At 42.3% G+C, this 144,179-nt stretch overlaps 1 protein-coding gene across 1 annotated transcript; it reads left to right on the top strand.

Annotated features, from left to right (window-relative positions):
* Positions 1-447: 447 nt before the first annotated feature.
* On the top strand, positions 448-84,846 carry CYRIB (CYFIP related Rac1 interactor B; the record flags this gene model as incomplete). The annotated part of the gene is given in 15 exon segments (XM_082014814.1): positions 448-502; positions 505-713; positions 716-737; positions 39,624-39,659; positions 39,662-39,702; positions 52,871-52,907; positions 72,561-72,682; positions 74,647-74,752; positions 75,832-75,968; positions 76,581-76,658; positions 76,756-76,872; positions 77,987-78,066; positions 79,292-79,418; positions 81,158-81,228; positions 83,981-84,846. Coding segments are annotated over 15 exon segments (1,302 nt in total). The 3' UTR covers positions 84,045-84,846.
* Positions 84,847-144,179: the final 59,333 nt, after the last annotated feature.

The following is a 144,179-nucleotide window of genomic DNA, read 5'->3' on the forward strand; positions in this document are numbered from 1 at the left end:
TTTGCTTAGATCTTACAACATGATCCACCTAGGGAGAAGTTTATGGACGACTTTCGGCCAGCAACCCTGCTTTTTCGCAAAGAAGGAGACTTGTTTTCTTTCCCATGCCGGCTTTGCCAACAGCAAACATTTAAACCCCCCGACCCCTCAGGCCTTAAAAAACAAACCCATCAAAATGACACAACTGACTTAAGCAACGATCCATAACGTTAAGTTAGTGGCTTTAACGAGTTGTTAGTGGAGGCTGGGGAGGCGGCGGGGGGGGGGGTCCCAGGGCCGCACGCCGGGGGCCGCGGGAAGATGGCTTCCCCCTCCCAGGGCCGCCCCGGGCGCCGGGCTCCGCCGCGGCCCCTTTAAGGAGGTTGACCCACTCGCCGTCTCCCTGCCCGCCCGCCTCTCTTTCGCTCCCCCGCCCCTGCCCGAGACACTCGGAGTCGAAACAGGTGCATGCGCAGTGCGCTGGCAGCCTGGCGCGCTTGCGCAGTCGCCTGCTGGCCGCCCCCCCCCCGCCGCCGGTACATCCGGGTCACCGCACGCCCGCCCGCACGGCCGGTCCCCCGCGGTGCCGTGCAGCTCGCTCCCCCGCCCCCTCCTCCCCTCCCCCGGCGCGGGCGGCTCCCTCGCCCTCCGCGCCCTGCCCTGCGCGGGGCTCCGGCCGCGCCGCTGCTCTCGCTGCCTCCGGCCGAGCGGGGCGAGGCGGCGGCTCCGGCTCCCGCTCCCGTCCGCGGGGCGGCTCGGTGAGTGTCGGCGGCGTGCAGGGCGGGGGGCCGGGCGGGGCGCCGCGCTTCCCCTCCTCTCCCCGCGTTCCCCTCAGCCCCGGCGCCGCGACCCACGCCCGCCGCCCCGGTTCCGGTCTATTGCTCTCCCGGGGCCAAGCCCGCCTCCCCGCAGCCCTCCGCAACTTCTCCGCGTCTCTGCCATCCCCGTCCCACCGCAGCGCCGTCCCCGCTCTGCCCGGGGCGCCCGGCGGGGCGAAGCGGCGGCCGCCGCGTCTCTCGCCGGGGAAAACCGCGCTGATGGCCAGGGACCTGCCCGGAGCCAAACAACCCTCCTCCGGCTTCCCCCGGCTCCTCACGGCGGCGGGAGGCAGGCGGAGGGCCAGCCTTGCTCCTGGGGGCGAGGGCAGGCACCTCCCCTGGCCGCCGGCCGGGCTGCGAGGGGCGCGTCCCCGGCGGGAACGGGAAGCGGCGGCGTGCACGGCTTCACCGGGAGGAGGAACCCCCGGGGGGCGGCTGCCGCCCGTCGGGCTGCGGCGGGGCCAGCAGCCCCCGGTAGCCGCCGCAGATGCGCGGCCTTGGGGTGTGTCCGGCGGGCGGGGGCCGGGGCGCTGGGGCTGTAGCTCCAGGTGGGGCCAAGGTGAACTCGGGAGCTGTAGCAGGACGGTGCCGTTCCGGACCTATTCATTAACTGGCTGATAAAAATCAAGTTTTAATTGGGTTTTAATTCCCCGCTGTGTGGTTTGAGAGTAAGGACGTGTGCAATTCGGTTCTGTTTTGTTGCTTTCTACTCCGGCATCGTACTTTCGTGGCAATAAAATACAACAAGTTTCTTCACAGAAACGATTCACATACCAAAGAAATGAAGCGACTGTGTGTTCTGAAGGTTCCTGAAGGGTTTCTCTTTTTCTGTTCCATTGCATCAGCATCCTGGATCCAAATGTCAGTGATGGTACGACAGCTGTCTCTCTGCTGTGATAGTGGAGTCTTTCCAACGTTTAAAATATGTTATTCTGAATTTCTCATAATGTAGTATGGAAATACAAGTGTTCGTTAGCAGGTATGGTAATCCTCAAACCAGTAAAGCATTTTCTAGGTTGATCTAATAATCTGTGTTCTTCCTTATTACCATTTCTGTTAAAAACAGCAAAGTCTGTTTTGCTCAAACTTCCCACTGCCTTGACACAAAGTTTTCTTTCTTTGTGCTCTGACTGCTTGGACTTTAAATATACCTTTAAATTAATAAGCATTTTCTATGGTAGGTTGTGGCAGATAGGGCTGTTGGACAGGAGACATTTAGCGATTAGCCTGAGGTTACTATTGTCGAGGTTGGAATGTGAATTCAAGCTTAGAAGGTTCCACCTGACAGTTACCTTTGTTTAGCAAGGTGCGTGGTTTTGCAAAACATCTTCAGTTCTGTGTGGCAAGTTCAACAGTAAAATCCTAAACCCCGTGAATCAGACGCTGCTGTTCCATGAAGCAGTAATGTTTTTTGTCTGGCGTAACAGAGAGTATTCCGTTGCTGAAACAGAAGCTTTCAGTAGAAGAGTAGATAGCTTTCTATCCAAGTCAAACTGTCAGATTTCTTACTGCATATATTAACTGTCAGAGTAGTGGCTGTAGAAAGTAATCCCAGAATCTGTTTTAAACCATCCCTCTCAAGAAGTACCACGGTGGTGTGAAAGTAAGGAATGGATTTGATCCTGCCTGTTACACAATTTCCATTTGTTGTCAGGTGCTCTAGATTTTCTTCATTGTTTGTAGTTTAGCTGGGGCCACCCGAGGTGAAGGATTATTGAAGAGATTGTCTTCTGAAATTCTCTACCTACTCATATGAAACCTTTCCTGCGGAAACCTTGCTGGCTGTAGAAACGTGGTGTTAGCTGGTTCTGTTCTTGCGTGCGTAACTGTCCTGACCTCTTATCCGAGTTTTGCAGGAGTTTCAGTGTCTGTTTCTCTTTAGAGAAAAAGGAAACTATTAAATTATTTTTAATTGTGTCTTTCAGTAGTTACATATCTTAGCAGAAGAATTAATTTTGAAAGTAATTGAATGCAATAGCTAAAATAGTTTAGGGACAGTTATGTGGGGAACTTAATTCAAGGTGCCTGTCACCAGACTTCTAAAGTTGCTTACTAGACACCTGGAATTAATACTGTAAAGAGAGGGGAGGGGAATATTTGTATTGCTAACTGCTGAATTATTGAGTAATACAGTAACAGAAATCGGCTCTTGTAATTTGGAAAAGCATGTGTAGGGGCCACTTCAGATCTCTGTAGCTGCTTAGGCATGGTAAATGTCAATGCAGGTTTTTTCCCCTCGCTGCCTATCTAGGAGAATACGGATACACAAAGAGCCTGCCGTACTTTTTTTTTTTTGTTATTGCCTGCCAGCTGGAGGCATAGATGGAACTAATGCACACCCTGTAGTAGAGACAGGCAAAATTAAAGCTTATGTGCAGGAAGTCAGATTTGGTTTTTAAGCAGTCACATTTGTGTGTGTGTGTGTTGGTTTTTGTTTTGGGGTCGTGTTTTGAAGAAATAATGGTGCTAGTGTAAGTCAAGGTTATGACTCTTGCCTGTCCTTTCTAAAAGCGTGCTCTTTTATAATTACACCCTGAGTTTTAGGCATTGATGTAGATGGGCTTAAGTTGAGAAGAATGCCTCCTGTCTCTTAAGGTTATGTTAGCTACCCTTTTGCATATTATAAATCAATTTTATGAGTCTTACTCATTGTAGAAATGTCTGAAAATACATCTTCAAAGCTGAAATATTTTGAGTGTTGTCAAATTGCATCTCATGGACTATGCGTTGTCAAGCAAATGTGCTACAGGCGAGGTATGCAGCCCTAGCGAATATACGTGCTGAACTCACACAAGGCTTGATTGTTAGTGCCAGCTCCTGTGCTTAGTACCAGGATGCAGAGAGTCATCCTGGTTGTCACTTTGGTCCAGTTAAATCCCTCCAAGCTTCTCAGCACGGCATCTGAGGTGATGAGAGCAAGAGCATGGGGCATGTGAAGGAAGCTGTGCTTGGATTGGGAAGAGGTAGGTGCTGGGGAATGTGAAGCATTGACCCTCCTCACTAGCTGTGGCATCTGAAATACATGCATCAATAGGCAGAGTAAAATTTATTTCAGAGTGTTTTCCAGCTGTAAATAATGGCCAGTTGTATGCCCCTTTTGATATCTTTTCTACCCACGTTCATTTGCGTGTATCAAAAGCACTTACGAGGTATGTAAGAGGACCATCCATCCGTTTGTTTATGAGTCTTTGTGTACTATTAATCTGTGGATACATAACTGTTAATTAAGAATATTAAAATTTTCTTCCTTCTGATTGTGGAAAATTTAACATCTCTAACTGTCCTATGTGGAGAAGTCTGCTTTTCTCTTTGTGTGCATAAAGACAGGGACTTATTTGGTTGCCTTTAATTTCAGGATCTCTTATAAATTCATCTCAATTTCCCCCCCTTCTGTGATTCAGAAATGTTCTCTCAAGCGCCACAAGTTGGCTGCTGCAGCTAGCAGAATATTTCAAACTGTCTAAAATTTGCCGAGAGTAATAGGCTCTTTTACATTTGCAATTCCAGTGCTTGCTTACTGGAGGTGTATGTGTTGCAGTTACAGAAACAGCGGAGTTTAACAGAAACCAACAACAAACAATGAGCAGTTTTAGAACTGACTAGGTAAAGCTGAAATTATTTTTAGTTACAGCACTTTCTCTTGTGTTCTCCAACTCCTGTGGTTTTAATTGTGTTCTCCTTTTTAGAAATGGCATTTTGTCTTCTCTGGCATATGAAAGCCTGGTGCACAGAGAATACCTTCACTGTGGAAAGAGTGAAAGCAGTTATACGCAAAGCATATTGAAAGGTGCCAGTAAAATGGTGCATTCTTTTGCCTTTCACTCAGGATAATTTGAATTTCAAGGTAGTGCGAAGACAGTGATAGATGCAAGGCAAAGTCTGATAATGTCCTGCTCAGTGTGTGTGTGTAAGGGGCTTGTGAATTCACATCTGTTATTACAACCTTTGTCATAGAATCACAGAATCATGAAGGTTGGAAAAGACCTCTAAGATCAAGTCCAACCGTCAACCCAACACCACCATGCCCACTAAACCATGTCCTGAAGAGCCACATCTACATGTTTTTTTAACACCTCCGGTGACAGTGACTCCACCACTTCCCTGGGCAGCCTGTTCCAGTGCCTGACCACTCTTTCAGTAAAGAAATTTTTCCTAACATCCAATCTAAACCTCTCCTGGTGCAGCTTGAGGCCATTTCCTCTTGTCTCTCATGTGGTCATGCCACCCTCTTTACTTTTGCTGCTGAATCAGGTGGTCTTGATGTAATCTCTTTCTGTTTAACTCTGGAAATGCTAATACCTGCCATGGAATTGATTTGGAAAAGGTCTTTTGGTACCAGACTTACTATTTTTTAGTGTTCTTTAACACTGCTTTTTCAGCAGCTAGAAAAAGAATTTTTACGTTTCTTGTACCTAGACAGAGTCTTGGCTAATTTGTGTGTATTGGGAAAGATTGTTGTTTGCCTTATGTGCACTACCTTAAAGTTCTAGTATTGCATTTGGGGGTTGATGTGTGACTGGCCAACCCCAGCTCTTTTTCTAGTACACGGAGTCGTAATGGGCCTGTAAGGAGAAATTGGAGACCGAGTATCTCTGAAACAAAGAGATTGTACTTATGTACAATCTTCACGTGTATAAAACTGGTTTCTGCTAATAATGTTTGTATGGGAGGATTTATTTTTATTCTTTTACTCCTGTTCAGTGGAAATGCTCAGTGGTTTGTGGTCTTGTTTACTGAGTGTTTGGCTGATTCCCTGGCTTCTCTCTGCAGCACTTGGGATTCCCAGGTGGTCCCTGTGCAAATAGTGTCGTTGGGTCTGGGACAGCTTAGCTTGTGAGATGGAATGCATTCAGTTTGGCATGGCTATTCCAGACAGGAATAGCATGCCTTGCAAAACAGGCCTTCTGTCTGCCACCCACACCAAAACCTAAAGCTTGATCCTCTAGGCAAAGTTAATACATTTGCCTGTAAGGCTGACTCCCATCAGCAAATGCTTTACCTGAATCGGTGACCACCAGGCAAAAAAAAGAAGTTTTGTATTGGTAATCACTTTTATATATAAAGAAAGTACAGCAGAATGCTGTCCTAGATACATTTTTAAAAGCACTTTTTACTTCAGGCTGCGGGGCTTAACCGTTCGCTGGTAGCAGGAGGCTGTTCTGTGAGCGAGTTCTGTTTAGCTGGCGTAGTTCAAAGGACTCTGAAATTCAGCCATGAGGCAATTCTGGTTCTCCTTCAGTACTAGATGATTAAATTAAATGGAGTGTTAGCATGAGTAACTTTTTCTGGTGTGGTCTACAAGGTAATAGATGAGTTCCTAGGAGCCCTAGTTGTAAATTAGCTGACTGGAAAGCCCTGTTTCTGTGACTAGTGGCTCTGGCACTTGTAGAACTTCAAAAGTTAGATCTAATTTCGTATGCTTCCAGTCAGGTGTGGCAGTGGATGGTGGCTGTTCTCCTTCTTACTACAGCACTCTGGAGGGAATCCTCACAGGGAAGGGGAATTCTTGTCTTTCTGTGCTGGACAACAAAGGTGTTAGCTTTGGCTTCTGATGTGCAAATCGGTTTGACCTTTCCACTGAAAAAAAAAAAAAGTATTTTTCTGAATTCTAGCACTACCAGTCTAGAAGTAGAAGCTTTAAGAATTATATTCATAGCTCTTATTTCTTAAAAACAAAACCTTCCTGTTTAGTGTCCCTGAAAGTGAAATTTTGCAGGCAAAGTGCATTCTGGGCATGAAGAGCCAGTTCATTTCTTCCTGTTACATTTGCACCTTTCATGTGCTGAGATACACGGTTATTTGAAACTGTTCCTTCATAATGTGGAAGTGAAATATGTAACCTCTAGACTTCATGAGGCTTCAGCTCAAAGATTAAAATTGCTGACCTTTTGTATAAATGAAGATCGTACGGACAAGGCAAGGCGTTATGTAAGGGCTGCTTATGGAGAGCAGTTAATTGATTTAGAGTTTAGATTTCCTGCTTGTGTGTGGAAGTCTTATGTGGAGAGATGCAGATTTTTCAGCTGAACAGGCAATTTAACTGTAATCATAGTTCTGAATTTTTTTTTTGCGCAGAGTACTGCTTGTAGAAGATCACGTGCTGCTTGTTCCCATGTGCAAATGGCTAAAATCATATTTTCCCAAATGCTAAAATAGTACTTTAATTGCTTTAGCTGTTCTTAACTTTGCCTCTCAGAGTTCAGAGCTGAACTCATTTCTTAGCAGTAGTAACAGGACAACCAACATGACCTAGTTGGTATCTCCCACCTTGAAGTTTGGAGGATGATCTTACAAGAGCTTTCAACTAGCCTAACAAAAGCTAATAAACACAGGGCAGAATCATGTCCCAGTAGGGAACTTACTGTAGGTGGGACTGGCAGTAAAGTCTCGTAACTGGCAGTGTGGGAGACTATTGATTAAGACCTAATACTTTGAGGAAATAATGTTATATAATGTCAATGCTAATATTGTGTCAGGTTTTCAAAGGAATTTCAGTCAAACTACTTCAGTAGCTGCCAGAAGTGAGGCTTGGGAACAGATGTTGTAACTGTAGTCTTGAAATTTTTTGACAGCCCTTCAGATAGCTCTAGTGTGTCTCAGCTTTACAGCAGAGTCTTTTTGCAGGGCATATGCCTCTTGCTTTGCTTCTCTCCCTGTCTCTAGTCCAGAATGGGCCTCAGTTTGACCCCATTACAGTCCTGTGAAAACTCATGCTCTAATAAACAAGTATCCAGCCGGGCAGCATGGGAGGAGAAACGAGTTTGGATGGAGATGACAGTTGAGGTGAGGAGTGATGGCAATTAACTAGGAGGAGGAGCAGCTTACTTTGAGCTGAAAGCAGGGAAGAATCAATTGGAATCTGGGACTGAGTTGGGGACAAGTTGTTCAAAAACTAGCAGGGAGGTTGGGTTGGGAGCTTGTTGGCTGTGTGGAGGGTATTGGTCAGGTACCAAGGGAGCATGTGGGAATGATGCTGCCTCTCAGTATCTTGGGGACATCAAGGGAAATGGGGACTTGCTGGACGAAGGAAATACAGGCAAGAATACTGATGCAGAGAAGGCTGGACAGCAGAAGTATGAGTAGAAGCTAGGATTTTGTAAAGAAGGCAGATAGGTCTGTTGGACAAGGAACTTAGGATAGTAGAAGTAGGGTCAGCAAAACTATAAGGAATGGAGTACAGTGAAATAAAACAGACTGAGTTTTGTCCATTGCCATTAGTAGCCATCGTGTCTTCACCACTTGAGCTTAATATGTATCTCTAAGTGGTAGAAATTGATGTCATGAGCAAATGGTTCTGATTCTAGTGAGTGCCATGTAGCTACAAGGATGAATTGTCTGGGCTCATCCCCTAGCTAAGAGTTTATACTTGGTCTTTTCTGTTAGATTGCGAAGCAGTGCTCAAAAGTAAAGAAACTGCAGAAGGAAAGCATCCTTGAATACATAATTGGATGCCATTTCTTCCATTAGGACCCTTGCTTTTTCCCCAGGATGAAGTGGCTGATGCTAGGTTAGTGAACAAGTGCTCAATAGTTTGTCTGCATTGCTTAATACCATGCCGTGCTCTTGCTAGATTGCTCCAGAGGTGCAGTTAATTTCCTCCTGGGTAGTCTGGTACTGCTTTCTGTACAGTTATTTATTTTCAGAATGGTGTAGTGAGATGAGGAAGTGGTTTGCTTCCTATTTTACACATGAGGAGCAAAGGCATGAAGAGGAGAAGTTCAGCTTAGTTTTGCATGGTTAGAAATGACTGGAACCTGTGTCTTTTTAGACTAGTTTACATATCGCAGCCACATCCCCATCGAGCTTGCTGCTTATCTCTTGTTATGATTCCATTTTAATACTACATTCTAACTTCACAGTTCTTTCTTGTGTTCGTTTATAGTCTCTTTGGACATGTAGCTACCACAACGAAATTGGAGAACATGGCGGCGCTTGAGGTCAGTCTGTTTATCGCAGTAGCAGAACATGGACATTTCATTTTTTGTCAAAAAGGCAAAGTTATTTCTAGTTTCTTCTTGTATAAATATGTTGCTTGTTCAGAGAAATGAGGAAGGATTAATTCTGGCATTGTGTGACACTAAAGAACTCATGCTGTGGTATTAGTAACTCCCACAAACTTTTGGTATTGATGCAGATTGATGCGTTCCTTAGCTGTACTGCATTCGCACAGCTTCGAGGCCAAAGTTGAAAGGTGAAACTGCCACATGTGGTAAAAAGACACCTATTTTTAGAGTTTAAATGTTATAGAAAAGTCCAAGTGGTGGTGCAGCTTTATTAACAGAATTGTGGGCAATTATTTCCTTTCTCTCCTTTATGGTGAAGGAAGGAGGAATGAGCTGCTTTTTATCTTTCAGTTGGGGGACTCTTAATCGTCCCCATTGCTCCGCTTAGCTGTTTAATTTGACAGATAATTCTGTCCTATTCGGGCCACTGGAAGGAGGAACCGTAAGGTCTTTCTGTCTTGTAGAGCCTTGTGGCTTCTCAAGTTTCTCTTTAGAAGAGAAACCATATCACCAATGTAGGAAGTATAAAACTGCTGTTTTGTCTGTTGTTACAAGGAAGGGTAAAAAGCCTTTGCTACCCTGTTGGGTTTTTTGAGGGTTGTTTGGGTTTTTTTTTTTTAATCCTCTTACTAGCTCATCACTTCAAGTTTTTCTTGGGAGCTTTTTTTTTTTTTTAAGAGAAATGCTACAAATGAGGCTTATGCTGGTTAGGAAACTGTACAGTATTTAAAAAAAGAAGTGCTTACTCCTGGGTAAAGAAAAGAACAGCAGCCTCTGCTGATGGAGCTGTGGTTTTTTGCCTTTTCTTGCCAGGCCTACTGTGTTGGCTTATGTTCAGTTAATACTTGGCTGATCAGCTTTGCAGCTAGCAGGACTAGGAACGCTTTTGCCGTGGATTAAATTTGGTGGAAACTTGCTTTCTCTTGAAAGCTTTGTATTCATTGGTAGCAAACCTATTTTTGGGTCTTAAGGTAGAGATTTTTCTCTCTTTTAGGAAGAGAAGCGATGACATGAGTGCTTTTGATGTGAAAAGCTGATCTGTACTCTGGGTGTCTTAGAAGCACAGCTGGCTTTTGATGTGATACTGGGTATGTGACAAACATCAGCGTTCAAACTTGAGATACCTCCATGTGGAAAAGGACACACAAAGATTTTCAACGAGAGCCTCAGGTGCTGTTTTCTGACCTTATGTAGGCTTTTTGTGTGTTTAGTTATGTGATCTGTCAGCTCTGCCCACCTTTACCTCTGTGGGTGGTTTTATGAAATTTTAAGTCTCTTCAGTTCAAGTAAGAATTGTAGTGACACTGTATAAAAGAATATGAAGTGCAACATGCTGAAGCATAGCTACGTGTGGGTGAGTCAGGAGAGAGCTGGGAGTAGCAGCAGTAAAAAAGAAAAGGAAGTACAGTCACGATAAAAATTCCTTTAAAGGGGGTGGGGGGGAACAATAAAAACCCAACAGACTAGCAACCATCTGTCCCCAGAGGATGGGAGCACAATAAAGTGACATAGTTTGTATCTTATAGTCACTCTCTGTGTCTATGTATATTTTTATATATGTGTGTATATATATCTGTAAAAACACATGTGCACCCACGTACTTGCATGTGTGTCCACACACTGTTCTGTATAATTAGCTATATTGTATTTCAGTACGGTACTCGAGTAGGGCAGTTTGTATCCCAAGCAAATTTGAGCTGATGTAGAACCCACTTGTAGTTTTAGGAAACTAATATTTTAATTGCTGGCCAAAATACTTAAGTGATTTTCAAGCCTCTATTTCGGTATACTAGTGACACAGGCTTTGCTTGTGCTCTTGTTCCATCTCCCCTCTGGCAGGGGACAGGCGTGCATGCCCTCACTTATCAGAGCACACTATGTGCTGCTGACAGGTGTCAGGAAACAAAAAATACCGAGTGCAATATAGTTCAATTTTCACAATGTGTTGGCTTTACAGCACTGCCAGAATGATTCAATGCTACTTAATTTTGTGTTGTTGATGTATATGCAATAGCTTCAGAAAAACAACTTAAAATCACTTACTAACTTCAAGTAAGTTGTGTTTAGGTTCTACAATTATATAGCTTTAACTTCCTCAGAGAACATGTCATCTTCGGTCTTAGTATTTTTGCATGTTAAAAAAAAAAAAAAGGAAGCCAAATGCTTGCTTTAAAATGAAAAGGACAGTTGTGCTTAAAATTGGTCTGTTTCCTGGTTCTGAATCAGTGCTAGAAAAAAACAACTAAATGCATTTACCTTAGTCCTGGTAAAATGCTGTTCTTGGCAAAAGGATTGGGTGTTTCATTTTTATCATGTGTTGTAAATGATCCCAGATTTGATTTAACAGTTCAAGATGTTTCTTAATAAAATAATCATAAGGAAAGTAAGATAATTTACGTTGGTACTTAAGCATATCTTTTTCAAGGATAGTGTTCAATCTTAATTTGAGCTTGGTACAACTCATTTTTGGAAGTTCAGAGAGAAAAAAAAAAAGGAAAACAGTGAGTGAAAGCCTTGTAAGATATATCTGAAAAGCCATCTTAGTATTTTATAAGTACCCTAATTCTTTAAAGTACATTTTTATGCTCTTGTGTAGTTTTTTGTTTGATTTAAAGCTGGTTTATTTAAGGTATTCTTTTTTTCCCCCTGCCTTAGGAGGTCCCATGGTACAGTTTTCTACCATCTGCTGCCCTTCACTGAAGGAGGGCACCTGGTAGAAGTGTTTTTTCTTACCAACCAGTTTCTGTGTGTAACATCATCTCTTCCTTACTGCTGTCAGCTGTACTCTGCTTCCTAAATTGCTGAGACTGCTGTTACAGGATAGGCATGTAACGGAAATGCGAGGGCCGTGTCCTGCCTGTAAACACTGTCATAGAAGTAAGTAGGGTTCATGCTCTCATCTATCTCTGATCAGATAGTTTCACTCTTACGCTCTGTCTTTTCTAATCCTTTTTTATTTGGCATTTATGTAGAAAGCTCTTCTTGCTCGCATTTCAGGAAATACCTAACATAGGTAACATTCTTTGTGTTTTCTTTGTCTTTGACCAACCACACTTTCCTCTGCTTTGTTCATCCCCGAATACTCGTAAAAACAAAATATTTAGAGTAACTGCTACTGGTAGCATCTAATTCAGTAGTACAATGGCTCTGGTTGTTATCCTAGTGCTTCCTTCATTTAGCATCATTAATACTTATAATCATCTCTACGAAGTTGAGACTAGAACTGCCTGAAAAGGAAATGGTTTGAATTTTGTCTTTGAACTTTCATATCTCTTTTTTTTTTTTTTCTTTTCCCCTCCTCCTTGACTGAGCAGGTTCAGGGACCCTGGAAGCAGGCTCCTTAGGGTGTGTTTTTCAGCTCTTAATGCAGGGCCAATCGGGCCAGAAGTCCAGAAAGGTTTTGTTTGAGCTGTGCTGTGGAATCGGGGATGGCGTGTTGAACAGGACATGGCTTTTATTTTTTTCTTTTCCTTTATGCTGTGGTCCTTACGGTTTCTCAGTGCTTGTAGTTGGGGCAGACTGTGTGCCTGTAGTAGTCTGGTTTTCTGACAAATACTCCTTTTTGGGTCTGAGTGAAGTTTGCAGTGCGGAAGCAAACCTTTATTCTTTGTGAAGAGCCATGAATGCTATTCTTACCCTTTCCAAAACAGTACTTCCAGAAGAGAAAGGATAAAAGTCTCACTTCTGCAGTGAAACTGATCTTCAAGGTCAATACTTCAAATAATACTAGAAAAGCTTGAGCAGAAGTAGTAAATTCAGCATCTCCTAATTTTTTTTCCTAACTAGGATGAGTAGTGTTTATCATAGGCTGCAGATAATACCTGTTGGAAGATGCAACTCTCATTTTTCAGTGTCTTTTATTGCCTGAGACTTTATAATGCCATACATTGCTTAGTTATATGGGAGTAATTCTGAAAATCTGGCTGGGCTTCTGTAGCTTGTCTTGAACAAGGTGATCATCTTTTCTTAGACAGGTGCGTTCACCTCCTCCTCCCTCCCACCTCCAAATTTTATAGGTTAATTATGAAAAGAAAACCTGTTGAGGAAGTTTATCTGTGACGCAGCAGCCGTGTCCTCAGCACGGAAACTCAGCGATTAGTTCCTCCTTTGCTGTAGCACCTGAGCCAAATAGTTGACTCTATGTACCTTGCAAAATGTCACTGATACAATCTTTAAATAGAAATAGTATGGTCATGGTTTTTAAATATGCTGCATTGTTGTCTAAATGGCTAGCTAGACTTCAAAGAAATTATTTTGGAAAAATATTTCGGAAAACCACAGCCCCAGAACTGTCCTGGGCTTCATGAGACTTGCATCTTTTACAATTGACTTACAGGTTTAGATAAAACTAATACATGTGTTTACTGTTGAACAGTATATCAGGGCCTTTAGCCTATCCAGAGTAGAAAGGATGGAAATGTTTAGTCTGTTTGCCTGGTAACAGGGGATCAGTTCTGTCTGCTATCACATTTATAAGAAAATAATTACTGGAAGGCGTGATAGTAATGCATAATCTAGTATTTAATACACAAACATAAACACACAATATTAAATACTATGTGAGTAATTGTTTCAGAATCTGATAGGTGGAGTATGCAGTTGGAAGATGTACTGACAAGAGCAACTGTACCAGCAGATCTGGGATGTTACTTCATTGTCTCTGTTGACTGAGGTGCTCTAATCCCAATTGCTTAATTGTGCTGATCGTACAAGTGTGTAACATAGATGAAGAGGTCCATCCATTTCAGTATGAAGAAATGAACTGTGGAAATAGCTATCTAAAGCTTGAACTTACTTGTTGTAAGCTGACAGTTTTGCTTGTCTCTGCCTGTGTACTGGTTGGGCTGCACAAAACAGACTTGGGAAACTGGTCCAGATTTCAACCAGCTTGTGGGGTGACCATAGTTTTAACCAAGGAGATTACCCACCTAGACCCAGTGGTGTTCATGTTAGTGCAATAGAGGAAATAAGGCAAGAACTGTTTCTTCTACTGGCAGTCACAGCTTAAAGTATAGTAGGATAAAAGCTTTATTTCATTTGAAGTGCTAGAGAGACCAAAGGAAACAAATACAGATCTTAATTTTATACTGAACATGCTCTTTAGAAAGGCATTGTCGTTAAAGGTAGTCGAACTCTCTGCTTTCTCTCATATGTGAGGGTTGTTTGTTTTTTAATATGGTAATTTCAAGGAATTTTTTTTTACCCATTCCCTCCTAAATGTTAAAACTTTTCATTTATCTCTGAAGTCCCTTGTCAAAGTTGTCTGGCTGTGAAGAGCACCAGATTTTGCTCTAACAGTGGAAAAAAAAAAAGGTGTGCAGTTCTCTTGTCTGTGTCACTGCAGAAAATTATCCAAAGAATTGAACTGTGGCCTGTGTCAGTGCTGTATGTTCTCTTGAATGTGAGGCTTCTCCATTAAAGATTTTTTTTTCTTCTGTATGTTAGCTTTCTAAAAGGAGACCTAAGGATGTGACTCAACCTTGCAGAAGGAAGGAAATGTAGGCTGTTCTCCTGTTCTGAACTTACAGCAAAGCTTTGCAGAGGGCTCAGTATTGTTGCTCAATAAATGTAGAGCCGCTGTACTGTGCATGGAAAATGGGGAAAGCATAGCTATGTGTGAGTGTTCTTGGCTTTATGAAAAAGACATTGTGGTTAATGACATCTTGCATGTAAGTAAAATAAAAAAGCAACCTACCCTCTAATTTAAATAATTTCAATCCAAAGGACTGTGAAGTCCCATTCTTCCCTCACCCTCTTTCTTGGTATGTGGGAACAAAATGCTATGAATCCTTGCTGGTAAGAGACAGGAGTTTGAGATGGTGGATTCAGGTTTGCTGGCACTGGTGTGCAAATAAGTGAGTGAAGTGTGGACTGGAGGACGTTAATACTGCTAGTTCTCCATTTTCATAGATACATAAATCAGTCTGTCATTTATAGGTCTGAATATGATGATTCCTATCATCTGTTGATCCAGATGAATTTGTGCTCAGCACAAATTTAGAAGCCAAAGTGGTGAGCATCGATATTAAACTTCTTGTTTTATGGTAGACTTTTTTTGTCTAAAAATAGTGTGCTAGCTAAGAAAGAGAAGATGCAGCAGCCAAACATTTTTGTCTGTCATTCCATGTGTTAAACAGTTAGTGCTGAATGGGCTTTCCATAGTCATAGGAGTGGTTTCATCTTCATGGTAATACTTGTAAGGGTGTTTTTTAACCCAGACTGGGGTATGGACAGTGTACTGAAGCACAGTTTTATAATGATCTGTTCAGATGCCACTTTCAAAAAGTACAATCATCCAGGGCACTAAACTTCAGCAAGGGATTAAAGAAAAACCATGAAGCTTCTGAAGAACAGTCTTGCTCAAATAAAGGTTGAAGAGTTAAAACCAAACAGAACCCCACCATACCGTCATCGACTTTCTCTGCTTGTTTGCAATCCATGAATCTGCATGGATTTCAGAAAATGATTGACCTAGTTTCTTGGCTAGTAAATTAATATACATGCCTGCTCTCTGTAAAATCTGGTCATAGACCAAACTAATGTTTAAGGTGATTGAAAATCTTAAAATATAAAGATAGGATACTAACCTAAACATCTTAGGCCTTGATTTTAAGGAAGTCGAGAGGTATACAAAATAAATGGTAGAGCACAGGACTGGGGCACTTGCTGTCAGTATTGGTTGAAGAGGCTGAAGATGTGCATAGCTATCAAACATGTAGACATAACTTCTAGTTCAGGCAGTCTCTGCACTGCCTTTGAAGTGGTCCTGAGGAAATTTCCCTAAATAGCTGCTCTTGGACTAGGTGTGAATCACTTTGGCTCTTTGTTCCTTGCCACAAAACACCCATCCATGTTCAATAAATCTTAGTGTAATGGGTAATAGTCTATGTTCAGTGTCAAGATCCTTTAACTTTTATGGAGGAAATTCAGGGCTTTTGTTTGTCCTTGGATTTTAGCAAATTTTAAGGCAAAGAAAAGAGATTCCAGGAAGAAAAGAGGATATTCAGCTTTAATGCCTGAGTCTATAACTTCTGTAAAAATAGGAACATGTGTGTAATTATTCTTGTATCGGTGCTGAAAGTCAATGTATTTAAAGTTAATGGTAGTGCTGGTTGTGATATTGTGAGGTTTGGGGTTTTTTTTATACCAAAAAATAGAGGGTGAGGGAAGCTAGTCTATCTTGATAAAGACCACTGGATATGAAATCCTGTCCCTTAAGACCTGCTTTCTGAAATAGTCCTAAATCAGGATCTAATGTCCTTCCTGTGGTAGTCTTTGTTATTAAATGTGCTGAATGGTTATTCATTTGTCACTATTCTGTGTGGAAGGTGACTTTGTAAAACTGCTGATGTGGGCCTCTCAGTCACATACCCCCCATCACTTGCATACTTGCATCAATGTACTACTTAGCATCTCTTGCTCTGCAAATCCAAATTTTGGGACTGAGTTAGGCTTCGGTTAGTCTTTTTTGCTACTGTGTACAGCAGAAGAAACAGGTTAACCTGCTGAATGGAAAAGAAACAAGTTCTCCCTCCTTTTGTTTGTGTGAAGCTAACAGTGGCAAAAGTGAGGGAGGAAAGAGCAGGAAGAATATATTTGCTGATTAACAGCTACTGTAGTTTTCAAACAGAGCTGCACTTAACGCTATTCAGTGTTAGACAGTCTTGTTTAGTATGAACTTGTACAATTCTGCATAAAGATAATTCTGAACTTATTGTGTTGTTACTTTTCCCTGCCAGTATTGTTTTTCTTCCCTTTATGAGAATACTAAAAAAACCTGGATTGTTGATACTAGTCTGCATGAAACTGAACTTGATGGATTTTGCTGCTGGAAAGTGGGATTTTTCTGCTAGCAGCTGTAGTTCAGATTGGTTTTTAGATATAGCGATCCCTGTTTGTATTAAAGTATATTGTGTAAACTGACTTTTCGTAGCTATTTTGGTGGTTTCACTTCTTCCTCAAGTTAATAGCCTATGTGTAGTTTAGCATGCTACATGAAAAAACAAGAGCAGATGTGTAATGAAAGCTATTATAAGGCTACTATCCTGCCCACCCCCCCAACTACACCACTGCTTCCTACACCCCCCCCGCCCCAGCTCCAGCCCATCCCTGGTGCGGGTTTAATCTCGTATTCCCACCCCAGGGCCGACCGCGACAGCTCTGCGCTTGCTGGGTGGGTTTGCAAAGGCGCTCTTCCGCTTCCCCCCCAGCTTTTCGGGCCTGCCAGGCTGGGGCGGTGGCAGGTCTGTTGCCACATCCCACCACAGCTCCTGCGGCCCCGTCCCGATGGCGCGGAATTGCTGTAGGCTCAGGACTGCGTGGGAGGTCTCCGGGACGCTGTAGTTGGGACCGAGCAGCTCCGTGGGCAGTGAAAGCGAGCCGATGTCACAGTGGGAGATGTCTCTGCCAGTGCCACCAGCGTCCCCAGGCATGGTGGAATACTGGCAATCCAGTAGCATCTCCTTGGGCGGTGGAAGGTCTCCTGCTGGGTCCCCAACGGCTCGGATGTGCGGGGCGGCACAGTGGCAGAGAAGATGGCTACCCTGGGGGATGTTGCTGCCCAGGGGAAAGCAAGGTGGCAGCACTGGGGGGGCCGAGGCCACCGGATGACCTGAGGCCACCGCTGTCTCCTGAAGGTTGGAGGCTGTGAAGCGTTGCGGTTGGCCCTGGCGGGTCCCAGAGACTACCCAGGCTGAGGGGGTCCCACGTCCTTGTGGGCCCCACAGGGCAGCACCTGGCAGAGGTGCAGTGCCATGGCCAAACGTGGAGGTGGCTGGTGGAGGCAAGTTGGTAGTCGTCCACTGGATACAGAAGACCCGGGGGTCAAAGAAGCAGCCACATGGAGCCATCCTCAGACCTGTGTGGGTGAATGGGAGCTGTGCTGGGCCGAGCACCCTCCAGGGGCACCCACTGAGCCGACCCTGATCACCAGCATCCCCCGGCTCTGTGCCAGGCACGTGAGGAGCTTGTAGCCGTGGCACTCCCTGTGGGGTGAGCTGCTGTGCTGGTGGGACGGGGTTGCAGGTCAGTGAGGAGACTCACTTAGAGGAGGTGAAACCGGAGAGGTGGCCCCAAGTGTTTGGGAAATTCTCTGTAAATTGTGTTTGCTGGGCTCACATCACCCAGGCAAGGGCAGGGACACTTGCACAGGATTGCTGAAATTTGCCTTGTGCCAAAAATGCCGGGGGAGGAGGGTGCTAGAGGTGCTTAAGGTGCCGAAGTGCCAGAGCAGATGGGGATGCCATACCTGCTGGGGGGCCCTGGGGTGCCACTCCCGCTGAGGGTGCCCAGCCTTCAAGGAAGGGCTGCTCTTGCCTGGCCGGTCAGCATGGGTTCACTGCACCTGAGAGGGAGATGGGAGCGATCACCAGCAGTCACCTCTGCTCTTGCCCCCCAGAGCATCCCCAGGCTGCAGGGTTGGGGTTGGCCCTTACCTTGGGGGTAGAAGGTTTCAGGAGGGACAAAAGGCTGAAGCAGCCGGGGCACTGGGGGTGCCCAGGGGCTGCACACTGAGAGCCACAGGGCTGGCAGCGCCATGGTCCGTTACGTCTGTGGCTGCTAAGGACTCTGGGGGGTTGCTGGTTCTGGCCTTCTGTTTGGGGGTGTCCCAGGAGGGAATGCAGAGGCTCCCCTTTGTTCCACCCCATGCCCAATGGCCTCCCCAGCTCCTCATGGGGAGGGAAAGGGTTAAGGGGGACTGGGGTGCCTCTGCCTCTACAGGCAGCTATCTGGTGCCCTGGTTGCCTCTTCCCAGAGCTGTGATATCCCTGAGGTTAGCGAGACTTGGCCAAATGAGTCCCCTGGCTGAAGTGCTGGCATGGGGGGCCACAGGCTGTTCAGGAAAGATAGGCAGGGCAGGCGAGGTGAAGGTGTCACACTGTCTGTAAAGGAGAGGTTTGACTGTACAGCCCTTACAGTTAGCAAAAATGTGGTTGAGAGCCTCTAGGTGAGGATTAGGGGGATGGAAAGCAAAGGAGATGCTGTAGTGGGTGTCTACAACTGATCACCCAGACAGGCTGCCAGCACTGGTAGGCAGTTAGGGGAAGTTTCTGGATCAGTAGCCCTTGTCCTTATGGGAGATTTCAAATTCCCAGACATCAACTGGGAATACCACACTGCTTTGGCAAGCAGGTTGGGGAAATACTTGAAGTTTGTGGAAGATCACTTCTTGTCACAACTACTCAGTGAGCCAACAAGGAAAGATACCCTCTTAGACTTGTTATCTGGAGTGGAGCGGGACTCCATGATCCCCCACAACATCCTTATCACTAAATTGGACATGGATTTGACGGATGTGCTATTTGGTGGATAAGGAATTGGTTGAATGGTTACATCCAGAGAGGAGTAGTCAGCTGAACAATGTCCAGATGGAGAGTGGTGATGAGCGGTGTCCCTCAGGGGTCAATATTGGGACAAGTACTCTTTAATATCTTCATCAGTGGCATAGACAGTGGGATCGAGTGCCCCCTCAGCAAGTTTGCAGATGACACCAAGCTGAATGGTGCAATTGACACGCCTGAGGGACAGGATGCACTCCAGAGGGACCTGGACATGAGGCATGGGCCCGTGTGAACCTCCTGAAGTTCAACAAGGCCAAGCGCAGGGTCCTGCACCTGGGTCGGGGCAGCCCCTGGTATCAATACAGGCTGGGCGATGAAGAGATGAAGAGCAGCCCTGCTGAGAGGGACTTGGGGATACTGGTGGATGAAAAGCTGGACATGAGCTGGCAATGTGCACTCACAGCCGAGAAGGTCACCCGTCTCCTGGTCTGCATCCAAAGCAGCGTGGCCAGCAGGTCAAGGGAGGGGATTCTGCCCCTCTGCTCCGCGCTGGTGAGACCCCACCAGGAGTCCTGCGTCCAGCTCTGGAGCCCTCAGCACAGGAAAGACATGGACCTGTTGGAGCGGGTCCAGAGGAGGCCACAGAAAACATCAGAGAGGTGGAACACCTCTGCTGTGAAGAAAGACTGAGAGTTGGGGTTGTTCAGCCTGAAGAAGAGAAGGCTATGGAGAGACCTTGTGCACCCTTCCAGTACTTCAAGGGGGCTTCTAAGAAAGATGGGGACAGACTTTTTAGCAGGGCCTGTAGCGATAGGACAAGGGGTAATGGTTTTAAACTAAAAGAGGGCAGATTTAGACTAGATGTAAGGAAGAATTTTTTGATAATAAGGGCATTGAAACACTGGCACCGGTTTCCCAGAGAGGTGGTAGATGCCCCATCCCCGGCAACATTCGAGGTCAGGTTGGACAGGGCTCTGAGCAACCTGATCGAGTTGAAGATGTCCCTGCTAATTGCAGGGGTGTTGGACTAGATGACCTTCAAATGTCCCTTCCAACCAAACTATTTTGTAATTCTCAGCAGTAAATCATCACTTGGGAAAACCAGTTTTCAGATGTTTCTCTGATCTCGTGATTTGTGTTGACTTTGCGTTATGCGTTCATGGTTTGAATTCCATGTTTCCATTTTGCTCTGTTAAGGTTGAGCAGTTAATGAGAATCAGAAGAAAAACTTAAAACAGCGTGGTATGGGTTAAATTTTGGACTTGAGTGTTTTAATCTCTTATGCAGCATTTAGCCTCCTTTAGCATCAGTGAAGAAGAAGCGGTTTCATGAACACACAGTTGAACCTGCTCAAACAGCAAAATGGAAATGAACTTAACTTTTTTTTCTAAGAAAAAACTATGAACAGTTTATCTTTATTCTGATGAAGGTCATCAAAAGGCACTCAATAACATGCTGTTCGAGGAACACTAGAATTTAACTTGCCCTCAGATATCAATTATGCTTGTTGTTTTCTTGTGACACTGTGCTGCTGGTGAAGGTATCCTGGGAAACTGTAGGTATATGTAGTGCTGGCAGTTAGTGGAATATCCTAAAGATCCAAGATTTTGCTGATTTACATTTCATGTTAAACATAAGCCCTACCAACAAGTTAAACAGCACATTCTTACAAGTTGAGTTTTGTTTCAAACTGTTTCACTTCTGATCCTTTCAGAAGTCTGTTCCAAATGTGACTTGTCTCTGCACTGTGGTCGTTATTTAAGACCTTGTTTTACTAACCTGTTGTCTCAAAGCAAACAAGATAAGTATTAGCCTCCCCAGATAGTTCTGACACACTGTTTTGTTTGAAGATAATTGGGAGGGTTATCTTTGTAGTGGCTTCATATTCATAAAGAAACCCAAACCAAAACTCTAAACTGTATCTTGGTATAAAACTGATATAAATTGTGTATGCAACTGAAACGGTAATTTGGTAAAAGACATACTTGTTAATGATTTTTTTTTTACAACTTAAAAGAATTTTGGTTGCTGAGCAGAAGCTTTTTGTGCATGTGTATACAGATGAGCAGGAAATGATTGCTCTTCTAACTGTACGGCCAATTATTGTGCTAGCTACTGTTAAAATAACTGGTCCATGCTATAAATGGTGTCTGGGTGTTGTGGTTTAACCCCAGCTGGCAACTTAGCACCACACAGCCGGTTGCTCGCTCACTCCTGTCCCCCTGTGGGATGGGGAGGAGAATTGGGAAAAAAAGTTAGAACTCATGGGTTGAGACAAACACAGTTCAATAGGACAGCAAAGGAAGAGAAAATAATAATTATAAAAATATACAAAATAAGTGATGCAAAATAGAATTGCTCACCACTCACTGACCGATGCCCAGCCAGTTCCCGAGCCGTGGCGCCCCGGCCATCTCCCCCAGTTTATACATTGAGCATGACGTCATATGGTATGGAATATCCCTTTGGCCTGTTTGGGTCGGCTGTCCTGGCTGTGCCCCCTCCCAGCTTCTTGCTGGCACGGCATGAGAAGCTGGTAAGTCCTTGGCTAGTGTAAGCACTGCTTAGTAATGACTAAAACATCAGTGTGTTACTGACATTGTTCTCATCCTAAATCCAAACCACAGCACTGTACCAGCTACTAAGAAGAAAATTAATTCTGTCCCAGCTGAAACCAGGACACTGGGGAAATGAAAAAAGTTTTACATATTCTAGCAAATTCTTTTTGCTGTTACCTCTGTTGTACATGGACAAAGTCTTTTTCTTTTCTTTCATATCTCAGTATTCATTAAGCACCATTTGATTAGATCTGACTTTAGACAGCTACATTTAAAACTATCTTATGAGAGTGGACAGTATTTTTCTTCTCATGATATAGCTGAAAGCTATGTTAAAGTGGAAGCACTAGGCTCACCTGTATGAAAGATGGGTGGGAGGTTTAAAAAAAAAAAACAACAACAAAACAAAAACAACAAAAAAAAAGGAGGAGAAGGAAAAAAAAAAAGAAAAAAACAAAACCAAAAAACAGCACCAGAACTCACTGATAATAAATCTCTGGTCTGTAAACTTGGAAGATAATACAGTCTCACTGCATAAGCGTAGCGTTCCTGGTGGCAGAACTGAGTTTTCTGGGGAACTTCTGAGTACTTAATCTCGGTGCTGTTGCAGTTGTTAGAGAGTAAGGCAAATGGGAGAGAAATTTTTGTTTATTCTTAGGAGTTGGGAGGAATTGTGTTGAATAAGCATGCAAAGTAAAACTGAAACCTGTTTGAGTACGTAACAGCAATGTGTTGACTGACTGTCATACATTTTGAGTTGAGGGCTGTGTGTTCTTGGGACTGGAGTTACTCTGAAGCATAGCTATTTCTAAGAACAGTCAAGTCTTTCGAATAACTGAAGGTTGATGGAAAGTTGCAGTTTTGACTAAAGTGCCAACAAGAAAGTTGAAATGATTTTTAGATGGAGGAAAGCTGTAAGTGTATACAGATACTAAGTCCTGGAGGTGCTTGACAGAACTCCTGTCGTAACATAGAAGTTGATGAAAGTTTAGCTGCGGTAAAAAGACAGGCTGCTACCTAACCCATAACTACAGCTGCTTTATTGGAATCAGTTACAATTTTCTACTCATGGCTCTAACTGTGTTCCTAGCATGACAGCCTTCCCTCCACCCCTCCAATTTTTATAATGTTGTTTGTTTTAATTTCCTGCTCTTTCTCGCAGCTAACCTTTTTGTGTTCTGCAGCAATCCCCTGGGAGATAATGGGGACAGGTGATAAAGTGGTTAATATTACTTCCTACCGCTATCTCTGTCTAATAGCTCCTTCTAAGCGTAAATAAATTTGTAGCAGTCCTTGCCAATGTTCATAGTTCATTATGTTCATTTTCAGTTCTGGGCTTTTAAGTCTGTATCTTCTGACAGTATCAGGCTTGTAAAGAAGTGGCAATAATTCTTACTAATCCAAGTTCAGTGAACTGTTGTCACCAACAAGTTACTCATGAGGGACCTGAAAGGGTCATGACTGTAATTCTTATGAAATTCCAGCATCTTTCCTGCTTTTAGGTGGTTTCTAAGGGGAAAAAAAGCTGGTAGTTCAGGCCAACTGATCTTTCTTTTGTGGGGAGGTGAAATGGGCATTTTCAGATCTGGTAACAACAGAACTTTGAACTAGGAACCACTTCCTGTCTTGCAAATACCTTTTAAAGGATGTCCTTCAGTCAAAGTTGTGAAGGCAAATGCTTTAAACAAAAGCTTGGAGATAAATATAATCCTGTGATCTTTGTCACAAGCGATCTCCACTATCAGTGTGGATTCAGAACATGGGATTGCCTTGATGTCTGCCTTTGAATTCTGTGCATTTGTGCCAATCTGTTTAATATTAGTTTTGTATGTAACTTAAGATTTAATGGGAAACTCTCCTCACCTACAAAGAGGTATTTTTGTTCACCCTTTTTCGTTGCAGATGCTTGTTTATATATGTACAGCAAAATGGCTTTTACAGTTTGTATGCTATCTCAACACTGAAAGCATTCAGGAATGGGATTCCTTGATTTTTATCTCCTTTCTGCCACGGAAAGGAACAAACTGCCAAAACTTCTCTGCCAATAAAGATTACTTCTCTGCATTTCTTTGTGAGCATAGCTATATAGAGACAGTATAAATTAAAGAATGCTTTAAAACCAGAAGTACATTATTCCAGACTGATGGAGCAGATATTAGGTCTTGCTTAACTTCCCTTTTTAGTCAAGTAACAGTGTTAGGCTGAAGGCCTGCCTGTACTTAACCTTAATACAATGCAGCTGTGTAAATTAATGTTTTGAATAGCTCCGAGTTAAGAGATTTGTAAGAACAAGGCTGGTAGCTGCAGATACTTCTTCATTCTCCCTAGCACCTCAGGTGAGTTCAAAGTTGACCTCGTATTTGACTAATTTGCCCATGAAACTTTGGGCAAGGACTTGCCTCCATATGCAGAGATTTTTTGCAGAATTGTGTTATTTTGGCCTGGTCTCTCTTCCTCAAATAACTGTAGGACAGTTTTTTATGTCTTTCCTAACTAAACCAAGCACCTGTAACTGCTTGCTCTCTGTCTCCAGAAATGGGGGATGAGGAGGAATGCATGTGGGCAGGTTTTGGCTTCTCTAACTTACAATAGTGTGTATTTTAGTTTCTGAGTATCTATTTTGTAAATAGGGAAAACTAGACTTGGTTAGAATTTTTGAAAGTGGAAAAGAAGTCTTAAAGGTCTGAAACTTCAGAAATGATCATTTTTCCTTAACATATCCAGATAAGCGTTTTTAAAGAGTAAACAGGCCAGAATTAAGTTGGTTTTTTTCTTCAACAGAGGGCTGCAGGTGAAGGAAAAGGCTGAAAGCTATGAATTTGCATGCTGGGATTGATGGTTGTAGTACTGACTTTGAACTGTGTTGCAAGACTTGCTGAGTGCTTTACTAATTTGAATATTTTTTATAACAATGCTTGCACATCAGAGAAGCCTCTTGAAGGTGAGTAAGTGTGCAGGTTGATGGTAGATGGGATTTGCTGTTGACAGAATCAAAATCATGAACAGTGATGCAAATAATATAATTTATTAAAAATGTTGTTAATTCTTGCTTTCAAAACATTTTATTGTCAAAAAGGTTTTTGGGGAGCTCTGATGAAATGCAGTGGTAAGTTCTGATTAAAACACTAAGCTATTATGTTGTTCTCTTGTAGAACACATTTCTGACTGCCAGCTTGTGAAAGTTACTGATGTGGCTGAGTGACATTTAGAGTAATTTCTGCGTAAAGGGAGAGTTGTTTAAGGTTCTTTGCTTCACTCTTTTTCAGGTTTTTCCGATGGAAAAAAAAGTTTTAAGATGTGAAATGTATGTCCTATATTTAAGCATTTTATTTACTTACCAGGACACAAATCTGAACTTTGATACACATAAAATTTACAGCATGAGATATTAATTCAATTTAAACCAGGAATTTTAGAGCTCTTCTTTTGTGTGTTTGAGACAGCAGCTTTGTGGGAGCCCAGAGTACTTGAGGTTGAAAACCTTTTCAACAACAGAAGCATTCAGAAGGGTAGAATAGATCAGGTATATCCCTCAGTGGGCTGGTCTCTCTCTCTTTTTTTGTCCCTCTCTGGACATAAGTACACTTCTGCTTTTCACCTTGGTGTTTTTTGAACTTCTGTGTAGTTCTGTATAAGCATGACTTAATTCTACTTGAGTTTGGGTGCTAGGGAATGATCCCTTTTGCCATTTGTCTGCTCTTATGAGTGACATGGATGTGTCGAAGTAAAGTAAGTATTCTGCCGTTGGCCTTATGGAGTATGAGCTTATGACAAAAAGTAGAAAGAGCTGCAGTTGGAAGGAGGTTGAGAGTCACTGCCTTTAGGTAGTAGCTTTTATTGGCTAGTAGAAATGTTATAACTTGTGTTTTCTGAAATAAATCTGTTTCAGTGGCTTGGCAGTACCCCAATGTACCTTTTTGGAACAGTGATCCTTGACATAAGTGAGTGCTGAAGCAGCTCTTTCCTATTATGGGCAGAGTGCTCAATGGCAGAAACTAAATGTCTGAAATACTGTTTGATAATTCCTTAATAATACTCAAAACTTTGATTGTGTACAGGGGTTTATGGTAATGAAGAAGTTGATTCCTCATAGTTTAATTTCCTGCTCTGCTTGGCTTTTGTAGTCCTGTGTATGTGTGCAACGGCAGTAAATGAGGCTCAAGAAACTGCCTTACAGATGTGAGTTTTCTCACAACTGCCGTGAGTTTTCTCACAACTGCCGTGAGTTTTCTCACAACTGCCGTGAGTTTTCTCACAACTGCCGTGAGTTTTCTCACAACTGCCGTGAGTTTTCTCACAACTGCCGTGAGTTTTCTCACAACTGCCGTGAGTTTTCTCACAACTGCCGTGAGTTTTCTCACAACTGCCGTGAGTTTTCTCACAACTGCCGTGAGTTTTCTCACAACTGCCGTGAGTTTTCTCACAACTGCCGTGAGTTTTCTCACAACTGCCGTGAGTTTTCTCACAACTGCCGTGAGTTTTCTCACAACTGCCGTGAGTTTTCTCACAACTGCCGTGAGTTTTCTCACAACTGCCGTGAGTTTTCTCACAACTGCCGTGAGTTTTCTCACAACTGCCGTGAGTTTTCTCACAACTGCCGTGAGTTTTCTCACAACTGCCGTGAGTTTTCTCACAACTGCCGTGAGTTTTCTCACAACTGCCGTGAGTTTTCTCACAACTGCCGTGAGTTTTCTCACAACTGCCGTGAGTTTTCTCACAACTGCCGTGAGTTTTCTCACAACTGCCGTGAGTTTTCTCACAACTGCCGTGAGTTTTCTCACAACTGCCGTGAGTTTTCTCACAACTGCCGTGAGTTTTCTCACAACTGCCGTGAGTTTTCTCACAACTGCCGTGAGTTTTCATGTCCTTAGTGTTTGGTGCTGGTTTTCAGTATCAGTGGGATGTGATACCATCTATGGGAAGTTCTGTATGCCTAAATTTACTGCTTTTGAAGCCACTTCATGTGGGAGTAGTAAATCTCATTTTCAGGTTTCATAGTTGGCAAAGAAAGTGCAGCTGCTAACGGTCTCTGCTCTCTATTAGGAATGTGACATGGAACCCAGAGTTGGAGAGATACCACCTTTCTGAACTAGCCTTGTTTCTCTGCCTAGTTTCTTGAGAGAAGTATTTTCCTATGTTTTCATGAATTGCTCAATAACTTTGCTGTTACTGCATGTGTCCTCTGTTGTGTCATAAGTGTAGTGGTTCTGATCTTGGAGAATACTCTCTGATCAACATCAAGAAGCTGGTACTTTTACAGCGGTGGTTTATTCCTGAGACTCTTGGTATATGAGATAGGATAAAATTTGTGGATCCTGTTAGTGGTTTGAGTCTAGCTCTGCATCATCATCAAGACCACGAATTTATCTTTGTATCTAAGGCTTCACCACGGGAACAGTTTTTTCTATAAATTTTATTTAAGTACACCTAGTAGAATGAAAATTGTACTCTTACACTCATTTTTCGTTGTCCCAACATAAGTTCTTGTTTTTTAACAAGTACATTTTAACTACATTATGCCTTATGACATTCCTCTAATAATCTGACAATAACCAGTGTTGCAATTGGTTGACTTGGATGAAACTTGTTTGGTTTGTGTTTTTTTTTTTTTCTGAAGCATGTCGTGTTTAACATATACATCTTTTCTTTTACTTTTTTATTAAGTTTATTTGTAATCTCTGTGAAAGGATGACTTGATCAGCAATTTGGGACACCTGCATGATTTTTTTTTATTCAAAATAGTCTTAATAAAAGATTTTTTGGGTAGAATTATAATACACGTATTGAAGTTACTGTTTGTTATGTCCAGGATTATACTGGACTGTCTGAAATGGTTAGTTAACTTCTTACTATCTGTAAGGCCTAAGAAGTTTAAATTTTTTGCAGTACAACAATAACATCTATTTTTCAGATTGACGCATGAGAGTTTAACATGAATATATTTGCCAGATAGGAATGCCATATCTGATTTTTGGAGTCTGTGCTGTTTCAGCAAGTTCTGTTCGTAATGTGAAGTAGCACAGAGATTTCAGAGGTATTCTGCGTGTGTGCTTTGCCCAGTCTATCCTCACTAACTGCCTTGAGGGTCCTATGTTTAGACCTCTTTTATGCTTATCCCCTTCAAGTTTCAACCAACTCTTGCCGTAGCAGGATTTAAAGACTACATACCTGACTAAAGTCCTGCTGTGCTTAGTGTTGTATGTTTTGCTTCATTACAGATAAGAAACTGAGGTAAAGCAATGTTAATTACCTGAAAGCAAATAGGAAGTCTGTAGTTAAAAACTGGGGTCAAATGCATGTTTCTGTAGTTACTGCAACATTAGTCTGAGTTTCTGTAGCTGAGTAACTCCTAATAAAACATGTTTATAAGACAGGAGCAAGGTTAGTAATTCCCTGTGAAACTCTTTCAGTTTCTCTGCAATGATGCATTGACTGGAAGTATATGTGTGAAAATCTTTCATTCCTTCAGATCTGGTAGATCTCAGTCATTTTGGGTTTTTTATACTATTTTTACTGATACTTGCATTTTTAAGCAAATAACTGAATTTACACAAAGATGTAGGAGATGAAGTCCCAGAAAGCCAACATCCCATTTCTAGATTTGGGTAATAAGACATTGAATAAGTTAATACTTGTCATCTTACCAAATCTTTGAAAGCCAGACTAATTTTTATTGAAAGACAAAAAAGCTACTGAAAGTGACTTGATCAGCCAGAGGGGTTTTGCATTACTTTTTATGAAGCTGCCTTGCCTGTTTTAGTATGCTTTCTGTGTTGCTTATGACAGTACCATAAGGCAATTTTCTAGTTTACCCACAGTGACAAGTGTATTTTTATTAATGAGATTTATAGTTATGTAAGTCTTCTCACTTCTGTCTTGTTTTTGTCATAGAATCATAGAATTATTAAGATTGGAAAAGACCTTTAAGATCATCAAGTACAACTGTCAACCCAACACTACCATGTCCACTAAACCATGTCCCGAAGTGCCATGTCTACATGTTTCTTGAACACCTTCCAGTGATGGTGACTCCACCACCTCCCTGAGGAGCCTGTCCCAATGCTTGACCACCCTCTCAGCAAAGAAATTCTTCCTAATATCTAGCCTAAATCTCCCCTGGCACAACTTGAGGCCGTTTCCTCTCGTCCTATGGCTAGTTGTTTGGGAGAAGAGACCAACACCCACCTCAACACAACCTCCCTTCAGGTAGCTGTAGAGTGTGATAAGGTCTCCCCTCAGCCTCCTCTTCTCCAGACTGAACAACCCCAGTTCCCTCAGCTGATCCTCATAAGACTTGTTCTCCTGTATTCAGAGATTGCTGGCAAATGTCTGCTGTAGTGGAAAGTTCCTGCTATAGGAAGTGCTGCTATAAGAACACCCATAAATCATCCAGTTCTTTGGCAGTGTCTTTGCCACATAAGGTGGCCCTGATAAATTGCGTAAGTTCATGAATGGCAGTGCACATAATTCCATAGTAGGTGATGTTTGTTCTAGCCCATGCTAGGCATGATGAGCCTCGAACGAAACCTTGTCTGTCATGAAAGTTAACTGTCTTCACTTACTCTGAGACTTCTTACAACAGAGATGATACAGAAGATGTCTGTAGTTGCACTGAGTGAATCTGAGGCCAAGGCAGCTTTAATCAGTCCTGTCTTAGCATATGATTTGACTTCTCTGGGTGCTTTTAATTGTGTATGTGTGTAGCATTTTCCTGTCAGCAGCCAGACACGTATGTGGTGTACAATTAATCTGTGCATCTGTACTAAATCCAACACGCCCTGTAGGCACTGAATCATAGTCCTTGTACAGCTCTGTAGGCACTGAATCATAGTCCTTGAACAGTTGAGTACTACAGCACCACGTGATAGATCCAGTTTCTTCCTAGAAGGCATGCGTCTATGGTGCATGTGCACGCACTTTTCGTTTATACCTCTTGCCAAGCTGGAGCTTGCTTCTGGGCTTCTGTTCCACAATTCGTGTAACTTTTGCGGATACCATGTTTCTGAAGAGCTGAGAAGTTTGTCTTTCATTTTGTTGAGCATAAACCTCCTATGTGGCACGGCCTGTGCTCTGGTTCCACAATGTGGTAAGGGCCCTGTGGGTTTCTCATGAAGGAACAGCCTAAAGCATGCTCCACCTGTAGAGCAACTCTCTCATCACATGGTTTGAAAGTACTGTGCAGATGGAGTCCCTGATCTAAATTTGGAGATTGCAGAAGCCAGGCACCTTAATTTCAAGTCTAGTTACACCTATTAATACCACTTATACCTGTTGTTCTATTACGCTTGAAGTTCATGATCCTAGGACTGTATCTCAGTGCTGGCAGGTATGTGCAGTGCTTGTCATGATACTCTTGTTGCATGTGCTTGCATCCACATGCAGACTTAATGGTAAGTGGATGAAGGGAAGCTGCTATGTATGCATGTCTCTTGTCGGAGTTTTACCTATGTACAGCAACTTTGTGTCTACCGGAATTATGCTGGGCATGACTTGCATTGTGAATTCTATGTTACCGTGTGAATTTTATTTAATGCAGTGCCTTTTATTTTGTATGTTTTGCTTAATCTCTTCATGAAAAACTGTACTTGGGAATCTGTTAGTCTTCAAAGGAGTAGACTTTGAAGCCTTACAGTAGTAAAAAAGCTTTCTGGCCTTACAGTAGTAAAAAAGGCTTTGCAGTGTGACCCATCTCTAAATAAAAGTAGGTTTCTCTTCTACTTGACTGCTGTTCTGGGGTAAAGCTTCATTTGAACAGGATGAACTGACTCCCTTGTTGCAGTCTCTAGAATGTATATGTGACTGTTTGAATGTTGGTGTTCGTTACTTCACTTCAGCAGAAAAATGTAAGACTTGTTCTTCCTTTGTTAGTCCAAATGCAAGGAAATATAGAAAAATTGTTGCACTCCTGTTTTGACTGAGGTTGTAACATGCACGTTAAATGTAGGAAAAATGCTGTCTGGAGATAGTGGCATCTGCAAGTACACTTTGAACAAAGATATTGTGCTTTCTTAATACAGACATAAATAGGAGGATGTGGGAGTGTAAGAACGGCTTAAAGTTCATCAGGTTTCCTGCGCAGAAATAAGAGTCCGGTTGCCTTTAATGTCTCTCTAGTGAGAAGCGGATGTAAAAGCTGAGATAGTCTGTAGACAACCTTCTGAGAGTGAGACTTCTTACTCAAGGTCTCAAACGTAAGCTCTGCAGTAACTTCTTTGCTAAAGTAAATACGGGATCCAAAAAGGATTATTCAGACTGTTTAAGCTAAGAGCTTAAACTATTTACACATCAGATAGAGAAAGTTAGGTACTGTAAACATGGCTAAGAGCTGGAAGTAATACCTGCCTCTCTGTGGGCTAGATAGCAAGCTTGTCTCAATCCAGCTGATTAGGACACAGAAAGAAAAGGATATCAGAGAATAATAGGCTAGTTTGGGTTGGAAGGGACCTTTAAAGGTCATCTGGTCCAATCCTCCTGCAGTGAGCAGGGACATATTCAACTAAATCAGACTGCTTAGAGCCCTGTGCAACCTAACCTTGAGTGTTTCCAGGGATGGGGCATCTACCATATCTCTGGGCAACCTGTTCCAGTGTTGGCCTTGTTGAACCTCATGAGGTTCACATGGGCCCACTCCTCAAGCTTGTCCAGGTCCCTCTGGATGGCATCCCATCCCTCAGACATATCAACTGCACCACTCAGCTCGGTGTCATCTGCAAACTTGCTGAGGGTGCACTCAATCCCACTATGTCACTGATGAAGATATTAAAGAGTACCGCTCCCATTACAGACCCCTGAGGGACACCACTTGTCACCAGTCTCCATCTGGACATTGAGCCATTGACCCCTACCCTCTGGATGTGACCATCCAACCAATTGCTCATCCACCCAACAGACCACCCATCAAATCCATCTCTCTCCAATATAGAGGGAAGGATGTTGTGGGGGACTGTGCCAAAGGCCATACAGAACTCCACATAGATGACATTGGTAGCTCTTCCCTTGTCCACTGATGTGGTCACTCCATCACAGAAGGCCACTGTCAGGCAGGACTTGCCCTTAGTGAAGCCATGCTGACGCTCTTGAATCACCGCCCTGTCCTCCATGTCCCTTAGCAAGGCTTCTAAGAGGATCTGTTCCATGATCTTCCCAAGCACAGAGGTGAGGCTGACGGTTTGGTAGTTCCCAGGGTCCTCCTTGCTACCCTTTTTTAAAAATGGGTGCAATGTTTCCCTTTTCCCAGTCTCCAGGGACTTCACCTGACTGCCAGGGCTTTTCAGATAAGATGGAGAGTGTCTTGGTGACTATATCAGCCAGTTCCCTCAGGACTCTGGGATGCATCTTGTTAGGTCCCTTAAACTTGTGCATGATCACTGCAGCCCAGGCTGCCTTCAATCTTGACATCACCAGTTAGCTCACTTGCGTTGGTGAACAGCAGGTCCAGTATGGCAGGTCCAGTATGGCATCCCCTCTGGTAGGGCTGTCTATTACCTGGCTTAAGAAGTTATCCTCAGTGCATTCCAGGAGTGTCCTGCATTGCCTACAGCTCACCGTGCTCCTTTTCCAGCAGATGTTGGAGTGGTTGAAGTCCCCCAGCAGGACAAGAGCCTGCAAGTGTAATGCCTCCTGTAGCCGGAGTAAGAAGGCTTTGTCAATAGACTTCCCTTGATCAGGCAACCTGTAGTAGACACCAACCACAAAGTTGCCTTTGTTGTCTTGGTCTCTGATTCTTACCCATAAGCTTTCAACCTGCTCATGGCTATTTTTCAGAGACAGCTCTTCTCACTCTATCCATTTCTTGACATAGTGCCTCCACCCTTCCTTCCTCGCCTGTCCTTTCTGAACCACCTGTAGCCATCGATAGCCACACTCCAGTCATGGAATTCATCCCATAAGGTTTCAGTAATGGCAACCAGGTTGTAGCTTTCTCACAGCACAGTGGCTTCCATCTCCACCTGTTTCTTGACCATGCTGTGTGCATTGGTGTAGAGGCACTTCAGCTGGGCTGTCGGTTGTGTTACGCTTTTAGAAGAATTCCCCTTAGTTCCTTTGAGGTCTTTCACTGGTGTTTCCCTGTTGGCTTCTATTACCTCAGGGGCACCTGGCTTATCTCTTTAAGACTTTGTGTGCTGCAGTGTAGCCAGCATGCCTCAGAGCAACAGGCTGAGGGCCCTTGCTAACACCCCGTCCCTCTAACCTTGGCATGTAATCCCACAGTTTGTCTTGGGCAAGCCTGATATTATCCCTCTCCGCCTTCAAGTCTAGTTTAAAGCCCTGTCAGTAAGCCCCACTAGCTTGACCAACTAGCCAGATCCAGGGCTTCATAGCATCTCTTCTTCCTCCACCCCCCTTCAGAGTTTTTCAAGGGAAGACTCTTTTGCATAATAACCTACTGATGGTAGCATAAAGGGAACTTAACTCTAATCTCTATTTGAGGAGTCTTGAATTCAGCATCTTCTTGTGATCCAGACTGAAGGTGGGACACTTTGTGAACAAGAGCTTAAGGGGTGGAGCCAAGAAGGACTAAGAATGGCAGAACCTGGTGAGGAGGAATTTTTATGGGATGGGAAGGTCCTTGGGTTTAGTCTTTGACGGTAGATCTTTGTTCAGTGAAAACTTTAAACTCTTCTTGGCGTTGGCAGATATGCAACTTCTATCCTCTCGTTGCGAGCCTTAACGTATTGAGGAGTTCATATAGATTGCTCATACCTTTAACTGTTAAAGTAGGCTCTTTGATAGCAGTCCTACTGGTCTGCTGGTTCTCGTCACACACAGACCTTCTTCTATTGTGCCTCTGTAGAGCAGAAAAACTAGGACTGGCCCAATGTTCATTCCATGCATTAATTCCTGGTTTCTGCAATGTAATTCAGTCCCTTGGTCAGGTGTTATGTATCCAAGGATCAGACATATATTAACTGAGATCTAGTGTCAAAAGATATGTGGCATCTGGACTTCAGAATAAAGAAATTTTCCAAATTGTGTCTGTTTTTCTATATGGCTAAAAGTTTGTAAGTCGACGTATACACTTCAGTAACTTGCACCTGACATCTGATTGCCAGAATTATATCAGAGCTTTTGCAAGGATTGTGCATTTCGGATCAACTTTTTATAAGTTAAGTGATCTAAACTTAATTGTCATCTGCCTTTGTACTATATCAAGAGCATCATTGCACCAGTAGTAGGAAAAGATTATTCCTACTTCAGCGTGCATGTAACTGTGCGTACCTGCCCTTTTCACCCTGTTGTGGAAACCTGTTCCATAACTAATCTGGAGACGATGTCATCTTTGTCCCGCCTCTTCATCTCAGAGTTGAGTCACTGAGGACTTGAGTTGCTCTCTAAAAAGTAGCTGTATTTTAAAGGGGAATTGAAGAAAATATTGGTTATGTGGTTTTTTTTTCCAAGTCCTGCCTCAAATATATTCTGACTGACCATAGTTAAACAGTCCATCTTACATTAGAGTACTCAGATGATTGCTATCATTACAGTTATGCTTCCACATTTGTCTTGGATATGCTAGTTGTATGGCTAAATGGAGTAGGTATTTAGCAGTTCCATTTTTTTGTGAGACAAGAGCTACGTTCTTCTTACAGCTGCATTTATGGTAGATACAAGCATAGGTTCCAGAGCTCTGAGAAGTTGGGTGAATGAGGGTTTGAAGGTAAGAAATGGTCTGCTAGTAATCAGAACTTCTGAAATGTGAGCAAACTCTCCTGGATCTGGAGCACACACTATTTTTCATTGTAACTAATTAATAATTTTTAAAAAGCTGATAAGGCTAATCTTCTAAGATTCAGACCCTCTGTAATACTGTTTTGAAAACCTGTGTTTTTAAGGAGAGTTGTTAAACCACACAGCCCTACTGAGCTTGTAATATTAAAGTCCAGTGTTTGAAAGCTGAGACATGACACTGATAGGAGAAGTAGTGTTCACAGTTGGAAATCCTTTCTATGACTTTAGAGTCACTAATGGAGGAAGAGCTGGTCAGTGTTCTGTTTGGTAAATTACACTTCAGTTAATTCCTTGTGTTGGACTGGTAATACTTCAAACCTGTGCCAAATGTTTGCTGTGGGGACAAGGGAAGGTTATGTGTGAGTCTTTTCCACCTCTGTCTTTGCAAATCCGAATTAACTGGACAATCTTCACTTTACGCACAAAATTATCTTGTAGTACATGAGTATGTTTTGATGCTTTCAGGCTCAAACCTGTAAGGAAGGTCGTATTGAAGTCCAGTAACTCATGTTGTTCCAGTTAATGAAGAAAAGTAGTCATTTGATGTTGAACGGGGTCAGGATATCTCTTGAGTGTTACATGGAAGCAGAGCTGCGCAACCTTCTGGAAGCAAATAGCTTTAACTTTGTGATGTGTTGCAGCATTGTCGTTATTAACTGTATGATGTACAGTTGAAGCTCAAACTATTGAGTTTTAGTATCATTAGTTTGATCATAAATGCTCAGTTTCATTGCTGTCCTGAAAATGAAGGAATGAGAGCTTAGTTTTTCAGCTGTGTAGAAGTAAAATACTGGGGATATTGTATTAGTTCTCTGACCACCAATTCCTCAAATCACAGGAGAATTTCCATTCTCAATCGAAAATTAAAGTTTTGGCAATATATGTTGGTGAGGGAAAGAAAGTAGTCCATATCATTCTAGTGAGGGATAAAATTCTCAAACAAGGTTTGTTTGCCATGGAGCTATCTTTCTGAATTCTAGTATTTATAGGTTTTCCTATTTTTGTAGGACACTGGATGTGTTCTCTGCCTCCCTTTTCGTAGCTGCCTAACTATGAAGAGTAGTCTGTCAGAAGCTCTGCAGGGATTATTTTGACTGCTCAATTTGTGTGCTGGCTTATGTCTGGCAACAGAGTTCTTCATAAACTACCGTAAGCCTTCTGACACTTGGTTATCTTTATGGATCTTTATGATGATTTTTTTTACTTCTTTTGTATACTCTACTTTTCAGATATATCTTAACCTGTTGATGGACTGTTGTCACTAGCAGTCTGTTGCGATCTGTTTTGGGGAGGATACATCACCTTAAATCCCCATTGCTCTTCTGTGCTTCCTATGTTTTGGGCCAAGCAAAGTCAAGCACAGGCAAAGGTGATGTGTGTAACATGATTTTAAATGGGGTTCATATCTATACAACAGTGTTGGGTATACAGGCTACGTGGGATTGTTCCTAAAAGTACTTTAGGTGAAGCTTTTGAGTTGAAATAACCTGCATGTTAAGTTGTGAAGTTTACATTTCTCTGGGCTTTTGAAGATGCTGTGTAAGTTACCAGTCACAGAGGAAATAAAATGGCATCTTGGGCCACCCCAGATGGTCACCTTGGGAGGCAAGTGTCTGACTGGAGCACAGCAGAAGACAGAGTGCGGAATATTGGGTCAGCAGTCGAGGGTTTGTGTGGAATTTCAGCAAATGCTTTGGCCTCCATTTCCCTCTGCATCTCAGCCCTGAGACATCTCTGTTACCTGCCTGTGAAGACTCACCGCCAGCTCTGACGCAGGGCTTACCTGGGCTGCGCCTGCCGGTCTTGCTTTAGCAATGGCAAAGGCTGAAAAATTATCTGAGGTAACTTTAAGCCCCTACCTAGAAACTGCTATATCTGGCAGTAACTGCCTGTTTTGCCACAGTGTTTCAGCAAACTGTCTTGCATGGGCTGTGCTGAATCTCTCGGTAAAACCTATTAATCTCCGTGTTACTGGCTTTACCACTCTCTCCTGAGAACGTAGCCATTAATAAATCTCAGAAGTGTTCTTCCTTGTAGCTCAAATGAGTGCAAAACTTGGAGGCTTGGGAAGCAGTGGCTGAGGTTCTGCCTGTTGAAACATGTATGCCAGAGGAAAATGAACACTGTGCGATTCACAGAAGACTCTTTGCTTCTTTATGGTAATAGCTTTGTTGAGCATGAATTTTGTATGGAGAACAAGATTTAATCAGGTGCTGTACTTCAGAGTTTAATTCCACCTTCCCCTTAAGTGAGAAAACTAATGAAGTAAGGGATGGTTGCTTAAATGAATAGGTGAAGTCTCCCTAATTTACCAGCAACAAGTAGGTTTATTGTCTGCTTCCTTCTTTTGAACTCATCATCCGTACAAAGCTATGCCAACATGGTGTGTGGAGGGCAAGCAAAGATATCTTCTGAGAATGAGCCTACTCTGTTGTTGTTTACCTGCTATTCTCATTAGCCTGTCAAAGAAACAGTGTTAATTTACTCCACAAAGGTCTATTGAAGTAAAGAAAATTAATTTTTGAACAAATATTGACTGAAAACTAAGGTGGCAGCTTAGTTTCTCAGCTGTGTTATTTATACAGTAGGTTATGTTTTGGGGATCTGTTACTTAAAAAGAAAGCTCTCTTGACAGGTTTTATCAGCTGAACCCGATTATACATTGTGTATAAGGAATTGTTTTCCTTGAAAGCTGGGGAGATCTTCCAAAGGGCCTGTGTGCCTGCAGGTTTCGGTGCGTGCTCTCGCTTCAGCACCCCTGTCCTTTCCACGTACGGTGCTGCCAGTCGCTCCTGGCCAGCGCAGCCTCTTGCCTCTCCAGTTCCTTCCTTTGCCCAGCACTGACAGATTCCATAGTTCCTCTATGTGTGGATGTTTCCCTGATCCCTCCAGTCCACTATTGCTGTTCTGCCAGATTGACTTTTCCCATCCAGGATTGCTGCGCAGCTGTCGCTGCCAGCGCTTGCTTCCCGTTCTGGCTTGAAGGCCAGTCCGTGGGAGCGGGTTGTCAGGGCGGAACTACAGCGCGGGAGGTGCTGAGCAGCCAGGAGAAGGGGCGATGCAGAGCAGCGAGGGACTGGAGGGGCAGAAGAGTCTCCATGCAGACTTAGGTACTGTTTTCACTAAAACAAAATCCTGCATGCTGCTTCAGTTATGAGGAAGTTTAAACATTTGAATTTGGCAACACGATGATACGTGCGTTGGTTCAGTGGAGGGGTAACACAAGTTTTCTGTTTAATGAAATGATCAGTTATGCTTGGGGAAAGAAAAAAAAAAATCCATTCTCTGATACTGAATAGGAAGCTTTTCATCCTGTAGTGTGGCAGGGTAGAAGGAAGTATTTTTGTTGAGCGTGTTGAAGGAAATGGCACATGTTGCAATTGCATAAATGGTCACTCAGCCAGCAGAACTTTCAAATCCAGTTACCAGGCTGTAGACAGTGACAGTGCCGCTCTGCTCAGCGACTTAGCAAGCAGCATGTGAGTACAAGACCTCTTGGCTTCCATTCAGAAGGCTTTAACTGAATTGTCAACTTTATACAGTTGCTTGGCAAGAGGAATGAAAGGGACTGAAATGGGGTAGTGGAGCAATTGTTAAAACAAAGCCTGTGCTTTAACAAAGTGAATAAGGTGTCTTCAATGTTTTTTAGATTTACCTTTCTGCAAGAGAGAGGTATAGTGCTTCATACAACATTTGCAGGAAAAAAACCCACATTAATCTGCCAGGCATCTGCTTATCTTAGCCTTGACACAAATTGGCAAAAGTTATCATTGACTGTCATTACTCTCTTTTTGTTTTTACTTTTGAACTCTCTGTTGCAACTCTTTGCTTCTATGTAGCTGTGAGTAGGCTCCCTTGATTCTATTTGTCAATTAAATTTCATGTAGTAACTCTGATTCCTTGCTTTCTCCTCTTCTCCTAGCTGTGCTGTTGACTTTGCAAGTTTTTCTTTTGTGGGGAGGAGGGAATGAGTAGTATTTTTCAATGATGGTTTTCACTGTGACTAAAATAATTCCCCACTCTCTATACTGCATAGTTCTTCCCCTTCTCTCCACCCTTCTCAATCTGGGACAACTCAGTAACACTGTGGCCTTTGTGATTAGAAATTTCACTGCAAAGCAGCATATTTTTTCATTAAATGCTTGTTAATCAGAATTGTCTGATGTAAGAGGAGCGGCTGATAGCTGATTAAATAAAACTAATTCTGAGTATTTCATGCCTCTTCAGCTGGATCTGTAATGCCATGACAGGGAGTTTATATTTCTAAAAAAAAATTATGCCAAAAACAGATGCATAGCAGAATGTGTTTGGCTTTGCTGCAGAAGCAGGAAGAGAATTGTAGTACAAAATGGGAAGATCACTCTTTAAAAGAAACCTTGGGATGTGACATATTGACAGGGCAGATTCTGGTACCAGGAACAATACCTGAAGTAGGAGCAACAGTGGTTTTACTGGAGACAGATTAAGTGATGACACACAAGGATTTAAATTAGCTGAAATCCCTGAAACAGAAGCAGCCTACAAAACCCCAAATGGAAAAGGCTTATGAACCTTTCACCACAACAGAAAGATGCCAGTTAAGCATCAGTTACTCTACTACAAAAGGTGGACTCCAAATGAAGTTAAAGACCCTTGGAATGCTTGTAGTAGGTCTCAGTGCCCCATTTCCATAGGAAATGCTGTTCTGTCTGACCATACAAATACTAATCTTCTAAACTAGAAACTTAGTTTTGAAGCAGGAAATCTAAGTAATCCTCGAGTAAGTTCATAAAGGTGAAAACTGCCATTGGCTGAATTTGTGTTTAACTGATGAAAACTGTAGCAATGAAGCATTTTTCCCTGTACGCAATATATATAATACTGCAAAAAAACCCAGAACTACTTTTTTCTGCTGCAACTCTGTGTAACTTGGCTCAGTAATGCAGAGATGTAACACTCTTGTGTGTGTGCTGTAACTATGTGTAACTTCAGTCAGTAATGCGGAGATGCAGTGCGCTATTTCTGATGCTTGTGATCATGGATGCCTGATTGCTTTACTGACTCACAGAAGAGTTTGTAAGGATGCCTCTCTGTTTGCTTGTAATGTCACTTCCGTACAATCACAAGTTTTTGAAATCGGCGTGTTTTATTTGTATTCCTAAAGAATTATGTAGGTTGCTTGGCACTGCAGGTTTAACTTTGATTTACCCCTGGCACTGGCTTATGTAACTGAAGTACCATGTATTCTTTATGTTTAATGGGATTCTTCTATTTATGCAGATTCTGAAGACGAGCCGCTGCATCGATACTTTGAGGAAGGGAATTCTCTGTTAAGACTGCAAGAAGATACCACCAACTGGTAAACACTTCCTTAGGTGTTTTTGCTTGTAGAATGTTTCTTTGTTTTCCATTATCTTTTAGACCAAGGAGCATAAAATATTTTGATTTATTGAAAGCAAGAAGTAGTTAATGTGATTTGTTTGTTTGTTATTAACTGCAGCTTACCAGAGAAAAGGTTCAGTAGCAGTGGATGACATGGGTATTTAAATCAGAATACAACGTGATTAAATTCCTGCTCTTGCAGTAGGGGAAAAAAAAGACTAACCTTTTTTCTGTAGTGGGATGTTAAGCATTGTCTGTTTGCCTTTTCCACTGAGACTAATACGATGTATCTGTACCTCATACTATATAAAGACTATTTGAAGTGTGGTAGTCAAACATTGAACCTTCAAATCTGATGCTTCAGAGCCTGGGGGGAGGGGGGCGGGGGAACAAAGTCTAGTTTAGAAGTTGAACATGGCTAGGCATGCTAATTTGAGTGTCCAGGTATTTTGGAAGATGCTGTTAATGTGCATCTATGGGTGTTTGTCAAGGCATAATTTTCAGTGAAAATAATAGTTGATAAAACTAAGGACATACCGTAATTCGCTGTCATTTAAAATCATCTGTAGGTTCAGAATGGTAAAAGGATCAGTGAAGAGCTGTGACCACTTAGTAGCAGTATCCCATAAGTGAAGATATTACAAGGCAATCACAAGGAAACATGAGAATTTACGACATCCAAATATGTCTTGGTATAGCTAAACCATAGGCACATTGATAGTAGGTGCCAGATTTGCAGCTTGCTTCTCAAATACTTAATGTTGTAAATGAAGTAGCAGTCTTCAGTATGGGGGAAGACATCCACAGAATTGTAAACTAAATATGCATTCAGTTTTCCTCTCTGATTATACCTTACCATATACCTTCTATAAAACTTGAATACTACCCTTCTGTTTACTACTACCATTTGAGCTACAGGGCTAAGTAAATTTGTGTCAGGAGGGAGTCCTTAGCCTGGAATGGGGTCATGCAGCTGAGTCCAAGGATGAACGTGGAAAGCAGCAGCATCCTAGCCAGTAAAGAAACATTAAGCTTTTAGGAGCCAAATATTTACAGGTGCTTTTTTAATCTTCACATGCCAGATAATTTGCCTAAATTTTGTAAGAAATAGAGGATAACTTTATGAAGTTGTGTTTTGTAGCTGTTGCTAATAACCAGGGCTTACAGAGAATATTAAAATACTTTGTTCTGTTACTCTGCCACTCTGCCAAACCTAGATTAATGATAGGAAAGTTTTGAAGGCTTAATGGTGGTCAATAATATGTATCTGTCAGAAATGACATAGTGAAAACAGTTTGAATTTATGTAGTCTTTTATTTTTATATAAAGATGACTTGAATAGTACCCGGCTATTTGTGAGTGAGAAGTTCAAGAGCTTTGTTGCCTGTCTCTGTAAAATAGTAGCTCCTGACACTAAAATGCATGAGACTCCTTCCCAAATGCCCAATTTGAAAATGCACGTCCTTCAGTTTATAGGAGAAAGAACCACGGTGTGTAGTCTGTCACAATTCGAGGTACCAAAGCACTGTATTACTGACACAAGGTTTGAACCACATTGTAATTATCTGATAGTAATTTTTAGGGTAATACTTTGGATCATTCTGGTCATATATGATGTGAATAAATAATGTAAGTCTGTCACTAAATTGGAGTACATAGCTTGCCCCATACAGAAAATGGAAAAGTGCTTATGCATATCAGTGAGGGGTCTTCTGACCGTTTCCCTACTTGTGTTTTCCTTCCCACCCCATCATCCCCCCATCTCTGAGAATGAAGTTTAATGGGATGGCCATGCTGAGTGAAACTGGGTAATTCTAGAAGGTAGCTCTTTGTCTGCAACTGAGGTAGAGTATTTGTCTTAATTTCCTTTGGGACCAAGAAGAGCTTTTTAGCTCAGGGGTAGTGCTGCGCAAACTTGATGTCACCGTTTCCAGCATTAACTTCGGTCTGGGAAGCCGAGAGCCTACTGAGCTCTACCACATTTTAGACCTGAACCAGGTCTCAGCTCAGGCCCCCTACTCTGGGCATGTGCTGAAAAGAGAATGTGACACGTGAAGACCGCATCCCTTGGGGCAGAGTATGTCTGGGTCTTGCATGACCGGTGCTGAGACAGAAATACTAAGCCAGCTGGACCTTGGCGTGGTGCAGACCAGCCCAAATGGTTGTATAAGACATGTGTGCCTATTTTATCCAGGTGGTGTTTATTTTGGTTATGATGTTTCAGCTGTCCATTATCACAGGCATTGAAGGACTTACAGTATTTTAGTGTTTGCCCTATTTTTCTTGTGTTAGCTTTTCTTTTTCATTATGTTAACTTTTCTTTTTCATTACATTAACTTGTATGGGATTATTTTTTCCAGAGTATCAGTCATTCAGAAAAGATCTTGATAATTATCTCCTGCTTTTGCATATAATCTCTGATAATTATTCATTCTTATTTTATAGCTTTATCTCTCATATGCAGCTTGAACATGTCTGCATGCTTGAAGATTTAAATATCTTTCCATGCAGCTTAGAATTGTTCCCCTGTAACGATGATGGGGAGGTGTTTCGAGCAAACTGATGTTTTGTGGAGTCCCTGTTTCAGCACTGATACTGCAGTGTTTGTGGATTAACAGGTTTTGCATTTTGTGCTAATTTTAATAAATATGAAAACATCTTCAGTATTATGTTTGCAAAGTGGAACCAAATGCATACCTGTCATTTTCTTATTAATTTTGAGAGCTCTTTGTTGTGGCTTGTATAGATCTTAAAAGAGCAGCATGTGTCTGGCTGACACATCTCTAAATGTTCTGCTTCCTTGTGGGGAGAATCTTTAAAATCTCTTCGGTAATGATTTCAGTCTTTTAGTGCAAATCCCTTAATATGTGTTAAACTTCAAAAGAGCAGGAGGGTTTGGTTCTAGTTGTCCCCATCCCTGTGTGCCTACAGAAGGTTAGAAGTGAAGGACCTCATTCAGAAGAGATACTGTATTGAGTAGGGCCATATTGCATGTATTATTTAATGGTTGGACTTGATGATCTTAAAGGTCCTTTCCAACCTAGTGATTCTGTGATTCTGTATTATGGAATTCTGTATGGCTTTGCCTGGAGAAGTTTATAAATTCAAATGTGCTGCAAGAAATATACAGCAAGGTTCTGTTTAGTTTTGTTCAGTGCTGAATGTTTCCTTCATTAAACAAGGAAACGGATATTAAAAATGTGCAGCTTTTAAAGTGTGCTTTTAGAAGGATTTTTTTTGTTGGGGGCAACCTATGTAACCATCGTAGAAAGTGATGAAGTTACAAATGCTTCTGAGCAACTTGAAAAGCTTTCACTGCAGGGCCTACCAGATACCCGCACTAGGGTAATGTGGGAACCATTGGGGGTGAAAGAAGAATCACAGAATCACTAGGTTGGAAAGGACCTTTAAGATCATCAAGTCCAACCATTAATCCAGAACCACCATGTCCCCTAAACCATGTCCTGAAGTGCCACATCCACACGTTTTTTGAACACTTCCAGGGATGGCGACTCCACCACCTCCCTGGGCAGCCTGTTCCAATGCCTGACCACCCTCTCAGTGAAGAAATTTTTCCTAATATCCAATCTAAACCTCCCCTGGCGCAACTTGAGGCCATTTCCTCTTGTCCTATCACTAGTTACTTGGGAGAAGAGACCAACACCCTCATCGCCACAACACCCTTTCAGGTAGTTGTAGAGAGCGATAAGGTCTCCCCTCAGCCTCCTCTTCTCCAGACTAAACAACCCCAGTTCCCTCAGCCGCTCCTCATAAGACATGTGCTCCAGACCCCTCACCAGCTTCGTTGCCCTTCTCTGGACACGCTCCAGCACCTCAGCATCCTTCTTGTAGTGAGGGGCCCAAAACTGAACACAGTATTCAAGGTGCGGCCTCACCAGTGCCGAGTACAGGGGCACAATCACTTCCCTACTCCTGCTGGCCACACTATTCCTGATACAGGCCAGGACGCTGTTGGCCTTCTTGGCCACCTGGGCACACTGCCGGCTCATATTCAGCCGGCTGTCAACCAGCACCCCCAGGTCCCTTTCCGCCGGGCTGCTCTCCAGCCGCTCCTCCCCAAGCCTGTAGCATTGCATGGGGTTGTTGTGGCCAAAGTGCAGGACCCTGCACTTGGCCTTATTAAACCTCATACAGTTGGCCTCTGCCCATCGATCCAGCCTGTCCAGATCCCTCTGCAGAGCCCTCCTACCCTCCAGCAGATCAACACTCCCACTCAGCTTGGTGTCATCTGCAAACTTACTGAGGGAGCACTCAATTCCCTCATCCAGATCATCTATAAAGATATTGAACAAGACTGGTCCCAGAACCGAGCCCTGGGGAACACCACTCGTGACCGGCCGCCAGCCTCACAATGAGGCTATATACCATAAATACATGAAGAAAAATGGATGTCTTTGTGACAGCTGAAACCACTTTTACTTCCCATTTGTGCCACAAGTTAAAAACAATCTCCTTTGGTAGTGTTGCTCTAAATATATTGCTGTAGGTTTGCCTATAAATTCTATTTCTGATTCAGCAGAGCTTCTTGAATTGATTTGTCACCCATGTGAAAGCAGGTTTGTTGAAATGATTCTTAGTATATGGAAGTTAAGTACTTTTTGTGGTTTTGACACTCGCTATGAAATATTTTGGTAGAAATATTTTGGTAGAAATTCTGATCATTTTACTGGTGTTCTACCAGCATGCATTGATTTTGTATTAATGCTGGTATCTAAGGCAAGAAAGAGGAATAGCTGACAGGTTTTTTAGGCCAATCTGAGCAGTCTCCTATTTCCTTGCTGTATTTTCATTTTCGGGCTTGTTTAATGTGGTTGGCTATGATAGCATAGGAATAGATTGAGGGGCTAAAAGCTTTTGTGCAATCCTGTGTTTTTAAAGTCTAATGGTACATATTAGCAATTAATGTAAATACTCTGCCTGTGCTGATCAATGTAATGTATCTTTTCTCTCATAGTGGACCTAAGATGACTTAAAACCTTAAATGAAGGTGGTAGTAATCTGCAAATTATCAGTGACAGGGTTTTGTTTGTGTTTTACTGTAATCAAGCAGCGTTTAGTCTAGAGCTCTTTCAGAATATGCTTCCGTTCCATGCAGTAGTCCTACTGCAACAGTTAGTGGAGTTAAGTTGAAAAAGAAATGAGTTTTGAATCTGGCTGAATGGTTCATTTAGTAAACTGTGTTCTGCTTCAGATTTCACCAGTGCCGATTTGTTTATGAAGGTAAGACTGCTACTTTTCTCTACTCATTAATAATTGCTCAGGACATCATGAACTGTTTCATTCTGTTTGTCCAATGAGCCTTCAAATTGAAGACATTAGTTTAATGTTGTTTTGACTTTTTGAAAAGTCACTTTTAAACAGACCAGCAAAATATGTAAACTTTTCTCATAAGAAAGACATTTGACCTGAAAAGCTGTGCTTGTTGATTCAGGTGACTGGGTGTTAGTATTATGTTTGGGTTTTTTTTTTTCTATTGGGTTAATGTCAGATGTTGCTTATTTCACTTCCTGACTTACAGAAGGACTCTTAAATGCATGTTAAAGGAAATTTGGGGGGGGAGGGAGGGCGGTTTAACTCTAGGGATTTGGACTATATCAAATCTGGTTAATATTCAGCTTACTGCTTGGCTGCATAACTGCAATTTTATTATTTAGAGTCATAGACTATCTCAGGTTGGAAGGGGCCCATCAGGATCATGGAGTCCAACTCGCTGCTCCTTGCAGAACTACCTAAAACTAAACCATATGACTAAGAGTATCATCCAGATGCTCCTTGAACTCTGACAGGCTTGGTGCCATGACCACTTCCCTGGGGAGCCTGTTCAGTGACCGACCACGCTCGCAGTGAAGAACCTCTTCCTAATGTCCAACCTGAACTTTGAACTTCCCTGATGCAGTTTGCCTCCTTTTAGCTCATCGTGATATTAATTTTGGAAATAACTGAGCAGAAATACTGGGTAGCTGTTAAGACTCAGTATCATTAAATTACAATGCAGGAATTAAGACCTTGTTGTATGGCCACTGTTTTTTGGAGTTTTTCTCCTGACTGTTGGACAAAGCTGTTGAATACACACAATGGTCCCTAGGAGCTGGGCCCGGACATTCCCATGTTGTGTCTCTTAATGTTTGTTACTCTGTATTCTCTAGCTTTTGTGCATACTTCCATATTAAATGCTACCCAATAAACATTTGAGGTCACAGGTTAAAATAACATGGTTAGATTCTTCCTTTCTGGACAGCTAGTGATTGATACGATTGGTTTAAGCATTCTTGTTTATCATTTTTATTGGCATCTAATCACCCATGGGTTTCTTTGTATTAGAATGTTTGAAACTTCCGTTACTGGAACATTACTGTTTAGCTGATCTGAAATATTATCTTTTTTTTTTTTTTTTTTAATTTTAGCTGAAACAGTTACCACAAACCTTTCTGTGTAGGTGGAGCTCTGGGTAATCTGGGGCAGGCTGGAGGTGCTTTCAAGAGTCTCAGCACTATGTGACAGTTACTCTGGCCAGAAATTACTGCTTGTCAGAAGGATCTATCATGGAGTCACTCTTGCACAGTGTTGCATCCTGGCTTGTGCATGAGTTACTGCTCCAAAGGAGCTGCCTCTACTGAGGCTTGTGTAGTCAGGCAGTACTAGGGACCTTTGGGAGAAGGAGCTCTAAAAAAACCTTCTCAGCTCTTGAGTCAGCGAGTCATGTGGCAAAACTTACTGCTGTTGGTTTCCATAGGAAGACCTTTTCAGGCTTTTTAAAACCTAGTCTCCATTCTTTGAAATCTGGAATAAACAAATCCATTGCCTCTGAGTGGCAGAGGTGTTGCCTCTGAAGCTTCTGTAGCTCAAGCCTAATGGGTTTAGGTCTAGATTCATTTTACGGTTTTACCCATCAGACTATTAGCTATGGCTTCAGCTCTCAGTTTCTGGTACTGCTGAGGAACCAGTTTATGTTAGAACTCACTAAAACGAGTAAAAAGATGTTTTAGGTGTTAAGTTACTCTCTTCTCTGGTTGGTTTCCTTTCATGATAGAAGTTCTTTTCTGCTCAGATGACTTAGTGTAGTCCCAAGGAAAGTGATTTACCCTGAGCATATAAATCCAGATTATAAGAAATAAGGACTCCTCTGTTTAAGTGTTACTGAACAGGGCTATGGGTCTGGGGGTTGCTCAGAGCTGATAATATGCTACTAATAATGTTGAATGGAAAAGCCCTTTTGACCTTTTGTTGTCTTACTGTTTTTATTACACAAGTGGATGAGTATTGCTGCAAATTTCCTGGGGCAGGGTATGGTTTTGTTTCTGTTATGCTGATATTGAGTCAGAACTCTCAGTCTTAAACTTTGCCATATTCCTAAGAAATTATATCATTTGTATAGCTGAGAAAAAAGTTTTTGAATCACTTGGTTGGTATATAGGAATACTTTTACAACTGGATACAACAGCGCAACATCAAAGGAAGCATCAACTGCAAAAAAATACTAGTGCAAAGTAGTCATAGGGAAGTTAAATGTGCAATAGACAGCAAATGGCAATATCATTTAATGCAGAGGTATCCAATATCTCTTCCTAGCTTAGGAATACTTAGGGGTTTTTTTAGGAGTGAAACCCTGAATGCTATATAGTTCTTAAAAATTCTGCTTGTGTAATATACCTGGTACTAAATCGCTTCAGGATTTAGATTTATGGAAGTTCAAAAGAAATGTAGGAGATAATACCTACCAGAAATAGCAGGTTCAGTTGTTTGAATAATTGACTATTAGACACAGGACTTGCTTCAATAATTCTTGCAGGCTTTTGCTTTTTTTTCTGCAGTAAAACAGAAAGTTGTATAGCCTGGACTAAAATATCACAGTTCTACACACACACACACACCCCCCCTGCCAAAAACCAACCACCATGAACAAAAAAACCCACCCCAAGTTAAATAACCTAAAGAAGTCCCGTCTCTTTTCCTAATGGTCCTTATTTGTCTTCTGGTTACCCAGCATTTAATATTCTCACTTGCTTTGAGAAGTGAAAAAGTTTATTTGGAAGTTCTTAAATTAACTTTCTGATTTCTGGGACAAAATTCCTCATACTTTGTCTTCAACTTGCAGCTTTTTTGTTCTAGGTAAAGCTTTGACAAGATGCAAAACTGAGGATTATGGTAGCTCATTTTACTGTTCCCACTAAGCCAAAGTAATGGTTTGTTGTGGAAAACATACCTGTAAGTGGATGAAATATAAATTTTCATGCTGATTATTGGTCTTAAATATATGTGAATAACCTCTTATGCCATATGAGCTTTGCAACTATCTGTGGTTTTCCCTCGTTTTGTTTTGTTTTGATACAAAGGGCTAGATGTAGATTACCTTGTTTTGTTAATCTATAGTGCAGCATCTAAACTTCTTTGAAATATTTTCTTCAAAGCAAACCTGATGGCTCTTTGCTACATTCCTTTTGAAGCGAAATCTCCAGGCTAAGCTTTAGAGAAATGCAAACAGTACCTTTTGGACCTCACTTGAAGTGAGTATGCTGAGTAATTAATTGCACACCTAACTTAGCACATGGAACTGAGAGTGCCACTAGATGTTTGGATGCACACCATGAAGAGCTATATGCCAGTACTGCTATGTAGAATAGGAGTTACATTGGCATAAATGCATTTTAGTCTGTGAATAAAGGACAGAAAGCATAACGTATGCTTTTGGCAGGTATCTATCACAGGCTGAGAACTGCCAAGAAAGCTTGCATGTCAGATCACCCTTTCTGTCATTAAATTACAAACCTAAAACACAGGCTTGAGTGTAGCAAGTAATAGGAGTTACTGTAAGACATCATTGAGAAATTATATAGGATATGGAATGCCTTAATATAAAACATAAACTTTTAAGTTACAATTTAGCTTTGGAAGGATCAATAAAAATTAATAGAGAAAAAAGGTTTGAACTGAAGCTTTCTGCAGCCAGAAGTCAAAAAGGTGGTTTTTATACCAGGCAGCCGGTGTATTTGCTTTCTTAGAAAGAACTAAGGTCACTTTGCAGTAGCGATAGACTGCCTTTGCATAGTCTTAATCTAATGTTTGATTGCCATACAGGTATAGCAGAATCTTCTGTCAGAATCACTGATGTTAACATTGGAGTCTGCATCCATTTAGCATTGAACCATGGGTTCGTCTGCAGATGCCCTGAAACTTCCTTTGAAACATGATCTTAGCTATGATTTATTTTTTTTATAGCTTAGCCGTCTGTTATTGTTACTAAAGTAAAAATCAAGTTTTATTCCTAAACATTTCTTAGTGTTCTTTTTTTATTACCCACAAGACGTGGGATGTATTTGACTTGCGGTTCTGTTCTGGACTGGGCTTTTTTTTTATGTTTTAATGTGTGCTTCTAAGACAATATTTGGAGTGGTTTCCTCAAACTAATTTCAAGTCTGTAACTGAAGCAAGAAAGCAGAACTGTCTAAAAATTGCCAGCGCAGTGCAGTCTTTGAGCCAGGGCCTGTTCTGTTCAGCAGTATGCAAAGGGCAGCTAAGATTCCTGGGCTGAGAACATCTGTGCTGTAGGCCACCTCTGGCTTGCCCAGAGTTCAAGTTGTTGATGCTTACCAAGGGAAGTCCTAGTGCAAGCTTGAACTTCAAACAAACAGGTTAAACATTTGCTGTGGAAGGAGCAGAGTGGATTGTGTTTTGAAGACTACTAAAGCCTGGGTGCCTCATACCTCACATGGAGTACATGAATCCTGTGCAAGCTTTCTTTAGTAAGTGTTGTAAGCTTCATGAAGTAACTCTTTCTGAAGTTCCCTGACGAGCTGAGGTACAACTCGAGTACACAGAAAGTAATTTAGATTCTTATTGCAAAATTGTTGTCAATTCTTTCTTACTACTCAATGTTTTCAGTTCTTAACAGGCAGAAAAACCCCAGTGTTGGAAAGCCTGCAAAATCACCGTTCTTGTCAGCAACTGTCAGTCAAGATTTGCTACAAGTCTATGCTTGTGTGCAGAGGCTTCGTAATTAGTTCAGTCAAGGTTGGGCAGAAGACATTGGTTTCCTACTGGAAGTTAATGGTTAGCTTGTCTCCTTTGAAATCTGTTTTCAGTATTGCCAAGTTAAGCAGCATCAGTTTCGAGGTGGATACCCAAAACACAGGGCTTATTCAATGGTTGGTTAGTTACTACTTTTTTTCCAAGTTTCGTTATTCACAATGATTCCAGGTTTACTTAGTGCATCTTTTATATTTGGGTACCATTTGACTCGTGTCAACTACAGGCTTTTCCTCTGACAAACTGAACGATGCTTGGTTTCGTTTTCTTCTGAAAACGAATAGCTGCAGTTTAGATGATTCACTGTCCCTCTCTAATGGCTGTAGACGTTTTTCTGCATTTGCTCGCCAACTATTGTGACAATTCTTTAAATTTCTGTTGTAGTTGGCCTGAGGTGTTAGCATATGCTTTGACCTTTTTCTGCTGTGGTGAAGTTAGGCTTCAAGTCAAGGGAGGGGGGGAGTTGAAACAGAGATTCTGAGGATGGGATGCGTTAATCTTTCTGCTGTTTGACTCCATAAAATGGTATATATAAAAAAAAAACCTAAACAAAATCTGTGAGCTGTTAACCCATTGAGTAAAAGATGAATTTCCCATCCAGAGCTGCTTCTGTCTGTAATACAATGCTAAATACTTTGCTGCCTCAGAATCACAAGCAATGGAAAAAATTCTTGGTTCTGTATTATTCAATTTTCACTACCTATTAAATTATATAGTGTACATGTCTCATCTTGTGCCTGTTGGTATCCTTTCTATATTAACCTGCAGATGCAAACCTTAAGAATCAGTCAGAAAGACGCTCAGATGTTTTGCAGATCTTCTGTACTAACTGGGAGAACCCATATAATGTGCTCTGAACCTGACAACAGGCGATCTTTCATTTAGATACTCCTGTGTCTGAATTAAGGTGCATTCGGAAGTGCCAAAATTAATTGTGTAAAGAATCCATCACACCATTAGTTTCACATCTGGCTTTTTTTAATGGATGTTCACCGATTATTCTCCACTGACTGTCAGAGATCTGCAAGTCAATTCCTTATTCATTTAGACAGTGCTTTATTATATTGCGTAGTGCTAACCTCTAAATTTAAAATACTGTGTGATGTGAAGTCACACTGTGCAAAAATCAAATATCTATCAGCTTGCCAGTATAAACCAAGTTGATAGCACCAAATGTGCTCAGTCCATTGATCTGTTTTGCATGAGGGCGTGCTGATCGGTACTAAAAGACAGGAATCCAGTTAATGGATTCCTGTGCTAACATCTCCTTGCCTGTTGTTGATGATAGTCCAACTGACCTATAAACCTCAGCTTTCCTGGTGGCTTCCCTTTTGCCTAATGGCTCTACGAGGTCATTCATTCATTCAGGATACAGCACACTTGTCTTGCAGGTGGCAAGTACCTGTGATTATAAGTGCAGTATTCTGTCCAGAAAGATGTAAGAGCTAAGCAATTGTCGGGTTTTTTCTAATAATTTTATCAGTTGCAAATTTAGACATTTCTGTAGTAACAAATTAATGCTGTTGGGAAAATGTGTTTTTTTGTTTTTGTTTTTTTTTTGAAAGTCCCTAGCCTTGCTACTATAGTGGGTTGTTTGTGTATTTGTTTGGGTTTTTTCCCCTCTGTTACTTTCATATTTATTTCTATATTCTGGTCATTCTAATGAATTTGGACTGCTTTTTGTTTACAGCTCAGTGAATTAAGTTGGACTCTTGCTCAAAATCATCTTAACCAGAGCTCAGACTACCTTCCTCCCCCAAAATATCTGGTTTTAGGTACAACTTTTTTGTGTTCTTAAATATTTTGTTCTATTTGGTTTTTCTTTCACTTTTTTCAGGAAATTAGCTTTTTGAAGTAATGTTGGGTCTGCCTTTGGTTTCAGTTTCTCTATTTGCAGTATCAGTTATGTTCATCTCTGACCTGCACAGGACCACTGTTTTCCATTCAGTGTTTGATTTCTGTTGCTTTGTCTCAAAGCACGAATGGAGCAGTCTACAGCCATGAGGAGGGAGAAAAACCCACCATATTTAAAATAAGCCTAGTGAGAGTGGGTGAGTTTTAAGGAAGTTGCAACAGCTTTTACAAAGATAGTGCTGTTAACAATCTTTTTGTCCTGTGAAGTAGTTGTCCTGAAGTACTGGCTGCTGCGTACTACTGAGGGAGCAAAGGGAATCTGAAGCCAACTGGCAAAGGAGAAGGCAGATGCTACTCAAAGGAATCCTAGTCAAGGCGGAAACCTATTAGAGAAAGAGGCATACACTGGAAGGAATGGAGAAATAAATTTCTACAGTTGTAACAGTGTCTGACAGGCATCTTCTAGCTTATGTTCAGGTCTGTGGGCTGTGAAGAGTAGTTCTCACTAGGGTCTCCACTCTGCTTCTTGCCTGTAGATCTTCAGAGCCTTCCCTAGCTAATGTTACACTATTATTTCCTATGAAGCTTTATGAGATGCTGTAGTACTCCATATCTTCTCCTTTTAAATTGTACTGTTAACATAATTATTTCACCAGCCTTAAGATTCTGATTAATAGTCTGTACAGCAAACTGAAGCTGTCAAAGAACACTAGTTTCCTTTAAGTAAATGGTGTTCAGCAGTGACTTGAAAGTGCCTTCTCTGGAGATCAGCATGCAAGCCATGACTTTTTTTTCAAGAGCCAGTTTTGATTGAATTAAGAATCTTATTTTATTCTCTTTAAAAAGAAAGTTTGTGTCTGCAAAGTGAAATGCAAGTGGAAAAATTTGCCACTGTTACTTTATTGCCGCTTCAGTAATTAAATTTATTATGGGATACATGTTCTAATAGATTATCTAACACCAGCAGCCTTTTTCCCTAGAAACATGTTTGTTGCCAAATAATTATGTTCCCTATTTACTTATACGCCTGGAGATAAAACACAGTTCTGCATTCTATTTTTTTAACGCATTTTTCAAAAGTCATAGTGCCATATAGATCCAGAACCATGATTATGAAGTAAATGCAGAAAAATAGTACAATGTCTGGAACAGATGTGTGTTTGCTTTTACAAGGTCACACAGCATTACATTTAAGAATTCAGTTGCAAAAGAACGAATTTTCATAATCTCTTTTTCTTTTAAAACAGACTGGAGGCCAAGAACAGAGTGCAGCGCTGGCTGTAGGTAAGAAATGGAACTTAACCTGCTTAAATTCTTCTGACATACAAGATGCAAAAATTATAATATGTTAAAGGACAGGAAATGGGGCTGTGATGAATATTAGCAATTTTCTCTTCAAGTACTCTTTTTTTCCCTCCATTTGCTTCTAGTGTTCACTAGGAAGTCCTGATCTAAAACCTATTCTATGCCTCTCTGATTAAAGATGCTAAAAAATGATGCAAGTGTTTGTTTTTTTGCTTGCATGGTACCTCATCACACAGCTTGGTAATGATTTGGAAAACTCCTCACCGTAGTGTTGTGAAGAAGTCCCATTGTTTCAATGCAGTCATTTTTAGTGTGCGCAGAGTATAGTAGTTTGGCCGCATTTAAGAACTTATTCTGGAAGATTGTGCTTAAACTTCTTGGAAGATGTGGATGAAGAGATAATGTTTTGGTGGTTTTTCTTTCTCAGTCTCTTTAGTAAAGTTACTGTGTAACTTAAAATAATTTCTGAACCAGATGACTTGTACCAGAAAACGATATTCTGAACCGGCTTGTAAGACTGAAGAGGTGGCATATGCTCATTTGGAGGCTTTAGCTTTTAGCTTTATAACCTGCTACTTGTCATCTAAGCTACTGCATAGAGTTGTGTGTTATACTTCATGTGTTTATTGTGCTGTGTCAGCATAGCCAACTATCTTCTGTCAGACTGGGAAGATAATGCTCCCAAACATGAGGTAGGATTTATTTTTCTTCCATTTCTGATTAGTCATCAAAAAGCCCTTTGAATTCTGGGGAGCTGATTAAATTGATTTGTCATCAGTTTTGTTGACAACAGCAGAAAACATTATCAAGTGCTATGTCCAAAACTATTTGAATACTCCAATCAGGAATTAAGAATATATGGCATTATAAATGTGTCACTAAAATGATTGCCCCTTGTTTTAATGCATGATTGATGTATTAAAATACTTGTTTTGCAGAATCACTGGTTTTGATGAGATTTATATCACATTTCTGTAATTCTTAGGAGTGCTTATGGCAATGCTGGGTCAGACCAACAGTCCCTGTAGTCTACTGACTTGCCTCTCCAGGGTTATGGAATGAGTCTAGGAACTGGGCAAGCATACAGCAGTATTCTCCAAATCTACAATAAAATAATGGAAAAACACCCAGTGTCAGCAGCAGTAGTACCTTTTTCATTTGTTGGCCTTTGCTTCCAAAGTCATGGATAAGTGTGTATTAGCAAATTTGCAATTCAAACTAGTGCAAATATTTATTTACAGCATAGTGTGCATTTGCAAAGGACACATTGTAAGAGTCACTAAACTGAGTCAGACCATGGGTCTGTCTAGCCAGGTACAGTCCCCAGGAATCACCATCTTACCTCTGCCTGTGTGCACTTGGTTTTGCTCATATTTTCACAACCACCACTTACTCCTCTGCTAGAATAGTGCTGCTTCTGCTCAGGAAGGTGAGAGTCATCCAGGAAAGCTAGCAAAATTCAAGGGGCATTGCTGGGAATCGTACTGCCTGCAGAAGGAGGAAGGCTGCCCAGCAAACAGCTACAGCATGTGGCAGGAAACCTCTGTTTTCTTTGAAGAAACTGTGCATCAACACTTTCAGATACTGAGGGGAAAATGTTTATGAACCAAGGTGGTGGTGTCCACTTCATCTGTAAAGTTCAGGTGTCTGCTGATGCTTTCACCTTCTCAGCTGTGCTGAGACAAAGTAGCTGCCAAATGCTTAACAGCATCTTAAACCAGCTGGGAGTCATGGGTGTGAGGGGTTTGAAGGGACTGGCAGAAGCCCTACCCAAGGAATACCAGAAAGCACCAGTAAGATAAGTGATAAAGAACTAGAGACTACTGAAAACTTTGGTTAAGCTCCAAAGAATGGGGCAAACTTAGCTAGATGTTGCTTTTTGAATAAGGTTAAAACTTGAAAAAAAGCTTAAAATCCAATAGAACATGAACCTTCAAACATGAGCAGATGCCTAGGGAAGAGCAGGAACAGGAAGAGCATATATTGGTGGTTCTTCTAGTATGTAAATATTTCCAGGTCAAGTATTTTTCTGAGCCAGATGTGATTATTAAATGTATTCAGTATTCTTCAATGGCTCTCTGTTCCACATATGTACCTGGTTTTCCCCAAGAACTGCTGCAGATTCCTTGTGAGACAAGATGAGACAAACTTGTAGAGTTCATAGATGGACTGGTGCAGGAAGTCATAACTCTGCATGTTCTGCATACTTGCTACTGATCTTAAGGAATTGTAGGTTGTGTAGTATCACTGGAAAATAGCAAATGTGCCTTGGTATTTCCAATAGGTGGATGAAAATAAGCTGTCGCATGATATCTTACACTTACGGGACACCTTTAGTTTGATTTTAAGATAGAAAATTTGAGGTATGTTGGGGGGCGTGGAAAATGAGATAAAAGATAATAGATTTAGCAAACCTAAAGGAGCCTAGACCGATGTGGTCTGGGGTTTTTTGTTTGGTTTACACTTATTTTCTAACATGGAAAACTATCTGAACTCAAAGTAGTTGATACTATGCCTCATGAGGCTATCTGAAGAAGTAGTAACTGGAAATAACAGAGACAGCTGTAGAACCTTGGACTTGCAAGAAATCTCTTGTGTAATTTCAAAGAAGCAAACAACCTTGCAGAGACCAATTCTATTGCCCCACCCTGCCTAATACCTGTCTGTTACTGTTTCTGGAAACAGATGGGATGGGAAGGAGTATCATTCTGCTGGTAGTCTTCTGTAACTCATCAGTAACTTCATGTGTTTTGTTAGCCTACTATGTTCTGCAAACATACTTTGTCTGACTGGTGTCCCAGAAAAAGGAAATTGCACAGGATAGTTAGAAAGTTAACCTGAAATGTGGAAATCTGCCCTTCCAGCTACGTGATCTGCAAGGCCATAGGACTTCCCTTCCTTCTTGGGAGCTCAGAGCTGGTGTGTCATTGAACTGAATTTGCAGATTGTCAGTCAGTGCCAGGTTCATACACACGGGGTTTGCGGTTTAGTACTGTGACATTCTGAAAAAATCCCTTGAGATAGAACATGTCAATGACTATTTATACCCATCAACCTCATCACTAGGTAATTTTTCATAATATTGTTAGTGTAGGATTTGAAAGCCAAGGCACTTAAAGGGGTGCAACAGTTTGGAGCCAAACTAAAAGAAAACATTTCATTTGAGTACTAAAGAGCGATGCAGATAACTGTACTCCTTGTCCTACTACATTAGATGGCAGTGTTACCAAGGCTGTTTGTCAGAGCCTCAGTGCAACTTCATCCAGCTCTGGTGCTGACACGTACGGGAGCCTGATTCTTACAGGTGGGAATTCAGCTATTTCGAAAGAAAACACATTTCTAAATAAAACTAGGCTTGAAGAGGAGTGCTTTTTCACAACTGAAAGGTGGCAGATCAATTGGACTAGACACTATAGTGAAGTTAGGTATTGAAAAGATTATTTTTTTTCTAGCAGTTAAGTAAAAATTGCAGGTTTTGGGGTTCTTGTGATTGTTTTTTTTTTTTCCTCTTTATACTGAGATGAAAAGCTGGCAGGAGGAGGACTTACACAAATTATTGTTAGGTTTTTGGCTTTTATTTTTGCTGGAGATGGGAGCTTGACAGCTGTTAAATTATAGACTGACATCCTTGAAATACGAAACTTTCTTGGTAAGTGGTAGTACAGCAAAGTTTTAATAGGCATGCTGTTGTTTGTAGAGTAAGAAGCTTTTCTGCAAAATAATAAAAAAACAATCTGTAAATCTACAGCATCTCTTGTTAAATGCTTTTTTGCATCTTTATATACCTGATAGAAATAGGATATTCTTAGCCTATTTTGAAAAAAGACAGACTTAAAGATCAGCCACTGTTTCCATGATAATGTCACAGTATCATGGACTAAAGCAGTATTTGGGCTGGAGGGAAATTGCTGGCTCTCGGAGCTCTGAGGCTCTACCATAGCATGAACACATTTGTTGGAAACTTCCCTTTCTCTGGAAGATCGAACTGTAAGGTTCCTCTCTTGGAGGAGTTACAGCACTGCAAAAGTAACTTTTAAAATTTCAGACTTTGAAGGAATGAGTAAAAGTGTAAATTGCATTTGAATGTAAATGTCCTTGAACTAAAAAAAGTTTAGTTTTTTTCCCCCTGATGATTGCAATGTAATCGAATTAAGAACATTATACAGAATTAAGTTTTGAAAGAGGAAAGCATATCTAGTTATTTTTTTTTTTTAGCCCCAGATTCACTCTTAGAAGAATTGTGCAGTTAGTTGTTGAAGGGTAAATCAGAGCAGATTTTTGGAACATAGTCTCTCCCCTTTTCAATACAAGTTCTGTTTTAAAAATAAGAGTAATCCGTCCAGACAAATTGGGGTTTTATTCCAGACTTCTGTGGGCATGCTTAGTTATTTTATTGTAGCTCCTGTCAAATAAGTCATTCAGTGTCAGCTGTGCCACTAAAATATTCCCAAATTAACAAGACTTTAAGACTGCCTCTTCTAAAGGAACTGTGGATTCTTCAGTGCCTTTCTCTTTATTTCCTCTAAGTGGAAAAATGGACTGTATAAACACTGATCTGACCGTACTTTACAATTCTGGTTTTGTGGAATATGAGCCTTTTTTCACTAGACTATTTTCCCTGGCAGGCCTCCATTTTCCTGATATGACAAGTTTTGAATTCAGTTTTGTTCAGAAAGGAGACTTTATTGATGATGTGTGATCTCAAAAAAAGTAGCTTCAGTTTCAACTAAAACAGTTTATTGTATCAAAGTCAGTTTAGCCAAAAGGACTGACATCAGAGGCAGCTTTAAACAGCTTTTAAGTACCTTGAACACTAACTTTCCTATACAAAAACATTTTCAATCTGGCAGCATAAATTGTTTTTCCACTGTTTCGATAAGATATTGGTGATTGAAACCCCAGGAATTTAGTGGTATATTTTTTTTTCTGGGCGGGGGTGGGTAGGCTTGCATAGCTTTTATTCTTAATATGGTTCATTTGCAATTAAGGTTCGTGGAGGAATAACCACTAGGTGTCAGGAGTGGAAAGCAGTGCACAGACCTTTGCAGAGGTTTAGGCTGTGAAGTGTGTCGTAAAAGTGTATATAAAACCGGATGAAATCTTACGTTTGCTAGAACAAACTGTCCAGCAATGAATGAAATTGTGTGTTTCATGCAGGAGCGGTTACTGCTGTGGCACATTGTAGCTGCATTTGATTCAGCAGTTGGGTGTCCTGAACTGATACCTTTAATATTAATAATGTTACTATAGCTTTGGGTCCTGAAAATGATACCAGCTTAGCCAAAATCTAACTTGCCTTAAGCTAATAGCACCAAGCTTCTCCTTCCTAAATCTAAAGCTGGTAATTTCCATGTATTGCTCTCTTTTACAAATTGTGAGTGATAACTACTATTTTTTTACTGTTACCTCAATAATTATTTCTTGTCTGGACAATGTAATTTATTACTTCAAGGTTTTGCTTAATAACAGATCTTTATTACTTTAAACACCACTAATACCAGTAGTAGGAATTCGAATGTGTTAGAGGGCATCTACGCTTCCCCAGCAGTACTCAAAAGAGAAATAAATGGGCATCAGTCTAGGAAAAACATGTTTGGATCCAAGGAAAATAGTGATGCCCTCAATGTCATTTACAAGCCTGTTTCCATCTCTGCAGCACACTCTAGCTTTTAAGGTTGAGGGCCAATATATTCTCACTTAACTGCTTCATCGGGAGAGAGGACACCACTGGCCCCTATAGGCTGTCTGCCCTGGGGTACCGTTGCGACGGGCTGCCTTGGATTCAGCTGATGTGAGCAGCCACATATTCACTGTCTGTTGTTTCCGCCCCCCCCCCCCCTCTGTTCATGGCTAGATACTATTGGCAGAAAATGTTCAGTAAGCCTTGAAACAATTGCCAGGCTGATAGGATTATTATTCTAGGAAAACAGTATAGGGAGACATTTGGCTAGGTTTTTATTTATGTAGTAACAGTAAGTGTTATAACATTGTAGTGTTACACCATAATGTTAGACTTTTTAAGGCTATAAGTGTTTTTCACTTACTATTTTACAAAAGTATCTTTGAATCAGAGGTTTATGCCACACTTATGTGACCAACTGAAAAATTAAACCTCTGGGTTTCATACTCTGAGTGTTCCTGTTCAGTCTTAAGCTGCATTAAAAACAGTCTTCAGAATAGTGTATGCTTTTCCAAAAGGTGAGCTGATGTTTTCTTGAAGCAGGCATTCTTAATGGTCACAAACACTTTTTTTAACTGGTTTGAAAGCATGCTATTCTTCGAATAGAACAAAGCAAAATTAAAAATGCTACTTAGGAACATCTTTGTAGTATTTTACCTTTAACAAGAGTACGTTTTCTAGCTGCTTGCCAGTTGCAAGCAAAATCCTTGTTAATATACAGTTTTTCTTTCAGGTGCAAGAGGGGAAAATTTCTTCAGTGCTCGGCTGAATTTAGTTGCATCATGTATTTCTATTAAATACCCCCTGGGCTTAGCTTAGGAAGAAGAAAACATTTAAATATGTCAGGGATATTTTCAGCATGAAGGGCATGCGTGCAAGGCTTGTTTTGAAAATATGCCTTTGCTTTCCGCTTGTCTGATCATGGCACTACACACAACATCATACAACCCCATAAGGCTGTAATGGGCCAAATCAGTGTAATCAAATGTGGCATTCCGTATGTCTTCCTCTGCAAGTAGGTCAAGTTTAAACCATGTTCTTGGCTCGTGCTCTGATTTCCTATAACCTGCTCCACGTGGCTCAAGTATTGTGCTGGAGTACAGAGCATGCCAGGAGGGATTCTGGGCAGTTTCACAGGGACAGTCAATTTTTGGACAGAGACTAGAGTTGTTTTTTTCTGCGCTGATTTTATGATGTTGGATTCATGGCAAGAGAAAACTTCAGTGGTAGAAAGTCTACTTTTATTGAATCTTACACTGTCAGTTTACCTAATGAGTTACCTTTGGACACTGCACTGTAAAATCTTAAAATCAGTAAGACCCCTGGCAGAAAAAACAGTTTGCAAGTTCTGAAGTGTACCATATTCTGAATGAGAAGACCAAATAAAATTGGACAGAGGTTGACTATCTGAAGCTGTGTAAGAACAAATAGGTAGTCACCTGAACTGTCCTTAAGTCATTTTGATGTTGGTGATAGCAATATGCAGAATTCTTCTCGATCATAGAATCTTTGGGTTGGAAGGGGCCTTTAAAGACCATCTAGTCCAAACCCCCTGCAATGAGCGGGGCCATCTTCAACTCAATCAGGTTGCTCAGAGCCCCATCCAACCTGACCTGGAATGTTTCCAGGGATGGGGCATCTACCACCTCTCTGGGCAACCTGTGACACTGTTTCACCATCCTTATTGTGAAAAATGTCTTCCTTATCTCTAGTCTAAATCTACCTTCTTATAGTTTAAAACCATGATCCCTTGTCCTGTTGCAACAGGCCCTGGTAAAAGTCTGTCCCCATCTTTCTTAGAACCCCCCTTGAAGTGCTGCAAGGCTGCAGTAAGGTCCCCCTGGAGCCTTCTTTTCTCCAGGCTGAACAGCCCCAACTCTCTCAGCCTGTCCTCGTAGGAGACGTGTTCCATCCCTCTGATCATTTTCGTGGCCTCCTCTGGACCTGATCCAACGGGTCCATGTCTTTCCTGTGCTGAGGGTTCCAGAGCTGGATGCAGGACTGCAGGTGGGGTCTCAGCAGAGCAGAGGGGCAGATAAGGATTACAACTTCAGTGTGGATTTTGTCCCAGTTGCACTGGAATGGTTGTGGGTCAAAAGGTGTTACCACCCACAAAAGTCAATCTCCAGTCAATGTTTCGAGTCAGCTATTTGGCTCTGGGACAAAGCCCAACTGTAGGTTATAAAACTCAGTCAGTAGTAGTACTTGGTTTTGGCTTTGGTCTTTATGCAGGTTCAAATCTTTCTTGGATTGAGGCCAACTGATGTGGCAATGTGCTCAAGAAGGATGCAGTTAGTGCTGGAAAATTTACTTGACTGAATAAGGATAGCTCAGTGTCAGGGCTAGTTAACTGGAACCATATATGGCATTCTAAAAGAGCAATTCTGGACACCACAATTTAAGAAGGGTGTGAAGGTCCTCAAATGTGTCCAGAGGAGAGCAACAAAACTGATGAAAGAGCTGGCAGGAATGTCATATAAGGAGTGGCTAAAGACTTTTTGATTTTGTCTAGTGTGGAGAACAGGAGCCTGAGGGGTGACCTCATTGCTCTCTACAGCTTCCTGACAAGGGGAAGTGGAGAGGGAGGTGCTGATCTATTCTCCCTGGGATCGGGGGATAGGACATGTGTGAACGGTTCCAAGCTTCGCCAGGGGAGGTTTAGACTGGACATTAGTAAACATTTCTTTACCGAGAGGGTGGTCAGACACTGGGACAGGCGTCCTAGAGGTGGTCAATGCCCCAAGCCTGTCAGTGTTTAAGAGGCATTTGGACAATGCCCGTAACAACACGCTTTAACTTTTGGTGAGCCCTGAATTGGTCAGGCAGCTGGACTAGATGAGCATTGTAGGTCCCTTCCAACGGAGCTAATTCTATTCTACTTACTTCAGCTGAAGTTGTGAACTTCCAAGGAAACTGAAAGAGTGCTTCGTAAATCAGTACTGACTGGGTATGGCACGATGGTGGTTAACTACCAAGAGAAGTCTTTATAGAACTACCAAAATCTTCCATGCTGGTGATGCTTTTAAAGGCTATCAAATACCAAAAGAGGTCCCTAAAGATAACTGTAATGTCTAGTTTTGCAGACTGTCCATTTACGACATGCAGATTGTCATCATCCTTAGTATTAGAGCCAATAGTGGACCTTCTTTCATGTGGTTTAGGCCCAGCAGAAACGTAGGTGATAAGCCATCTTGGACAAAAGAGAACATTTAGTAAATCTGCATCTGTCAGGAGCCTGAGGCATCTCTGAGCTAGGTTGCTTTACTCTAGATTGATGCAAGTATTCCTCTGGCATAGCAGCGTCTTGGAAAAGTCAGTTTTCATCTTCCCCATCTATAGGGTTCCACCTGAGGGCAACAGGTCAGCTCCTCTTTCAGCTTAGCTATATCTTTTGAAGCAAAATAATTTACAGAAGTGTAGAGCCATTGCATGTTCACCTGCAGCTGCTTCCATGCATCTGGGAAGTTCCACAGTGTAACACTGGGGTCTCCTTTCTAGAAGACCATTTCAGAGCTCCAGAAACTAGTGCTTAGCCTTGCCAGACAAGTAAATTCCTATCTGTTGGACCTTGCATTCGTTACTCTGAATGCTAAGAGAGAGAAAGTGTCCTGTTAAGAAGTGCTAGATCATCTCAACTTTTGTCTAAACGGAGTTTTCAGGCTCTTTTTTTTAGCTTCTTAAAATCTAACTTTTTGGATTACCACTTGGAGGAATAGCCATTTTGACAGTTCTTAAAACACAGCAAATCTTCCAGTATTAAGGAATACTTGAGATTCTTGAGGGACTGTTAGAATTCGTCTTAATACAAGTTTCAAAAATACTGTATTTGTCCAGTTTCTGCTTGATTTCCATTCAGTCCATAAAAACGGGCTATACGATGAATGTTTGGCTGCTAAGGAGGCAAATGTGATCACGTATCTCGTATGCTCAACCGTGGTGCGACTAAAATTCATCAAGATTTTTTTCACTATGCTGAACACACGAGGGAAGAAGTCTGTTAACGAACTTTACTATGAACAAGTGTTCACGCAGCTTTTGTGTTGCTGTAAATTGAAATGTATTCCTGTATCACATGTTGTCATCTTGTAGCCGTCAAAGTTGAATTAATCATTCTCATCATCTGCAATTTCTCTCCTTTTCTGAGAGAGGCTGTTCAGTGAACTGTTACCATTAGGTCAGTCACATCTTCTGCTTGAATTTGTTTCATATTTACTGTTTCACTGCAGTGCCAAACCTTTTATTGTGCTTCTCTATTTGTTAAACTTGCTCCCAGAAAAGGAACCATATATTCTTATTGGCAAACTTTTCTAGGGGTGAAGGTCTGTATTGTAAAAACTGAGTCCTCGACCCCTTGCTCATTTTAGGAAGTGGTAGGGATTCAGTTATACAATTTGTTCTGCAGTGGCTGTATGCTCTTCTGTAAACTGATTTTCAAAATATTTCAACCCTATAAGCACATCCCTACTCTGACCTTCAGAAGTAATGTTATCCAGTATTTAAACCATACGAGTGACCCTGTGAACTCTTAGGAGACTGGTTAATACCAAAACAAAGGCAAAACCTACATAGAGGCATTTACTTCAGGTATTGAAAATATTTTGATGGAAGAGGGGATGGTGCAGCTGAAGAGTTGAAGCATGGCAATAATTGTAGGTACAGTTAGGAGTTCTTCTTAGGCAGTTAATGCCATTCACTGCGATGTGTTTGCTACTTGCTTGTTAATGTTGGAATTGAAATATGCAATATACCATTCTGAGATTGAGGTTTGTTTTTTTAAGAATCTACAGATTCAATCACTATTAGGCAGCTTGTACTCTTGACTTTTTATTGCCCTTGTTGAACATACTTGTTTAAGAATGCCTCTGTATTTCAGCTTTTTCCAGATTATGAATGTCCTCGTTGTGGGGGAGTGAGCGAAGTGGCTTTTTCAGTCCTGCATTACAGAACATGCTTGTGAGATACGGAAGAGTAGTTTCTCTGCTTTCTGATGTTGCTTGTTTACACGCCATTGGTGCCTGTGTAGCATTTGAAGAGTCCACTAAGCTGTGGAATGGAAAGCTCTGGAAAAGCTGACTCATAGAAGAAACACGTTTTGATGGATTAATTTTTAAGATTAAGTGTCTAAACTGGACACCCTAATTTAAAACTTAATGGGTGTTTCTTATAGGCTCAGAAATCTGATCTGACTTTCCAGAGAACTGAGTTCAAATGCTTGGGAAGCAGGACTTGCTTTTTCTTGAGTTTCAAGGAGAAAGTTGAATGTGCAAAAAAACCAAGGGTACACCTAGTGATGAGGTTCTACGTGCAGAATCCGCTGTCATCAGTTGGATTACACTCAAAGTTGCTTTTCTAAAAACCCAGATTTTTAACTGTTTGGTCATTCTGTAGAAGTTGTTGGAGCAAAGATGTAATTTTCAATAATTTTCAATGAATTCCCCCTTCCTTCTCTAGCTTTTGTTGATTGTGTGAGTTACTGCTGAATCTTGTGGATCCTGAAAACTAAATTGCATGCTTAGTTTGCTTTTCCTTCACACACCAGTTGCATTTTTCTTACGGAACTCAAGAAATCTCTCAGCAGAGGTTCTGAGAATTTGTTTTGCCAGGCAATTTGTTTTGACTTCACATTGCTTCAGTTTTCTTGATTCCTAATAAATTAATGATTCTTATTGTCATGCTGCCTCCTTCCAGGTAAACATCAGTCTTCAGTAAAAGTAAAAATCAGGAAAAAAAAAAAAGGAGCATACACTGGTAGGTTTGTATAGTTACACTAATTTGAAACTTGATTTATTAGATCTTATGCTTGAATCCAAATGTCACACTGTTAATGGCTTATTCTTAATTTGAAATCAGTTTTTTGGGTAGTGTCTTGTGTTTGTCTTGCAGCAGCACTCCAGTGAACTCCTGGTATTTCAGGGAAATGGTTTTTAAGTATGTTTGCAGCCTCTGTAAAACATGGGAGTGTCCTTGAAAAGGCTGCCTTGTTATGAAATGCAGTTTTCATAGTCCTGCTGACGGTATTCAATCTCTGAAACCATAGAATCTTAGAATCGTTTAGGTTGGAAAAGACCTTTACAATCATCAAGTCCAACCGTTAACCTAGCACTGCCAAGGCCACCACTAAACCATGTCTCCCCATCTACACATCTTACATACCTCCAGGGATGGTGACTCAACCACTTATGCTAACTTTTGAAACTGTTTGGTTAGTTTGTCTGACTTCCAGTAATGTAATGACCATTTAATTTTATTTCCACTTCTCATTTCTTTTAGCTGGGATGTGACAGCAAACGTAAGAACAACTGTTGAAACTTGATTATCTCCTGTTTTTGGAAAACTTTAACTCATCACTTTACATGATTTGACAGGAAAAACAATTCATTGGCCACAGATGACTACTACTAAGAGGCTTTCCGAAATTTGTTTTGGGTTATGGAGAGATAGTAAAAATCAGGCTTATGATGACACCAGTTCCATTTGAGGTTGCTTTTGTCCTAAGCAATAATTGCTTTGTTGGCTGTGGGTTGCTGCACTTAATGCAAAACTATTGCTCAGTCATCATAGGTAACATAATTCTTTAAATGTATTAAACAAAGATGAAAAAGAGTCAGTAGTTCACATCTTTATTTTTGTCAAAGCTATAACTCTTTATTTTTTTCAATAATCACGCCTCCATGAGAAGAAGGGGAGCAAAAATATGCTGTACACTGCACGTTTTCTACTTCCCACGAGAAGGTGATGAATCCAGTGTGCAAAACCCGATGGGAGCCCTGCTCTGGTGAGCCCCAGGCGTGTACTTAAAAGAGGAAATGGTTATTGGAACTAAATTATTTTGCCATTTTTATTTTTAGGTTTGCTGGCATGGGTAATCTCATTAAGGTGCTAACCAGGGACATAGACCACAATGCAGCACATTTTTTCTTGGATTTTGAAAGTAAGTCTCTCGGCCCTTCACAGCTGGTGCATTTAAAATGGTAACAGTAGGGTTGCTTATACCTGCTGCAGTGAAGGCTAGGGGACTCAGTTGCAAATCTGCAATTTGAAAGAGTTGCATGTGTTTTTTCCATTCCCTTTTTTATTTTTCTTTTTTTTCCCCCCTCCAGTAGTAGCCAAGCCACCATCATGCTACTGTGTAAATTTTCTTTCCATGGGCTTAGTCATTTTGGGTCTCTGTGGTCAGTGATGTCCATCCATCTGCCTGCAAATCAAGTAATCATACAATGAAAAATTCAGTCAGTATGCCGTAGTAATCTGTGCTGAGCAGTCGTTTACTGTATTCCTACCTTACAGTACTAAGAGTGAGTACTAAATCATTCCTGATCCTGGTTTGGTCATTCATGGTGCAGCTAATATGCGTTTTTTACATCCAGAAGTCCAAAGTGGAATTGGCTGAGCTTCACAGATGTTTTAGACACCTTGCATAAAAGGTCTGTGCCATACCTGTGTTGGCATTTTCTGCACGTTGAAATGATGTATCTTGATGCAGTTTTCAGTAATGGCTTTCTGACAAAATTGTAAGGGCTGACAAAATTAAAGCTCTTTCCTTCTCTTGTCCTATCAGGTAGAAATCTGTAGCATGGCTACCATGTCAATGCTTGCAAATATGGTACTTAGCCCTCAATGTAGTACTGCTGCTCAGGACACTGGTGCTACGGTGTACCGGGACAGAATTAGTCACTGGTGAGGCCTTCGGTTGGAGTCCTGCCCCTTTCTCAAAGGGGCAGCTGTGAAGATGATGGTGACGTAGTCACTTCTTACAGGAAAGCTGCATTGCATCTCTGGGATCGCCAGCTGTACGTCTTCGAGGTGGGGGTCTCCCTCCACCCATCAAGGCGGCAGCCTGAAGGACGGGTTCGTGCCTGATGGAGCTCTCTGGTCTTCTTTCCCCCACCGCTTCAATCAGCTGTTTTTGGGCTGTTCCTTCTTATAAAAAGAAAATTTTCTTTTCTCTCATTCTTGTCTTGGCAGGTACCTTAACATGGGGAACCTTCTAAAAGTTTTGACATGCACAGACCTTGAGCAGGGGCCAAATTTTTTCCTTGATTTTGAAAGTGAGAAGATGATTTTATATATCTATTACTCTTTGCCTGCAGTAGACTGCATTTGTCATGTACTAAATGTATGTTTTCACTTTCCGTCCTTCTAACACCTTTGCATGCCGGAGCTATGGATAATTGTTCATTGAACTTTTGTAGAAAGCAATAATCTGTTTTAAAATGACCATAGTTTCTAAAATATAAGATCTTTATTTTGGGAAGAGCTTTCAAATTATATTTTACTATTGGAATCTGATATGGTTCTTGTTTTAAAGCAAGATTCTGTTTGCTTTTAATCAAAACTTCAAAAATAATTTTAATTATTTGAAAACTTACTGGAATTGCAAGGAGATATATGCACTTTAAAGAAAGGGCTGAATAGAAAAACCTGGTTCACTTTTCTTCCAGTGTGCCACTGCATACTGGATAATGCTGCATATACAGATCGGCTCACAACAGCTATTCATAGCTCTCCAACATCATTCCATTGAAGGTGTATATGTGAACCTTCTTTGATTTGGCATTGAAATTTGACAGTTAACCTCACCCCTCCGTAAAAGGGGGGCTCAGAGAGTATAGAGATGAAATTGTTTTTGAAAGGGAGAGACTTACAGCTTGTCAGATCAATGCCAAGCATTCTGAAAGGTTCACATACTGAAAGTATTTCCTGCTTTTAGTTTTTGTTGCATGATATAATATAGCCTAAGAATGGCAGGTAAGTGTTGTTGGCTGCTCCTATGCATGTTATTTACTTTCTTTTGGGATATGCTATTGCTTTACTTAGCTGCACATCAGCAAGCATAAAATAAGAAAACTAATGTTCAAGTGTATTTTGATCATGTAATAAAATACAATGGAATAGCATAACAAAAAAATTTATGAAGTATTGTGATATGGATAATTTGAGATTCATTATATCTTCTTTTCTTCCCCCAAAATATTTTTCTGTTGTGTTTAATGAAACAGTAGCAATTGGTTATGTTAGTTCTAATGTGACAGCGAATGCTTGGAGAAATATTTTTGCTTCAGTGACGTTTACAGTTGTAACTTCTCTTAGGCTGTACTGTGGATTTTGTCAATGGTCTCTTCTGAATGTATTGTTATTGGAAGATGATAGCCTTACAAATTAGTCATAAGGGGAAGATAATCAAGGGTTGTGTTAAACAACAGTTGTGCTTTCTGAATTTTTAAAACCACTTCAAATCTCACATCAGAACAGGTACGACTTAGTGAAGTAGGGAGAACGAATATGGGAGAATATTGGAGTTGTAAAGCTCCAGCTTAATCTGCAAATACTAACCATTTAATTGTGCTAAATTAAATTCAGGTTATCTGGATAGAAAAAACATGATTCTGAGATCAGTTGCAATAAAATTTGCTGCTATTCTTAAAATACTGATTCCTTAGCTATCAATTTTGTTTTGAAGTGCATGTTTTGAGCATGAACAAGATTTGGCATGAGACTAAGCAGGTTGCTGACATGAAATGTTTACATATGCAGTCAAATTAAGTGACTTATATTATGGCTGAATTGTTAGACTGTTCTTTATTCATTTTGGACCCTGTCCTGCCTTTGTTTCTGCTGCTATGCTCTGTATCCATGCTTCTTTCTACTCTGTTTCAGATAGCTTGCCTTGACAGGATCTTGGCTTTGACACAGTCAAGATCTTTCTTCAAGACTTGGCACTTAATCTTGTGATACTTAATGTTGTGTTTTCATGTGGAAGAGCAAGTAAGCTCTGCATTAAAAACAAATTTGCCAATTCTATGTTACCCTGGCCCAATAATACACAGTTTGAAGTCTTTTGTTCTTAAAACCATGTATATCTTTGGAGTGGGCAGGCTAGTTAAATGTTTTTTGCACAGTACCATAAAAAGCTAAAAATCTAATGTCCATAAATATAAATAAATAAATAATAAATAAATAATATATAATAACAAATAAAAATAAATAATAAATAAATTTATAGGGATACAAACTCCAAATTTAGAAAGGTTTTAGACTGATTTCTCACATTTTTTCACAGATATTTATCTTGGTGCTAGATTCCAGTGATTTGTGTGACTGACTATCAAAATGCATGCAAAAAGTGTTCCAATAAATTATATAATGGTCTTTTGGCTTTTCCTTGCCTTAATACAAGTTAAGCTTTATGTTTTCTTTGGTCGTTCACTTTTACCTATTGGAAACATACAGTTGTCTTAAGTATTCTACTAAAGTCTCTGCAGTGCCACTTTAACATGAGTGGAGGAAAATGCACAGCTTTGTAAGGACAATATTGTTAACATAAACCAGCCACCTACAACGTGGGAAACTTCCAGCTCAACTTTTACATTGGTGTCATTACTGTCACAATGCAAATCCTTTCCAAATTCGCTGATTTGAATAGTAGCTAAAATATAGAGTATTTGTGGTTGCAGATGGTGATCTCAAGCTAGCGCTGAAAGTACTCTGCATTACCTCCAAAGAACTTGGCTAGATTTCAGAGGAGCCACAAAGATAGCATTCTCCATAGTAATGATGATAGAGATGAATAAATTATTTCATCTCCAGCAGTCTGGGATTTTTCTCTCCCTTGCTTGTGAGTTTTGTCCCAGCCAGTTTCAGATGACTTGATGTGTTCTTCCCTGGGAAAAAAATCTCAGCTTAAATAGTGTATGCTGTGCAGTATAAACTTTTAACCCCAAATTTCTCTCCCTACTTGTTTTGTAGGCCAGCCAAATACTTTCTAAATAGTCACTAAATGTGTGTGTTCTCCACATGCAATATGTTGTCATACTTCCATAGCATTTAGTTCACATAACAGCGTATGTATATTGTTTCAAGTCTACTCTTTTGTCTTTAATACGTTATCGTGTGAGCTTTCTGAACTCTAAATGCATATTGCATCTAGTGCAGTAACATCCTGATTAAATTTAAAATTAATTTAAAGATGAACTCCCCACTTACTTGAGGGACCTCAGTCTTTGCTTTTCTTACTATTGGATTAAAAATGAGAAAGTTGCCCTGAATAAGCAGGGGTCGGCTCTACCGGCAGCAATATCAAACCTTGGAACACTTCAGTGAGCTGTGCTGTGCTTACTGTATTTGTTCTTTCTATGGAAAATGTTGCCGGGTAAAGGCAAAGCCTTGTCGTAAAGTTGTAGCAGGAACTTGCATCCATGGAAGGGGAAAGGGAAAATCCCTGATATTGTATGCCCCCTTCATCCTGGTGTTTGGATGCCTGGCATTGCTGGTTGCTTTTTCTTAATTGTCAAGACTAACGCCAGAAGTACAACTCCCTTTCCTGCTGTGTGCACTCCACATTCAGGGAAACAAGTTCCACAATTAGTGATTCTCAAGTGAAAGTCCCGTAGCTTGACTCCTCAGGCACATACTGGTATGTGGGAATGCCACCTCCATCTATTCAAGTTTACAGGAGTGTTTGGGAAGAGAAACCTTTCCCTCTTCCTCCATCTCTGATGGGCTTTCAGAATACAGTGCCCTAACCAGCACTGAGAAGCAAGTAAACCAATTGCTCTGAGCCAGCTGGCACTACGGCTTGAGGATTTTCTATATTGTGCCTTTTAAATGTGTCCTAATACATCCTAAATGTATTGTGATGTGATGTGAATCTAAATCAATTTAGATTTATTTTTCAAATGGGAGCTCTTTTCTAGATGCAGAAAAACTACAGATGGGAGAGGAACTTAGCTTGGACAAATGAGGTTTACAGCTTTCTTCTGTTGGAGATGTCTAGGTGCACCAAAATGCAATACACACCGAAAGAAATAATCTAGTGCCTAGTGGATTTCAAAACATGTGAATTTATAAGTTTGTTATAATCAAAACAAACAAAGCTCACCATCCCAAATTAAGAGTATAAACCTTTGTGTTGGGTTTCCTGGAACATTTTGGGGAAATGAAACACAGTAGTTGGCTGATTTCCGAGAGGCGTAGAAGGTGTTGACTTGCATAACCAGCTGTTTGGTGAAGACCACTGAATTTGTATCTGGAAAGTTGGAAGGTCATAGTCTACGTCTGTTCTGCATGTTGGTGGGTTTTGAAATGAGGAGGAGTTCTCGTGGGCCCTTCTGCTGTGGCCTCCCCAGCCCCTGTGTTAAAAAGTCAACTCTCCTTACTAGAGAAGGTGAAGGAAAAATGGCATGAAAAATTAAACAGGCAAGACATGCTCTCATTGTGAGACAATCCAAGTGGCAAGTCTTGATTGCATTATTTAACACCACAATCTGGAATGCTACAGAGCTTCACGTTTTAATCTGTATTTCACTACAGCATTTCATGTTTGTGCATGAACTGCTGCCAGTCAACTGGTGCTTACCTGTCTGCTCTTTTCCCTCTTTTTTTTTGCCTTCATTTCTTATAGCAGTCTTCAGCAGCTTTCAAAATTATAAATGTGACCTTTGTGATGATCTGAAAAGCACTGGCCACTTTTACTCAATGACTAGCCAATGTGGTGCTCTTACACTTTTTCTTTTTTTAAAAGGAGTGATCAGCTGCTTTTTCACACATGCTAACTCTTTTTTATTTCTCAAAATATCACAGTTAAACTGTTGCAAGGTCTATATATAGGCATATTTGCTAATAATGCCCACTCTCTATGCATTAAACCATATAAATAAGCAGAAATTACAGCAAAATCCAGATAGGCAATGCATGGGAAATTTAATTTCTCCTACTACAAACTTCACTTTCTGATGTTGTTTTCTAGTGTGTAATGCTAGGATATTGTGATTATTTTTGGGTTTTTATTTTTCTTTTTACTGTAAGTATGTACATAACTTCCATCATTGTTAGGGGGAGTTACACATACGGATCGTGAAAAAAGCGCTTTTTAAAAGACATTTTCTAGACTCTTTAAGCTGCATGAAATCATGAGGGTACATTGTCCATAGCTAGCTTTTGTTTGTCCCTCTAAAAGAGGATCTATTGTTAATACCCTGACTTTTGGCATTGGAAATCCTGGATTAAAATATCCTGATACTGATTTCATAACATATTTTGTCCATGTAAAGAGAGAAGTAACCACACTTCTGTGTGGTTAAAAAAATACAGTTTTTTCTTCTGTAAGAGTTTCAGTAACTAAATTTTTTTTTCTGTATCAATCTAAAAGGAAGTCACCTTATAGCTTCCATCAGAATTTTAAAAGCAAAACTGATCTTATATCAGGTAAACCAGGTCTGAGATATTTGTACTCAGTGATTATTTTTAAAGGTTAAAGCCTTCTGTTGATACTTCTCAAAACATACTTCTTATCGAATGATGTTTCTTTAAATGTGCACATGTAGCTTTTTTGAAATGCTGATCGAGTATACTTTTGGAATGTCTTCAGCTAATTACAGAAAAACTGGGAAACAGCATATATCCTAAAGGGGGGTGGGTCTCAACTCTGATTTTGCAATTAGTGCAATAAAGAATATGTTTTGAGAATTAATTATATTTAGAAGTAAAAGATAATAGTTCCTTTTCCAACCAGTAAAAGGGGAGGCAGGGAAGATGGAAAATTATCTGATGCAGTGTTTCTAGACAACAGTAGACATGAACACCACCTGTGATATCTGTAGTGAGTGTGTCTTTTGAGTGCTTACCTACGTCTCTCCCGCTGAGCTTGTACTGCACTCTAAGGTGAGATTGATATGATAGTCATAAAGATGACTTGTCAGGGTTTTTTCCTAACTCAATTTTAAATAAGTCAGGAAAGATAGATTCCAGGTGAATTTTTGGGATGCTAAATGAAGGTAAAAGAGTACTAAAACGAATGGAGTTACTTTCTTGGAGTTGCTCATACATTGCAGTAGCTCTTCAGAGAACGAAAATTCTTGATGAGTTGCTGCATGAAAAATTTGTCCCTTAGGTGTGCCTGTTGAATTCCATATTGTTGTTAAAAATATATATATTTAATATGTTCTACTGTTTAGATGCCCAACCTACAGAATCTGAAAAGGAAATTTATAATCAGGTGAATGTAGTGTTAAAGGATGCAGAAGGAATACTGGAAGATTTGCAGTCATATAGAGGAGCTGGCCATGAAATACGAGAGGTGAGCTAGAGCGTTATGATTGTGCACAACTTGTGGTTGTTCATTGTCTGACCCTAACCAAATACTGCTGGATTTTAACTCTTGCTTGCAGGAGCTGTTTTGGCAGAGCATGTTGTCTATTAAAATTGCTGTCTTGAATTTCTGCGCTGGAATGTTCCTTTTTAACAGTGAAACAGATGTTGCTTGTTTCAATAATATTAATGCACATATATAATATCAAATGATGCTTCTCAAACTTTTTATGGAATTGTTGTTACTGACTTTTCTTTATATTCCTGCAATTGAGTAGTGTCGACATCTTTTTGTACACTAATTGGAGAAGTCTGATGTGTGGTAATCCTAACACAAAAGACATCTCATTTTAAATCCCTTTCAGTTAGTTTTTGTTTAGTAAAGTAGACGTTCGGAACAGAAGCAAAGTTTCTTTACAGCACATCACTCCATTTTTCCTTTACTTTTAAGAAAGGGTGGAATAAATTCTCACCCCCCTTCCCTTCTTCCTCAGATGCAGCAGTCAGGTTACTTGGCTCTAAAGTGAGCACTTACTGTAAGATACTCTTAAGAAATCCTAGTACGTAGGAGACTTCCTAGGGACCAGAGAGGAGTGTGCTGCAACTCACAGCCCAGTGTTGAGTGAAACAGATTTTTGGAATTAAGGAGCTGACTGGGGAGGTGCAGTAGGAGAGTTACAAGCGTTTTTATTTCTGTGTTCTTAGTAATTTTCAGTTGCTAAGTAGTCTAGTTTCTATCTTAAAAACCTGGAGAGACTGAATTTAAGGCTTTATTTGTGTGGGAAGCTTACTGTAAAGACAAGGTCAATGCGTATAGAATCGTAGAATCTTTGCGTTGGAAGGGACCTTTGAAGGTCATCTAGTCCAACCCCCTGCAACGAGCAGGGACATCTTCAACTCGATCAGGTTGCTCAGAGCCCCGTCCAACCTGACCTCGAATGCTCCCGGGGATGGGGCATCTACCATCTCTCTGGGCAACCTGTACCAAGGTTTCACCTTCCTCACTGTGAAAAATGTCTTCCTTACGTCCAGTCTAATCTACCCTCTTTCAGTTTAAAACCATGACCCCTTGTCCTATTGCTACAAGCCCTGCTGAGAAGTCTGTCCCCATCTTTCTTAGAAGCCCCCTGGAAGGCTGCAGTAAGGTCTTCCCAGAGCCTTCTCTTCTCCAGGCTGAACAACTCTCTCAGCCTGTCCTCACAGCAGAGGTGTTCCATCCCTCTGATCTTTTCTGTGGCCTCCTCTGGACCCGCTCCAGCAGATCCATGTCTTTCCTGTGCTGAGGGTTCCAGAGCTGGATGCAGGACTCCAGGTGCAGCCTCACCAGAGCAGAGTAGAGGGGCAGAATCACCTCCCTTGACCTGCTTTTGATGCAGCCCAGGATGTGGTTGGCCTTCTGGGCTGCGAGCGTGCATACATACCTCAAAGCTCTGGTATATACCATGTCTTGGTGCTTTATGTTGTTGATTGTGCTTGAAGCAGAATCCTACTGTAATATTTAGCCTGAATTTCACAGCAAATTTGATTATTTTTTTTCTTTGGAAAATTTCTTCAGAAATTGGTGATAGATGCCCACATTAGGATGAGGCTTTGATCACTAAACTTTTTTGTTTGGAGGTACACCAATAAAGTTGTTGATTTTAATTAACTAGATCTGGTTATGTAAATTTTCTCATTTGAGTAGCTTTATTTTTAACTATTTCTTTATACTCTGTCCAAGTTGTTTTCCTATTCAGTATATTTACTTTCAACAGAAGTATGTAGAGCTTTTTGGAACTGACATGGGTTAGTACAGGCTTGTCTCTCAACTTGAAATTTCTCTGTAGGTATAATTTTTAATTACTAGTTCCTCAAACAGTTGCACTGCACTTCCCCCCTCCCCCCATTAGTGTATCAGTTATTCTTAATCTAAGCATACTTTTTTCCTCTTTTTCTTTTTTTTCCTAATTTAAGGCAATACAGCATCCCAATGATGAGAAGCTGCAAGAGAAGGCATGGGGTGCAGTTGTTCCACTAGTAGGCAAGCTAAAGAAATTCTATGAATTTTCTCAAAGACTAGGTAAGTGGAATGGTATTAACTTGGGCGGGGTGTGTGTGTGTGTCTTAATTAGTACATTTGTCATATTCGGATGTGACCACATCTAGGTCAAACCCTTGTTAGTAGGGTTCATGCTGCGCAGGTTCTTCCCATACACTGGGTTGGGTCTGATTTATATCTGCACACTACCTTCTTGCATGTGAAAGCAAACTTGCTTCAGTGAGGTACCTGAGAGGAGAGAGAGGATGGGAGCATAGTTGTCATCTTCTTCCTCTACCCCTTTAGGAACTCTGGAAAGCACTAACCAGCAGATTGTTTTGAATATTAGTAGACTAATTTTCAGGAATTAATTCTGTTAATGTTTCTGATACCAAGAGTAATTAAAAGTGACTGTATTATTCTCCCTCAAACACCAGAAATAATTTGGTGTATGAAAACGCCTGATCTTGGTTCATGCAGATGCAATACTTAAGATGGCAATTCATCCCTCTGTCAACATCAGCCAAGTTGGTTTTATATCTAAGCTGGTAAAACCTTAGACTTGATTTGTTTTTTAACAAACTATCTGCTGTTACCTTACTTCTTAGACCGAGTTTTTAGCATAGCTCATGAAGAAAAGGTATTTGTCATTCAAAAAATGGAAGCTTTTTGCAGGAAAGTTCTCCTTTGTTAAAGAGGTGAGGTATTTTTCTCAAGAAAATGATCAGGAAGTTGGATTACAAGTTTATCGTAAAAACAGATAAAATATGACTTCTGCTGATAGGTATGCACCTCTTGAATTCTGTGTTACCTTCAAGACTACAGTCTGCTAATACACATTATTGAAATATGGTTCACACCAATATTGCAGACAGCTTGAATAAAACTTTTCAGTAAGTTTTTTCATGGCTGTCAGTACTGATTAGACCTAGTCTTTACAGCAGTTTGTAAGTAAATATGGTAACAGCGGCAGATAGAAGCAATTAATCAGGCACTTTATTATCAATTACCGTGTACTTTGGCAGATGGATATTTTAAGTCTGGCATGCAAAATATCACTCAATAGAGATACAAGAAGCAGGTGCAGTTATATATTGCAAGATATTCTCCTCTTATTTAAGAGGCAGGATTGCGAGGTCTGTTGGGAGCCCTGACAAGCACTCCATATTCACCAACGCAACACCTGGAGCGAGAGCAGGCTCTTGCTAAGCAGTTTGCAGAGATTCTTCACTTTACACTCCGTTTTGATGAGCTCAAGGTAAGAACTTGGTGTAATTTTGTAAGCATAAAGGCTAGCAAAAAGGGTACAAGTCTATTTACTGTAGCAGTCTGGGTTGTGTTCTGCTCTAAAATAGAGCATGCAGTAGATACTCAAATATCTACTGTGCTCAGCTTGTTCACATGACCTGGAGTTAGATTAAACTGGAAAGCAGATGAAATAATGTATTAGCTTTAGGCACTTGTTATATTTCAGTTGATATTAATCATGTTTCTTCATCTGATTTTGGCATATTTCTTGGGATAATGCTGCTGCTGCTTCTAGTATGTGCACATCCATAGTCCAGCTATTTTCTTCCTAATGAGCAAAGAACTAAGCTGAAATTACATTAATTTACTTTGGAGTCAAACTAGCAAAGCCACTTTTTTCAACCTCCTAATCTCAAACTCTTATTTAGGTGACTTCTCCCTTGTTCCTGTTAGATTTTTTTCTGAAAAATCTGAGAATTTCTACATACCGTTTCTCAACATGTCCATGGCTTTTTGCTTCAGAAGGCTGAATATTTTCTTGTTCTCAGTATTATATTTTATGAAAACTTGTTATATTTTTTCTTGAGCTTGTCAAAACTTTTTTGCTTCCATATCTGTGTAGATGACAAATCCTGCTATACAGAACGACTTCAGCTACTATAGAAGAACTCTGAGCCGTATGAGGATTAACAATGTTCCAGTAGGTAACCCGTAGATGAAATGAAATGTAATCTTACACTACCACCAACTTTTTTTCATGTACAGAACTAACGTTCTTTTTTCTTTCTGTTTTATAGGCAGAGGGAGAAAATGAAGTAAATAACGAGTTGGCAAACAGAATGTCTTTATTTTATGCTGAAGCAACGCCGATGTTGAAAACCTTAAGTGATGCTACAACGAAGTTTGTGTCAGAGGTAAGAATATAAATTCATGGCTTGGATAGTGTACTTCAAAGCACTGCAGGGCCAGACATAATTTGAGAACACAAAACTCTTCTACTAGGCTTAATCTGGAGTGTAGAAATCAAACTTTTGTTTTTTTCATCGTCAAAGAACAGAAAGTATCTTTCTCGGATGCCTTAGATGTTCGAATAAGTTCAGATAGCCACCTTGTGGATGCATCGCAAAAAGTTAATGGATAGTATTACCACACTTTGTAATGAAGTGATAGCTTTCCTCAAGGAGGGAGGTGGGAGAAGCAAGTGTGTTGCCTGCATTTTGGTGGTGGTTTAGAGCAGAAACTTCAGAAAATTGAAACAGCTTGATTCTCTGTGCTTGAAATAGGGAAGGGAATTGAAATTGTAGCTTCCTTTTCTCCTTCCCAAGTCACTTTTGTTTTTGCTGTGTGAAGTCAAGTATACTTACGCTATTGCAGAAGAGGGGAGGAACCTGAACTGGAAAATTATTCCAACATTTTGACACATCCCTATTTATCCTTAGCTACCTAAATAAATATTAGGGATAAAATCCAGTCACTACAAGCATTATGCTTGACATCTGATAATTGTGATGACTTTTGTCTTACATGCAAAGAATGCACACTATTTCTTAATAATTGTACATTACATGTTTAATACAAAGATACATTTGTCTTTTAATATTTTTCCTAAGTTCTGCTTTACGCTTGAAATGCCTTGAGAAAAATGGCCTCTTATTTTACATTTGAGATCTTTGTCGGCAACAGTTTTAACTCTTACTACTGCAGCAGCTGCATGTATTTGGCTATAGAAATTTCTGACTTTGAAGAGCAGATTAGATGATTCCTTTAAAACTGCCCAAAAGTCAGTAGCGTCAATGGTGTATTTCTTTAACTAGAAACAAGCAAGCAAAACGCATATGGTAGACTTTTTCTGTAATCTATATTGTAACATTTTTATAAACCAGGGTGAAGCTACCCAACTTACCATAGTTGTGTTGATATTTTAAATTCCTCCACATTGCCATGCCAGCAGATCACTGATTTGGTTTTGGGTTTGTAGTACAATATTTCACAATAATTGAATTGGAAACTGTTTATCTTCTTCTGCAGAATAAAAATTTACCGATAGAGAATACTACAGATTGCTTAAGCACCATGGCTAGTGTGTGCAGGGTCATGCTGGAAACCCCGTGAGTATAAACAGTGCATGGATGTACTGTGTATGAATCATCTCTCTAAGACTTGACTTGTGATGCGTAAGGTGAAAGAAATAGAATTGGGGTAATTAGGAGCTATGGTGTTTTCTTTTTACAAACTTAGTTTCACGTCAAGGTAAACAACTAATTTGTATCATTTTGCTAGCCATGCCAATCATGCAGTCTACTTTTCTGAACATATTAATATTTAAAATTAGAATGGCTATGAAAGCTAGACAACCTCTTGGCACTCTTTATAAATGGTTTTCTCATGTATAATTAAGGAAACTACACTATTTGAGCATGAGTGCCTAGGGCATCCTGAAAGAAGGGTTATGGGCGATGGGTTGAGTGGTACCTCCTTGCAGGTTGGCTTGGCTGATGGCTGTAACAGAATTACAGTGCTCCTGTCTGGGGAATTCTGAGGTGACTTTTAGGTGTGAAGGCAGTCTGTTGCCTACAGTAAATTTGAGAGGCACTGGGACTATGAACAAAAAGTCAAACGGAACTTTGTTTTTTTAAATCTGTTTCTTCTGGGATCTAAATAGTTTCCCATTGGTAAAATTACTCAAGCATGAGGTATAACTTATTTAAATAAGTTTCTGTCCAAATACCGCAATACACTTGCTGTGGAGCACATTAAGAGCTCCAAACATTTATATTCTTACCCTGCTTAGGAATGGTCTGTCCCATTCAATAAAGTAGGTAAGCACTGTTCATGAAGTTTGCTTTTTCTTTTTTCCCTTTTTTTTTTCCTGAGTCAGAAGTTTGTGTTGCGTCTCTTATTAGGGGGTGGAGGGGAAAAGGGTAGGAAACATTGAAAGCAAAGTTAGTATGTATTGGTTTAATATATTAATTTCTTTTCTGGGGGGAGGTAAAAACAACCACCCCTGGCCACACCACCCCCCACCCCCCAAAAAAACCCACCAAACCTGAAATGCTGTATCAGCAGGATGCTATTTTAGATTTGAGAATCTTTGTTACTCTCCAGATAACTCATTCTAAACAGTGATCTGACTTGTAGGCAGGTTATTGAAAAAAGAAAGGAAAACTCAAAAGCTTGTGGGGTTGGTGGGTTTTTGGATTTTTGTTTGGTATGGGTTTTTTGTGTGTTTTTTTTTCCTATGTGGATTTATAGTAGGATTTTTCTCCTTTATCTTATTTTGGCCATTACTAGTATGTGTTTGTTTGGATAATAATATGTGTTTTCAAATTACAGTGAATATAGAAGCAGGTTTACAAATGAGGAAACAGTATCATTCTGTCTGAGGGTAATGGTGGGTGTCATCATACTCTATGACCACGTGCATCCGGTGGGTGCTTTTGCCAAAACTTCAAAAATTGATGTAAGTTTATTGCTACTGAATAATTTTTTGAGTATTTAAATTGTGCATAGGCTCATTTTCTGTTCTCCAGGTTCTAGTAGTGGATGTACGCTTTGGATTGATGCTAAATGGGTAGTGGTGGCTGTTAGCAAACTGTATACATAAGCAGTGAGAAATGCAGACTAGGCCTTCAGACGCATATATGGTCATTTGTTAGTCCATGAAAAATCTAGTTTGATGGAATTCATGTAGTGTCTTGAAATACTTCTGAACAGTGGTTGTGTTGAAAGATCCAAATCAGAATGACTGGAAATAACAACGGCATCTAGTTTGTTCCTCACTAGCTGGTAAAAAGCTAGGGTCATCATCCACCAGTCTTCAAGTCTTCACATTTCTGCTGTTGTTTGATAGTAAGTCTATGGAATACATGCTGTTGCTGTATGCTGCTTTGTGGCTATTTCAAATGGTCTGTTACCATAGAATAGTTTGGGTTGGAAGGGACCTTTAAGGGTCATCTAATCCAACCCCCCTGCAGGGAGTAGGGACATCTTCAACTAGATCAGGGTGCTCAGAGCCCCATTCAACCTGACCTTGGATGTTTCCAGGGATGGGGCATCTACCACCTCTCTGGGCAACCTGTGCCACTATTTCATTACCATCATTTGTCAAAAGTTCTTTCCTGATACCTAATCCAAATCTACCCTCTTTAGTTTAAAACCATGACCCCTTGTCCTGTTGCAACAGGCCCTGCTAAAAGTCTGTCCGCATCTTTCTTAGAAGCCCCCTTGAAGTGCTGCAAGGCTGCAAGAAGGTCTCCCTGGAGCCTTTTCTTCTCTAGGCGTAACAACCACAACACTCTCAGCCTGTCCTCATAGGAGAGGTGTTCCATCCCCCGGATCATTCTCGTGGCCTCCTCTGGTCCCGCTCCAACAGGTCCATGTCTTTCCTGTGCTGAGGGCTCCAGAGCTGGATGCAGAACTCCAGGTGGGGTCTCACCAGAGCAGAGCAGAGGAGCAGAATCACCTCCCTTGACCTGCTGGCCACACTGCTTTGGATGCAGACCAGGATGTGGTTGGCCTTCTGGGCTGTGAGCGCACATTGCTCACTTTGCTAGTCTCCAGGGACTTCACCTGACTGCCAGGACTTCTCAAATATCATGGAGAATGTCTTGGCAACTACATGAGCCAGTTCACACAGGACTCCGGGATGCATCTCATCAGGTCCCATAAAGACTGGGGGGGTGCATGTTCAGGTTCCTCAGGTGGTCTTGAACCTGATCTTCTCTTACAGTGAGAGGGACTTGGCTCCTCCTGTCCCCATCTTGCAGTGCATCCCCTCGAGAGGTGTGGGAAGAGACACTGCCAGTGAAGTCTGAGGCAGAGTAGCGTCCTATAACCGACTATTATCCCACTGTATTAGCTGCAGAGTTTGTCATTATTTCGCTGGCTGAATGTGATCATTCTTAATGGATTTATCATACACAAAGATTTTTGTTTACAGTTCCTTTTTTTAAGGTTGATAAAGCAGAGCTTCACATCAAAGTTGCATTGTCTAAAGATAATGCAGGTTACCAAGTAGCTACGCCATTCTGCCATTTCACTAGCTACTGAAAGCTTAATTCCTTTGTAATACCAAAAAAAAGACTTTACACTGCTGCAATTTTTAAATACTTATGTTTTTCTCTCTGACAAGCTGAATACAATTCTGTAAACTTAGAAGGTATTAGCATGAAAACAACTCTATCTTTTTTTAACTCCTAGATGAAAGGATGCATCAAAGTTCTTAAAGACCAGCCTCCTAACAGTGTAGAAGGCCTCCTAAATGCTCTCAGGTACTCTTATTCTTTTATTTAAAATATTTTAATGTGAATTTTCATAAATTATCTGGGGCATTTCATACAGGCTATTCAATCAATGTTACAGCTAAAAGGTGAATGTGGTTATTGCAGGCTTCTCTCTCAATGTGCCTTGAGACAGGGATGCATGAAGAAGCTACTGTGTTCTGAAAGCTGGGTTTTAAACTTGCAGTTTTTCATTCTAAGATCACTTTCTGCACACTTCAACTGCGTGCAGGTTAAGAATGAGTCTGTAGAGGTAAGCGTGACAGAGTACACATTGTACCTGAAGTTAAAACTGATGACAAAATATAATGCGTACTCAAAGCTAACTAGAAGTTAACTGTGATGACATCTGCTGACTGAACTACCAAGCAAGCAGGTGAGCAGCTGCAGCTTGCACGCTGTGGCTTGTGCCAGCTCACCAAAGAAATGGCTGGATTAGTTTGCATTGGCCATATCCTCAGCTGTGTGTGGCATGGCTTATTGATTTTATTTATTATTAGTAAACTATAAGAGTAATTTCATGTGATTTTTATGTTTCACAGATAGCTTCAGACATGTAAGGCAGATGGTTTTTTGGTATGTAACTAGAAATTGTTCCTTTTTCACAAACTACTTAAAGGGAGGTACTTAAGGCAAGAGTCTCGATTGTTTTTGCTGTAGAATAGATGAGACCAGAAGTTGCCACAATAAGTGGAGAGGTAAAGAAAAATAAATTATTCTGCATAGAAACCTAAAACCTGCTAATCCGGGTCATAAAGCTGCATCTGTAGTCAGTAATATGTTCTTCGTGTGGGTGTCCAGCATCAGAGGACGGGCAAGAAGTGCCAAAATGTGATCGGTAGATGAAGCCTTCATTCTTGCCCTTACTTGAAGTATCCTGTTACTTTGGTAACAGTAACTGTAACTGGGTATTGTTATCCATGCACTCACTTTGAAATGTGGAAGCTTTAGTTTGTCTTGCCTGAAAGTGTGCAGTGGTACTTTGGTTTTTTTAGCTGTAATGAAACCGCTTTAAGTTCATTTGCTGTCTGGTTTTTGGGTTTTTTTTGTGTTATGATGTGGTAAGAAGTAATAATGTGATATTACAAGTGGTTTCACTTGCAAAGTTTTTTCAGATTATTAGCTAAAGAAAAAAATTAAATATGGGCTTAATTTGAGACTTTATGTGAGTATTTCCATGCCTAAATCATTTTGTTATTCATATCTGAACCTTCTGTACGCGATCAAGTCTTTGAGGTGGTGATCAGTAGAAACACAAGCTTCCAGAAGGGAAATGCTATATTAGCATTTATTTTCTAACTAATTTATTGTGTTTGCAGCTGCAAATGAACACTGATCTTTGCTGGTCCCCCATTTTTCCCCATCATTGTCGACGCTGTTAGTAAAGTACATGGAACGCGTAGTTCAAGTTCTCTCTCCCTTGTACATTATTTTGTGGTTAGTAGTGTAAATGCAGTCTGTGCTGTCATACTCACCTTTCACCTCACCAAGCCATTTATTTCGTGCATACATACTTTAACCGTCCTGGTTTCATACATTTGATTACTCATTTGGGTAGGATATTTAAATCTTTTTTTTAAATCACATTTGGAATTGTTAGGAAGAGGTGCAGAGCTGAGCTGTTACGTGTGTGCGTGGTGAAAGCAGATTCAAGAGGATGTCATGAGAAATTAAGTCCAAATCGAAGTCTTTGATTCTGGAGGAGTGTGAGAAGTTGTCATGTTTTCTCGAGAGAGAGATAATGTGTCTTAAAGGCAAATGGAAGGTGGTACGGATTTTGGAGGGAGATCAGCTGTTTATAATTTGAATTTCATATAAGTATTGTAATCATGTTCAGCTTTTTCACATGAGAAGAATACCAAGTGCAATAACTTTTCAGGATTTTAGAAAACCTCTTGTTTGTGGAAAATATAAATTACCAAAATGTGCTGAAATCTGTATTGATACTAATTTCCAAAACAAAGTCATTGTATGTTCTTCAGGTGATCAACTCAAATATCACTGCGGTTGTGGAAAGCGAAAGTGCTAATAGAACAAGTTTAATTTAAATCACAGAATAAGTTTTTACTTGCTTTCAGATTACAGTTGGGGAAGGAAGATCAGGGAAATTAATAGTACAAAGAAGCCATCATTGAGGATGTACAGTACTTTCTTTTAAAACAAGAGATGACTGAGTGATTTAAAAATGTGCTAATGTTCTAGGGAATTTTGAAGAGGGGCGATAAACACGTGCATATACTCTTTAGTTTTAGTAGCACATTTACCTAACAGGAAATTAAGCTGAAAAACGATTAAATCCATTCTCACTGAGTGATCTTAGAAAAGTTTGGTGACTGAAAGTTTTGAAGAAAACTTTCTGAAGCTGTATTTTAGTTGAAGATGTTGCCTATGGATGGAGACCTCCAAGTTAGTCTTTATTGATAATTACCTGTCACAACTGGTAACGTGAGTTTACTGGGAAATGGCCTGTGAGCACAAAAGCCAACATGCAGCTGAGGCTTATTTTTAACTCCCCTTGGTGCAAGGCTGTGGGGTTATAGTTCTGACTGATAACAGCATTTTCAGGTCAGAATGTCTGACTTGTGTACTTGGTAACACAAGTGGAGTGGGTGATGGGCAGTGGCTGAGGGTTTTACTCTGATACAGTCCGGTTGAGCCATAAACAAAGAAATCTTGTATTTGTCAAGCAAACATAAAATAGCATTTATGCGTTTCTCAACTGGATTTTTATTTCTGTGTTTAGGTACACAACAAAGCATTTGAATGATGAGACTACCTCCAAGCAAATTAAATCCATGTTGCAATAACAATTACCTGGAATTCGCACCTGCTGTAGACAGACAGTATTCTGCAATGACTGAGATGCACAGATTTTTTTTTTAGTGATTGCAACTACTATCTTGTTCATTCTTGCTTTTTATTTTCTCTTTTCCTGTTTACCCCCTTTTTTTAATCACTTCCTTGTTCTTAAGTAAGCTCAGACTTCTTTTCTGTGCCAAATCAATGAAAATTATCAATTCTGGAAAGTATTTCTACTTTTCAGAATAGCCATCCTAAGTGGCAGCTAATTATGCGTTGCATTTGGATTTCTCTGTACTGGGGAAAGATTTGTGACTTGAACTAAATATTTTTAAACTTGTGGTTTTTTCTTTTTTTGAAAAACTAATATTTAATATTGCTTCTTCTGCATGGCAAGACTGCCTACTTCTGCTATTTAAAAACCCCTTGATGACTTCATTTTCTATTGCAGCTTATTTTCATGTGCAACCATGAGGAAACTAAAAGCAGATTTGTTTAAATTAACTGTGTTTGTACAAAATGGTACCCAACACAAAGGTTTTTTTAAATGAGTAAAAACTGTTTTGTTTAAAAGTTACGTTTGCGTTTTGACTCATTTTTGTAAGGATGTATGTTGTATGTTTAACCTTTAATAACTAACGTTAAACTGTGGTGTGTGCGTAGCAAAATTACGTATGCATGTTCATGTCAAATGATTGGCTGTGGATAAGATAATAAAATCAGCTTTCATTTTTCTAAGTGTGGTTTGATTTACCAGTATTTTGAGTGAGATGTCCTCGTGCTCTTTGGATTTTTACAAAAAAATAAATTTATAAATTTTATATAGTGAAAACTCTGCTGTTTCATTACCAGTAACCACTAGTCTAATCGGCTGATGGAAACCTACCATGTTTCAGGGTTCTTGCTCTCCACTCTGTGCTGCTTCCCTGTCCCCAGAAATACTACTCGTACAGGGTTTGGGGGGAAGGATTTTGTGCAGTCCATATAGATCCTGGTGGCATGTTGACGTCTCGCTACAGTTGTCAGAAACGACGTTCCAGATCAGGCTGACAGTTGGGCTCTTCCCGTACCGACGGTGGGGCGATTAACTCCCCTCTCTCTATATACCAGTGTGCACTCTTGTGGATCTAGATATTTTGAGCTGTGTGTAAAATCTAAATAATCTTAGCGTGGTGAATAAATGTTTCCTGTTTGGCTTAACAAGTGTTAAGCTTTGATAGGCCAGTGAGGAAAATCTTTTTGGGAGGGAAAGAATTGAAGGGGAAAACAAGAACTGAGAATTACTAGAAAGCACGTCTCTGGGAAGTGGGCGAACATTAGTGCACCTCATGTGTGTGGTGCTGTTATGATTATGCCTAAAATGAGTTGTCAACATTCTGGAAAGGAGATTTGAAACCTGCAGGCGAGTGTGAACACACTCGGCTTTAGTTGCTGGACAAATAATATTTTGTAACTTTGATGGCACACTAGCTCCAAAGGTAACATACCAGTGTGACCATGCTGGATTTCTTGAGCACACCCTTCTCCTGCACAGTCAGGAAAGAGTCTCCTTTTTTTCTGTTTTTCTGGTTTTTTCTTCTTTTTCATTTTTTTTTCTTTTTCAGTTTTTCTCTTCTTTTTCGGTTTTTGGGTGGGGTGTTTTTTTTTTTTGGTTGGTTGTTGTTGTTGCTTTTGGAAAGAGATCAGCAAAGTTTTAAATCATGACACTTGAGGAAGAGAAGGCGTAAGTGTGTGTTGCTGGTACCTGTACATCTGTCTCTGTTAAGCAGGATAATACATTTTTTCCTTTACTGTTAAGAATGCTTAGCAGTGATTCTTGCTCCAGAGAAAGCAAACCATGTGCTGTGTTGTCTACAGGAAGAAAATACTCTGACACAGTACTGCTCTTTAGTCCTTTTGGCAGCACCGCAGTTGAATACAACTGAGAAAGGACAAAACTTGATTTGTTTGGATTTTTTTTTTAAAAGAAAAAAAACCTTTCCCAGAATTGTACAAATGTTACAAACTGTGTAAAACCAATGTTCTGCATCTATCTGAAAGGGTAGTTGTCCTTATGAGTTCATTACCCCCAGGAAAAAATAAATTTCATCTCAGCCTTGTTACTGTGAGTACAGTTACCAGCTACTAATCACAGGAGGGGCAAATCATACTCCTGTCGAGTGTTATTTGTCAGAAATAAAGCTTCCTAGAGGAAACCCAACTTCCCAAGAATAGATTTTAAGCACAACTTGGGTATTTGACAATTTTATGTCCAATCTCATTGGAAAACACTTAATAAGTCCAGCCATTATGGAAGGACTAGCCATACAGCAGATTTATTCTTTTTTCGGTCTGCCTCAATGGCTACTGATGAGGCCTGAAGAAATTCTGTGTTATTCTGGACAGCTCTTCATTTCTGCTGCCCTGCCAATATCCGATTTAAACATCGTTGTTCTTGTGGTCTGAGAATAATTGGAGCTTTCCTTTTTTTTTTTTTTCCTCTGGCATTTGTGTTCTGCAGTTTCTCTGCGTACGCAGCTGGGGAAGGAGACGAGAGCTGGCTTGCCTCTGAGTTGGCTGGCCCACAGCTCCACAGCTTCCCTGCTCCTGAGCTTTCCAAGAGAAGAAAACAGCCCTTCCAGCGCACGGGGCACCAGCTGCTCGCATTTTTGAACTGGAACCGCTGCGTGCTCGCTGCTCAAGCTTTGGTGCTCGTCCAGTCTTTAATCTTCTTCCTCCCTCTGTCTTAATTCTTCTGTTGTCTGTGCTAGTGGACAGAAGAGCAGCTGGCAGGCTCAGCACTGAGTATTGGCCACTAAAGAGCTTTTATGTAAGTTTTGGGGGAGAATTGCTCGCTTTGGATGGCATCCCCCGGCCTATGTGGTAGCCTGGAGCCTTGGGGTACTGGGCTGAGGGGCACTCGGCAGTTTGAATTCTCTGCTGAAGGTAGTTAGCCTTCCTCCCTCTGCTGTGGGCTGGTGTGGCTGCCGCGGCTCCTGTGGGTGGAAGGCCTTCTCCTCGTGGTGCTGTGTCTCTGAGTGCAAATGCTATCGCTGCTTTCTTACGGGCCTCGAATTCCGGGCACGCGTGGCCCTGGGGGACACGGGTCTGCGCTGGCTTGGGTGGTGCTCGTCACCCATCACGGACAGTAAAGTGGCTGCGTGGCTTCGCTCCTGGCCACAGGGCTAATGGACTGTGCCACCCCACAAGCCCTGGATTTTCTTTTTTTCCCTGCAGTTCTTTAGTGCTAGCCTGCGTATATGACACTGATTTTGTTCTTAAAATTTCCCATGAAAAGTACACAAATGATGGAAAACTTTCTCCTAAAAAAGTACCTTTATGTCTTCTGTTGATAAACCACACCAGGATTGCACTAGGAAATAAGCAGCATTCCTGGCAGTTTTACTACGGCTGGAGCAGATTTGGAGAGGGAGATCCCGAAGCAGGTTGTTGCAGGTGGACCTGAAGTGTTCCCAGGCAAACATCTCATTCTGGATACACCGTCCTCAGGCTGCTCTCTCCTGGCTCACAAAGCCAGTGCCAACGGGTCTTCTGCAGCGGGGATGAGGTGGCTCTTCAGGCTGCTGCTTCACGAGAAGGATGCTCATCCTCCTTTTCTTTGGGTTTTCTGAACTTAGTGTTGTTGTTTTCCTGAAAAGACTTACATCTGTGAAATAAATGTAAAAAATGTAAAAAATAATCTGAGGGGAGGCCTTATTGCTCTCTACAACTACCTGAAAGGGGGCTGTGGTGAGGTGGGTGTTGGTCTCTTCTCCCAAGTAAGGATGAGAGGAAACGGCCTCGAGTTGTGCCAGGGGAGGTTTAGATTGGATATTAGGAAAAATTTCTTTACGAAGAGAGTGGTTCAGGCATTGGAACAGGCTGCCGAGGGAGGTGGTGAAGTCACCATCACTGGAAGTGTTCAGAAAACGTGTAGACGTGGCACTTTGGGACATGGTGGTGTTTGGTTCATGGTTGGACTTGATGATCTTGAAGGTCTTTTCCAACCTTAATGATTCTGTGATTCTGTAAATAATGAACAAGGAGTAGTGTATGCCATCGCTGTCAGTGTATAGTTAGTTGTGGCATTTCAAAAGTGCGTCTGGAACCTTGCTGCAATGTTTACTGGGGACTGCAGGCACATGCACTAACAAGTCCTGCTTGTGCCTTGAGGATGCCTCTCCTGGCTGTGGTGATGGGGTTACTCATTTCTCAAAATTTTGAGCAATGCCTCTTCGTGAAGCAGCTTCTTTTATCAATCTAGAGAACTAGATCTGAAATACCCGGCTGTTTTTCTCTTTCTTTTGATCTTTTTACTGGCCTAAGTGAAGTTTTTTCACTTCTTTGCTAAGTCCAGTGTAACGTCTGCTGGCTGGTCAATAGTAGCAGCTCTATATCCAGGGGCAGTGAAGCAAGGACTAAAGCAATCCCAGTACAAAGTTCATGCTGTCAATTTGCATATGAATTTTATAATGAATTGCCAATACATGGCATATTTAAAAAAACGGATGATTGCGCCCAACTTGGTGCCCTGGATCTGGGGCAGTGCTTTGCTTTGCCCTGCTTTGGTACTAAGCATAAAATCACAGAATCTTTGGGTTGGAAGGGACCTTTAAAGGTCATGTAGGCTGGTAACCCCCCTGCAATGAGCAGGGACGTCTTCAACTAGATCAGGGTGCTCAGAGCCCTGTGCAACCTGACCTTGAATGTGTCCAGGGATGGGGCATCTACCACCTCTCTTGGCAACCTGTGCCACTGTTTCACCACCCTCCTTGTCAAAAAATACCGAAATCTACTCTCATTTAGTTTAAAACCATGACCCCTTGTCCTGTTGCAACAGGCCCTGCTAAAAGTCTGTCCCCATCTTTCTTAGAAGCCCCCTTGAAGTGCTAGAAGGCTGCAGTAAGATCCCCCTGGAGCCTTCTCTTCTCCAGGCTGAACAGCCCCAACTCTCTCAGCCTGTCCTCACAGCAGAGCTGTTCCATCCGTCTGATCATTTTTGTGGCCTCCTCTGGACCCGCTCCAACAGGTCCATGTCTTTCCTGTGCTGAGGGCTCCAGAGCTGGATGCAGGACTCCAGGTGGGGTCTCACCAGAGTGGAGTAGAGGGGCAGAATCACCTCCCTCAGCCTGCTGGCCACGCTGCTTTGGATGCAGATGAGGATGTTGTTGGCCTTCAGGGCGGCGAGCGCCCATTGCCGGCTCATGTCCAGCTTTTCATTCACCAGTACACCCAAGTCCTTCTCGGCAGGGCTGCTCTCCATCCCTTCATCCCCCAGCCTGTACTGATACCAGGGCTTGCCCTGACCCAGGTGCAGGACCCTGCACTTGGCTTTGTTGAACCTCAGGAAGTTCACACAGGCCCATTCCTGCAGCTTGTCCACGTCCCTCTGGATGGCATCCTGTCCTTCAGATGTGTCAACTGCACCACTCAGATTGGTGTCATCTACAAACTTGCTGAGGGTGCACTCGATCCCACTATGTCACTGATGAAAAGATTAGAGTACTCATTCCAATATGGACCCCTGAGGGACATACTCATCATTGATCTCCATCTGAACATTGAGACTTTGACCACTAATGATTCTTTCAGGTTGGTTTCATGTTTCTCTTCTATTACAGCGATGATACAATGGTGCCTGGACAAACTTACAGTTTCTGTTGAAGTTGTAATACAAGAAGGACTATACCTAGTGGGAAAATCGAGCCAGGTATGATCTGACCCTCTCTTGACTCTGAGCAACATTCTGGTCCCTTTTTGTCACAGCTGTGGTACTGTGAAGAGGGTGTTTGGAGTTGTATGGGAGAGAGTTGAAGTCATCTCGTTACTGCGGGGATGTTACAAGCTGCAAGACTTGGGCAAGTGGTAGAATAAAAGTTTCCAAGAGCTGTAATTATTTCACCAGCAAACGCTTGAGTGTGTGGTAGGTTGGTAGCAAGCTACATGGACTTGGAGTTGTGTTACAAACATGCTTATTGAGGTTACCCTTGTGAGCAAATGGTCTTGGAGCTCCTGGGGCCACGCTTACTTGCAGCCTTGGCTGCCCTGCTCAGTCACGTCTGCGTTTCATAGTTACAGCTTCACACAAGACCCTTCTTTTTCCTTTTGAAAAGCATTTGTCTAATATATTGGAAACACTTCGGTGCTGTCTTACATTCCATGTGCTGTTATGGTTAGGAATGATTGAGGACAGGTCCTAGGACGGCCCCTGGGCCATCAGTTTGTGCAACAGGAATTGGAGAAATTGGGAAGGTGTATTTGTTGCTGTAGCGCTGTGAACTACAGTAGTCTGGTACCCCCTGCAGGCTCCTGCCCTGGGGACCTGCGTTCTCTGCTCACGCTTGAGCCTTATCCAGAAGCCAACACATTGCTGCAGGGGTCAGAGGTGTCTGATAAATGACGCGAGGAGTTACAAGCACCTGGTGACCGTGATGATGAAGTGGGACAGTGAGAAGCTGTGCCCTCTCCTGGTTCCTGCCATGGGGTTTTTTGTTAGTGATGGCAATTCCCTTTTCATCCCGAGGTCTCCGGAGGTGTGTCTCTGCACGTTCTCCCCTTCCTTGCCATCCAGGGCGTATCGCTGATGTCCCCATCTGCAGAAGCGTGGAGAGCTCCTGCTGCAGGTGACATCTGTGTGTCCTTTATGGCTTTGTTTCTTGCTGGTAACCATGTACACTGCGAATTGACTGAGGCAGAGAAGAGATGGCCTCTGTAGTCATGGGAGTCTAAGACAACCCCAAGTCAGATCTGGCCTGGCAAGAGCACGAATCTGGCCTGATCTGTGGCCCATCTTTTCCTTGGATGCAGGCAAGGAAGAAACCGCACTGCTTATTTTATCCTGGCTCCCCATCTTCCCGCATTGCATGATTTCACATGTGCCCATTGTGTCAAAGTGATGTTTGAATGTTGGCCAAATGCCGGGCCTGTGTCCAGGCTTGGGAAAGGAGTATGCGCGCACATCCAGCTCATCGCATGCGGCTGGAAACACACCCATCATGTGAAGGGGCACATGAGACACATGTCTGATTGCAGGGTGGAGGGAATTGTTGCAGTATAAAACTGATGTCCCCATAACCAACTATGTGACCCCTGATCAGCATTGGTGTAATTAAAAGCAGTATGGGAGTGCATTTGCTGAAAGGCTTGAGCTTAAGTAATGTGGTAGTCTTAACTGTGCTATTTCCTAGCTTTTAAGCAATTGCCCTTATCTTTAGCATCCTTACCGTTGTTTTTAAGGTGATTTACTCTACATTCAGCACTGTGCATCTTCAAAATGGCCTGTAGTGCCTGAAAGCAAAATGCCACTTTGAGACCCGGGCTGGAGGTGCGTTCTGTGTTTACCAGCTGATTGACTGCGTTCTGGCTAGAGGAATGATGATATAGTGCCATGAGAAGGAAAGTTGGCTAATGTCATGAGGAGTTTCCCAACACATCTCTTACGTTAACATAAACATCTTGCAAGAGAAGTGGAAGATGATGGCTCCTTGGAGACATTTAAGCTAAACTGAATAAAGGGTGAGAGGTGTCCGTTAGGAAATGTTGCTGCGCTGAAATGGGACGGACAGACCGACAGGTCTTTTCCATCTTAAACTGAAGTTTGCACTGGAAATTATGCTTGTGAAATGTTCCTGCGTAAGCAGTTTGAGGTGTCAAAATTCAGAAGCTGGGAGGTGTTGGACCAACCCATCATCCGCAGAGCGTCAATAATAACTAAAAATATAACTTTGGCCGGAGTTGCAGAAAGCTTTCTTTTCTATTGCATAAACCAAAAAATGCTCCCTGGAAAGCTGCCGCATGGCAGGAAAGAGAAACTGTCTCTCCTGAAGATGGCAGTGATGCTCTTCTCAAACGAACCATATTTACTGGCTGAACGCCACTGTTCTTTGAGAGTGACTGTCCCACCCACAAACTCTCCCTTCTATAAATTACTGCAATATTACTTTTCCCTTCAAAGAGTCAGTGATCCATTGCTCTCTTTATTTCTCCCCTCATTTCGACACATTAACACAACTTGCTTCATGCTCTGGCTTTGCAAATGAGGAACAATTGATACCGCGGCGTAATTGCGTGTCTGCTCTCAGCTCGTTTAAAAAACAAACGGCCCCAGACCCCAAAGTTGTGCCTCTGTCGATCTGCAAGTCTCTTAAGAATTTTGAAATATGCTGTTAATCAAAAGTTAATTACATGTTTTAATTAGTTTTACAGGGTGGGTTTGGTTATGGAAGGCGCTGTCTAGGTCTTTGTAGCACGGGAAGCTCTTGCTCAGGGAGCAGAGCAGGTAGAGCAGAGCAGTAGGGTTTCAATCAGTCACTTTGCTGAAGGACCTTCAGACTCAAAGGCACCATCATCTTCAGTGTCCGTCCCCCTTCACCTCTAGCAGAGATAGCTGTCTCTCATCAGCAAGGCTTTGGGGATGACGCTGTTTGCAGGGCCGGCGTCAGCCGCTTTCATCCAGCTGAATGGCGGCCCCATCCTTGGCAAACTCATCGCCCCTTCCCACGGTTTGGACTCGTATTTACATTTCGGGTCTGAGCCCTGGTCCCTGCAGCCCCAAGCAGCTCCTCGGTGCAGAGATGGCTCATCTGAGGCTCGGATCTGGAAACTCTTAAAAGGCAGATCCGGTGGGAGAACAAGCCCACCCCATCTGCACGGGGGATAGATTTCTTCTGGAGTTTGGGGGAGCCGGAGGTCGGACCATGGGAAATTTCTGTGGTCTGAACCTAGATCAGCGTTTACAGCTATTGCTATGGAGTGTGCTCTGTGCGTCTGCGTGTATTATATGTCTGTTAAATAGCCCGCTGTATCACTAGTGTAAGCACTGTAAGTTTACAATGAAACCTCTGTTGCAGGTAAGGGAGGAGACGATATTGTGCACTGCAGTGATTTCTTCAGTCTTCTGCATTCCCCCCGGCCGCCCCGGGCTGGGATTTTGGCTGCATTCTTTCCCAAAACTGTTTTGTTTTTCTTTTTTTTTAAATTATTTTTCTCTTTTAATAATGTCAATAACAACAGATGCGGCTTGAGACTACATCCAACGCAGAGAAGTTTCTGGGGTCTGATTAGCCTGAGGTTAGGAATATCCCACACTCGACTTCTCTTGTAAAGGAAGAGTTTGGCTCTCTGAATCCTCGCCGCATTTTGGGGCCTGAGCAAGCGGCCGAGGGCTGCGCCGAGCGGCCCGGGAGCGGCTCCGAGGGGCTGTGTAAGGGGATCGGAATTTGGTCCGTCTGCGCCGCTTCCTCTTCAGAAAGGCGTTGGAGATGGAGCAGGGCTGCCCGCAGCCGAGCGCGGGGCTGGTTTTGGGGGACGTGCCGGAGGAGTGGCCGCGGGTGTCGGGCGCGCTGAGCGCTGCTTCAGGTGCAGCCGGACGCTTTGATAAAACAAACAACATGTGAGCATCCAGGAGTGGGGCTCTGGAGCCCAAACAATGTCTGTGTGACCGAGTCACTGATGAGATCGGGGACACCCTTTTTAAGGTGATTTTTGTGCAATGATAATGCTGGCAAGCATGGGCTGGGCTGAAAATGGGGAAAGCAGACAAATTTGCATCGCACAAGTTTCTGGGGATGCTAATCCAATAGGATCCGGAGGCAGACTCTTCTTTAGGAGTTATTCAGCCCCTCAGCAGTCCTGTCACCTCTCCTAACCAACAGCGTATTGCCAAAAATGCCCATTCCTCAGCAGGCAAACAGCAGCAGTGCTCGCTGAACCCCAGGTTTCAAACACAGCCTTTGGATTCAGGCCAGCAGAAAAGGCTGGTAACTCTTTAGCAGCATCATTGGAAGATCATCAGCTATCAGGACTCGGAGCAAATGCTGCTTGCTATCCCGTCAGCATCTATTAGCACTGCTGACCATGAGGTGCCATCTTGCTGAGGAAAAGTGCTGCAGGAAGATGCATGAAAATAATCTGAATTTTTTGTACAGGGGTTCACACAGTGAACAGCAATCAATGGCAAATGGACTGCCCGGGATTGGTGTTGCTAAACTTGCCAAGTCCCGCAGGAATCAACCTCCTCCCGCTTGTTTCTTTCGACATCTGCATGCAACCGCTGCTGAAACTGGTCAGGTGGGCTCAGTCCTGGTGCAGGCGCTGCAATGATTGCAAATTGTGTTGCATGGTCTGTACCAAAGACAGACCGTCACTCCCAGCATGCCGGCTCATGAGTGGATGTGCACAGCCCCAACGGGCTGGCACCGCTGGTTTGGAGATGGTGGCCTTCATGGTGGCATCGTCAACATTTGCCGGTGCTGCCGTTGCATCCCCTCATCTGTTGGTCATGGCACTGACTGGTCTGCCCTGCGGTGCTTGTGCTTTCCGTGCTTTGGCTGACTCCATGGGATTGGCAGGTCCCAGAGAAACCTGTTCTCTCCTGTTCTCCTCCAGTTCAGCCACAGCTCAGCAGGGCCCCAAAAGGACCCCAGACAGGCACATTGCTGGGCATCTCTGCTGGGGCTTGCCTGCTCCCTGTGTCAGCACTGTCTGACCTAGACGGCTGCTGTATTTGTGCCTCTCCTCCTTGCAGAGAGAACAGATCTACCCTTGGCGGGCTGTGGCTGTATACCTCTGGCACAGCCTGCAGCACGGAGGTGGCTCTCGCTGGTACAAAACACTGCCCTGTGTCGCACATCTAGTCTGGGGCCTGCCCTGTGTGCCACTTTCCCCCAGCATTCCTCATCTTACCCCTTTTCCAGAGGATTTGTGGGCCTGAGCCCAGAACCCCCAGAAGATTACTAGGTGTTGGGGATGGAAGTTTGGGGTTGACCATTTAATCCTGTGGTGACTTGCTACAGCAAAAGAAAACACATTTGGGCATGAGGTGAAACATTCCTGTGCTGAGGTTGTGGATCTGAGGACCACCGTCGACCTTCCCAGCTGTAAGAAACATCTTTTAGCCCTCCTTTGTATAAGACTTGCCTAAATGCAGCCAATTCCAAAGCAAACCACTCTGTGCATTCCTGCCTTGGCAGACTGAAAGCAGAAGGGACGGTAACCTGGGTACTTGTGGCTACGTAAGTCGTGAGACGTTTGTATTAAAGGACCCAGTTAAGGTTGGAGAGCGATTGATTTGGCCATTACAAAATGGGTCGTAAAAATATTTTTCCCAAAAGATTAGAATGAAACAATAAATGGATCAAAAACTATACGGAGGAAAGAGAAGTAAAGCAAGACTTTATATAATAATCAAAAGTTTCAGTGAATGCAATAGATGATTGTATTGTAAATCAGTAAGTACTATGGTCTTTACACAGTTTATCTGTGAAGGTGTTTGAGCTCAGGTCTCCTGTGCTGAGAAACTGGTCTGTCATTCTAGCTTTCTCACATGCTAGAAAAACACTTTAACAAATAGTTTGCAGCATCTAATTTTTTTGTGTGTACATATACGCATAGCATATATATTATATAAATAAAACCCAGATGTTTATAATGAAGAAACTATTAATTGCAGCTCCTGGGGGAAAAAAAAAAAGGTAGCTATGGTAATGGTTTTCCTGCAACCGAACATCTGATTTTATATAATAATATATTTCTATAATTTGTGTAGAAAAAAGTTTATAGCAAGCAAAGTATAAATTACAATTGCTTTTCAAGGAATTTAGGATCTGCTAAGCTCACTCAGACCTGCAAGCCTTCTAGTCCAGGATTTTGACAATGACCAGAACGGGGTGGACCGGGGGTGTTCCAAGAAACCTTGCAACAAGCAGTTAGGTTATCCCTTATCTCAGAAAAGTTTCCATTCCTCCCCTTCCCTCTGTAATTAGAGGTTAGCTAATGCCTCAAATCATGAGAGTTTACATCTTTCCTGAGACTTCATTTCAAAAATAATTTTATATATTTACTGCTGTAACTCTGGTCACGCTCGTTCCTCATCAAAATGTCTAATCATGGTTGGAGTCTTGCCAGGGTTTTGTTTTCTTTCAGCTTCATCCCATTTTCCTGCTGTATGATGAGCTAAGGATGGGTGTGAGCAGTGATCTGTAGAATGACCAAATAAAGAATGGTAAGAGTTTGGGGAAATTACCGGAAAGCAACAACGTTTTCCTACATAGAGTTTTTCTGTTTCATGTAACTTACTGTAACAGGAGCAAAAAAGCACAACTGCAGGCTTTGACACCACATTTTGGGATGGTTTTCCACCCTAATAACTCTGTCTTGGTGGCAATCCCCAAGTGTGCTGCATAGACTGGGCCCCTCCGGATGGGACCTGCGATGTGCTGCTGGCTCAGAGCCACCTCAGGTGCCAGCATCCAAGATCTCAGCCAGACCAGCCTCCTCCTCATCCTTATCGTGCCCTTAGGGCAGGCGTCGAGGGCAGAGCTGCAAGGATTGCCCAACAGGGAGCAGACAAGACGACCGCCGACAACCCAGGGACAGAGATATTTGGGGATGTGAGGTTTTGGAGAGCCTGGGCACAGCGTGCTGGAGAACTTATGCCATCTGACTCTGGTAGGTCGTGCCGTCCTGGAGGCAGATGTGGCCTTGGTGGGTGACTTAGCCACGTTTAGCGTAGAGGTGAAGCCAAGTCAAACACAGAGGTCAGCGTTGTGGAGATGCATGGAGATGCTGAACACGCCCAGTGTGCCTGGGGATGTAGGATTTATCTGCACGCACGCATCCAGCAGTTGCTTTTCTGCTAACTCAATAGCCAAACGTCATGCTAGTGACGTGGAACCAAAAAAGCCCATGGCCGTGTCTCTTTTCCCTGTGAGCCATAGGCTGTGACCCTTCAGAGCAGGTATCTGAGGGCAGCATCATTAAAGGGGCAAGGGATGAAGTGGTGGTGTTCATGTGCAAGAGAAGGACTGTAGCTGGCAGCTCAGAACACAGAGCTTTTCTGAGACACCTTGGTCCCTCTGGGATCAGCCTTGTAGGGTCTGGACTGGTCTCTCTGCCAGGCATGTTGTTACTTGGATGAAAGCAAGGCACTGGGGAAATGAAACAGGTTTCTGGTGGGATAACCTCATCGCAGACTCCCTGCTTGGAGGTAGTGATGGATGAGATATTGCTGATAAACTCTCTGTCGTGATATTATCAGGATGGATCTCAGTGTTAAAAGCTGGTTTGACATAGTGGAGTTTGGTTTCCTTCTCACCCCTATCACAGTGACAAGGCAGTGATGTTTAGCTGGGGTAAATACTCTGCTGTATCCCACAGCCTGGCTTTTTTTCCCCTTCATTTGTATTAATAGCTGGCATTATTATAAATGTATTATTGTGTTCAGGAGGGAATTGTGAAATTGGCAGTTGAGGGGCTCTCTTGCACGAGGGAGAGAGCTTCTTCTCAGGCTGAGTGAATATTTAATCTTGGATCCATCCTTTCCCATATTTCCCTCCATGGTCAAAGCTGCTGAATACAAGGGAAAACAAATGTTACCTGACTTTGAAAGTTCAGTGAATATTCAGTAAATAATCCAGTCACTCTGGAGGAGGCCTTGCATTTGCTAGAAAAAATCATAGGTGCTTTCCAGTGTTGATGGGTGGATCTTCAGAAAGCAAAGCATCTTTTTAAAAATGTACTAACAATTTTAGAGCGTTTATTTGTATTTAAATACAAATCAAGTTACCTCAGGACATTTGATTTAAAGCTCGAGCCCTCATAGTGCTAGGAGCTATAGAAAGAAATGAGAAATAGGAGAGTTGCTGCTCTAGTGGTCAGATCAACATGATTAATGGTTACACATTGTGAAGCAACATGGAATGGAAGAGACAAATGAACTGGAAGAACCGACTAGTCATAAAATGAAGTTTTTCAAAACAGACAATATCCTAATTCACCTAGCTGTTGTCTTCTGGGCATGACTTAGTGGTCCCTGGGTGAAATAGGCATTGTGGCATGATTTAAAGTAGGGCAAAGTGGCCATGTAGCAAATTTTGATGGGAAGTTTGCCAAAAAGTGGGAAAAAGCTGCATGACTCAGGGAAGTTGAGTCTCACAGCTCCCGGAGGTGAGGAGTGATCTGCTGGAGGCCTTGTGACCTCCTGGGCTGCCTCCTCAGAGACCTTGAAGGTAAAGGCAGACACCTCAGGTCAGCACTGGAGGGGATGCTCAAGAGTGAAGCTGAGACTGTTCAGGGTGTTGTTCTTTATCCCATCTTAACTACTGCTTAAAAGCACACTTGTTCTTCAGGCTTTGGTTATTGCTCTAGCAGGCAATTTATCCGAATGAGCAAATAGCACCATGCTCTTTTCCGTCAGCTACAGCTGATTCAGATTCTATTAGTGCCTCTGACTGCTTGAAATTGCTCCTTGTCGGATGCATTGCCTGGTGCTTTCCTGCACGCAAGCGTAGGGGCTGATGCGGTTGAAGTACGAGACTTTGGCCTCCATCCCCACCGTTCCTGACAGAGAGGCGGAGGTAGCACATAAAGCCCTCCTCATGCATTTAGATGTCTTCATCAGCAGAGAGCACCGTTTGGGAAAGAGGCGTTTAAAAATCTCTTTGTTGGGTTTATAGGTTCTTTAAAGCCACTTAGTCATTTAATAGCAGGTTAAAATTAGTCCATACAAGACGAGGCATCAACACAGTCTTTTCCCAAAGCTCCTTATTAGCATTGATTTTTCAGTCAGGAGAAGAGTCGAGTAGTAGAAGATTAAATTAATGATGCTGCGGTCTGTATGGTGTGCCTGGAAATGCATGGCGTCTTGTGCAGGGACCTTATCACGTGGTTTTCCATGATAGAAAACCTGAAGATTCAGCAACAAGAACACAAAAAGGTCATTCCCGTTTTTAGGGTGTTACTTTGACTGGGATGAAAACCATTCTTGCCCTCTGTCTTTCATTTCACTAATAGTTGGTGGTTGACATGACATGACTGTCGTTATTCAGAACTTCATTTAGAGTATCTGGTGACTGTGGTCTTTGAATCCACGAGTGTAGTTAGAAATAATATGTTGATTCTTTCAGGAAAATCCAGTAAGAATTATCATGGGGGTTTTTTTGTTTTTTGGTTTTTTGGGGTTTTTTTTTGTGCGTGGTTTTTTTTTTTTAAAGCCACATGTGAGGGGATGGGATGCATTCCTAGTCTTTGTGTCTCACTGCTTGGCTATTGCAGACAAAAGGGCTGATGCAACATCTGTTGAAATTAAGGGACTTCTTCCCCTGGCATCAGTGGGCAGCGGAGCAGTGTGACCGGAGGAGGCAACCTGGCCGAGGCCGGAGCATGCCCTGTGCTCCTCATGCTCTTGGACAGGCAAGGATCCCTGTGGTGGCACCCTGCAGTATATACTGAAAAACATTAGTTGTTAAAAAGATGAAGATAAAAGGGTATAGAGGGTAACGGGCTCTGCAAGTACCTTTATTTCTGGCAAGTCTTTTTGTCTTGGGCTAGTCAGACCTACCTTGAACGATGCTGAGGCAGGAATCCCATCTAAAGTGCTCTTGATAGCGAAGAGAGAGGTGTGTCTCCAGCTTGATTCATCTTATCCTAACTTCGTTAGACAGACAAGATTAATGTCTTTCAGAAGGTATCTCTCTCTCCCTGTGACTACAGGGAGAAGTTAGGTGCCCATGTTTATATCTTAGGTAATTCAAGTTGTGTCAGATCAATCCTGGTTTTTACTGTTGCCTTTTTCTGAAGGGACACACTTGAACCAGCACAGGTGTGTAGTATATACTCATGGCATGGACACTTGAATTTTAAGGTGTCTGCAAGACCAAGGAGGTCACAGCACTCTGGCTTAAATATATCCTGACATTTTCCATTTCCTTTTTCCTACTTGGGAAGTAGCAGGGACTGGATAGCCTGAAGTTGGTGTACCGGTGATGTGAGGTGATTGGACCACAGAGCTTTGTTGAGAAAAATCTCCAGACCAGCTTATTTCGCACCAGTGAAATCACCAGAACTGTACTCCTGCGCAAAGCTGTAATTACAAACTTCTTAAATGAGAAACAATGATGATAAAAAATTAATCATGAGCTTTGCCTGCCAATTAACCAGTCACTAGTGTTCTCCATAGACATTGCCAAACACCTGTTGATATGTGAAAAATCTTTTTTTAGTTTGTTTTTCCTTGAAGCATCATGGACCCATTTCCAGTTCCTTGCAGCCCATCGCTGGTTGGTCCATACCATACAGGCTGCAAACCATTGGTTTAGCAGATATTTGGGAACTGGACCTGTGCATCCCGTGGGAGGAGGATCTTAGAGCCTATGGAAGAACTGATGAGGTGACTTCTTTGAAGGAGCAGACATGAAGGTGACCATAGAGGGGCCTCAGTAAGGAGCTAACTCTGTCTGTTAACTGTCGGTGGGGCGATCATGAGCTGAGCACAATGGAGGTGGTAGCCTCTCTGGAGACAGGGGACAGTAGCTAAGGAGAATTAAAAGGAAGGAGGGACTGGAAATAATGACTGCATCTCCCCTTTTACTTATTTATTTTTGCCTCCAGGCTCTCCCCTAGAGGGATTATGCAAGTTTCCAAACCCAGAATTTGTCTTGTGGAAAAAAAAAAAAAGTGTTCCAAACGTTGTTTCTTGGGATGCTAACGTGCCAGGCTGGGGCTCTTGAGGAAGACGTGACCCCCCTGTCTCTGCAGCTTCATTAGCTTCTGCCTCTCCCCAAAACCATGTTTTCGAGCACTGCAGGAACATCATGTCATCAACACTGTAGCAGCCAATTACTTTATCCTATTTGATGCCATCGTTTCATAAATCAGATCAGAAGGCGATGCTGGGTCATTCTGTCCTGACTGAAGTGATTTCAGTAGATCTGTGCTATTAACTGCAGTTATCTCCTGAAAATGTCAGACTGCCTGCCAAGATCTTGCCATGAGTTAAATAAGCATCTGCTGGCTGAGGATTCAAACTCCGGGCTGGATGCGATCATACATGAAATGAAAACTGTGAAACGAAAACCCACGGACTGAGCAGCTGCCTTGGACCACCGGCTCCTGCATCTTGCTGCCCCTTGGTGTTGCGGTTCTGCACAGAAAACTCACGTTTTTTTCTTCAGTGCCCAGCAGTTTTGTCCCAGCTGTATGGGTTTTGTCCAGCTGAGATACCATGTAGCTGATTGATAGGAAATTAAATATTATTTTAAAGAGACAGGACTTTTTCTGCGCGTTCATTGTACTAGTTCAGTGGTTCCCCCAGACATCTGGCAAGTATTGTGGCTGTGTCTGAGAGATTCTGGAGAAGGAGCCTCGGCACTGACATTAAATGCAGTACAAGAAAACCGAGAGAAGAAGAAAATTGCTGCTTTAAGGAGGGAGAATGTTTGCAGCATTGCAAAATGGCACGGGGAGCTTTCATTGCAGGCTGAGGTTGGATTAACACCCCTGCGGCAGTGTTTTGAACTACCTCCTGGCTGTCTGGAGGTCGTTCAGGACCTGCTGCCTCCCGCCGCAGCGCGCCGGCCGTTAGCATTCTGCATCCACAGATGGATACCGTCTCACACGTCGGCTCCTTAATCGTTCCCTTTAGGATCTGGGAACATAAAACATTAGGAAACTTGCAGTGTTGTAAGACAAGACGCTGGGGATGTTTGGTATTATATAATATATTATATTATATATTATATAATACATATATTATATATAATATAAAGTATTAGAGATTTCCTTCTGCATAAGTTGTGTGTGTGTGTGTATATGTGCGCGTGTATATTCATACGTACACACGCATATACACGTGTATATGTATATACACGTTTGCTTCACGTTAGTGCGTAGATAGAAAGTCAGGGTTTACCACCCTTTCCTAGGTTAGGGAAAGACCGATGATGTTCCTAGCACATGAAAACACAACTGACAATGAATTTTGTGTGTTGTTTTTTCTTGTTTGCTTAGGATTGCTTTGCAGCCATGTGAGGACGCTGCAGAAGTGTAAATGAAGAGTCTTTACAACAGAAACGCCTTTTAATTCGGGAGGGGGAAGGCAGGGCTCCCAGATTTTATTTCTAGTGGACTTTTCAACGTTCTCTTGCCCGTTGCAGAAAACCTCTCTGGACCTCCTCTGGTTAACTTTGTCCCTAGAACGGGAATTCCCGTGGTGCTGAGGCTGCAGGAAGCAGACCACGCTGGTGGGACAGCAGGAGAAGGACAATGTGTGGTGTCTGGCCGGTGCCTGTGCCATGGCCTGTCACTGTCCCAGGACGTTTTCTATATTTACCAATTTATATATTTAAATGGCTAAATTTATATTTATTAGCTTTGAATCCAGTGGAAGGATTCAAAATTGGGGGTATTTGGCGGAGCGTGTTCACTTGCAGGCTGTTAAAGAAATGGCATAAGGTCGTTGTCACTCAATTCCTGAACGTGACTTAACGGCAAAGTTCAGCTGGGTTTGCTGGGTTCAACTTCTTGTTCGTAAGGGTGGCTGCCTCGGCGAAGAAAGAGCATCTCCAGGAGCACGGCAGCAAGAGCGGCTGCACTTCAGAAGAAGGACTGGCCGTGGGACCTGGGGAGGACGGGGACAGCAGCTCCCCCAGCCCGCCCTGTGCTAGCGGGGGTCTCCCACACCAGTCCTGCAGCCTTAGCCCCTCTCTCCGGGCGAGGGTTCCCCACTTGCGAAGCTAACAGTACCGGGCTGTGCAGGACACGTTTCTTTCCTGCTAATTCAGTGCTGTGCCGGGAGAACCGGCCCCTGTGGGCTGGTGTCGGCGGCTACAGGCATCCCCTGCAGCGAGGACACACGCCGCTTTCACAGCCGGCGCTTCTGCTGCCCTGGCTTTTTTCCCTTTAAAGTTTTGATTGCCTGAGTTAATACCCAAGCTCAGAAGCAGTGTGGCAGTGATGATTCCTTGCTTCTTGGCCGTAAGAATTTATTTGCTTGTTTATCACCCACCCTTGTAATACCTTAAGCGCAAGGTCAGGAGAAGAAAAGATTAAAACGCCTGTTTTTATAGGCTCATGTAAATAGCAGTGCCATCAACAGCGCTATCCCAGCAGGATGTTAGACCTCAAATTCTTCTGTGGAGTTGTAAAATAAATTCCCAGAATAGGACATAGTGCAAAATCAGTTAATTTTCAAATGCATTTTATTGAATTTTTGCATAACTTTGTCGACATTCACGGGGAGTGAACACAGTTGTGTCGCATCCTCAGCTGCTGCAAACTGGCACGATGTCACTGAAGCCAAAGGGGGAACGATAATTTCCATCAGTTGAGGTTTTTGGCATTGTGAAGTGGTGAGGAAGGAAGACAAATGTTTGCCCCACACGCCCCATAGCGAGAGACCCACTGTGTCCAACCTCTGCATGGCAGGTTTATAATTTTCTTTTTGCTACTTGGCAGTTTCAGTCGAGCCCCTTTTCCCCACTTCTTCCTGCCAAAAGTGAAATACAAGAAATGAGTCAGGTCTCCCTTGCTCTGGATGCATCTCAAACCCCCTTGGAAATAATGTTACTGCATTCTAGTAATAGTTGGCGTGGATTTTTTCCATCCACGGCATATGGCTACTAATTATGGTTCTGCTTTTCAGGCAGTTGCAGAGGGCTGTCGGTGAGAGTCGAGAGCACTGAGCATCTTAAAGTATGTAGTTAATCTCCATTACAATTTGGGGTGAGAGATACTGTTTTGTGAAATGTTACAAGGAGCCCCGAAGTTCACTGAGAGACCAGGGCACCCTTCTTACATTAGGAGTTTTAACAAGGAAGTATCAATCAATAAATAAATGGGTGGGTGGGGTTTTTTTCAATTTTTTTCCCGTCTTTCTCTGGTTTATCATGTATGTATCATCTCCCCTGAAGTTCCTGGAAGAAATTATTTCTTGACCGTAGAATTAGTTTTAAACATGTATTTATTTCTTTAAAGACATCCACCCACCAATTATTTTTTTTGCTGCTTCCTCCCCGCAATTCCTTTCCTTGCCACAAACAGACTCATTCCCGACATCTAATATCAGTGATACCCCGGGTTAAATCTGAAGTTGGTGCAAATTTGCCAGATTTTCACTGATTTCTCTGGGGAGAAGGAAGGGAGAACATTATGCATGAACTGTGAATGTCTTTTAGCCTCTTGGATGAGTAAAAGTGCTTTATGTGGGCCCAGGCACCACAGTGATGGAGCACAGATGGGTCTTGGACACAGAGGTATGGAGCAGGGAGCAATAGGGGCTCAGATGCCAGGACCCTGCACTTTACTTCCAAGGCTGTGTTGCACCTCACCTCAGTGACAAATTCTCACCTCTTTCGTATCAAAATGTGTGCTGTTAAAGAGAAGAGCAAAGCAGCCTCATCTGCTTCTCGCAGGCTGCCGGTGTTTCACATGTGGGACCTCCCAAGGTTGGGCAGATGATGGGGAGAGGACGTGTCCTCAGATAAGGTCAGGGAAATCTGCTTTACTTCAGCCTCTCTCACCCAGTTTATCTGAGCCACCTCTATTTCAACTGTTTGAGGGTTTGCAGCACAGTGAGATGTTGTGTGAGAGCCGGCAGCCCTCCAGGTATCTCTGGTAAGGGAAAGCTGCAGTGGTTGCGTCTCCAAAAGGAGGTTGACTTGGGGACCCACCAGAGTTACAGACATGCTCAGGTTGGTCTGCATGAACTAATGAGCTATTTTGCTGCATGCAAATCATATGCACACCATATGCTGTGGATGAAAAGAAGGCAAGTTGTAGCGGGTTAAAGTGTAGTCTTTTCACATGCTGTCTTCCCTCCTCCTGTCCTTCCCCCAAACCAGGAGTCTTTTTCACCCTCCTGCCCTTAACTTGAGCCCTGTAGGATACCAGCTAAGGGAACATACTCGCTTTGTATGGTGAATTAATGAGTTCAAACGGTCACCTTACACCGCAGAGATGTGTGGGAAAGAAAACCTGTGTCAATGTGAAACATGTGTGTGCCTGTCCGGAGGACGAGGCATCTGATTCATAAATCAGCGGCAGAGAGGTAAGGAGAGACGTGCGGGTTTGGTAACAACTGTTGGACTTAAATGGTGCATTTTACTCTTTTTTATCTTTGGTCTCCCAAGAAGATCATATTTTTGACTTATATGTTTTCTCTCTGGCGCTGAGCAGAATTTAAAGCATCCAGAAGGTCAGCGCGTTCCCATTTTGTGTTGTCTCGCGATTCCCAGGGATGCTCTGTGCACACGAGCACTGTCAGAATCTGCAGGGTGCGCGTTCAGGGGAATGAAGGAAGACTGTAAAAGCTGCCCGAGCTGTGTCTTGCCCGCTCCTTTGGGCTCCTTGGCTACTTGGAGTGTGTCAATACTGCAGTGAGGAAATTCAAAAACCACTTATCTATGCTGGAAGCATTTCCAGCAAAGACAACATGAATGTGTCTTAAGGGAGGACACAGAGAATATATTGTCCTTATATCCAATTATATAGAATGCCCCTTTAAAAAGACTCAGACTTAACTCGCAGTAGCTCTACATGTCAGGCAGGGACTTGTCCCACTGCAGTGAAATGTGCAGCCTCCCAGGAACGCCTGTGTACCCAGGTCCAGGCAGCTCTCGGGGATGGGGTTAACGGGGGTCTGAGACCCAAAAATAGCTTCGTGACTGAGCCTGGAGTTCGCAGGATCTCCTTGTCCCTAGTGTGGTTTCAGGTTAGTTATTGCAGCTCTAGCAGGTGAGGCGAGCCCCCAGCCCAGGGTGCTAACCTCGCCCATGGAAGCAGGCTAAGAAGCAAAGAGCTGGTCTAGGTCAGAGAGAAAACCGGTGGAAAGAAACCTGCCCATTTTGCCAGAAGATGGCGATTCCATCTAATATTTTAGGAATGCCTCCCTCTTTACCCCTGCGCTATCTGCATTAGGAGTCTCCGAGTGTTGCCTTCGGGGCTGGGGGAGAGGCGGACTGCGCTGAAGCAAACCGCGCCGTGTCTTCTCCCACACCGCAAAGATCAAACAGGTCCTGCCGAGAATCTGCAGTTCCTGTTTACGCCATACATGACGTTCCTGATCCCTTCGGCACTCGTGGTAGTTTCTGCAGCTCTTCCTCCATAACTAACTCCAACTGGCACGGCTGAGACATCAGCAAGATGAATCCTTGGAGAGCAGCCAGCTCTTGCTTTTATTTTGCACTTGTGTTGCTGATGTCAAGCCTTTGATCAAGGCCTCAGGCCCCCGTTACAGCGCGGGGCAGACGGGTACAAGGAGGGGGTTCTTGTCCTGTGGGGACGACACGAGCCACAGGATCTCCAACGGGATGCCAGACTGCAAGCGTTTGTTGTGGTCCAAGCCACTGCTTATTTCCTCCAGTGACGCAAAGTCGTGTCAGTCCTTCCCGGTGGCTGAGCGCGTGCGAAGGGAGATGCTAACCTCCCCGGCATTTCTCCGCTTCGCCACGCGCACGTGTTTGCGCAAACCCAGAAATGACGGGCTTGCTTCAAAGACGACTGGGTGGGGTGGTTTGGTCTGTGGGCTGCTGGAGGTCTGAACCAGGCACTGTCAGGCTGGAAATCTCTGGACGAAGATCTGAAAGGAGCATGGGGTGTGTAGCACCTCACGTCACTGAGACCAGCAGAGGCTGGATCTTAAACTTCTCAAGCTGCAAGCAAGAGCTTCCTGGCAAAAGCTTAGCGTTTGCCATAGACATCTGTAACAGATGTGGGAAAGAAATAGCATACTATTAACTAGCCTATAATAATAATCACAGCCTTGGAGATCAATACCCTCCTGCCAGTGGTTTCCAAAGCAATCATTTACAGTCTGGTCAAAGCAGAGATTAGGCTCCACGGCTGCATGACGTTGAATTTGTCTCCTACTCTGCAAGGAGGAGGAAAGAAAACTCTTCATACTGAACGGTGCTTAAAGCTTTAGACCTTAGAAACTATCTGCTTGTTTTTTAAGAATTATTTAATCCTCAATACCTCAGCAGCCTCTTCACCATTTAATAACAACAATCCTCTCTGATCTCTGCTTTTGATGTAGTTTGTTGCATGTTTTTGGGGTGTGAAGCCAGGGCAGGACTATGTGTGAGAGCAGCAGGATAATGGTCGTCGTTGACTTGCTCCACCTCACCGAATGTTAATAGTTGAAAATGCACCTGCGTTGCACATGCACAAGGTTTTATCATTTCCAGAAAGTTCTGTAGAACTTACTGTTTTCCAGATGACACTGACCCATCCCTTCCTGTCCCTGTCATTGTAGGGCTCCCTGAAATCATCACCCTGTTGCTGTAAATAAAAACAATTCCCACTGATTTGACTGGTGAAGGAGAAAGCCTATCTGTTTTGGAATGAAAAAGTCCTTTTTCTCTGTGGATATAAAAAAAATTAGTACATGTAAGTTCTTCGAAATAAAGATGATTTCTGTTATTTTACGATTTTCTGCTATCTTTCCATGTAATGGGAACTCGTCCAATGCTTTTCTGGTTTATGATGAAGATTTCTAGATGCTACAGCAGTAATGAGATTTCCTTGGTTTTATTTTGTTTTATACAGGCATGTGCACACAAACTGAAGTTCTGACTTACCATCCTCAGCAAGACAGGGGACTTCAAAAGTCTGTACCTAAGCTAAAATATTTGGCTGAGATATTTGGCCCTGCCACCTGCAGCTGTGGGGCTCCTGTGCAGAAGGACTCCACGATCCTGAAGTGGATGTGGCTATGGCCCAAATAGCTTTTCCAATATGAAGCTTTGCTCTTATATTTGGGAGAGAATGGTTCTACAGAGCCAAAACACCATGTGCTTTGACTTGCCCTGATGTGAGTTGGAAAATGTGAGTAAAATTACTGTAAACATTTTTGTGCCTGATAGATGTTTTTCTCCCCCACTTTAAAATACTGTCTTCTTATTTCTTTAAGTCTCAACTCTAGTGCTTGAAATAAATGATTTTTTTTTTTTTGGTCGGATTCCCAGAGGGTATAAGAAAATAGATTCTCTGCTATTATAAATTAATTAAATTGCAGATCGGACTGGAGTGTTATTACAGGTGCAGAAAGCTTTTTTCTGCTTTTCTAACTTTGCCAATCTTATTATCTGGCATGACAAATTTCCTACAATTGACCTACCAGCTTTCCAGCAGCTAAGTATATGGCCAGTCATTCTTCTTAGTGAAAATCAGCCAATCCTTTTTTAAAATGGAATTAATGAAGTGATGAAAATTTACATCAGCAAAGGATTTATCACAGTATTTTACACACAGCCTTACTACTGACTTAAAGACATTGAATGGTTCCATAAATGTCAAGCATTGTTGATAATCCGAGATTTGAAGTCTTAATTTTGCCACTTTATAATTAAGCTGGTAGCATAAAAGGGAGATTTTTTTTTCCCTTTTAGTTCCAAATATGCTTATTTTGTTGCTGCAGTGAAGAGAAATGATTACGTGAGCAAAAATTATGATCATGCTAATTGGTGATCTATTATAAGAAATCTATTTTTTTTAGGCAGAAGGTTTTCATTGTATGCAACAAAAAGATACTCTGATATCCCTAAATCTTTCCTCTTTTATCTTTGCATCTGCTATACAGAGGAGTCAAGTGTCAAATACCAATATGCATATGGCCAAATGGACCAATGAGTCCTCCTCTTGTCTTCTTCTCACTGACCCTGAAATCTTTATTTCACTTTAATGGGTGGAAACTGGAGGTAATTCATATGGCCTGACACCTGGCTATTCATCTATAGCTTAAATGAAACCTTGAAGAACATGAATGTCTAGAATGAAAGAATCTGTGTGGTCATTGTGAACCTACTCAGGAACACTTGACAGTCACAGAAATAGCATTCATAAAATATATACTCTGCAATTATTCATTTTTTCAATCAGATGTAGGGTATTGCTATTACACGCTATTCCCAATTCTTTCCTCGTGTGTTTAAAAAAACCCCCCAAACACCTGGTTTTGTGCTCTTACCATTGGATGTAGGCAGTGTCTGTGTGAAGTAATCATTGGAAGAGAGTGAGAGCGCACAGGCTGGTAGTGAGATAAAGACCGGGTGCCACCTGGGCTCCAATTAAGCCAGGTCAGGAGACAGTGAGTGCTTCTGCACTAATAAGCAAAACCAGATCCCAAGTGTCATGACTAAACACTTTCTTCTTGCCTACTGCCAAGCAGAGAGGTCATATCCAAACAGTCCTGAGAAAATACCGTTCCTTGAACTGTGCCCAAATGGCGCCTGGGAGGAAGATGGTTGGCACAGGTCAAACCATGTAAGGGAGCCCACCAGCACTTCCATGGTGAGGGCAGTCATGGTTCAGTGCTCAAGCTTCTGCCTTGACCAGCGTTTGTTTGCCAGCATGGATATAAGGTTGTGTCCTGATTTCGGCTGGGATGGAGTTGTTTTTTCTTCCCGATAGCTGGTATAGTGCTGTGCTTTGGAGTAGATGTGAGAAATAATGTTGAGCAAGCAGCTTTGTGGTGCTTAATTGATGGCTGGGGCTAAACCACGACAGGTTGCTAACCAGGAATACTGATTTTGGGCAGAAGGCAGGAGTGTTGAGCATTGCAATCATTCAGAGTTGGTACATGTGTTCAAGGGCTTGCTTAAGAATATACTTAGATTTTATGACACGCATTTCTGTGTCCCTGGGAAGGCTTCATTCAAGGTCCAGATATGGGCTATTTCTTGATTCCAGAGTGATGCTGATATGATGCCTAAACATGTTATACCAAAAAAGATCAAGTCTTCAATATTCAGAACAACTGAAGGATTTGAGATTTTTCATCTTGGTTTGGGTTAGTGATTTAAAAGACAGAGGGACTGAGAACTGACGGCTTCTGTCTGGGTGTAAAATCAGCCCATTCACCTCTGCATCAGATTCTTCATCTCTGAAGCAGACATGAAAGCTGCCTCTACTTCAACAGGTAACTGGAAGGGATACGGGTGTGCAATATCTTATTGCAGGCTCCTTCCCAAACCCCCAGCCTGGCTCCTGAATTTGTAGACTCACTCTTTGTTGGCAGGTCACTATTCATCATAATTTCATAGGAAAACAGGAGATGGGATGGCTTTTTAATGTGTTTTTTATCTTCCCAACTACCTAGGAGCAATCAGAAGTAGGACCTACATATCTATTCAAGAGGGCTGCTGTTAACTTCGCTTGGAGAAGCATTCCCAACACTCAGCTTTTCCAATATGCATGTGCAAATCCCCCACTGTAACCGCAGAAAGGATAGATTTGGGACAAGAACAAATAAATCTCTAATAAAAATGTGTGTTAACTGCTGGCTTCAGCCCAGAGCCTTAACCTTTGGTGCTCCTCTGTTCTCTTAGCACCTAGATCTGACTTTGATCTGAACTTACTTATGCTAACTGCCCTGTCCTAAGAATTGCCTTTCTGGGCCCCTGGTGTCAGCACAAGATATTTCCATAGCACAGTGTAATCTACGTGCAATTGTGTAATCTTTCCAAGCCAACAGGGTCATCCACCTTGTCTTATTAATGACTGTTATAGTCTTAATAACAAAAAAGTGTGCTACAGACAGACTCTAAATGGAACGATCCATCACATCGGCTGCTGGCCCCATGCAGACTGGTTGTTCAGTGTGAACTGGGCGTATCTGAAGAGGATCTCAAGACTACTCGTTGCTAGTAATACTCTGAAATAGTGGATTAAAGCCTTGGAAGGAGTATTGCTGGGCATATTGTCAAGAGAAGCCTGCAGTGGATTTACTGAGCTCACTCATGCTGTCACAAAACAGTAACGCTGAGTATCGATCTCCTGCGACTGAGACACAAGGAGCAAGGGTTAGCTCACAAAGAGCCATTTTGGGGTTTTGCAAAGGAGAGGTGTGAGTATAGATTCATCCCTTTGCAGGACATGAAGAGACCTGCACACTGGCATGACCTGGTGCTGCAGGGGCGTCCCTGCGTGTCCCAGGGAGGAGAGGCTGTGGCCACAGGAGCAATGAGTTTGCAGTAACGGGGTTTGGTGTGCTCTGAATCCAGCAGGATTGCTGGGGGAGCAGGTGAGAGTGCTTTTGCCTTGACCTTGTGGCAAGCCCGGCTTGTAGAGCCTTTGAGATCGGTGGTGTGCTGGGTGTAGCTGCAGTTCTGTGTTCATGTTTTGCTGTTGGTTTTGTTTTTCTGAGCTTGAGAGAGGACACGTACAAGGTTTTTGATTCTGAATCTAACTGGTATGCAGACATCTAACTGGTAAGGCAATGTACCCAGTCATTTGACAGCAGTCATATGACCAGGCTTTCTTCAGAAAAGGTACAAGGTTCAGACCTTTGGACTCAGGGACTCAGAGATTGACAGACCAAGTCGCAGATCACAGGTCATCCTCCACAGTGAAGCAGCTACAGTTGCATGGACTCTCTTTTGACAGCTGTCTTGCTCTCTCTAAATGCTGGTCTTCCTTACTTTTACTTCTGTGCTGCCATGAAGTAACTCAGAACTAAGTATACTATTTATTTTCCTTTACCTTGAATTCTCCAGCTTCCTCGGACATGCCTAAACCTTTTTTGGCTCACATGGCTCTCCTCGGTCTACCTCGGTGGTGGTAATGCTCCGTGGTGCAGTGGTTTGTGTTGGTGGTGGTCGGGCTCTGAGGTAGGTGTGGTGAAGGGCACTGGAGTTAATTCACACAACCAGCGCTTGCAGTACAGTGTGTCCTTTGAACACTCACTTTGCAATGGCATCCACAGAAAACACCCACTTGCCCTCTCTCCTTATTACTAAGAAACTAGAAGCTCCTCTTCTGCAAAGGTGAGAAAGTCCTACTGGCACATAAGAGACCAAAATGAGCAAGATGGAGTTTGTTGGATCAGATGGCATGAGTGCCTTCTTGATGGCCATCAAGAGAGCCTGGAACGACCTGGCAAGAAATTCCCCTCGTCTCTTGTTTCTCAGTGGAGGAAAGACAGACATGAGCAAGTGCCTGGATCCAGAGCCCAGCTTAAGCCAAATCAGGACAAGGGTTGAGCTCAGATCCAAATTGTTCTTACTCTGGTTTGGCTGCCAGTGGTGGATATCTCCCACGATCCGACAGTTGCATGAGCCTTTTGCAATCTTGGCTGGAGATCTAGTGGAGATTGTTCAGCTTCATGCTGGTGAAACAAGCCCCTTGTTGAAGTGAGAGTACATAAAGCATTTCCTGGAAGTGTAGGCACAGGCTTAGAGGAGGAAGGCAAGAGAACATTTTAATTCAGGGACCAGTATGGAGTAGTAACAAGTGCTGCAAATAGTGCAAGAAAAAAACTTAGGCTGGAAATGAAAATGTTTCTATCAATCAGAAAAAGCTGTTCTAGACGAGATTCTTACAGGAGCAGTGAGCTCGTGGGCAGATTTTCCCAGAGGAGGCTGTGGCTCCCCTGCTACTATCTGCAGGTTTTTAAGCAAAAGCCTTTGTAAAAGCAATATCCCAGTGTGGACAGCTGTGACAGCAGTGGATGGGTACCATGACCCAGCGGAGAGGCAGTCATGTTGGGATAGAGGCTAGGCAATCAGGTAGGACCATGCAAATGTAGGTATTCACCAGCAAAGTTACCAGCAGTAACAAAAATTGAGGTAGTGTTTTGCGAAGGGAGAGCGTTGGCCGTCGGTGTCCATTTGCTCAGTGCCGGGGAGAGGCCTGTGCACAAACTCAGATGTCCCCAGGAGCACTGCTGGGCTAAATTGTGTTGGTTTTCCTGTGTAGCCCAAGTCCTACACACTTTGCTGAGTTTTGTCCTTCAGAGGTATCCTTTTTTTTCTCATCCTGGCTTCACTTTCCTTTGAATCACCTTGACCTTAACTCAGTACTGCATGATCGTACATAGCTCTCACCTTCTTTCTAGAAATGGTTCAGAAATAAACAAAAGCTGTTGACACTTCTGTTGACGTGGTAAAGCTCTGGTGACTGTGGGGAGTTGGGACAAGGAGACTGGGGCAGGTTAGCTTCACTTCATGCTGTAGGTATCAGTGACGTGTAAACTCCTCCCTCTCTAACATGCGCTCACCTGTTTGGTTCTACTTTTCTTCAGCATCATTTCGGGTTAGCTATGGTTGCGTGTACCTGGCGGATATGGTTTCCCCACCTGTCTGCCTTGTTTACTCTGCTTGCTAAATGCATTTCCCTGGCATCTTTGCAGTGCTTGCGTAAGTGCTCCAAAATTCTCACATGGTGCAATTGCTGAAAAGACTGTTCGTGAGGTTGGGATCTAAAGCCACTTTGAGTGGGCAACGACTTTCATGTAAAGAGATTTTCTGTCTCTGTGACGAAGTGTGCTTTTTTTTTTTCTTTATTGCCAGGTTGGTGCAGTCCTATGATGGGATCAAGTGGTTGAAATGTGCCAGTCTTGCAGCGTGTTCGAATGCTCTAGAGTGTGCTGGGAGTCTCAGCACAGAGATGTAGTGATATAGTTTCTTTTCAGCCCTTATCTTGATGCCTAAATGAAATAGGCAATGCTCAAAAAGAAAAAGGGAAGAGGAAAGGGGGGGAATGGGGAAAGAAAAGGAGAAAGGAGAGGGGGAAGGAGAGGAGGGGAGGAAAGGAAAAATGTTTAAAAAAATGCGATGATTTGCACTGAAAACAGAAATTTGTCTGACTTCTTATTTACTGTCTGAACATACCAGTAGCTTTGCTAATATCATCATATACTTTTGTAGTGTGTACTATTAAAGTATATGCATTTGATTTGAAAAGGGACAAATTATGAAAATTATGAAAAAATCAACTTTACATTAAGGTTAGTTTTCTAAGTTTGCTATTTATGCCTGTGCGTATCAAGACAGGTAGGAGCACTTATCTCCCAGTACATCAGCACCAGGCTCATGTCTGCATGGGTGCTATTACTGCAGAGCTGAAGTCCAGCCTCCGGTTTAATCCTGGGGTGTCCTCTAAAGACACTCCTGCCCTTTTGTATCCAGGTAGGGTGATAATTGCTGTCATCCTGGGACACATGGAGATCTACTGAGAAAGTCCTTTCTGTAGGAGTTAAAGTTTGTTCTTATTTTTATATTAGGGTGGTGCCATGACAAGATGCTCCTGGGTACCGAGAGAAGAGAAGGGAGGATGATGTGGGAACGCACCAGTTTGCAGTAATTTGAGTATTATGGGGAGTGGCCGCACAGGGTCTTATGCAGGTTCCCACTGCCTTAGTTTCTCCTTGTTGCTCAAATAACAGCAATCATTCTGCTTACAGATGCATGGTATTAGAGGTAAGTATTTAGCAGCATTAATTCACGGTCTTTGTAAAAGCTCCTTCCTTCTTCGCCCCATCCCAGAGCGGTTAAAGCTTCTCTCTGCCAAAATATAATAAATTGCAGGTCTGGCCCCTAACGATTCCTTGTCCGGGAAGCTAGGGATACAGGCGATTTATCTCCCAATGATTAAACCTGCAGACAAAAAAGGGCGAATTGCCTGAACTAAATTACTGCCCATGCATTATTCAGCCGGCCGTGGGGAGCTCTGCCGGGGGGGCGGGTGGAGGCCGGAGAGCGCCCCGGCTCTTGGAGGGTTCCCACGGGGTGTGCACCCCACGCCGGTCCCCATCCCACCGCCCCCCGGGTGGGGAGCCGTGGGGCTATGGACGGCAGCACCGGCTGCGGGGTGGGAAGGCGCGCTGGGGGCTGATTTCATCAGTGCCCGGGGAGGCGGCGGGTGCACGGCCGATGGCTCTGGCTTTGCAACGCGGTGGGAAGAGGAAGGGTGTTCACCCCACTGCTGGGGGTGAGAAGGCATGGGAGAGGATCTGCCCTCCCGACAGGAGAGAGGTGATGAGGAGGGGAGAGCACTTGGCATTTGTGTGTGTTTAACCCTGTTCTTGACTGGAAAAATTAGGAGAATTACATTAGGAAAAATTTCTTCACTGAGAGAGTTGTCAGGCATTGGAACAGGCTGCCCAGGAAGGTGGTGGAGTCGCCATCTCTGGAAGTGTTCAAAAAACGTGTGGATGTGGCACTTCAGGACATGGTTTAGGGGACATGGTGGCGCTGGATTAATGGTTGGACTTGATGATCTTGAAGGTCCTTTCCAACCTAGTGATTCTGTGATTCTGTGAAAGCCCACTGCCCCGCCCGGATTATCCAAATCCCATCCGTGCTGTCGGCCCCTCTGTTGGCCGTGTACAAGGCTGGCGCTGCACAGAGCAGCCTGGAGATCTTTGCGTCCCCCCAAGGTGTGCAGGAACCTGTCTGCTGCCTGGGGACAGGAGGGGACAGTGGAGGAGGCACAACAAATCATCTCTCCTGCTGCTCCGTTTTGATGGTTGCTAAATGATATTTTTCCCCAGCTCCAATTATATATACCCAAGCTCAACAGGACATGCAGATGTTAAAGTTTTGGGTTTTGGTGCAAGTTACAGGGTCTCCCCTGACCTACATCTGCAGTGCCTCAGCCTCTGTGGCTGTTTGACCCTTGTCTCCTCAGTCAGACAACAAGTCAACAGGTAGGACATGGTGCTCTGGAGTGAACCCCCTGATATTTGCTCCTAGAAATGATGGGGTTCGTAACTGAGCTGGGGCTAATGATCCGTGTGTCACACCTGGCACGTGAGGCTGTACAAGACTTCAGGGAGCATTGCTGATGCCCACCCTGGTTTAGGGGTGAGCTCTGCTGACGCTCCTGACTGACGGGGCAGCTTCGGTGCACTAACCCCATACTGCCCTTTTTCCTGCAGCGTAACCGAGCTGGGAGCAATCTTATCCTTTAAACTCGTAGGGCTGAGAAACGCAGGTACAGGGGAATACAGCCAGGCGAATGCTCTTCAGCGAGCTCGGATGTTGGCCTTTCATCCTGACCCTGGCACGGCTGCTGGAGAGCGGAGGTAATTCACCCGCTTGGCTGCCTTTTTGCTAACTCTTCCCTGAGCCGCTGCAGTGTCCTAGAACACTGGTCAGGGGCCAGCGAGTGTATACATGAAATAACGCGGAAAGCTCTGTTCTCCTCTCGGACAATGCAATGAGAGATACACATTCAGTCTGCAGCAAAATGACCTTAGATCTTTTCCTTTAGGCCCCTTCTGGCTTTGCGTGGTATAAGACTAGGGCAGGGGGTGTGCACAAGTGCTGCAGTGCTCTTTGCTGAAATAACATTATTTGGCAGGCTAAAGATCTGACTGTAAGGCACCTTTAAACTGTGCCAACTGGCTATTTTGAGTCTGGGAAATAGGCAGTACCTCTAGGGTGCTAAAAGTTCAGGAATTCTCTTTATCTTGATTGCACATACATAATAGAGAAACCAGTGCCCTCTGCTCCAGCAAGACATAAGCAAGTGTTGAAAAGCAGCAGGGCCCTGGCTGATGTCTCTCCGCAGTGAAATGCATCTTCTACTTCCCAGTCTCAAAGTATGGGAAAGGGTTTTGGCCAGTGACCAGGATCAGAAAGAGTTTTTCATCCCACAGCAGTGAAGAAAACTGCCTGGCTGTGGGTGAATGTGCAGCAACGGTGCTGTTAGGAAGTAGGTCGATGTCTCTGTGCCAGGGATGGATGGTAATCCCACACGGCTGCTCCAGTGCAACATGCGGCCTCATCCCCTGTGAGTCAGACCTGCCTCATACCCGAATGACTTCTTTCCCTTGGGCAACCCTTCTGTGGCACATCATGTCACTGAGGTTCATGCAGTTACAAAACCCAGCCTAGCTGAAAAGAGGCAAGAAGTACTTTGGGGTCTGTCATTACAACTCTTCTAAAACAGCTTGGGGGCTTACGTGACAGGATCTAGTGTTGGCCTCACTTACATCAGTATCTGTTCAGACTTACTGGAACTGGTTGAACTGAGGGTAGTGTGAGGGCTGGTGAAACTGCATGGATGCAATTGTAATGTGAGAACAAAAAGAAATGGCATTGCACCCATCAGCTTTGGTCCACAAATAATAGAGATTCCAGTTTGCAGGATGTGGGGCAATTGTTTAATTATCTCAGTGTTTGCTGGCATTATTTTTCCTTTTTCCTAGAATTACAGAATCATTTTTATCACTTCTTTCAAAGCAGCATGTTTGAAAGCAAGGTTACAGGAGATGGGGTGAGTCTATGGAGCCCTCATGCCCCTTCCTGGGGTATGGACCTCCACCAACAGTGGCCCCCAAGAGCCATTCCCTGGGGACCTCACCCTTCCCATCTCTGTGGCCCAAAGGCGCCGTGGGATTTGCATGCTTCTACTCAGAGGGCCTTTGAAGGAGAGAGCGAACGCTAAGGGAGAGGTAACAAACGATCCCTCCTGCTCCTCCTTGCCCTCCCCGCAGCCTGGGGGCTGCGTGGCTTTAATTAATCAGTCGGCTCATGCAGCGACACTGACACAAATGGCACCTGCTGTCGGCTTCTCCCATGTAAGTGCCGGTGATGAATGGCATGGGGTGTGCTGTCCAGTGATTCCAGTTGGCCGAGTGGAGATGGATGCTTGTGTCCCTCTCTGTGATGGAGGAGTTAATCATAATGAAGAGTGAACATGTAGGGCAAGCAGCTCCAGCCTGCTCTTCCAAGGAGGGTGCTGTGGACTGGTTCCCAGGGAGCCTTTGCCAGTGGTTTAGAAAGACACAGAAAGGACCTTCTTCTCCCTTGTGTGCCAGCAGTTGGGTTTGACGCAGGTTAGTCTCACATTTTAGAAGATATTTTAGGTACCTCTGTATGGGAGGCTGGTAACTGCTGCTCATCCTTAGCCCTTCCCAAGTGCAATGTACTATGAGTTTCTCTCCTACAGCAGAAATGTCCTGGCTGGTGCTACCAGGAGTGCAGCTCCAGCCTTCAGGAGGTGCAGGCACTGCCGTCTGCCACAGGGCTTCAAGGTGGGTCTAGGTTCGCCGGTAGAAACGGGCACTAGGTATATCTTCAGATTCTGCTCATCCAGAGGGTTTTTCATGGTCTTTTTGGTATATCCAGCGGGAGGAGTCTGGGTTTTCCAAGTACCCTGAATCCCCCATTTCTCCTCTCCCTGCCAGCACTGTCTCACTGTGAAATCCCAAAGCCCCATCCACCATACATATACCTTCTAGGACAGGAGATCCTATGAACACTATGACCCACCACAGAACATGTTGTGAGGTGATGCAGCAAGGACTGTCTCCACGCCTGGAATATCAGAAAAAGGGACAATGCCATCAGAGGGATACATGCTCCTCCCCATGTCTAGACAAGGAGACGGGCAGGAGGTCCGTGTCAAGCATCTGCATGACTCCCAGCGCAATTTCTCCCATGGCACCTGCACTCAGCCACAGCTCTCAGTGGCAGTGACTAGTAACAGTAAAAATGTTTTGACAGGAGCCAGGACAGAGGGCACTTACACGTGTGTCCCACTCTCCTCTTCCAGAATTGTTTCACAGGTATTACAGATACTCAGGTGATGGGATACCTGGTGGTGGAAATGACACGGGGGCTGGAGGGGGAGCGTAGTGATGGGGCCAAGAGAGGGTCCAGTTTGCCACGGCTGAGCTCCATGGGTTTGGTCCTGTCTGTGGTGTAAGGGACCGGATGGGGACTGCAAAATCTGGAGCACAAAGCCTGACTGCACACAGGCTGCAAAATCTCTGGGGTCTTTCTCAGGCCTGGTTTACCAGATCGAAAGATCATCAACAGCTTCCACTGAGGGATTCATCGGAGTCTTCTCCAGTGAGTAATGAGAGAGCTTTTAGTGTCTGCAGTGTTTCCTTGACTATGCTATGTGACTGAAAAATTGATATTTGTATTGTTATTGACTTCTCCAAGATGATTTCAGCAACCCCTATTAAGGACCTCATTCCTAAAGTAATTCTGTAGTTATTAAGAGTAATCTTTATAAATGATGTTATGCTTCTACATAATCTCATCCAATTAATCTTACTGTATCAGCTGTGATTTTTTTTTTTTAATGGGGGTATTGGTGCAGAGTTCCTTGTTTTTTTACTACAAGAAGACCCCAAGAAGCCTTCCAAGCACCAACTTTTTTTGGTCTGAGCTGAGCAGTGTGATTTAAGACTGAAAATACATGTTTCTGTCTGAAGTTTTTGACAGTGCCATTTGAATGTGAAGAAGTGTCCAGTCTTTTCTCCTCTGACAGCTCATTGCACAGGTCTGTGTGTCAGTGCACCATATGGGGACATTACGCAGACCGGGGTCACTGGGGTGACCTTTACCCATCGCTCTGCCACTGAGCTGGACATGTGGGGAACCGGAGATGCCGTCTGCATGCCAAATGAGATCAGTGTTCCCGATCTTCCCTTTTCTCTGCTTCGGGACCCATTGATCACTGTCAGTGAGTGTCTGCTGGCTCTCCCCTGAAACAAAGCCTTGTTCTGCTACTTGCTGCCCAGGTCCCATCAAGTGCTGAAAACTCCTTTTGACTTCAATGATATTTAGATCTTTTTTGTTGAAAAAGAGAAAATAAAATACATGACTAACTCTGCTCCAAATCCCCTGAAGAATTAGAAATAACATAGAGCATGAGTGTAACCAGACTTTCCCAGGGTATTCCCTGTACCTTCGGTTCCCACAAAGCATGTTCTGGTCTTTTCCCTTTGGATTGCTTCTGAAGTGTGAGCCCACTGTAAAGACGCTTTATAAATCAACCCTTATGCCCATGGAAAGATAATTTAGTACCATGGCACACTAAACATTTGTTCGGGCACTGCCACCAGAGCTTGCTTAATGAGCTGATGGAAAATTCTCTCCAGAAGGAAAAAGTTTGGAGAGTTGAAATAACTTGAGCAGATTCTTCCCTTGGTCAATATGTCCATGAGTCACAGTGAGAGGAGAGGGACTGCCAAGATTTCCTTTCACCCAGTGCTTCCTGATCACTCAGGTGTCTCCTCTCCTGCAGGCTCCTTCTTCTTTCTTCCAAGGATGTGATGGATGCTCTGGAGAAATCAAGAGAATCAAGAACTGGCACAGCACAGCCTTTGCTCTCATCTCCTGAGTTGTGCATGGCATGGGAGTGAAACATGAGTGTAGAAATGTTTACTGGTTTTACTGGTTTAAATTGGGAACACTTAGAGAGCCCTGGATTTCACCTCTTTGTGTAAATCCTTGTGGCTGTGTCAAGTCCCAAGCAACAAACTGTCTGTGTTTGTCTTTAAGGAGTGTCAGTTTTTGTATTCCTCCAAGTTGTCTGAGACATTTAGGCTTGATTTCCCTGGAAGTGTTCAAGGTCAGGTTGGATGGGACTTTGAGCAACCTGATCTAGTGAAAGATGTCCCTACCCATGGCAGGAGGTTTGGACTAGATGACCCTTGAATGTCCCTTCCAATCCAAACCTTTCTATCATTCTATGATTTTCAGTGGGTCTAAGCATCCACAGGTTCTTTTGGATGTAAAAGTCAGGTACTTTTATCCAAATCCCCCTTTGCAACACGTTCTTCCCAATTCTGTGATTTCAGACTTAGGTAGAATTGTGATTTGCTCTGCTTACACAAACCCTACTATAAATATACAGCTGCTCCCTCACTTTATCCCCAGTATTTTTACTTTATTATGTTTCCCAGATGCATACATTTTAAAATCCCTTGTCACGTTACTATCAGACACAGGGGGAGGTACAGACTGCTATGTTAAATCACATAGCGGCAATGAGCCCAAACAATACTCAGTGGTGCATGGATGTGCCAATTAAGAATACATCCTACTTGCACAGTCTGGACGCTTTTCTCCTTCAGAGAGGTCTGATTGTTTGCTTGCAATTATTTGGTAAGTTTAATGAGGCTGAAAAGAGGTCAGATCACCTGTAAATGTCTTAGAAGCGTGGAAGCAGATGTGAATCTATGTCTGTAAAATTTAATGTTCCAAAGACTTCAAAGTAAAACAAAACAATTTCCCTGGAGTCCTGACTCTGCAGACTGAATGTAAAAATACTTGTCTCCTAGTCTGCATAACCTTCGGGACTCTGGAAAGAAACTGCCTGCCAGAATCAAAGACTTGTTGCGTTCAGTCTGTCGCTTGTCAAACCCAATGCTGTCATTTCAGAATAAATACAATATGCTGGTATTTCTGTTCATCGTGTCTTGGCTGTAGATGTCACTGCTGGGAAAAAAACACAGGGCTAATGATATTTTACTTTGTCTGCAGTTTCTACTGAAGTTAGTGGCTGAGCTTCCATTGATTTTCCTACAAGGAGGACCAGGACTCTTGCGTGTGTTTATCAACCACACGAAACTGTACTTCATGTGAGATTGAGGTTGCAAAGATTGTGGCTTCCTGTGCTCCGTCCTGGGAAACTTTCCTCTCCTGGAGAGATAAGGGGACATATATGAACCCTAACCCTTCTTTGACTCAGGCCGTCTTTCACCTTGAGAGATCTGTGATGACCTGAGCTGGAAAATAAGCATAGGTTCAGTTTCCCCTTTAAAGATTAAAAAGAACTTGCCTTTTTAATGTTGCCTCTTATTATTACATTATTAGTAATTATTTATAGCATTATTATTCCTTTGTGAGTTTGTTTTAGGCATGGAATAAACATGTAGGTTACTGACCCTCCAGAAAGCTTAGTTCCTAGACAGACAGGTGAATAAGCAGACAATATTAGCAACTCTACTTTACAAAGAGAGATCTAAGCACAAACTTAGCAAGACCTCAGGCTGGCATACGTATAACATGAAGGGTGCATATAGTCTCTGGGGCTAATCACCAGTGCCAGATTCAGGAGGTGCCAGAGACATATTTTTTTTCCCCAAAGATTCCTGAAAAGGTTTTGCACTAACTTCCCTTAAAATCAATAAGCTCCAGCTATGGAGCATTTGAAGATCTGACTGGGTAACCAAATTTTTTTAAATGTCTTTGAATTTTGGCCTAAAGTAGCTTTCCTAATGTCTTGTTGGGTGTTTCTGGTGGGGCTGGCACAAGAATCCAAATTCCTGCAGTCTCATTCTAGTCCCTTACAACTTCCTATCCTCCCCTTACTTCACACGAATACGAAATAAGGACGCTTGTACCCATTCAGTGTCCCTCTTGAAGCTTGGTAGAACTACATTGCACAATGTTTGCAGAGTGCTTGGAAGATTTCTAGTTGAAAAAACGTATTGGAACTAACACCATTTTTCTTTCTTCCGCTTTCTTTCTTTTTTTTTTTTTTTTTTAAGAGAGTTATAAATCTACTTGCCAAAGTTACATCCTTCTGTGGCTTGGTCGTTGGTCAGTTCCACATCAATGTGTTCATTATATAATACGCTGATGTGGAAATTGCCGGAAATTATTGCTTCCTATTACAAAACTGTTGCTGCATATCTGATGTCTTTTTTGATGCTCAAGGGAACAGAAAGAGCGGTGGGTCTAATTGCTGTTACTCTTTTTGCAGACCTCTGACTGTAGATCGTCATTAGATTTTAACAGTTGTACAACATGATTTTCTTGGGATGTCACAGGTTTTTCTGAAATGTCTTTATGTTTATAGGTTCCCTTGCTGTCCCTATAAAATCAAAGCTCGTATTTGTAATTTTGCATAGGTAGACTGGAAGTTGTGGAGAGCTAGATCCCCGCGTTGCACAGGGATCTCAGGCAATGGGCCCAAGCAGCTTAAATCAAGCATACGTAGGGCTCCAACATGCAATGGAGACATGGCAATTGAACCCACTGAAGCATACAAGCTGTGTTGCTGTACCTATCCACAACCCTCAGAGCATGTGCTCTTGACCTGATGTCGTGGTTTAGCCCCAGCCAGCAACTATGCACCACGCAGCCGCTCGCTCATTCCCCCACGGTGGCACGGGGGAGAGAATTGGAAGAGTAAAAGTGAGGAAACTCATGGTTTGAGATAAAGACAGTTTAATAAGCAAAGCAAAAGCTGCGCACACAAGCAAAGCAAAACAAGGAATTTGTTCACCACTCCCCATGGGCAGGCAGGGGTTCAGCCATCTCCAGGGAAGCAGGGCTCCATCATGTGTAATGGTTTCTTGGGAAGACAGACGCCATAACTCCGAACGTCCTTCCACCCCTTCCTTCTTCTTTGTCCCAGCTTTATATACTGAGCATGACGTTATATGGTATGGAATATCTCTTTGGCCAGCCTGGGTCAGCTGTCCCGGCTGTGTCCCCTCCCAGCTTCCTGTGCACCCCCAGCCTGCTCGCTGCAGGCCAGCATGAGAAGCTGGACTGTCCTTGACTACTTAGCAACAACTCAAAACATCAGCACCTTATCAACATTTTCTCATCCCAAATCCAAAACATAGCCTCATGCTAGCTTCTATGAAGAAAATTAACTCTACCCTGGCTGAAACCAGGACACCTGATGATAAGGTCAAGTCTCTTATCTTAAACTTTGATAAAGAACATTAAAGTTACATTATATTTCCACACATCTAGAGATAAGCAATCATATGGACAGTCTCCACAACTCAGCTGATCACTGATAACTAATGAAGCTACTGTTTCTCAGCTGTGTGCACCAAGCCCTTGGTGATATTAGTACCTGATAGGGCTACTGGCTTCTGTGAAGTGGTATAACGTCAAGGTTGTCACAGAGGCAGCCCATGTTCTCTCTTTTAATGTACTGCAGAACGATTATGTAGCAACATCAGACTAAACTGTGCCAGTGGAAAGTATGATAGTTTCACATTTCAGCAAACTGAAATCAGAGTTGTGTGGATAGATTTAAGTCAAGTTTGAAGTTGTCAACCTATGGTGTAAGTAATGAACCCAACCAGAGCCTATGCACATCATCCAGCAAATACTTCATCAATCAAATGTGCCGTGCAACTGGTGCGTATAATTTAGGGATGACAACACAGATTTAAAGTTTTCAGAGGCAAATAGTATGCTGCATCTGAACAAATATAACACATAAATGTCCAGTAACAAGCAATAAAAATAATTTTGCTGATTAAAAACTGCTAAGTGCTCTTGGGATAATGAATAAGCCCAGTCAAAATTCAAGACCCTTTGTAGTAGGTGTTTTATAAACTGTATAGATAGGACAAAGACTGTCTGGCCTAAATGAATTAATATGTGTAAGGCAAGACACCAGTGTTACCTTCTACTATGGGCTTGTGGCATATTGCCTTGCCTGGCCCTGACTGGCAACTGAAAGGATGCAGCTGGGCTTCTACTGCCCATGTGTTTTGCAGTTCATCAAGTTTGTGCAAAAAATCAGACATATTTTAGCTGAGATCTCCATGCATGTCTACGTGCACAGCGCTTAGGGCTTTGAGATGCTTCAAGTGGCTCTGCTGGGTGGTATGAGTTGATACAGCAGGTAGACTGCAAGGGGAGCACAAGATCCAGGATGGGCCAGGACATCAGGTTTCAGCATCCCCGTTACCACACTGCTGTCAAATTTCCTACTGAGAATTATATACCTGAGATCAATGTTAGAAGGTGATTAGGCTATCTGACTGCTGTTGGAAATGCCACTGCACGTATCAATAACACAAATGACATTTTAGTGTCTAATGTCAAATTCATGTAGACAGAAGAATCACTTTTATTTCTGTTTTTTCTACTGAGACATAGTTTAAACTGAACCACATTGCAGAATTTGGTGCATCTTCAAAATAAGAATCCACTTTCTGTAGGGCTAATAATCTGCAATAAATCCAGGTTGGAAGGGACCTCAGGAAGTTTCTTGTCCAACCTCCTACTCAAAGAAGGGTCAGCTATGAGATCAGAGAATGTTGCTCAGAGCTTTATCCCACTGGGTTTTCAAAACCTCCAAGGATGGAGAGAGCATAACCTCTCTGAGCAGCCTGTTCCAATGCTTGGCTGTCCTCATCATGATCTCTTATTGCCTTTGGAAAAGTGTATTTCAAGGGTGTAATTCTTCCTTTCCTCAGACCAGTCAGTCCAGCCACTGCAACGGCACTAGTTATCTGAAAAAGGTGGACAGATCCCTCAGATTTTAGGTAAGGGACAGAAATATTTGGAGTAACACAACAAATAAGCAGGAATATTTGGTGAGCACCTAAAGAGCTGATAGTTGAAGGAAATCAGGGATCATAGCAGTAGGAATTAAGAAGGTGTCTAAGAACATGCTTAAGTGGGTTTTGTTAGAACTAAGTGGCAGTATTTCTTAATAATTTTTTACAATGTTCATAACTAAAAAAAAAAAGCGCAGATTTTTTAAGTGCCCTGGAGTGTATTTTTGTTTGCTTACCTTCCATTTTTACAGGCTTTAGAGGTCTGAGTAAGTGAGTGAGTTGTAGTCAGGGAGGGTTAACCTGTGATTTATGTGCTAGGTCAGGTGATTACTGTATCAGTAGTCATCTACTAGTCGCTGTGACCAAGGAGCTGGGATCATATCAGTGTCTTGCTAGTGATTTCTGTCATGTCTTTGGGCACATTTTTTAATTTCTATTCATTTCCTCATGAAGAAAATTTTGCTGTTTGCTTTCTCCCCATATTTGTCATGTCTATTTAGAAAGGCTTTTTGACAGGTAGTATCTCTTACAACGCTTGTATGAGGAACCTAACACAAAGGACCTTGTTCTTGAAGACCTCTGTGTTCTACTGCTGTACAAATAATAAATAGAACAAAGTGCCATGCTAGATTCTTTCAAAACAAATTTTTTTTTATGTTGGATGTTTTCCTCCTTTCTCACCCGAACTCTCCATGCTCCAGAGGCTCCCTCTACTCCTACCTGTGACTTTTTTTTTAAATAAGTGTGGCAGGAGTGCCATTGTATAGGAAAAGTTGCAGTCACTTTCTCTCTCACAAACCTTTCCTCTGCAAATGCCTTAGTGAAAGTGAGGGAGACTGCGTGGTTGATCCATTTGGGTTTATAGACATACTCCACTGGGTCATGGTTCCTCTCAGCTATTTTTCCTGGGCTTTTCATGGCACACTCTGATGGCATTTTATGTCAGAGCCAAGAAACAGAATATTTTTGCTGACTTCTTAAAATGCTGCCAAAATTTCTGTGTAGGAGAAGGTCACAGGTGAGCTGAAAGAGATGGCACTTCTCAGCTGGCAAAGTGCCTGCCAAGGCTGACCACGGGTCCCCAGGACTCCATGATATGATTTGTGAGCTGCTTTGCAGGGGATGAAAGGAGGAAGACTTCTCACTTCTTGCATTTCTTCCTGGAATATTAGAGCATCATTTCCCAGACTAGCTCCCAGTGTTACTTTGAAAGTAAAAACAATCCAACAACAAAACCTGACATCAAAGAAGTGTATATAAGGGGTATTGGAGTAACCTAGTTCCCAAACCCCTTGCAAATGTAAAGAAGGTCATCTTCTTAGGAGACTATAGTTCTGGAATCTTATCAAAGTATTGAAGCTGCTGCTGCTTCATTTTTCCCAGAGTTGCCTGGATTTCCATCAGTGCATTGCTTGAGCAAGTCATTAGTTTTGCAAAACAGAGTCAGAGGGTGCTCTGTGTACCCCTGTATATGCCTGTTTGTTGAAACCCTGAGGGCCAGAGATGGTGCTGTTAATTATTCAGGTGGGGTTACCTATAGAAATCTTGCATTGAAGAATAATATTTTGTGTCTACTGTTTCTTAATTTAGATTGTATTATTTGTTCTTGCAGTGATAATTAGATAAAGACTGGTTATTTACTGTTCTGAAATAAAAATACTTCTCATGGTAGGTTGCAGTTCATCTGTAAGTAATAGGACTCCATAAAGGAATTACCAAGTCTGAGGGCTACAGTACTCAAGACTTCATTTAGAACTACTTTAAATTTTTGTCCATATAAACCTCATGATGTTCATGGGATAGTTTATGGGTCAGCACCTGATACTTGATTGAATATTGAGTAATACCTTATTCCAGGGGATGCACTATTTCCTTCAGTCAGGCGTGAATGATAGCTGCAATGCCACATAAAGTCATGTCCTAACAGCTGCTTGTCATTGTGAATAAGAGCCTTATAATCATGATCTTATTTTTCCTCTATTTATAAAATTCAGTTGAAAAGGGAGATGCTCTGCTTTGGGTTAACATAAAAGAGAGTTTGCCTCTTTATCTTTCTCAGTATTGTCTACTGCCTGATGGAGGGAGGGAAGAGTTACCAACAGTAAAACTTGAGAAATCTAGTTCCTTATGTGTTTGTAAGGAACTCATTGGAGGACATGAGTGGTACCATTTCTGTGGATTCTTGGTACCTAAAATAAATGACTGCCTATTGACCTTGCTGTCATTAAGAAGTCTTGCTCCCCTACTCAGCTACATATATCCAGGAAATCTGTAGGAATGCAGCATCTCTGTTATGATGCCATATTTGATTGAAGTGAATTGACAAAGGTTGGGGAGACCTTCTTGCAGCCTTCCAGTACTTGGAGGGGGCTTCTAAGAAAGATGGGGACAGACTTCTTAGCAGAGCCTGTTGCAATAGGACAAGGGGTCATGGTTTTAAACTAAAAGAGGGCAGATTTAGATGAGATATCAGGAAGAAATTTTTCACACTGAGGGTGGTGAAACCCTGGCACAGGTTTCCCAGAGAGGTGGTAGATGCCCTATCCCTGGCAACATTCCAGGTCAGATTGGACGGGGCTCTGAGCAACCTGATCTCGTTGAAGATGGCCCTGCTCATTGCAGGAATACCTTTAAAGGTCCTTTCCAACTCCAACTATTCCATGATTCTATGATTCTATGACACATTCAAGCTATTCGTGAAGGACTGTCTGACAGAAAATATTGTTATCCTAAACCTTATCTCTTTAAGGAACCAAGTTAGGAAGAAATATAAACTTTGGGATTAGATTTTTCATACCAATTGGTTGAGACCCTTTCATCTATAATATCTGGTGTATGGGTGACATATTGTTTTTCACATGGTGCCTCTGATTTAAACCGAGAGGAATATGAATTGGTTTATAAGAAATTCAAGCCTTTAAAAAACATTCTACCAGCAGAAAACTTGGAAGCAGGTATTGGATTAGTGACACTGAACTACAGACTGGAAAAGTCCCATGATAAGACTATGGCTCTTCTACGCTAACTTGTATGTTCCTTTCTGCTGAAGCCCCAGCAGCAGTGCTAGCATGAATGTAGGTGTCGTGCTCTGTAAGAGCCATTCTGGCTACAGATATTGAGACCATGTCTGGCATCTCCTACCCATTAAATGTAGGTCATTACCCCGTGAGCAAAGTTCAGTCTAACTTATGTGAGCAATGTTACTACAACACTAAGTGTAGTTTTTTGAGCTGGACGTTGATGAACCTTGTCTATGACAAGAAGTCAAGTGCTGAGCAGTAGAGGAAAGAATTTTCAAGGGAGAATGTGCTCATAAGAAGTAGTTGCCAGGATATTTTAATGTCCACAGGTTCCTTAGCAAACCAACAAATGCTTTTTCTTTGTTTTTATGCTTGACTTTTGAATGGTAGAATTTTAGTTTCATATCATACGAACACTTCTCTGACAACACAAATGTAGTCATTGGTAGGTCTGAGATTTTGATCACTATACAAACTGTTTAAGCATTTTGTTTACCCGCAGTTACCAATTTGTTAAGAGAGGAATGACTTAAACTTGCAAAGTTTTACTGCAATAAAATAAGAAAGGCAATTGGGAGGCTCCTGTGGAATCATTATGACTGTTCTTGTTCTTATAGTGGCTGTCCTTTAAGACTTAACAGTGTTTTGTATAGCCTATAAAGCGTGAAATTTAAGTATTGAACACAAGGTTGTTCCACTTAAACTGTAGGAGAATGACAACACAGGCAGGTCTGGAGTCAAAAGGAAAAATGAACTAGAAATACTCATAAATATATTAAACATGCATTCAGAGAGAGGTTGAGGTAGGTGAGGCGTGTTTCACCTCTTTATTCTATTTATAGAGAATTACTTGTGTATATATATGTCAGTATATCCACATTTCTAAGGTACACATGTATACTTTAACAGAAAAGCATGCTGCATTGATGATTGCTAGGGCTATGCTGGCATTTTTCAGAGACTACAGGATGAGTCGTCAGAAATGAGGCAGTGTTGAATGAGGTTATTTATTACTTGGTGCAGAGGTGTGACTTACTGGAGGTCAGCAGGACCAGCTCAACTCTATATGCTTTGCTTTGGGTGAAGGTGGATTTTGTGATTATCCCATGGCTGCCCAATTTGTTGCCTCTAGGAAGCTCATTTCTCTGTTAGCATCCACTGCAGTCCTAAACATGCTTTGCTTCTCTGCAGGACTGTCTCAAGGGTTGAACAAGTGTTGAGTACGTTCAGTTTCAAAAAACCCCCCTGTCATCACTGTGTCTGAAAAATCCTGCATCTTTGAGCTGTGTTACTCATGGGGCTTAATCTGTGTCTCTGTCTGAACTGACAGTGTTTCATGTCCAAATTCCTGCTCACAATCATTTGTTCAGGACCTAACACAGAGATTTTATCTTAAATCCTGCAGTTGCCACGTTGATTTGGTGCAACAGTTTCAGATGTCTAATTTTTTTTTTATTACTTTTTTTTCAGTATTCCATCCAGTTGGAATTTGATTGCATCATTTTAGCACTTTTCTTCTGGCAATGACACAGTCTGATTTTGCAATCTGTTCAGTTTTCCCACTCTGTTGGAGACTGGCTAGGCTTTTTCTCTTTTACAAACAGGGAGTTTATGTTTAAAAGAGAAGTACAAATAAAGCAGATGAAAGATAGATAATAAATACATTGGCCACAAAAATGATCAGAGGGATGGAACACCTCTCTGATGAGGACAACACCTCTCTGATGAGGACAGGATGAGAGAGTTGAGTTGTTCAGCCTGGAGAAGAGAAGGCTGCGGGGAGACCTTATTGTAGCCTTCCAGTACTTAAAAGGTGCCCATAAGAAAGATAGAGACAGACTTTTTAGCAGGGCCTGTAGCAATAGGACAAGGGGTGATGGTTTTAAACTAGAAGAGGGTAGATTTAGACGAGATATCAGGAAGAAATTTTTGACAATGAGGGTGGTGAAACACTGGCATATGTTGCCCAGAGAGGTGGTAGATGCCCCATCCCTGGGAGCATTCAAGGTCAGGTTGGACGGGGCTCTGAGCAACCTGATCAAGTTGAAGATGTCCCTGCTCATTGCAGGGGGGTTGGACTAGATGACCTTTAAAGGTCCCTTCCAACCCAAAGACTCTATGATTCTACGATTCTACAGTATACAGCCCAACAAAAGAAATTAATCTTTTTCTAAATCTGTGTTTCCCTCACCTTTGCCTTAAGGAATCTCCCAATTTTGCTTGGCTGTGAACAACGTGGAATTTATTAGTCTATATAAGTCCAGTGTAGTTATGATCTGCCATATCATATTCATAGTTGCCAGCTGTTAAATGTTATAACAAGATGTGCTTGTTGTCACTTCTAACAGAAAGCACTCTGGAACATTTCTCCATCTTTCTCACAATGTCATGAAAACATTTTTCTACAGCTAGGATAATGTTTCTTCAACCATGGGTGTCATTAATGAAAACATACCATTAAACAGTTTCTTTCCAGAGTGCTGCAAGCCTGTGTGGGAGCAGACCAAGCCATCCTCTGACATATATTCTGAATGCACATCTTATATCTTTATGGTATTATTCATGGAGGTATAATTTTGGTTTGAATCATGGTGGGTGTTTCGTTTTCTTGGGGTTTTTTAAAGTCTATTATGAATAGGTTTACAAATTTTCCTTCAGACTTTTCAGTATATGTTGAGGGCAGGATTTGTATGACAAGTGTTTTGCATCATACCAAAATATTTTACTTCCTTTCTTTCCATTAGAAAATCTGAAGAATCAAGTGTCTTCAGCCAACCCATCATAATGGGTTGGGAAAGTGATGGGCAAATAATGGCACGACACATGCAACTATTGGCACTAACACATGAAGACACAGACAGTGGGACTGCACAGGTATTTTTTCCCAGGAACTAGTTATGGGGGAAAAAAGAAAACTGGGGTGAGAAAAGACTGGCCATTGAGACTGGCACTGCCTCATACAGACTGATGAAGGGATACAGGGTAAATTGTATTTGGATCAAGCAGAAGCAGTAAACTTGACCTGAACTCATTCCTGCTGTGATGTATTTGGAATTTGGGATCTAGACATGTGGGTGGAAATTGTTGCACTTAGAAATATGTGTTGGAGGTGGAAGAAGGTGTGAAGTCAGAAGGTGATTTTGAGAAGGAAAACTGCTGAAACCTTCTGACTTCTACCTTGTCTGTGGTATTAAGCTCAGCTGTCATGAAACCATGACTCTGCATCACCTATTTGTGCCAGTAGCCAGAAGTATTTTGGACATTTTTGGTCATACTGGCCACGTGTGTTATTGGGGGCAGCTGAGAGACATGGGATCCTGTGGGATCACCCCTGCCTCTCTGCTGGGTGGTTATCTCTCCCTCCAACCTGCCAACATACCCATGTGTGGAGCTGTACCCCCATCCAGTGCTCGAGGGGTCAAACAGGAGGCTCTGCTTTGACTTGAATCATTTGGGTGGACCGGTTTAAGGAGTAGTTACTCGATCAGGTTGGTTGGTAGATCAGAAGAGTAGTGACTTCAGGTGGAGAGAAAGGAGACAGTGACCTACTTGGAGCAGGCTGGGAGAGTAACCTTCTCCCAGGACTGACCTGCAGCAGAATAGGGTATGTTATACTTATGTCCTGTTGGTTTCTACTCTGCTAGACAGCTCACAAGCCTCGACCCTGGCTGGCTGTGCAGCCTTTGGATGCAAGCCTGATCTTCAGCTCTGCCTCCCTGCCAGTGCGACCTCCCTTCTCCCTGCTATCTCCTGCCTTTTCTTTATTCCTTATACACTGTGGCTTTGCAGCTCATTAGACACAAAATATCAGCTCGACTTGACACTGGGAACAGTGATTCACATTTTTTTTTCAGTTGATTTCTCCACTGTTTCTCCTGGGTTTCCGATGAAGTGGAGGGTTACAGACACTTTGGCCATCTGAATGGTTAGTAATGACCTTGGACTGAGGAGTACCCGAAACAAACTCCCTGAATTATGAAGCTTAGGCAATAAGCAGAGCAAGGGTCACACAGACACAGGCATATTTTTCCTCTACTGCCTCAGGGTTAAGAGTGGGTAATTGGTATTTCCAGTTTGGCTTCTTTCTCATTTTGTGTCATCCCATCACGGCATGCCAGGATGCATTACATTAAATGGCATCAAATAGTCGGGGAGTGTGACACGATACATTATCTGACATGTCACCTCACACCCTGTCATAACACAGTGCACTCGAAGATCAGTGGGGACCAAAAATTCATTTGTCTGATTCCATTTTATCAGTCAACTCAAAGGGAGGAAAGCATGTTAATTCACAGTGGTTTGCATCCAGTGCTGGTGGGAAAAGGATGGGGTATGATGGGAGAAGGACAATTTCTGTCCTTCAGAACAATTTTACACCTAGTATCCATAGTATCCATGCTTATCGGTGGTGGTGAGCAGGATGTGGTAGTGAAGGATTCGTCTCTAAAACTTGATGCTTGATGCAAAATTACAAAAGGATGAAAAGATAACTGAAGAAGTGCTGGTTCCCCAGCATCAGCAGGCACTGGAATTTGAATTAAGTATCCTTGCTCTGCAAGAAAGAGTGATTGCACAGGCCAAAAATGCAAGAATTTCTAAAAAACTTGTTCGGAGACAACTGATTTTAATATATAGATTTTCATATGTTTCATAAAATTCACTTCAATGGATGTAAAGGGTCTGCTAAATGACCCTTCAACGGATCTAGCTGTGGTGTTTTAGGACATTTGTTCCTTGTTCTTAAGGGTCAAACTCTGAGCAGAAGGCAACAAGTGTGTTGGTCTCAGCTATACCTATTTATAATTTAATGTGTTAGCTAATTTCAGAAAAAATTGGCTTGTCTCATGGCATGTGATTCTGAGTATGTAAAAAAAACGTGATAGCACCTGATTTGGACAGCTGAAAAGAAAAACAGTCCTGTACCAACTGATATGCTTAACCAGAAATCAGTCTGGGAGTTTCCTGACTTCTTGATGTGCTTTTTGTGAGTAATTGTATTTCTGTGACCAGATGTTTGGAGCCCCAAACTGAGATTTTTATGAATAAATGATCAGAGGTTGTTTGAACTCATCAAATAGGTTAATGTCACAGCAGCTTAGCAAGTGTTACTTTAAAAGCTACAAGTGTCACATGAACTCACAGACATAGTGCATGACCAAAAGAAGCAGTCACGCATCTCAGTGAGTGTATTTAAACTGAAATACAGGAATATGTGCTGCAACCGGTGTGAGCAATGCTTACCTATACGATTTCTTTTAAAGAGGAAGAGGCTGAGATGTGGAGCTCATTGCAGGAGTTTGGGCCTTAGCCTTACTGAAGAAGGTGTTGCTGGTAACTTACACATATGAGCAAACCACTCGTGTTGTACGTCTGGCTGTGGAACGAGGCTGCTCTAGTGCATGGTTGACTTCTATCCCCCATGTCACTCTTGTTCTGTAATGTTTTAGCATTAGTTTTAAGGCACTCCTTGAAATGGCTTGTACAGTATGATGTAAGTAGTAAGTAAAATTAACACTGGAGTAACACAAAGCTGTGCCCAATGCCAAGGTATTTGCTTCTGGTCCACATTTCCCCATGATTTTTGGACTAGTATGTAGTTTGAATTGTGGATGAAAGTTCGCATCGGTTCTTTGATGTAAACTGAGTTGTGCATCCCTAGTTAGCACAGATCTGCAGAGAAGAGTACACATTAAACATCTGCACCGGCAGCTCTGTTTCTTGTGGTAGGAAACTACATTCCCCTCCTTTGGCTGGATATCCTTGGCATTGTTCCAGGTTTGTGGAGTTGAGTGATGGAGAGACCATAGCTTCCCTCTGGGAAACAGGAATGGGAAGGCTTTGCTGACTCCAATGGTGAAGCAGGGAAAGGGACTTACCTCCTTCATGGAGTTGTCCTCAAAGCGTTCCAGCTTTATGACTTGGATACATGGAGGCTGCACGGTGGAGAGATAGGACAGATCAGTATGTCAGTGAAAAGTATATCCCCATCCTGTAAAACCTGTGTTAAAGTATATGGGAATGTCGAATACTTGTCCAGTAGATGACAGTTTCAGCAGAGTCCTTTATTTTGGAGTTGAACATTGGAGCACTGGTAGGCATATGCAAAACCTTCAAAGACCAGGTCTGGTCACACAATATTGTGAGCAGAGACGTGTTTGTGAGTAACTCATAATTACTTGTAATTAGACCATGCTCTTATCCCAAAATGAGACCAAAAGAGTACCCCAAAACATTCTTGAGATAGAATAGTCCTGTTCCTGAGTTGCTAAAGCAAGCAAATATGCTGTATGGGTTACTCTCAGCTGTTTTCAGAAGGGAGCTTTCCTCTTGATGCTGCTTGCTTTGGTCCAGATCTGCCTGATCTACTTGAAGATGTCCCTGCTCATTGCAGGGGGAGTTGGACCAGATGACTATTAAAGGTCCCCTCCAACCCAAACTATTCTATGATTCATTGATATTATGAAGGGAAAGAAAGGAAATTGGTAGGTTTTTTTCAACCATGATATTAAGCCAGGAAGGAGAAAAGGAAAATTATTTATATCTTCCCAAAGAAGATTCTCTGTAGAGAAATACTGAAAGTGAGAGTGAATTCTAGGAAATTGGTGTATTTTATATAAAACATGGCTTATGATTGTTTTGTGGTTCAGGCCACAGTATAACAGGTCTACAATCTTGAATGTAAACTGTAGGCATGGTAAAGGAGAGAGCGGGAAGGACTGTGGCATGGGAACTTCACGATGCAAAGAGTTAGAAAGTGTCAGAGGAAAGGAAAGGATTAAATGTGAGTTGGAGGAAGATAATAAGGAAGAAAATACACTTAAGGTGTGTGAGCTTTAGTGACACTCCTGATGCTCACCTGTGCTATTTGAGTTTCAGGTGGAGAATATATCTCTGCAAAAACAGGCGAAAGGCTGAGGTTTTGGTCGGGATATATACTGCAGAATTTGTACAGCTGACAGATCCGGATGCTGCAAAGAAATAACTGCTGAGAACATCATGAAAGCAGAGATTTAGTCCGCCTCATTTCAGTCATTCAAGTGAGGTGTCTTATTTAGGAGCATAGTAACTTTTAGACCCCTTCAATAACCAATGAAGACAGGGAAGGATACAGGTCTTGATGGTCTCACACAGGATAAGCATCCTTCTTCATGCTCTGAGCTCATGTTTACTTTGGTTAAAAGCCAAGTTAAGTCAATAAAGTGTATTTCAGTAGGCTTACTGTCACATCCATTGAAAACTGTCCTCTGAAGTCAGAAAGTAAGGATGTGATTCAGTCCATCTAACATGGCCATCTGCACATTCGGTCCCCATATGTCATCAAAGGAGCAAGACAGTCATCTCGCAGTCAACTGTGAGACCTCTGTTGGTTTCTATGAGTTGCTCTAATACAAATCTTTCTCCTATGACTAGACAGAGTCCAGACAAATAGCTTAGAGTGGATAAACAGCCAAAGACAGATGACTTCAAGGCTGCACTAGAAGTTACAGTATGTTTATCTATCTGCTCAGGGCTTGTCCCTATCATGTGCAAACTGCATGGTTTCTTAAGGAATCAAACTTATCAGATGACAGTTTGCTTTGCTGGCCTCTGACTGGTGTGGTGGATGTGGAGGATTGAGTGAAAAGACATGTCATACTCATGGCAGAGAACTAGCCAGCCTCAGTTCAGGTGAATCTGTGGTCCATACAGCTGAAGGCAATTTGAAAATTTGGGGGTTTGATTTTCAAAGAGACTTTCTCACAAGGCCAGTTCCAGGAACAGTGCTGTGATGGCAGGGCGTGGAGAAGACAGTGCTGTTCCCCATGCTCGCCTCATTGTTGTTTTGATTATGCAACATTCCCCTCTGCCCACAACGCTTGGGTCACTGTACCATAACCCGGGAACTGTTTTTCCCCTTGGCCGCATTTTGTTGCAGTTATCCCTCAAGACAGTCAGTATCTAATTGAATGTGCGTTTTGTTGTATGCTCAATGAATTCCATGTGTTCATCTCTTAGAAGCAATTTGACAACAATGAAGACAAGAAAAATTGCAAAAATAATGAGGACTCCTTTTTAGGGAAAAGTAATTGAAATGATACAAGCCCAAATCCTGAGTGATGCTGAGTTGTACAGTGCCTGATTTGGCTTTTACAGAAGGTGCCAGAGGTTCAGGCAGGGTTTGTTCCAGAAACATATTAATATGTCCAGAAAAAGCTGCATCTATCATCTAGTGCAGTGCTGATACAGTAAAATACAGATACAAGTTTAATCTCTCTGTCTCTTACTAACTTGAGAAGACCAGAAAGGTGTAAGTGAAAGAATTTTATTTACCTCACATGAATTAATACATAAAAATAAAAAATCAAAACACATAAAATACCCTGATCAAAAATGGAAAATAAATAACTCACAAAGGCATGTAACTGCTTGAGCAGACTGAGAAAAGGATGTGGCATTTATATCAGGCACCTTTCACAAAATACCATTTTTCCATAATCTGGGATGTTATATTGAGTGTTGGCTGGTCTTGTTTGATCGTTGACCAACTCAACTTGTAATACTGAAGCGTAAACACTCTCACACACACACAAAACAAACAAACAGACAAGACAGGGGAAGAAATAACCTGAGAACTGGTTGGGGACAGAATGTATTTTGCTCTGAAGAAGAATCAGTTTCTTGTGTAAGGGATGAGAAACTACAAAATTTACTGTTTCTCTCAATGTCTTAATTAATCATGACCGAACACAAACATTTCATGCCTTTCTTCTCTCTCCGTTCTTTTCCTCTAATAGACATTTCTCCTAACTGCGTCTGGCTCATCAAGCACTCAACAGCCTATTACACTGCGTTAACCCAGTGCTATCTGACCGTGGGCTTTGTGCAGATTTCCAGTTTATCATATTTTTCTCCTGTACCCTCTCCGCTTGGTGCCTGTGCTCCACGCAGTAGCTGTGGTGATAGCACATTCATTCACACTGTGTTGAAGGGCTGACTATAAAATTCTTCTTTCTTTCCCCCCTCCTTTTCTTGCAACCTAATGCCTCCTCTTGCTCTTTGATTCTGGCTGCATTCTTATGGGATTAAGGGTTTTCTGTTTCCTAGAAGGAATAAAATATGGCTATCTGAGCCAGAGGAGTAAGAAATCTCTCCGTAAACTCCTTAATGGGGGGTTTTATGGGATATATTTTCACCTCATTTAGCTTTTATTTCAGTATGGCTCTTTCATCAGTCTGAGCATCTGAAGGAAATGACAACTTTATGGGAAGGCAAGAAGGAATCGTTGGATTAAAAGAAGATATGAAAACAGAACTTAAATAATGGAAAGGTTTAGAAAGAATAAAGGCCTAATATGCGGCTCACTGAAGTCAAAATAAACGTGCCTTTTGGATGGAGAGAATCCTGAGACACTCTACATTGTGACCAAGAGGCTGTATGTGACGGTCTGTAAAAGTGGGCAGATTAGCTTTCTTCACAGGTTTTAAAATCTGTAAAGGGGCTTTGATCTCCTGCGCTGCTGCTTCTCAGCAAGGGCCCTGGTCATTCCCATATCAGCGTGAATACTTCCTTCAGCCAGGTCATGTCATTATGGAAGATACCTGGCCTTTTAGACTTCATGAGATTTACAAATCTACCACTTCCTTTGGTAAGTTGTTTCAGTGATTATCTGAACTCATTATTAAAAATGTATATTTTATCTCACCTGAATCTAATTTCAAATTCTAGCTGGCCAGACATTGCATGCCTTTTGCCTGCTAAACCAGGCAACTTTTTATTGTCAAAAATATTTTCCATTCCCCAAATAGAGACTGGGATTTCATTGCCTCTCAACTTTTTCTTAGAGAAGTTAAAGAGGCTGAACTTCTAAAGTCTTCTGTTTTAAGGCAGATTTTCCAGACATAAAATAATTTCTGTAGCCTTTTTCTGATCCTTTTCCACTGTTTCAGCTACCTCCCTGGACTGTACATGTTATTTGAGTAATGGACTCACCAGCAGTGTATGCAGAGGTAATAATTACATTTCACTTCGGCACAGCATGTGCTTTGTATAACCAAGCATTGTATCTTCTGTTTTACAAGATATTATACAGGGGTTTTGGCAGTGCCTACTTCTGAGTACGCTCTAAGAGTGACTTTGTCTTAGATGTAAGAATACTGCATTTCACGGCAGAGTGACGTTCAAAATAACGCAGTTTACCAAGCTGTGAGCACAATTGACCCGTTCCCATTATTGTTTACTGTTCTCCAAATGTTTGTGTCCTCTGAAAACTTCACCATCCTGGCTAAAGATGTTGAATAATATTGGACAAAAGGAGATCTCTGTAGGACCCACAGAAAATACCCCTCCTTTGATGATGATTCCCCGTTAACAATTGCTTTTTAGGAGTGTAACTCTGGAAGAGACCTCCTGGGTCACTGAGTCTAATCCCTAGCTATTTCAAGTAACCACATCATACAGTCACTATTAGAAATCTAGTTCAATTTTAATCCATTTAATATGTGCTGCATTGGATTTTATGTGGTGCTGCTTTTGTAATCTGAATGCCATGTGATAGTAAGTCATTAAGTCATTATTTTATTTCTAGTAATGACAAAAAACAGCTGAACTGATTTTTATATATTGCAACTTCAGTCTAGAAACAATGAACAAAAAAAAGAGCCTGAGGTTTTTTTTCTTTACTCATTTTAAATGAAATGTTTTTTAAAATTAAAATAACAAATAAGATGACACCAATAATGCACTGAAACACACTGCTGAAAAAATAACACATGGGATGTTTTAGTAGGATGGTTCAAAGTTCCAAATGCATTTTTTCCTAAGGATGTTGATTCACAAGGATGGGAAGATAGATAAAACCTAGATGGCAGAGATAATTGCCTTCCCCAGTATTTTCTTCCTCCCCCCTCCCAGAGGTTGTTCCTTTCCTTTGCAAGGAAGCTGAATTGCATATGAAGTAACTTTTGGACTACGGCCATTTGCATCTTACTCTGTTGAAACTACGCAGGTTGTAGATGATGGTGTGGGAACTGCATTTCATACACTTTGACTGTATCTACTGCAGTGCAGCAGTCTCTAGAAAACGAGCAGAATGGGCAGTTGAGGCGGGTACCTGCTCTAACTGTCCATGTTTGAGCACGATGCCATGAATCAACAGCCTGAGGTCCAGGATTTTGCTGGGCTGATGATGCTGGAAAAGATCAGGCAGCCTCTGAAGCAGTGTCCTGCAAAAGTCAGAGTCTGCAGCGATGAGGCCAGTGTCACCTATTGCTGAGCTCACTGACAGCTGAAGGCATGTAGCACGTTCCGGTACTGACGCCTGGTGTGCGAGTGTGTATCCCTTGGTATTACGTGCCCAGCAGTGACTGTGTTTTGGGAGGAATGAATACAGTGCTCAAGCCAGATGCCTGTGTGTTTTTGAGGATTTTGCTGTATAGCTTCTTTTCCGTTTGGTAACTGGGAACTAGATGGAACTTATTTGTTTATTAGAGATATACTTTAATCTCTGGCTGTCAAAGTGGATTTAGGTAACGTGTATATCTTCTAAAATGTTGGAGGTTGAGCAGTTCTGAGTCATCCTTTAGAAGTGGGGATGGGAGAAGAGTGAGAAAAGTCTTTTTAGTGTTTTCAACACAATTATGGTGTCAAATCTACCCCAATTTCCAAACTGACCACACCACCGATGCTAATTTTTTAATTATTTCCTACCATGTCTGAAGCAAATGTAGTTCTGGCCTATTTCTATTTTCTGACCATATTGCTATGAGCCAGTTACTGTTTTGGATGCTTTGGGATGTATTTCCCAGTGAGATTATGTATTTCTGTCTTTCTGAGCAAAATTTGCAGGCAGAATGCCTTTGGCAATGTGCCAGCACATTGAATCTGAATTGAAAACCATCTTTGTGTGAACCCAACTGAACAACCCTTCCCAGGTCTCAGACATATACAGACTAGCCCACATTATGCAAGATTTCCCTGCCTTACTTTTATATCACAGATGCTTAAATGAGATGCTTTCATGTCAGCGACATGAGTGCAAACAAAGAGCAAGGGTTTGGAAGCTGCAAAAGGAGAGTTATTTGCTCCTGCTCAGTGACCTTAGAAATATCAATCTTGCAACTTCTATAAATGTATTTCATCAGGGACCTCTTCAGGCTGGGTGTCAGAGTGGAAAACACTTAGGTATGTGATTGAGCAGAGTTTGATCACTCAGGTGAGCCGTTCCCTGCACAGCTGAGTGCTGGTGGGATGAAGGCACCGGTGTGATGGTGTGGGACCAAAGGCAATGGAGCATATTAGTAATCTCAGAGCATTTTTGCTTCTATTTGATGGGGCTCTTGCTGCTCCCGTGAGACAGCGAGTTTATCACAGCCTTCCCCACTCCCCTGCAGTGAGGGTCTTAAGGCAGAATTCACAGAGGCAACTTAGGCAGAATTTAAGACCTGAGGGATCTTTGTGATCTGCAAATACCATGCTCAAGCGGTCAAGAAAAAATCATCTGGTTTCTAGATCTGTATTTTCATCAGCTGTGTTTTACTTGACTTCTGCTGGATGGCAGGAATCTCATTTTGGCAGAGTGTTCCAAAATGTGAATGTCCCAGGGAATTAAGTTTTATTTTAGATAGTTCTCATTGCTCTGCCCAAGGGGGCATGTAGCCTTTCCTATTGACTGGTTAGGAAGCTGTCTAGCTTTGGCTCTTTTCAGCATTCCAGTGTGGCCAAATGCCTAATTTCTAGGCATCGCAGTATCCAAACAGAAGGCAGCTAAGGCACTTTATTGTCCATAGTCTCTCTTGTGTCTCAGTTCCCATCTCAGCATCAGGAATGGTAGCCCATCCTCCCTTCCAAGGATGGTGTGAGGATAAATACATTAAAAAAGGTGAAGTGCTCAATTATTATGGTAATAGGACTCCTATAAATACCTAAGATATATGTGTATATTTGGATTTTAACAGAACCTAACTTACAACCGCAGCTTAAAAAAACTACCATAAACCCCCATATAAATTCCATCTGTGAATATTTGATCAGATGCTATGTGGGTGGAAAAGTACATTTCATTGCTATTGTGATTGCTTTCTTTCTTTAGCTTTTCATGAGTAATAAACATGAAGAATGTCCCAACGCTTTTATGCTCTCCCAGTCAGTAATATTTTCTCTCAACCCGTATGCGAATGTTTAATTCATTAAATGGTATCATGCAACTTTATGGCGAAATCATAAATCTGTTCTGTTACATGGCTTATTGGAAAATCTTCAACTCCAAGCAAACCCCTAGCTTGCTTCCCTTGATTACATATGTCTTTTATTGGCTGCTTCCCACTTTCTCTTAACCTCTCAACAGAGGTTGCTTTCTCCCTCGGCTTCCAAATTCTCCATTCCACTTTACGGTAGTGAATCTCACTGGTTTGTGTAGTTTCATGTACATACAGCTGGCAAAAAGGAAGACACAGTATGTCCCACATTTTACTTCATAGGGCTTTTGTGCTCAGATTTTCAGGATGAAAGTCAGTGCAGAGGCGCTAGAAAATTCACTGTGGGCATGAGACACCTGTGCCAGTACCTGAGGTAAAAGAAAAAAAGAAAGCGTTCTTTTTACTTTCTTGTTTTCTTAAGTTAGCTGTTTCTAGTGTTAGCAAAACTGCAAGATGGTGTGCCACATGCACTATCATACATTGCTGTCCTCAGCATCATGCTTTGCTTTTCAGTTGCTCGTGGTCATGACTAATGCTATAGAGCCCTCAGGAAACATCTCGGGAGCCCTGGAGGTGGGTATCACTACTCGGAAGTGCTCCTAGGAAAGCAGGTGGACAGCAAGAACACAGGCTGCTTAAACCTGTGCAGAAAAGTCCAGCATGCAGCCTGCACAGTTGATCTACCAGAGGGGTAAAAGCTTTGGCTGTGATTATAGACTAAATACCTGTCCATATTGATGATAAACAAGCTTCTTTTTCTAGACTGCTGTCATCTTACTTTTTGCCAGAATCCAAATGAAATTGAATCAAAACCAGAATGTCTGTGAACAGCACCCCAGGGGACAGATGAAGATGCTCCCTGCTTGTGGCTCTTTGCAGCTGGTTTATCCATGAGACCATCAACATGAGCAGCTGTGAGACAGACAGGGCAAGTCGCCCAATGCTTGGCTGTCCCAGACTCTCTTCTACCTTTGGATCCTCCTTGATGAGCTGCTCTATGCTTTTCGTGGTCACAGCTGAGGTTGTGGGACAGTATTTATTACTGAAGACTTGTTAGTGGTCAGATGTCTGCATCACAAAGACTGCCCAGGCAAATGAAGATAGTTGGCAGCTCCTTGGCAGTGTCAGCAGAAACGCTCAAAAGAAGAGATTAATCCTTAACTCCAAAGCTGGCTCAGGGACTCATAAGTTATTAGAAAATTGCCCTTCTCTTGCTATGTCTGCTGCTCATCCTGTGGCCGCTGCTGCCTTGGATCTCGTCTGTCCCCATGCTCTGACTTCCAGAGCGGTCTGCAGTCAGGTTTCAATCCAACAAAGATATGTTGCCACCTTTATGGCATCATTAGGCATAACGGTACAACTCAAGTCTGTGCCTAAAAGTGGCTTTTCTAAGTGCCTAGGTCATACCAAGGGCCATAGGATACAACAGTGATTAGGCATCTAAATGCACAAAAAAAACCCCCAACAACCCATTTTTTCAACCCACACGTAAGCTCATGTATCATTTTATTAAATCCAATGAACTCCTTGTCTTTAAGGTGGACATGCGCTTAAGTGCTCTGTTTGGGTTTTTTTTTTTGAACTCTCCTGCATTTTAAAAGAATCGTATTTGCATCAAGGCGTGTCCTCTGTACGAAGGGTGGGATTCCAGTATATTTTCAGGAAAGTGAACCAGGCAATTATCTTGCAGGACCGGTGCAGATGCCAGAATGAGGAGGTGTGGGGAAGGGGAATGCATGATTGATTTCTTTTCTATTCCAGAGCTGGATGAAATGCCTAACACAGCTGTTCGCTTACACTGCTTACAAGAACGAGGAATCAGTCTCACCAGATGTTGTTCATTTCCTCTGTTGCTGTGTGGCCAGCTCTGTTGTACAGAGGATGCGGGGGGCGGAGGGGAGGGAGGGAAAAGAAAGGGGAGAAAATCTCAGTCTAAATAACACAAGAAGGGCTCAGTGTGGGAATTTAATGTAAGCAAGGAACACAAGAACAGGCCATGGCTGGGAAAGTGGAAGCTGGAAAGATGGAGGCCACTCATTCGCGAGTCTGATTCACTTGCCGGGGAGCAGAGCAGAGTCCCGTCCCCTGTGGGCTGATGCACGACCATCTTATGCGTTCTCCTGAAAGCTAATGTTTGCCATTAAAAGGATGCAGGAGGTACATGGGGAGGGTTCAGTAGCAAACAAGCCAATGATTCAAAGCCACATCTGCCAGCTGCATTGTGCACGGTATCAGATGAGCCTGTGGAGCACTTACTCAGGTGTGTAGAGTCTTTAAGCAACAGTCAGGGAAGGGATCACAGTGACAATGTGATGTGCTGCTACCACAAACAAACTACCTGGGTGCTCGTGGTCCTGCGCAGGCCAGCAGCATTTCACACCACCTTCTTTCCCAAGGCTGGAACAAGCTCCTGTGCTGGAACAAGTTCCTGTGCTGGGAGATGCAGCTGGGGAGACCAGTCATGGGAGGCACCTGGAGCTGGGAATCCACTGAGATGTTATGCCATCTCTTCAAGCTTCTTTCACTAGAGCAGATGTCTTCTGTAAATCCCTTGCAGGATCGCCTGTGTAACTGGTTGACAAGGAAACAAGAAAAGAGGCAGAGGAAAGTACCTTCAAATGAGGAGGGCACTTTAAGCTAAGGAAGCACTTTAATGCTTCAGGAAGAGAGATATGAAATGAGAAAAGTTTGCAGGTGAGCTCTAGAGGTGCCACACGCCAGGAGAAGACATGGTGATATCTGCTTCCCATGGAGAAAAGCTATTTTAGTAAACCGGTTGAACTGTGACTTAATTATTATCATTTGCTCTGGAATATCCACTTCAAAGTGAATTGATTGCTGTTGTATACTTTTTGACACCTTTTTTTTGCACATTCACTATTTGTTTGCAGTTTGGACCAGGTAGGTTCCTGTCTCTGTGGCTCTACCAGCCTTAGAAGGTGTCAGGAGAAGGGGAGCTGGTACCATGGGAGATTAGACCAAGCCACTGCTCACAGGCAAACTCTGGCTTAAGCTGTGTCAGGAAAAGCTAGTGCCATGCTTTGTGACCTTTATGTCTAAAGCACCTTAAAATAAGCCCATCTCTCTCTGCTGTATAACATTTAATGCCTTATTGCTAAAAAACTCCAAAAACCTAAAAAAAAAAACCCAACAAAAAAAGGATTCAAAAACAAAAAAGCACAAAGCTGTTTTGTTTTTGCCTGAAGAGTTTGGCCTACAATAGGGTAAAAAGTCTGTGGGAAAAAAAAAACCCAAACAAGCTGTCACTGCTGAAGTCACTCTGGAGAGACACAGTGACAGGATCATGATGGACTGACACATTCCTCTCTTGAGATACAACCACTGCCACTGAGGAAGGACAGCCAGCCTCTTGCTGTTGGGCCTTAGGACAGATATATACTCACTGAGGTG

This window comes from Phaethon aethereus (assembly GCF_964289735.1).
Source record: "Phaethon aethereus genome assembly, chromosome: 2".
In the NCBI taxonomy this organism is placed as follows: Eukaryota; Metazoa; Chordata; class Aves; order Phaethontiformes; family Phaethontidae; genus Phaethon; species Phaethon aethereus.